Source organism: Capricornis sumatraensis, chromosome X, assembly GCF_032405125.1.
Source record: "Capricornis sumatraensis isolate serow.1 chromosome X, serow.2, whole genome shotgun sequence".
NCBI classification, from domain to species: domain Eukaryota; kingdom Metazoa; phylum Chordata; class Mammalia; order Artiodactyla; family Bovidae; genus Capricornis; species Capricornis sumatraensis.
The window spans coordinates 44,500,363-44,644,541 of NC_091092.1; the positions used below are offsets into that span (position 1 = coordinate 44,500,363).

At 40.1% G+C, this 144,179-nt stretch overlaps 2 protein-coding genes across 2 annotated transcripts; one reads left to right on the forward strand and one right to left on the reverse strand.

Moving 5' to 3' along the window:
- The first annotated feature begins 4,473 nt into the window (after positions 1 to 4,473).
- LOC138071653 (transmembrane 9 superfamily member 2-like) lies at positions 4,474 to 71,296 on the forward strand. The gene is made up of 17 exons (XM_068963128.1): positions 4,474 to 4,662; positions 8,257 to 8,324; positions 9,395 to 9,488; positions 13,607 to 13,734; positions 14,752 to 14,881; positions 24,449 to 24,576; positions 29,003 to 29,114; positions 45,112 to 45,191; positions 47,964 to 48,084; positions 48,868 to 49,000; positions 49,969 to 50,088; positions 50,281 to 50,338; positions 61,072 to 61,231; positions 63,014 to 63,165; positions 65,600 to 65,711; positions 69,881 to 70,052; positions 71,292 to 71,296. Exons 1-17 carry the CDS (start codon positions 4,474 to 4,476, stop codon positions 71,294 to 71,296), a joined length of 1,962 nt encoding a protein of 653 aa, XP_068819229.1.
- A 24,962-nt stretch (positions 71,297 to 96,258) lies between these two features.
- GPR101 (G protein-coupled receptor 101) lies at positions 96,259 to 97,770 on the reverse strand. The gene has a single exon (XM_068961903.1). It carries the CDS (start codon positions 97,768 to 97,770, stop codon positions 96,259 to 96,261), a length of 1,512 nt encoding a protein of 503 aa, XP_068818004.1.
- Between the last annotated feature and the right edge of the window lie 46,409 nt (positions 97,771 to 144,179).

Here is a 144,179-nt window from a genome sequence, read left to right on the forward strand (position 1 = left end):
CTTCTGCTATTGGCCAGTTAGCTGCCTTTGTTCCGGCTTGAATTACCCCTGTCAATCTGCAGAAGATACAGACCTCTTGGAGTGAGGGAACTTGCACAGAAATGCCCTTGGCCAGGCACACACATCTCAACATAAACAGACGACCTCTGTTCTCCAAAACTCTTGAGACATAAGGAGGAAAAATAATAAGCTCTTCTATTTTTGTCCTATGATGCCTACAATACTTCTACTCTACTCAGCAGTAGAGTCCACCTGCAATCCAGGAGACTTGCAGGAGACGCAGGTTCAATCCCCGGGTTGGGAAGATCCACTGGAATGGGAAATGGCAACCCACTCCAGTATTCTTCCCTGAAAAATCCCATGAACAGAGGAGCTTGGTGGGCTACAGTCTACGGAGTCACAAAGAATCAGACAAGATTGAGCATGCACCTACAATACTCTCTAGGCGCAAATGCAGACACTTTGCATTAAAAGACAGAACAAGGAGCAGAAGGTAAGGATTCTGACAGAGGCTGCAAAATAAGATCCCTGCCCTAAGAGAAAGAAAACTTTCTTTCAGAATCTAAGAGCACCCCCCATCCTTCTACTCGCTCTTCTTCAGTTTCCCTCCCTTTTTCCTCCTTCCCCAGACTTGTGCTGTCCAACAGCAATATAATTAGAGCCCCATATAAAATCTTAAATGTTCTAGTAGCCACACTTAAAAAAATGAATGGATAAATTCAGAATTTGAGATTAACAGATGCACATTATTATTATAAACACAAGGACATACTGTATAGCACAGGGAACTATATTCAATATCTTGTAATAACCTATAATGGAAACAACTCTGAAGAAGAATAGATATATACACATATATAACTGAATCCCTGTGCTGTACACTTGAAACTAATATAACATTGTAAATCAACTATAGTTCAATAAAAAATTAAGTCACAAAAAAGAAACAGAGTTAATTTTAATGTTTTATTTAATGCAATATTTCCCTGGTGGCTCAGACAGTAAAGAATCTGCCTGCAATGTGGGAGACCTGGGTTCGGTCCCTGAGTTGGGAAGACCCCCCTGGAGAAGAAAATGGCTACCCACTCCAGTATTCTGGCCTGGAGAATTCCATGGACAGAGGAGCCTGGTAGACTACAGTCCATGGGGTTGCAGAGAGTCGGACATGACTGAGCGACTTTCACTTTCACCCTAAATATTATCATTTCAACATGTAATCAATATGAAGTTGGGAAGGTTTTGCATTCTTTTTATCATGCAAAGTCTTTGAAGCCTGGTGTGCAATGTACCATTGCAAGGCAAACCATCCAGCATCACCATAATCCAGCTCTATGCCCCAACCACTGATGCTAAAGAAGTTTAAGTTGAACAGTTCTGTGAAGACCTACCACATCTTCTAGAACCAGCACCAAAAAAGATGTCCTTTTCATCACAGGGGACTGGAATGCAAAAGTAGGAGGTCAAGAGATACCCAGAATGATAGGCAAGTTTGGTCTTGGAGTATAAAATGAAACAGGGCAAAGGCTAACAGAGTTTTGTCAAGAGAACACACTGGTCATAGCAAACACCCTTTTCCAACAACCCAAGAGATCATTACACATGGACATCATCAGGTGGGCAGTAGTGAAATCAGATTATGTTCTTTGCAGCCAAAGATGGAGAAGCTCTATACAGTCAGCAAAAACAAGACCTGGGCTGACTGTGGCTCAGATCATCAGCTACTTATTGCAAAATTCAGGCTTAAATGGCAGAAAGTAGGGAAAACCACTAGGCCTTTCAGGTATGACCTAAATCAAATCCCATATGATTATACTGTGGAGGTGATGAATAGATTCAAGGGATTAGATCTGGTAAATAGAGTGCCTGATGAACTACAGGTGGAGGTTTGTAACACTGTACAGGAAACAGTAACCAGAACTAACCCAAAGAATGAGAAATGTAAGAAGGCAAACTGATTGTCTGAGGAGGCTTTGCAAATAGCTGAAGAAAGAAGAAAAGGGAAAGGCAAGGGAGAAAAGGAAAGATATACCCAACTGAATGCAGAGTTCCAGAGAATAGCAAGGAGAGATAAGGCCTACTTCAATGAACAACGCAAAGTAGAGAAAAACAATAGAATAGGAAAGTCTAGAGATCTCTTCAAGAAAACTGGGGATATCAAGAGAACATTCCATGCAAGGATGGGCATGATAAAGGACAGAAATGGTAAGGAAGCAGAAGAGATGACAGGAATACACAGAACTATACAGAAAAGGTCTTAATGACCTGAATAACAATGAAGGTGTGGTCACTGATCTAGAGCCAGACATACTGGAGTGTGAAGTCAAGCGGGCTTTAGGAAGCATTATTACAAACAAAGCTAGTGGAGGTGATGGAATTCCAGCTGAGCTATTTCAAATCCTAAAAGACGATGTTGTTAAGGTGCTGCATTCAATAAGTCAGCAAATTTGGAAAACTCGACAGTGACCACAGGACTGGAAAAGGTCAGTTTTCAAACCAATTTCAAAGAAGGGTGATGCTAAAAAATGTTCAAACTATCGTACAATTGCACTCATTTCACATATTAGCAAGGTTGTGCTCAAAATCCTTCATGTTAGGTTTCAGCAGTATGTGAACCAAGAACTTCCAGATGTACAAGCTAGGTTTAGAAAAGGCAGAGGAACCAGAGATCAAATTGCCTACATTTGTTGGATCATGGAGAAAGCAAGAGAATTCCAGAAAAAACACCTACTTCTGCTTCATTAACTATGATAAAGCTTTTGAATGTGTGTATCACAACAAATTGTGGAAAATTCTTAAAGAGATGGGAGGAGCGGACCGCCTTACCTGTCTCCTGAGACGCCTGTATGAGGGTCAAGAAGCAATAGTTAGAACCAGACATGGACCAATGGATTGGTTCAAAGTGGGGAAAGGAGTATCAAGGCTGTATATTATCACCCTGCTTATTTAACTTATATGCAGAGTACATCATGAGAAACGCTGGGCTGGAAGAAGCACAAGCTGGAATCAAGATTGCCTGGAGAAATATCAATAACCTCAGATATACAGATGATAACACTCTGGTGGCAGAAAATGAAGAGGAACTAAAGAACCTCTTGATGAGGGTGAAAGAGGAAAGGGAAAAAACTGGCTTGAAACTCAATATAAAACAAAACTAAGATCATGGCATCTGGTCCCATCACTTAATGGCAAATAGAAGGGGTTAAAGTAGAAGCAGTGACAGATTTTATTTTCCTGGACTCTCAAATTACTGCAGATGGTGACTGCAGCCATGAAATTAAAAGACACTTGCTCCTTGGAAGGAAAGCTATGACAAACCCAAACTGCATATTAAAAAGTAGAGACATCACTTTGCTGATAAAGGTCCCTATAGTCAAAGCTATGGTTTTTCCAGCAGTCATGTATGGGTGTGAGAGTTGGACTATAAAGAAAGCTGAGTGTGGAAGAATCGGTGCTTTTGAACTGTGGTGCTGGAGGACTCTTGTGAGCCCCTTGGACAGCAAGGAGATCAAACCAATCAATCCTAAAGGAAATCAACCCTGACTATTCATTGGAAGGACTGATGCTGAAGCTGAAATTCCAATACTTTGGTCATTTGATGTGAAGAGATGACTCACTGGAAAAGACCCTGATGCTGGGAAAGATTGAGGGCAAGAGTAGAAGGGGACGACAGAGGATGAGATGGTTGGATGGGATCACGGATTTAATGGACATGAACTAGAGCAAGCTCCGGGAGATAGGGGAGGCCAGAAGAGCCTGGTCTGCTGCAGTCCCTGGGCTTGCAGACTGGGACATGACTTAGCGACTGAACAACAGTAACATGCAATGTACACTTACAGAACATCAGTTTTGGATTAGCTGCATTTCAAGCCCGTAGTAATAATTATAGTGGGCAACAAGGTCCGGGAATTTCCTGTCTTCTCCCTTCCACCCACCTGCAGCAAGACCTGAAGATGGCCGGGCGGCTTACCGCCCGGTAACCCTGTTACTCTGGTGCTGAGGCAAAGTCAAGAGGATGCCAGACTCTGGAATGTTGGAAAGTTGAAATCTTTCAGACTGCATCCCCACCTCACAACCATTCCCCCACCCTGCACCCTCCCTCCAGACTATGCGAGGAACCTCTTAAAGAGGCGCGCGAGAAGCCGCTTAAACCGCGGGAACGTGTTCCGCAGGGGATGCTGGGAGGAAGGGGAGGGGGGCAGGGGGGAGGGGGAAGGTGGGGGAAGACGCAGCAGGACCATCACGCATGCGTACGGCGCGCGCGCTCATAAAGGCAGCCAGGTCGCGTAGCAACCGAGTTACAAGCCAGTATCTGGCCAGAACAGTTGGCCTTCCCCAGAGTGCTAAGTCTCACTAGCCGGTCTGGGCTCTCCTCTGTCCTTTCACTGTTCTCCTTATCATTTCCGCTTCTTCTTTCCACTGGGTCCAATCTCGCCCACGGTGTGTGTGTCCCCAAGCGCAGAACCGGCTACTAAAATGAGTATTCGTGGTTTCTGCCTGGGAACCAACCCCTGGAGCCTATGGCCCACCCTCCCCGGGCTCAGGGGGTTGCTGGTGCTGGGACTGATCCTGGGCCTTCAGACCGCCAGCTCCAACGCTTTCTATCTTCCCGGGTTGGCGCCAGTCAATTTCTGCGAAGTGAATGGAGAGACCAATAACTGTCAGGTGAGGACTAGAGGGAGGAAGTGAGATGTGAGGGGAAGGCTTCGGGTTGGAGTATCAGGCACACCGGGGCCGACGAGTGCTGAGAGCTCTCTGACTCTAGCCGGAATGCCTAAGGCCCCTCTGTGGGTGTGTCTCAGGGTCTCGATCGCAGAGCCTTGCACTTGGCAGATCCGGATCTATCTTTTTCCCTTGATCCTCTTTCTCTCTCTCTCGGCTCAGCCCCTCCCCTCTCGTCCCCTCCCTCTCAGCTCAGCCCCTCCCTTCCCCTCTTCTCCTAGATTCCACCCTCCTTTTTGCCCCCGCCCTCCCCTTGGCCCCGCCCCTTCCTTGGTCCCCCTAGTTCCTGCTCCTGCTTGGTCCTGCCTACTCCCTCACAGCCCCTCCCAAGTGGTTCCAACCTCCCCCCATAGCCCCTCCCCGTCATAGCCCCTCCCTACGTAGCTCCTCCCATAATGGCCCCTCCCCGTCATAGCCCCTCCCCTCCGTAGCTCCTCCCATAATGGCCCCTCCCCCGTCATAGCCCCTCCCCTCCATAGCTCTCCCTGTAATAGCCCCTCCCCCGTCATAGCCCCTCCCTGTCATAGCCCCTCCCCTCCATAGCTCCTCCCGTAATGGCCCCTCCCCCATCATAGCCCCTCCTTCATCATAGCCCCTCCCCTCCATAGCTCTCCCTGTAATAGCCCCTCCCCGTCATAGCCCCTCCCCTTCTTAGCTCCTCCCCTCCCCCTCCATCTCGGTGGTTCCTTCCTCTTCAGGTGGTTCCTTCCTCTTCCTACGTATAGTCTTCTCCCCCACTTCCCCTTCGTGTTGTCCCCTTTATACAATCTGCCTTTCAAGACACACTTCTCACTTGATCTTACATATAGTCACACCATGTGTGTGTCACTCCTAACTCCTGTGGTCTCAGATTTTTACCTGTTTAATTCTTGTTAATTCATGTTGGCTTCCCTTGAGCCTTCTCTGCAAACAGCAAGATAATATTTACCTCTCAGACTTGTGAGACTGAAATGAGACAAGGTATGAAAAGCACTGACAAAAACATCTGGCACATGGTAAGCTTTCAATAAGTGGTGACCATTATCATTATGAGTTTTCTTTAGCCAGAGATTTCTTGCTCAGTTCCTCTTCCACACGTCCCCCTGATAAATTTTTGACTTCCTTCCTTGGCAGCCTTGTTTTTTTAAACTAGAAACTCACTGTAAATTTTTTTTTGCAAGTAATCCATTGAAAAAGTATTAATGAATAGTAAGACTTATTTTCTGGTCTCAAGTTGCCTGTCAAGTGTGTGAGCAATGTTTTGGTAAAAGGAACCGCAAAGGCTTTAGAGCTAAGAACAGTGCTAGGTGTGGCTTGACTACAGACTTAACAAATTGAAAGTTGGGGTTTTTAGAGACCAGGTCTAGGTGCAGCAAATTTGCATTTAAAACCTGGACCTTGCCTTTTCCTTTGAGAAGTATTGATAGTAGTATTTTGAGCCATCATCTTGCCAAATACAGTAAGTAAGAAATGGCATTAAAAATTATTTTACACCTGCCTTTTCTCTGCCTGGTAATGCCTAGTGCTGGCTCGTTCTTCTTTATTTCAGCAGACTTCCTAGCAAAAATAATACCATATCAAATGTCTGGAATTTCTCTTTTGTAAGCTCTTCTTTTAGATTTACTTGCTTCCTTGAATGTGTTCTACTTTTGATTCTGAGATTGTACCTTCTTATGTTTAGCATGCCAAACTTCCTGAATTCAATAGTGTCCAGCCTCTTGGATTTCCGATTGGCTGAAATCAGATAGTGTCTGGCCTCTTGATTTCAGATAGGCAGAAATCGTGTAGTGAGATGAGATGATTGGATGGCATCACAGACTGAGAGAACAGGAATTTGATCAAACTCTGGGAGACAGTGAAGGACAGGGAAGCCTGGTGTGCTGCAGTCCATGGAGTCACAGAGAGTTGGACACAACTGAACGACTGAACAACTGCACATTTATACTTTCAGTAAACTTTATTTTTTTGAGCAGTTTTAGATTCACAGCAGAATTGAGCAGAGAGCATATAGAGTTACCATATGCCTTGCCCCCCACATGCATAGCCTCTCCCATTATTAACATCCCCAACCAGAGGTACCTTTCTTACAGTTGGTGAACCTGCACTGAATAACATTATCACCCAAAGTCCATAGTTTACATTACAGTTTAATCTTAGTGTTGTACATCCTATGAGTTTGAACAAATGTATAGTGATGTGTATCCATCATTATAATATCACACAGGGTAATTTCATTACCCTAAAAATCCTTTGTTTTCTCTGCTCACTCATCCTAATGTCCCTTTAATCCATGACAACCGGTGATGTATTTATTGTCTCTACACTTCTGCCTTTTCCAGAATGTCACATAGTTGAAATCATACAGTATGTAGCCTTTTCAGCTTGGCATCTTTCCCACAGTAATATGATTAAAGTCTCTTTCATGTCTTTTCATAGTGGACTAGTTCATTTTTTAGTGCTGAATAATATTCCATTGTCTAGATGTGCCACAGTACATTTATCTATTCATCTACTAAAGGACACCTTGGTTGCTTCCAAATTTTGACAATGATGAATAAAGCTGCCATAAACATTGTGTGTAAGTTTTTTGTGTGGACATGTTTTCAACTGTTTTGAGTAAATACCAAGGAGCAAAATTCCTGGATCATGCGGTAAGAGTATGTTTAGTTTTGTGAGAAACTGCTCAACTGTCTTCCAAAGTAGCCATACCATTTTACATTCCCAACCAGGAGTGAATGAGAGTTCACATGCATTTTTTTTTTTACCAAAATAAAATCAGAGTATACATGTAATGACAGCAACAGCCATAAGGAAAGAGACATAAAATCTTTACATACAAGTTTATATTCTTTGGTACACTTGAGTGAGTGGGGGCAGTGAGGGTGTGAGTAGTCATCTCTTGCCATTCAGTTTTGGGGCAAATAACTCTTCTCATTTCAGTTGATACTGAAGATGTCATAGAGCCAAAGCAAGTGCAATGGCTGATGCTCAAAATGACCGTGAGCCATCAAGGAAGGTTAAATTGTGATCATAATGTTTTGTTTAAGATGGGAAAGAGTGAAGTGTATTTTAGAATAATTATAGAAATAGTTAAAATAATGCAAAAAAAGCACTTATGCAGGTAGCTTAATTATTTCAAGTTCTTGAGTTCCATGGACGCTAGGGTCCTTATGAAGCCTCTTAAAGCTGAATATGGAATTTGGTGAACATGTGTGCTTTTCTGGGGAGATGGAACATAGTTTTCATCATATTCTCCAAGTGTTATATGATTTTAAAAAGTTAAGAATGGCTGAGGTATCTGAAAAATTTATATGTTCAGAGACCCTGATAATGCCAGATAAATGAAATGTTATGAATTTATAGCTATACTGTTAAAATTTATAACTGTACTGTGTTATAAATGTACAACACTACACTAAGTTATAAATTTATAAATATACAGTTATAAATTGATGGGAGTGATAAACCCAGTTACCTTTCAGTTGCTTCATTATATATTTTGCAAGTGCTACCTTATTTTACTTTGTATTATTAATGTTTTTTTTTTCCTTCTTGCAGTCATCAATAGAACTGTATGTAAACAGATTGGACTCAGTAGAGTCTGTGCTGCCTTATGAATATAATACGTAAGTTATAAGTACTATAATTATATCTGATATAGTTCATATAATTATGATTAATTTATATCACAATTATGATATAATACTGTTCAGATGTGCCTTCAGTTTTTAAAGTTAGTGAATGCAAGCCATGGGTATGTTAAGAAATGTGGTAATATTATAATAAAGGTAATAGGAAAAAATGATTAGAATAGAGAACTTTCAATGTAAGACAAATGCTTAAAAGATTAGGAAGTTTCCACTCTTGATTTTTCTTTATAAGAAAGGCAAATTATAAATTTGCTACTCTTTGAACCTTGAAAAAATATCTTTGCAGTTGTACCTTATTTCTAAAACATCGGATAGGTAGGTTTCTACTAAGATTTTAATGGATGAAGGTGCTTAGTTTAGTAGTGAGTAGTTATTACATATTGAAGATTAAGTGTGATCATTCATTTGACAATAACAACAAATGATGCACTTCTTGGAAAAAAATGATCATAGTTTCCTTTGGTATTGCTTTACTGCCTCTAATTAAGCAGAAATAAAATCAAGTCTCATTTTCATTAAAATGCCAGGTGTAAATGTAGGGTGTTAGTATGAGTATTAAAAATATTACTCAAGCCTACTATTTATTTTATCTTCTATGTAAACCATTTTACATTCAAATTTACTTAAACGTAGTTGTGATTCTTTTCAGTTAGAAACCATTTGATTTGTGAATATGTGAGAATGTGTTTGGGGGCTTTTTAAAAAAAATTCCCCTTTGGTCAGAACTGATAATTACAGTTTCTAAATGTCTCAGGTTAGAATCAGTACAGACTTTAAGCCATGATTTCCTTATTTGTGCTTACATGTCATTTGAAGTTTAACCCTAAAAATAGTGTTGGTTTCCTTCTGATTGTGATTACCTACATTACAAAAGTCAAGAGCAGTACCATGAGCATTTTGAATCATGAATTCATAATTATCAGAGGTTAAACAATTTAAAGAGAAACACAGAATCTACCATGAAAGGTGGAGCAGCTAGATAAATGATCAGGACTGATTTCTTTGCTGAATTTTTTTAAACCTTACTTAAACTTTTCTTTTTTTAGATTTGATTTCTGTCATGACTTCAAAAAGCAAAGTCCTACTGAAAATCTCGGACAAGTACTGTTTGGAGAAAGAATTACATCGTCTCCTTATGAGGTTATTCAGTTATCTTATTTTAAATTTTATTTTAAAGTGAATCTTCTCAGAACTGACTACATACAGAGTTGTCTGTCAGTATCCATGAGAAGTTGGTTCCAGGACCCACTGTGGATGCCAAAATCCACATATACTCAAAGTCCCATAGTCAGCCCTCCATACAGGCAGGTTCTGCATCTGTAGATTGAACGAACCATGGTTCACATGTTAAGTTTGCCATCTACCATCCACAGTTGGTTGAATACGTGGATGTCAAACCTATAGATACAGAGGGTCTGCTGTATATTTGTTGAAAAAAATCCACATATAAGAATAGACCTGGGCAGTTCAAACTTGTAGTTGTTCAAGGGTCAACAGTCATACCAAAGAGTCTTTGCTTTAAAAGGAAAAGAAAAAGGAAAGGAGGTAGACTCTGGTGTTGCCAGAAGAATGCATTAATATAGTCGGCCCTCCAAATCTGAGGGTTCTGCATCTGAGGATTCAACCAACTGAGAATCAAAAATATTCAGGTAAAAAATTCCAGAGTCCCCAAAAGCAAAATTACAATTTACATGGTATTTACATTATGCTTAAAACTAGTTACACAGCATTTACATTATATATTAAGTATTATAGGTAATCTAGAGATGATCTGAAGTACAGTTGACCCTTGAACAACACAAGTTTGAACAGTGTGGGTCTACTTATACCCAGATTTTTTTTCCACTATATGATCTATGGTTGTCTGAATCTGTGGATGTGGAATCTCATTCAGAGGAACCGTCTATGTGGAAGGCCACCCTATAAGTTGTAGGTAGATTTTCAGCTTCAGGGAGGGTTGATCCCCTAATTGCATTGTCCAAGGGTTACCTATATAGGGGAGGATGTGTATAAGTTATATGCATATGCATGCATGCTAAGTCACCTCAGTTGTGTCAGACTCTTTGTGACCCTCTGGAGTGTAGCCCACCAGGCTCCTCTATCCATGGTATTCTTCAGGCAAGAATACTGAAGTGGGTTGGCATGCCATCCTCTAGGGGATCTTCCTGACCCAGGAATGGAACCAGTGTCTCTTCTGTCTGCTGCATTGGCAGGCAGGTTCTTTACCACTAGCGCCACCTGGGAAGCCCCATATGTGTATGCTGCTGCTGCTGCTAAGTCGCTTCATTCGTGTCTGGCTCTGTGCGACCCCATAGACAGCAGCCTACCAGGCTCCCCCATCCCTGGGATTCTCCAGGCAAGAACACTGGAGTGGGTTGCCATTTCCTTCTCCAATGCATGAAAGTGAAAAGTCAAAGTGAAGTCACTCAGTCGTGTCTGACTCTTCGCAACCCCATGGACTGCAGCCTACCAGGCTCCTCCATCCATGGGATTTTCCAGGCAGGAGTACTGGAGTGGGGTGCCATTGCCTTCTCCAACATATGTGTATACTCCACCATTTTATATGAGGGACTTGGGCAATGGTGGATTTTGGTATCTATGGATCTTGATGTCTTCCACTGATATACTTCACTGGGCTTCCCAGGTGGGACTAGTGGTAAAGAATCAGCATGACAATGCAGGAGAAGCAAGAGACGAGAGATTTTGATTCCTGGATTGGGAAGATCCCCTAGGGGAGGAAATGGCAACCCACTCCAGTATTCTTGCCTGGAAAATTCCATGGACAGAGGAGCCTGGTGGGCTATAGTTCATGGGGTCATAGAGAGTCAGACGTGACTCAGAGACTGAGCACAATGACTGATACTGTGGGATGACTCTATGCTCTTTAAGCTTTCTGCAGTAGTTGGTGGTTCCACACGACGATTTTGCCTTTCACATTTTTTTTTTTTTGCTTCATAAAGAGAAAAAGTTTAATTTTTTGTTCTTATATATTTTGGGTAGGGTGATATAAGTAGATATAATTGGACTCTCAGTGTCTATTGATATTGCCCTCAATATCTTAATAGATGTGATGATAGAGTAAGGATGTTTTCATGAGCAGTTATGATTATGAAGGCACTAATTTTTTCTTTTTTTCCCAACTTCATGGAAGTATAACTGAGGTACAATAAACTATATATATTAAAAGTGTATAATTTGATCCATATATGTGAAACCATCAGGCATTAGCCTGTTTTACAACTTTTTATTTTGAAGTAATTATAGATTCACAGGAAATGACAAAAGAATGAACAGAGAGGTCTCATGTACGCTTTGCCCAGGTTTGCCCAATGGTAACATCTTGCACATTAAAAGAAGAGGGTGGCAGAGGATGAGATGGTTAGATAGCATCAATGACTCAATGGACATGAGTTTGAGTAAACTCTGGGAGATACTGAAGTACAGGGAAGGCTGGAGTACTGCAGTCTGTGGGGTCACAAAGAGTTGGACACGACTGAGTGACTGACAAAAGCAACAACATCTTGTATAACTACAGTATGACAGCAAAACCGTTAGACAATGCACAGAGCTTATTCAGATTTCACTAGTTTTACATGCACTTATTTGTGTGTGTGTGATGCAGATTTGTGTACCTACTACCACAGTCAATACATAGCATAGTTCTATCAGCACAAGGCTCCCTAAAGTTCTCCATTTACTATTCTTTTTCTGTTTAGTTTTCAGAATTCTTTATATATTCTAGTTATGATTCCTTTGTTGCAGCAGTCACTTGCAAATAGTTTCTGCCTGTCTGTGACTTGTTTTTTTTTTTTTTGACTTCTTATTAGGGTCTTTCATGAAACAGATACTTAAAATTTTCTGTGGTCCAGTAATCAAGTTTTCCTTTTATGAATCATGCTTCTGGTGTCTAGTCTAAGAAGACTTTGTATAGCCTTCGGGCCTAAAAACATTTTTCTATGCTTCTAAAAGTTTTATAATTTAGCTTTATATCTTTAAGTCTGTGATCCATTTTGAATTATTTTTTGTATAAGGTGTGAGGTTTGGGTTGAAATTTTTTTTTTCTTTCTTTTTTGGCCTGTAGGTGTGCAATTACTTCAGTACCATTTGCTGAAAAGACCTTTTCAACAGTTTCAATTCTTTCTCCACTGACTTGCTTTTGCACCTTTGTAAAAAAAGTCACTTGGGCCTAGTTGTGTAGGTGTAATTCCTAGGCTCTCTGTTGATCTGTTCCATTGGTCTGTGTGTCAGGCATTTGCTTTTTGATGATTAAAGTTGTACATACTCCCCCTATTGTACCATTGTACTAAAAGAAAAGTGCACCTTTTCAAGAAATGCTATGCTTTGCACTGAAGAAACATGACAGTTCAATTCAGTTTGGGGTTAATATTGTATGATTTCAGGATATCAGGTGTTGGATTTTCATTGTTTATTCTTGCTCATTGTTTTCTGATTAACAACACTAGCACTTCACCTTGGTCATCTCCAGTAGCCAGACTTTGTAAATAAGAGATTTCATATTAAAAGTTTCAAATATTTTCTTATTATTTTTTGGTAACACTTTTATTGAGGGATCAGTTGCATGCCGAATAATTCACCCATTCATAAGTGTCCATTTCAGTGCTTTTTAGTATATTCATAGAGTTCTATAACCATCACTGGAGAAGACAATGGCACCCCACTCCAGTACTCTTGCTTGGAAAATCCCATGGACGGAGGAGCCTGTTAGGCTGCAGTCCATGGGGTCTCGAAGAGTCGGACACGACTGAGTGACTTCACTTTCACTTTTCACTTTCATGCATTGGAGAAGGACATGGCAACCCACTCCAGCATTCTTGCCTGGAGAATCCCAGGGATGGCGGAGCCTGGTGGGCTGCCGCCTATGGGGTCGCACAGAGTCGGACACGACTGAAGCGACTTAGCAGCAGCAGCAGCAGCAGCATAACCATTACTACAACCAATTTTATTATCAGTTTTAAGTGAAGTGTTCTAGATCAGGGTAATTTATAGAAAGCTGCAGTGGATTTTATACCCCACCTTATATAGTACTGAAGAAGGCAGGTTCTCTTGAAAGCAGTGTGTGTCTAGTTTAATTACTTCAGATGTGTACTGAAGTGTAGAGGAAATAGTGTTGAGAATCATGGCCTACTGAAATCTCTGATGAAAAGTTTTATCTGCAAGATAAAGTGCTTACTTTGTGAATTTTGGTTTGTACAACTTAGTCCAAATCTCTTAATATTTTTAATTTTCTTTCTTAACAGTTTTCCTTTAACAAGTCAGAGACATGTGTGAAAGTTTGTATGAAATCTTATGATACAGCAAAGGAAGATCAAAAGAAAAAGCTGGATTTTTTGAAGAGAGGAATGCAACTGAATTATCAACATCACTGGTATGTTTGGCATCTGACATCGTATGACTTAAAATTTCAATTCCCTTCAGAAGCAGTTTTATTTCCCTTTGGAGAAATGTATGTTGTGATAGTATAAATTAGTAGTTTTACTATAGAGTAATTAACCAGTTTGCATTCTTTGAAAATATGTTGGCATTTGGGGATGGATTGGGGGAAATCTTGATTGGAGATTTAAAAATCATCTTCAAGGAAAGAGAACAGAATGAAAAACAATGTTTGACAGTTGGTAAACTTGTGGGTGACTTCTTCATTTGCTAGATTTCATATAGCATCCTTTTTATTTCTTATCTGAAAATGAATTTATGTATTAGTGCCTGGCAGATGGCAGGTGTTCAGTAAATAGTTGTTGAATGGGTAATAAGTGGAAGAATTTTTATTGATTTATTTATTTTTTTCATTTTTTTGGCCATGCCACACAGCATGTGGGATCTTAGTTCCCTGACCAGGGATTGAACTCAGGCCCTTGGCAGTGAAAGAGTGGAGTACTAACCACTGGACCACCAGGGAATTCCTTAAGTTCAGATTCTTAAAAAGAGTTTTTCAGTATTGGAGTACAAATAAATTAATAAAAATAAATTGGAATGTAATTTCTTTACAATGTTGTGTTAGTTTCTGCTGTACAATAGCATCAATCTGCTGTATGTATACATATACCTCTTCCTTGTTAAGCCCTCCCTCCCACCTCCTCCCCATAAGTTAAGATTTTTAATCAAAGCCAATCCACAAAAAAATAGTATATAATTTCAGGTAGATATTAAATAGATTTTAAAACTGCTTCTGGAGAATTCCTTGGCAGTCCAGTGGTTAGGACTCGGCACTTTCACTGCCATGGGCCTGGGTTCAATCCTTTGTTGGGGAACTAAGATCTTGCAAGTCATGTGGTGTGGCCAAAACAAAACCAAACAAGAATCTGAACTTAAATATGTGTAAGATGATGTTAGTTTTGCTTGATATAAATTACTTATTAAATCTTTTCCTTAAAATATTTATATTTAGGATTATTGATAATATGCCAGTGGTATGGTGTCGTGATATAAATGGTGGAAATAAGTACTGTACAACAGGATTTCCAATAGGATGCTTTGTTACCCAGAGTGGCGTATCCAGTGATGCTTGCTTCATGCACGTAAGTATTTAGAACTTACTATAGAAATAAAAGAATGTTGCTTCATTTACAATTTGCTTTCTAGTATAGTCACTTAAAGGCAATGGCACCCCACTCCAGTACTCTTGCCTGGAAAATCCCATGGGCGGAGGAGCCTGGTGGGCTGTAGTCCATGGGGTTGCTAAGAGTCGGACATGACTGAGCGACTTCACTTTGACTTTTCACTTTCATGCATTGGAGAAGGAAATGGCAACCCACTCCAGTGTTCTTGCCTGGAGAATCCCAGGGACAACGGAGCCTGGCGGGCTGCCATCTATGGGGTCACACAGAGTCGGACATGACTGAAGCGACTTAGCAGCAGCAGCAGCATAGTCACTTAAACATGAATGGGACACCTACTATTGTCTCCGTTTTATGCTAGAGGTTGAGGATACAAAGACAAGTGGTCCCTTGCCCTCTAGAAGTTCATAGTCCTAAGTAGGAGATAGACTTGTGAGCAAACTGATGCAATAAAATGTTTTATGGTAGGAGACTAAGGAGTAAGGAGGATATAATGAAGGGAATTAAAAAGTATTTGTTAGATGAATGGGTGGGTGAGCATTTCTAGAAGGGAAATCAGTGTGAGATTGGTCAAGAGATTGGAAGTCTGAAATAGCATGCTGTGATTGAGGGACTGTGAGTAATTGGATATATCTGCAGCATAAGGTTTGGGGTTTGGGGGATGCATGTAGAGATGAAGCTCAAAACGGGGGTAGGTAGAAGCCAGATCATGGCAGGAGGTCCTGTATACAGTGGTAAGGAAAGTCACATTAAATGCCTATTATGAGCCAGAAGCAATGTTATATCACCCTATACACAGTGATTAATTTAATCCTTGAAACAGTCCTGTTGCTAGAATCTACTACTGCTGTTTTACAGATGATAAAATTCAATCTCAGAGACGGTAAGGGACATGACTGGAGGCAGACAGCTAGTAAGTGGGAGGCATAGGACTCCAACTCAGATCTTTTTAGCTTGGAAGTCCTAATCACATGGTTTGAAATTTATCTTGTGATTCTCAAACTGTTTTCTACTGTGTCCTAGGGTAACAGAAGTGTCTTGGGGCTGCCTTGGAGGCTGCATGGTCATGGAATGGCAGCACTACTTAGAATCTTTCTTATATGGAGAGACTCAATGTGGATCAGCAATGGGCTGAAGGGGAAGGGAGAGAGAAGAGCAGAGGTTTTGGAGTCTAAATGGTGATACCCTTCATTGTTTCTTTCCAGAGAAAAGGGCTGTGCTTCTTACATTTTAGTCATTCAGGGACCACCTTGGTGATTTGTGCCACAACTGAGGCACTTGTACTTATTTATCTGTAATTTTAAAAATTTCTTTAAAGTTTTATTGTTATGAATTTAGGAAGGAAAGTTATATTTGATACTGCTAGTTATAATACCTATAGCAAAAAGTATAGTGACCATGGTATATAAAGCAATAGATATTTAATCTTTAATAAATTTCAGAGGTATTTTTTAATATCAAAGGCTTGACATATCTAACAAGACTCATGGGGCCTGAGGTGTAGTTTGTATACGTGTCTCAGGGATTCCAGCATATCAGAGCAGGCCACTAAAAGTCCTAGTTACATGAAAACTCCATCTCTTCTCCCATCTCCAGTAAAGATATCCTGGGAAAAAGGGGGCTTTTTTTTTTTTTTACACAAACATTTGTAACAATTTATGTTAGCCAACATCTGCAAACAATGTAAATGCCCCTCAACAGGTGAATAAATGAAGAAGATATGGGGTATTCATTCCTTGTACAACAACTCAGCAATTAAAATGAGCAAACTGTTGACACGTGCACAACATGGAGAGATCTCAAACTTGTACTAAGCGAAAGAAGCCAGAAATAAAATTTTACAGGTTGTATGATTTCATTTATGAGGTATTACTAGCAAAGGTAAAGATATAAAGACAAATGGCTTTAGATCTGACAAGCATAAGGATTTGGAGTGGAATACAGAGAAGACCAAGGCCTTCTTGGAGCACAGAGAAATCACTCTGAGGTAACAAAGTTGAGATAAACGGGATACAGAGTTTAGAAGCAGTAACAAAATAATTGTTTTATTTTTCAAAAGTTTTTCTTTCCTTTAAAAAAAAACTGGAATATAATTGCTTTACAAAAGCTATTGTTTTATTAGGGACCTCAATAGTCTTCTGGCTCAGTCTAGGAGACTTATTAATACAATGCTCTGCAAAAGAGATGGCAAATATGTATTTATCTCTAATTTAACTTAAACTTATTTAAAAGGATATTATAGAAATTACAGGCTTAGTATTCTGTTCATCTATTTTCAAGTACATAGAAAAATAGAATACAGATTTTTTTCATCTACTACCTAAGATTATCTCATATATCCCCAGTGATATATATTCTTCACAATGGTAAACATTGACATAGGGAATGTGGGAGGAAAAGCAGCAAATTACAGAAGAGAAAAGTTAATGAATAGGAGAAATTTGGATAAATAAAGTCTGTGTATGATACTCTAGATGAAATTCTATATGGAATGGTTCTTATTTTTGGCTGGGTCATGTAGTTTACAGGATCTTTATTCCTTGACCAGAGATTGAACTATGGCCATGGCAGTGAAAGCGCTGAACCCTAACCACTAGACCACCAGGGAACTCTCCAAAGGATATGGGCTTAATAAAAACCCTTTTTGTTAAAAAAAAAAACAGATAACAGAAAACCACACAGAGCAGATATAAAGTTTAATGAACTGTTATAAGCGGAACACCTTTGTAAGCGTTAGCCAGATCAAGAAATTGAATTTGGCCAGCCTCCTCAGAAGGTATCCATGTATCCTACCCATTGAAACTGTGTTGCATTCCCTAAGATAACCATAATCCTAACTTTCACCCTGATCACTTCCTTGAGTTTCTTTTACAGTTTTATTACCCAAGTCTACATCTCTCAACACTATAGTTTAGACTTGAGCATTTTATATATCTTTTATCAATATTTTCTCGTGAAAGTGAAGGTGAAGTAGTTCAGTTGTGTCCTGACTTTTTATGACCCCATGGACTGAGCATTCTCTTTTTTGCGGGAGCGTTTTCAAACACACAGAAAAGTTGAATGAATTGTATAGTGGACACTCACATACCCAGCACCTAGATTCTATAATTAGCATCTTTGGATTTGATTTATCACAGATTTATACACTTGTGTATTCTTGTATCATTCATCCAAACAAGGGTACATTTTCCTTTGTCCCTGATTTCTTAGAAGTTGATAGATGGATCTAGTGGATTGATTAGATTCAGGTTTGATCTCTTTGACAAGATAAGGTAGTGATGTGTTCTTTTATCAGGATGCAGATAATATCTCTTTTTTAAAAATAGGTTTATCATTTAGAGCAGTTTTAGGTCAAAGAAAAAGGAAATGGCAGGTACAGAGACTTCCCAGGTGCCTTCTGCCCTCACACATGCATAGCTTCCCTCATTATCAACATCACTCACCAGAATGTGGTACATTTGTTACAACTGATGAATCTTCATTGATACACAGTGAAGATACACATTGTTGCATTATGTGATACACATTAATTAATGTGATACACATTTCACCCAAAGCCCATAGTTTACATTAGGGTTCACTCTTGTGTGTATTTTATGGGTTTGGACAAATGTATAATGACATGTGACCACTGTTATAATATCATATAGAGTAGTTTCACTGCCCTAAAAGTCTTCTGTGCTCTGCTTGTTCATCCCCCTCTACCTGATGTCTTTTATTTCTTTCTTTTACTGTGATAACTGGATCCACTATTCCTTAGGGGATGCTGAGGCTTCAGAAACTGTAGCTTCCCTCAACCAGGAAACAAAAACCTTTTCTCTTGCAGCGTCTAGCCAGCGCCCTCTACTGACAAAGCTTCATTCAGTGCCAGCTTGCAAAGGAAACCTAGTTAAAATACTCAAAGGGCCCAGATAATTTTCACAGAGGTCAAAGAGCATGAATCTGGCAATGAGAGGCAATAAATCAATAACTGGCACACCTTACATACAGGCACTGATCAGTACTCTGATGAAAGAGAGCCCTTGTTTATCTCCAGAAATCTCTGTGCAGCTCCCCTCTCTCTGGTATTCTGCCCCACAAAATCCAGCCCCCTTGGCCTCTCTGGACTTTGAACTTTGTCTTCCCAACTGGGGAGATTGCGGGGCTTCTTTGGGTACCCCTTCCCTGTACCACAGCCTGGAAATTCTCTCTGGGAAGGAAGCTTGAGGCTTCCCCTTCTCTAGGTGATCACTCTCTTAATGTTCTTTGTTGTCCAAGGTCTGAAAACCGTTTTCAAATATTTTAACCATTTGAAAAAATTGTTTAAGGTGAACGAGTAAATCTAGTCTCATATTCTTCCATCATGTCTGGAGGAGGAGATTCCACTCTCCTGTTTTCTTTTTGCATACATTTGCTTGGTGTGACTTTGCCTATCCTTTCAATTTAACTTTCCAAATCCAATCATTTTAGATATGTCTCTTTTATACAACAGGTTGGGTTTTGCTTCAGGGCATCTTCTGAAAAATCTTTTCCTCTTAATGGCTGAGTTAAGCCCATTTACATGTATTGCTATGACATTCACTCTCAGTTCTGTTATATTACATTTTGTTTACTATTTTGATATTCCATATTTTATTGATTCTAAGACTCATGCTTCCCCATATTTTATCATTTATGAAATCAAGATGTGTCTTCCAGTTGATGGCATGTTAAAGTTTAATTGGCAGTGTATTTTTTTAGCAGCACATAAAATGATGTTTTGCAAGTGGTGGCATTTTCAATTCCATGAAATATAATATTTCTTTGAAAAGTCTTTATGTGGTCTACATTTTATTGTTGTAATTCTTCTAATATTTAAGGTTTGAATTTCTGTTTTGGTCTTTTCATTCCTACCTACTTCTTGGTCACTTTTTTTTTTTTGGCCACACCATATGGTTTTCAGGATCTCAATTTCCTGACCAGAGACTGAACCAGGGTTGAGGCAGTGAAAGCTTGGAATCTTAGCCACTAGGCTACCAGGGACATTCCAGTCACCTATTTCTTAGAGAGTATGATATAGTTTCATGATTATGCATCTGGGTATGGATTTTTGTTTTGCTGTGTTTTTAATCGTGTTGTTAATTCCTTGAGTTTCCTGGATTGGTGCCTTTTATCAGTTCTGTAATTCTCAGCCATAGTCAGATATTTTCTTCTTTCCTTTTTAGACTCCAATTAAAGCTATGTTAAGTGTTTTTTTCTTCTCTACATGTCTTTACTTTTTTCTGTGTTTTCTATTTTTTTTTCTGTACTGTGTTCTTCTGGTGTATCTTCTAGTCTATAAATTGTCTTTTCACATGTTTCTTCTCTTAAAATATCAGTAATAATCTTTCTCATTTCTACAAGTTTTGTTGTTTTTCAAATCTGCTAGGTCATTATTTTATACTTATCTATTTGATGCACACTTGTGTTTGATGTCTTTGAAATATATTAAGTTTGGTTAATTTTAAATCTGCCTCTTATCATTCCTGGATCTGAAATCTTTACAAATTTGTTTCTGCTAGTTCCTGCTCATGATTCCTTTTTTCCTTGTGTGCTTCATTATTTTGACTTCATATTCATTGTTCTCAAGTAGTATTTGTGGAGTTTGAGTCCTAGGGTCAAAGTACTTTCCTTCAGAGAGGATTTTCATTTACTTCCACATGGTGTCTTTGGGAAATACCAGTCTGGGAACACCTTAAGGCAAATTCATAATTTAAACTTCCTGAGGCAACTTAGATGATGTGAATCCAGCCTGCAAATCTGTGATTTTTGAGGACAGTTTTATTTCTCTCCCCCTACCCACACCTGGTTCTGTTTATCTTTGAGGCCATCTTCCCAATAGTCCATTGGAACTATAGGAGTAGGCTCACTTCTGGCTCACCTTTATCCTGAGGATGTTGCTTTTGGAAGGGGTGGGTGGTCTCAGCTTAGTGTGCAGAGGGTTTCATATTAGCCTTCTCATCGGGGAGGGCCCTCCCTGAGTGCCCCCTTCCTCCTCCTCATGAAGCTATCCAAACTGAAGTTCAGGTTTGCCCAAATTAGCAGGTATCCTCAGGGCAAGAGCAGCATCAGTGCTTCCTTACCCAGCTGACCTCTCTGACTTACTGCTTCCCCTTAGAATTTGGCGTTGGGACCTCCCTGGCAGTCCAGTGGTTAAGACTCTGGGCTTCCAATGCAGGGGGCATGGGTTTGATCCCTGGTTCAAGGAACTACGATCCTATATGCCACATGGTATGGCCAAAAAATAAAAATAAATAAAAAACAATAAGAATAGTAAATAAAAAAAGAATCTGGCATTGGTAGTTCCTTACTTTCTTGTCACCTCATGTTGCTTTTTTAAATTTTAAAGCCTATTCTTTCAGAGCAGGTTTACGTTCATAGTAAAATTGAGAGGAAGGTACAGAGATTTCCCATACACCCTCTGTGCCATACAGACATAACCTCCTCCATTCTCAGCATCCTCCACCAGAGTGGGACATTCATTACAACTGATGAGCCTGCATTGATGCATCACATGATGACCACCTAAAGTCCATAGTTTACATTAGGGGTCACTCTTAGTGTGCTATATCCTATGCTCATGTTGCTTTTAAGGGGATATTTGTTATGTTTATCATTTGTGCTTTGCAGCCGGAAATTTGGCCCTAATAAGATGGGAATTGGAAATCTAGTTAAAGTTTTAAAGCATAATTTTATTTTATTTATTTATTTTAATTTTTGTTTTTACTTTATTTTGCTTTACAATACTGTATTGGTTTTGCCATACATTGACGTGAATCAGCCACGGGTGTACATGAGTTCCCAATCCTGAACCCCCCCCACCTCCCACCCCATTAAAGCATAATTTTAATATCTAGTAGGAAGGAATCTGACATTTAATGATTTCCTTATTCTGTGCCAGGTACTAAACTAGCTCTTTCCATATGATTTCTCACTTATTCCTCTTAATAATTTTATGAATTAAGTAATGGTAACCCCATTTTACAGACTTCCCTGGTGGTTCAGTAGTAAAGAATCTGCCTGCAATGCAGGAGACCTGGGTTCGATCCCTGGGTTGGGCAGATTCCCTGGAGGAGGTCATGGAAACCCACTCTAGTACTCTTGCCTGGAGAATCCCCATGGACAGATGAGCTGGGTGAGCTACAGTCCATAGTGTAGCAAAGAGTTGGACATGACTGAGCAACTAAGCAGCAGCAGCCCCATTTTACAGCTAAGAAAACCAAGGCCCAGAAGAATTGACATACAAAAGCTTGTATGTGGCAAAATATGAATTCCATCTCAATGTTGTGGTTGCTTTTTGACCACACCATGCAGCTTGCAGGATCTTAGTTCCCCAACCAGGGACTGAACGCAGGCTATGGCAGTGAAAGCAGTGAGTTTTAACCACTCGACCACCAGGGAATTCCCTCATGCCAATGTTTTTTTGATCCAAATTCTGTTCTCTTTGCACCATCTCAAAGTGCCTCTTGTATTTTTTGAACATCTACAGTATATTAGCTCTGAAAACGTGTTTGAGAAGTGCCTGGCACATAGTAGATGTTCAAAAATATTTGTTGAGTGATTGAATGAGCCAGACAAAATTTCTAGCCTTGTGATCAAATGGGGAACACAATTTACTCGGGGATGGAAACATGTAAATACACCCACTACAATCTGATATAAGTGACATAGATATGAGCTGAGTGCTGTGAGAGCACAGAATAAAGAATTCTTTGGTAGTAATATCAGATTTTAAGTAGAGGCTATGGCAGCAGATGAGTCTGGAGAGATAAGCAGGATTCAGATCCTGGAGGACCTTGTTACCATGTTATCTCTCAGATCCAGTACTTTATGCCTCATGGTAGTTGAAATGCTTTTCATGCGTTGATTTAATGCTTACAGCACCCTGTAGTTCAGATGGTGAAGAATCTGCCTGCAATGCAGGAGACCTGGGTTCAATCCCCGAGTCAGGAAGATCCCCTGGAGAAGGGAATGACAACCCACTCCAGTATTCTTGTGTGGAGTATTCCATGGACAGACCATAGGGTCACAAAGTGTTGGACATGACTGAGCAACTAACACACACCCTGTTATGATGTCTACAGTAAAGGTACAGAAATCAAGACACTGATTGGTTAAGCAACTTGACCAACGTCACACAGGCTGGTACATGCCATACCTGAGCCTTCAACCTTGGCAATTTGACTGTGGAGTCCACTTCTTTAACCCCTATGCTGTGCTGCTTCTGGGGCTTCCCTGGTAGCTTAGCCGGTAAAGAATCTGCCTACAATGCAGGGGACCCCAGTTCAATTCCTGGGTTGGGAAGACCCCCTGGAGAAAGGGATAGGCTACCCACTCCAGAATTCTTGAGATTCCCTGGCAGCTCAGGTGGTGAAGAATCCACCTGCAATGTGAGAGACCTGAGTTCAATCCCTGGGTGGGGAAGATCTGCTGGAGGAGGGCACGGCAACCCACTCTAGTATTCTTGCCTGGAGAATCCCCATGGACAGTGGAGCCTGGAGGGCTAGAGTCCATGGGGTCACAAAGAGCTGGATGTGACTGAGTGACTAAGCGCAGTGTGCTGCTTCTATTAGCATATATCATGGCCATACCTCCATACCAGTACATGCAGATCTGCTGCAGCTTCATTGTATTTCTCTGTATAGTTATACTGTCTCTCATTTAACTGTACCGGGGGATAGTCCAACCCATCATAAGTCTTATACAGAAGCTTCTCCCACATCCTTATGGAAAAATAATCATTCACTCTCCTTTAACCACTTTTACCAGAAAAGAGCAGTCAGAAGTTTTCTTTCTTCTGAATTAGAGCAGTGGTTCTCAAAGTGTGTTCCAGGATCAGTAGCATCGGTGCCACCTGGGAGCTTGTTAGACATATAGAATCTCAAGTCTCACCCTAGGCCCAGTGAGTCAGAATCTGCATTTGGGTGATTTGTATAAACTTTCAAGTTTAAGAAGCATTGGCTGTTAGGGAATGAACTAATGAGTACTTGACTGATAGAGTTTAATTCACTTTTTGATGCCTCTGATTATAGATGTAAATATCCCCTCATTATACAAAATTTGATAAGTACAGAAAAATCTAAAGAACCAGTGGAAAAATGAATGCCTGTAGTCTCACTACCCAGAGACATCACAGTTTGCATTCTGCAACACGTCTTCTATTTTTTCTTGTTTCCTTACTTTAACCATAAATAAAGCCCAAACTCTTGATATGCTTAAACTTTAAGTACCTATAACAATTTATTAGTTTATTTGCATTACTTCATATTTTTGTGTGGTTAAAAACCAGCAATGTGTGCATTTGTGAATTTTACATTTTCAATATTATTCCTTTGTAACAACTGTTTAAGGCCAGATGTTCAGGGCTGCACTTTTAATCTTATAAAAACACATTTACACTTCAGTATGCTTAATTTATAGCTTGGTTTTTTAGAACTAATATATCTCATTTTCATTCCATGGTCACAATTTATATTTTTGAGTTTATAGGAAACATTCAAACTTCTTTCAAATTTCTTTATATTTTTGCAGCCTGAATTCAACAAAACTAATACTTACTACATCTTCAACCACGTTGATATTACCATTACATATCACAGTGAAAATGAAGTAGATTGGTATGTTTCAAAATTGGTTTCTGCTAGACTTGAACCCAAAAGGTAATTATAGAATATCTTTTAAATTAGTTCCATTAATTTAAAAATTAATTCAAAATGTAGAAGATCTCACCAGAATTTTCATTTTTAGGATATATGTGTGATATAACCTTAGACATAAAGTTTAAAAAATCAAACAGACAATTTTATTCCCTTTTACTTATAGTAAGCATGCGAGTAACATGTAATGTGAGAAAGAACTGACAGATCTGGAAGAGAATAGCCTTATTGAGGGTGTCCTAACTCTTCTTGAGTTGCTGCCATATGACAGAGATTACGTTAAGGTTTCTGTTTGTTCAGAGGAGAATTCTAGTTCCAATGGAGTCTATTAGGCAGGTATCAGCTGGGTTTGAGAAAGAATCTGCTAGCAGTCAGAGCTCTCTAACAGTTGAATAAGCACTCTCAAGAAGTAGTGAGTAGTAATCCCTAGATATTTGTAGGAAGAGCCTAGATGACCCAGCTCTTAGAGATTTCATAATTAAGCACCTAGCATAGTGTCTGGTCCCTAGTAAGTGAATACTTAATGAATTTCAAGGGCAGTTCTGCATTGGGTAAGAGACTGGATAGGTGCAAATGATGTTCTAACTTCAAGATTCTTTGAAACTGTAGGATAAGATAGGTACTCTTCAATTAAAAGAGGGAGGGGGAATAAATCATACAGTATATCAAATCATGATCGATATGGGTAAAATATTATAAAATCTGATATATTAAGATGGAGGAAGTTATCCTTTGAGACTAAGGTGAAGTATATTAAAGGAGGTAAGTGTGGTATAGTTTTCTGAACACAGAACAAGGAATTTGGAAATTTGGATTTTAGTCTCATATCTGCTGGTTCCATTTTGGAAGTCAACCCTAAGTTCATCAAGATGGATCAGATTTCATTGTTTTTAAATCTACTAGCCTATTTTATTTTAGCCAAGGTTGTTCCATCTGTCACAACTAATGACCAAAGGGAAAGAATAGTTAAAGAATGTACTGTACCAAGCTTTTGGCCCTGGGTACGTTAACTTGATGTCTCACAGGCTCAATCTCCTCATTTACAAAAGGAGGGGACTGAATTAGGGGTTTTTAATATAGATTCTGATGCATCAAACCCAGTTTTTATTTATGTGTATTTTTCTGGGTAAAAGGGTCCATATATTTAATTAGATAAACAAGACCCCAAAAGATGAAGAACATTGGCACTTTCCAACTCTGATTTATCTTTGTAAAAAGATATTCTTTTGGAAATTAGTGGCTACATTAAAATTTTTTGAAGATTTATTTCATAAGGTATTGCAGATAGAAAATAAAAGAAAGATTAAAAGGATCAGGGCGTGTTTATCATTAACAGGATAAACAGAGCTACCCAGAGAGGCCAGGGAATACTAACCATTGTCAAGGGCAATCACCCATGCTTCTTTGTGTATGTCACTTCTGATAAGTAGGAATAGAATTTTAGGTTCATGGACTGTGAGATCTGACTCAGAATGGCTGCTTCTGTTGAAAGTCATTTGGGTAGAAAGGTAGTTAACATACGAAGTATGATATAGGAAGCTAATCTCATCGGCTATATGAAAATCAAATTTAGTGCTTACAGGCACATTTCATATTCTCAGACTTAGAGTAAAAAAAAGCCAAGAAAATCATTTTCTAGAGCTGTATTTATCTATCCTGCCCATAGTAATCACAATAAAACTTTTATATAATCACAGGAAAGCTCATTTATTTGGTCCCCCTGAGAATAAGGACTGTGTTAAAATTCATCTTTTTCAGAATTGGGCATTCTGCTCAAGGTCATAGATGTGAATTAGGCCTAATGGTTTTCTAAGTCTAAAGTCTTGTGTTTTCTTTCAGGTACTGTACCCTGTTAATTTCCCTAATGGTTGCCATAGTTGATTATCTCTTTTTCCTTAAAACACCTGCTGCATTGGCTTTTGGGTTACCACTTTCCTGGTTTTCTCTTGTCTCACTGGTTGCGCATCAGTCTTCCAAATTCTCCAACCTCTCTCTCTCTCTCTCTCTCTCTCTTTTTTTTTTTTTTTTGGTCGTTTTTGGGTTTACCACACGGTTTGTGGGATTTTAGTCCTCCAACCAGGGGTTGAACCCGAGTCATAACCACTGGACTGCCAGGGAAGTCCCTCTTTCCTCAACCTTTTAATATCAGAGGGCTCCAGAACTCAGTATTTGAGCTCTGCCTCTTTATTTATACTCACCTTGGTGATCTGACCCTGTCTCCTGGCATCAGATACCACAGTGACACTTAGGTCTCTGTGTGTGTGCTCAGTTGCTTCAGTCAAGTCCAACTCTTTGCTACTCTATGGACCGTAGCCCACCAGTCTCCTCTGTCCATGGGTTTCTTCAGGCACGATTACTGGAGAGGGTTGTCATGCCCTCCTCCAGGGGCTCTTCCTGACCTAGGATCAAACCCATGTCTACTGTGTCTCCTGAATTGGCAGGCAGATTCTTTACCACTAATGCCACCTGGGAAGCCCCTCTTAGGTCTCTAGACTTGTATATTTAGCTGTCTGTTTGCCACTTGGATGTCTAATAGGCATTTCCAACTTAACATGTCCCCAAATAATCTAATCTTCCTTCCAAACCCACTTCTCTTGTTGTCTTCTCCATCTCAGTAGATGGCAACTATATCCTTCTAGTTGCTTAGATCCCCAAACCATGAAATCACCCTTGATTTCTCTTTATCATTCTTCCCTCATACCCTATATCTGGTCTAATCCTTTAGTATATCATGTGGCTCTGGCTTTTTTTTTTTTTTTTCTGGGCAGCACCATATGGCTTGTGGAATCTTAGTTACTAGGCCAGGGATGGAACCCATGCTCCCTGTGATGGAAGCCCAGAGACCACCATGGAATTCCCCATGTGGCTCTATTTTAAAAACATATTTAGAATCTACCACTTCTCATCACCTCCAGCACTATCAGCTGGTCCAGAACATCGTCATACCTTACCTGGTTGTTGCAGAAACCTAGCTGGTTTCCTTGCTGCTACCCTTGTCTTCTCATAACCTTTTCTCAATACAGCATTCAGAGCATTCCTTTTTATTTATTTATTTTTTTCATTTTAAACTTTTATTTTGTATTGGGGTATAGATGGTTAACAATGTTGTCATAGTTTCAGGTGAATAGTGAAGGGACTCAGCCATACATACACATGACCCTTTTAAAATTTCAGCTCGTGTCAATCCTCCACTTAGAATCTTCCAGTGACTTCCCATTTCAGAGTAAAAGTTGAAGTTGTGAAAGTGGCATGGAAGGCCTTATACAATCCATATATAAGGCCAATGGTTTAAAATAGGGCTTCTAACTTGATTAGAGACCTTTATAGAATTTTTACCACATAGTCTCTTATATGAAATGCAGATCTTCCCTGTATGGGGTTTAAGACCCATACTTCAGAGCATACTTGATATGCATTATCATGTAGTAATTTAATTTTTCCCTTCAGTGTGAAATGTTGACCTGTAGCCTTAACAATTATGATTTCTCTAATTCATAGCTATTTTAAAATGTATTTTGGCTTTAAATAGAATACGTTTATCCTACACTTGTAAGGGCACATTATGGACCAGACAGTAAGTAGGGTTACAAGAATGAATACAAAAGATGTGCACACCAGTAACCTTTGCAGTTGTGAGTGAGTGGTTTGATTGTGCATGTATGTGTAAAGATAATAATCTCATCAGGATTGCATATTAATCTTTAGACAGAAACCACTGGGTAAACTGTATGTTGAGTCAACTAATTCAAAAATGAAGCAACATGGCTTCTCCTTTTGATTTTTCTCTCTCCCCTTTATTCTTTTATTTTTCAAGAAATGGAAGAGTCACTTTATTTCTGACCAGGCATTTGCTAGCTTCACCAGTTCTGTCTAGTTTCAAGCTTCTCTAGTTTTTGTTTTCCATCTTTGGATTTTAATAATCATTCTCTTTTTCAAACACAAAAGGTTCACATAGATGTATCCTCAGGCCCTTTTATGGCTAAGCATGGCATTTTATACACAGTAGGCCCTTAAATCTCTGGGTGCTTATAAATATGATTTCTGTCTCATCTATTTGATTTTCTAACTATAGTTGAGGTTACAAGATAGATTTTTTTTTTTTTTAGTATATAGAAGAGAGGGATGGGATGAAAGATGAAAAATAAAGCCATTTACTAATAGAAGGATTTAAAAAAATCTATCCACAGGCAAAGAGAAAGTTCTTAAGTATTGTGTTTTGGGCAGTACATTGAGTCTATTTGCATGTTAGGGACATTTAGAAACAAGAATATTTTAAATTGTAAAGAGTTTTAAATGCAGAATGTAATGAAAGGCCCATTTTTATCAGCCTGCTGTTATTACATGCCCAAAGAGCCATGAATCAGAAATTTACAATTTCAATTTGATATAAAAATTCCCTTCCCTTCCTTTTCTCCCTCTCTTTTACTAGCTATAAACATGTAGATGAAAACCATCTAACTTGCAATGGAACCCCTATGGAAATCCCTGGAGACTATACAGATAAGTTGAACATCATCTACACTTACTCTGTGAAATTTCAAGTAAGTATTCCATGCCATAATCTTACTTTTTTTTTTTTTTCTAAATCAAGTATATAACTATCATATGAAATGAAAATCAAGTCGCTCAGTCGTGTCTGACTCTTTGCGACCCGATGGACTGTAGCCTACCAGGCTCTGCTGTCCATGGGATTTTCCAGGCAAGAGTACTGGAGTGGATTGCCATTTCCTTCTCCAGGGAATCTTCCGAACCCAGGGATCGAAGCCGGGTCTCCCGCACTGTAGGCAAACGCTTTACCGTCTGAACCACCAGGGAAGTCTTAATATTAAAGCCTTTATTTCTATCAATTGAAAGTTGCATAGCGCACCTTAGGAGTCCAAGAAAGAAGATAAGTTCTTTATGTTAAAACCATTCAAAGGACAATCATTACAGGAATTGCTGTATGTAATCTACTACATTTCAGGTACCTTGCCAGGTACTTTACTTAGTCTTCATATTGAGGTTTGAATGAGGTACATGGGAAACCAGAGAGGTGTCACCTGGGGTTGGCAGACTGGCTGATTGCTCAAGTGAGACCTTAAAGGAAGAGTATCTTGTGGAGGAGACAAAGTCTACTATAGTGAAAAGAGCAGACATATTGGACATTTGGACTGACCTGCAGTTCAAACTATGGCTTGGCCACTTACTAGCCACTTGTGCATAGGCAAGTCATGTGATCTCTGAGGCTCAATTTCTTCTCATGTCATTTCATCCTTATTTTCAGAATGCATAAAGCCCTTAGCATGATATAGAATAGGTCCTCAACATATAACATTTATTATTATTTGTACATCTGGAATTATCCCTTTTGTGAGTAGCTATTTTTATAAAGATGGTATGTATTTTTGGTAAATAAGTAGATAGACTAATAACATTCTGGTGAATAATCTATCAGCTCTTTGAAGCCCATGTTTCCCAAAGGGTTTTCTGGAAACAAGTTCCTTCATATTTTATTCATTTTAGCTTTTTTTTAAATTTTAGCTTTTTATTTTAAAAGGTGTTATGTGAAAAAAAAAAGGATCTATGAGGAGGTTACTTTGGATAATGCTAGGTTAAACAATGTTAAAACAATGGCTTTAAGAGTATTCACTATGATAAACAGCATTGTAAATTTCCAAAAGATGATTATAACATGCAGCATTTCATATACCATGGCAGAGCTCATGGGGATATCATTTTCTGTAGAAAAATACTGTGTGTGGTGCTAAAAAGTGCACAACTTAGTACAATGGGATATTATATATACCATTTTCACTTACTGTGTATGTCATGGACATTTTTCCAGGTCAATAAATACAGAGTCACCACCTTCTTTTTATTGACTGCATAGTATATTTAATGTATAGGCTGTAATCGACTTATTTAGTGCTCTATTGATAAAAATCCAAATGTCTAATTTTTAATGCTTATAAACAGTGCTTTAATTAGCATCCTTTTTTATTTGTCTGATTATCTCCTTGCATTAAATTCCTAGAAGTAGGAATTTAGGTAACAGGGTATAAACATTAAAAAGATGTATTTATTTGTTTGCCTGTGCTGGGTTTTAGTTGCAGCACACAGGATCTTTGATCTTTGTTGTTGCATGCAAGATCTTTAGTTGCAGCATGTGGGATCTAGTTCCCTTATCAGAGATCAAACCCGGGACCCTGTATTGGGAGCACAGAGTCTTAGCCACTGGACCACCAGGGAAGTCCCAGGGTGTACACATTTTGATAACACATTACCAAATTCTTCACAAAAAAGTTGCTAGGTTGTTCTCTAGCATGCTCAGCAATACTAGGTTTCTGTCAGTTTAAAAATCTTGCTTCAGAATTTTAATTCTGTGAGTATAACAAAGTGAGATAGATTCATACTAGGCAAACTCCTAAGGGTCCAATATATAAACCAGAACACCAATTTCATAATTTACTTGGAGAAATCTAAGTGCCTCGTTGACCACATCTTTCATGTTAGCTGGTTAGCACATCTGCCTATGATAAAGAGATATGAGAAAACAAATATAAATAGAGTAGAATAAGTAGAAAGTTTCTTGGTGAACATAGGACCCCAGAGAAAAAGGAAGACAAGTATTAAAAGATGTTATTCATATGGCACATGGACCAGATGTTCATATTCATGGATCAGATACTCTTAGCCTTAGTATTAGAGGTACTTCTCCAGAAAATGAACACTGGGGCTTTCCTTTCATAGGGAAAACTTTTTATCACTATGTAGGTATATGTATTTCTCTTTATAGTTTTTCTTAAAGACTATGTGACATATTTTTGATTCAGCTTTGATTATACTTGATTTTATACAAGGCTTATTTCTTACAGCTTTGGATGTGCTTTCCTGAGACAAAACCCTAATCACCTTATTTGGGATCAGGTCTCAAATCTCTTTGAACACTTACAAATTGTGCTTGGTTTGTGTCATTTCTATAGATGGCCTGACAGCCATTATAACACAATTCTTCCTAATCTCATTCTCAAAGCAATTCCAGTTTGGGGATGCCTTGCTTTTGTCCCTATGTATCACCTAGAGTGGTTATCTCCATTTTATAAATGAGGATCCTGAAGCCCAGCGAGCTGAAGTAATTTTCTCCAGATCATAGCTAGCAGGAGGTGGAAGTGATATTCAAACTCAGGTCTGTTTGGCCCCAAACTCATAGTTTTTCCACTATTCCATTCTCGCTTTCTATATTAAAGGTCTATTATATTTTCTGCCTACAGAGTTACTGTAAAGAAAATGAGAAGCGTTTATGTTAGAGAGGTATGTGTGTACTTTGAGTCATCCAGCTAGAGGTCAGGATTACTTGATCCTACATCCTGCAGTTTACCCAAAATACAATTGGTGAAAACAGGCAATTTACCAGTCCAATAAGTATAGTCCAGTCTTCTAATCTCTGGATGAAACACAGAAGTGTAATCTGGGAAAAGGAATGAAGTACACCCTGAAGAAATTAAAATAACCTTTCCCTAGTGATTGAAAATAGTATTCCAACTCCAGGCTATTATCAGAAGTAGATTGAAGAGTGGAAGCTCTTATACATTTTTATCACTTATCAATTGGCTATTAAAATTAAGTGTAGGATGGTAACAGACTTATTTGTGGTGATCATTTTGAAATGTATAGAAATATTGAATCACTATGTTGTGTAACAAGAACTGACAGAGTTGTAGGTCAATTATACTTCAAAAGCAAACTCAGAGGAAGAGATTAGATTTGTGGTTACTAGAAGCAGGGGATGAGGGGAGGGAGGAATTAAATAATGGTGGTCATAACTACAAACTTGGAGTTACAAGATAAATAAGTGCTAGGGATATAATGTACATCATGATAAATATAATTAATGCTGTATGTTATATATGAAAGTTGGGAGTAAATCCTAGGAGTTCTGATCATAAGGAAAACATATTTTTTAATTTCTTTAATTTTGTATCTATGTGAGATGATGGATGCTCACTAAACCTATTCTGGTCATGATTTCATGACATATGTTAAGTCCCATCATTATGCTGTACACCTTAAATGTATACAGTGCTGTATATCAATTATACTCAGTAAAACTGGAAGAAAAAAATAATAAAATAAAAAAATTTAAGTGTAAGAATGCTTATGTTTACAGGAAATGTCAAGGGAAAGCACATCTAAACTGAAGTTTAGACTCAAGCCAGAGGCCTACATGGTATGGTGTTAGTGGTCTGCCTGTTAGGAAGCAACTGTGGCAGTCAAAAGAGCTAAAGTGCAAGCTTAGATGCAGCTATAGCATATGGGGCTTTTGGGGGAATTGCCTTATTTGGGGTTAGGTCTCAACTTCTTGTTCTTTAACTTTCCTTAATCCTGGGAGCTATTTCAGAAGAGGAATTTTCCTTCCCATTGAAACTCATTTAAGGTGCTTAGAAGGCCTGTGGCTTCCAGATGTGGTACAATGGAAGGAACCAGACAAACCCAAGGTCTGAATCCTGGCTTTGACATTTCTTAGCTGTGTGAACTTGGGCAGGTTACATTGAGCCTATATTTCCTGATCTATAAAGTGGGGATAAAATAGTCACCTCATGTGATTGCTAGCAGAGATAAGTGAACAAACATAAAATATTTAGCACAGCTCCTAGCCAGTAAGTAGACACACAGGGTTTCCTATGCCTTCTCTCAGATACAGGACCACTTGCTTTACAAATGTCTTATACAAAAGTAGCTCATAGGTGCAGAGTATACTTATACAGTGAGAATACACTAGGCCACAAGATTCTTTTTTTGCCTTTACTTAATTGCTTTTAACCACAATATTCTGTATCTGAACACCAGAAAGTTGCTGTTACAGTTGTGGGGAGGGTGCCAGGAAGAGTGGTTATGAATATCTCTGATGGTGCTGTTTCTTTATTTTCTGTCTTGGGTTGAAAATGTCTGTGTTTTTTAAAAAATTTTTTAGCCAGTGATAATCGTACATATCAACATGTCCCAAAGTGCATTCCCAAGAATGCTAGTCAAATAAGTTTGGAAAATGCTACTTTCTACTGTCTGCTTTTGTAGCTTCACAAAGCACTTGAGTGTTTGATGTTTTTTAGTTGCTATGTTGGACTCTTTTCAACCCCATGGACTGTAGCCCACTGGGTTCCTCTGTCCATGGGATTTCCCAGGCAAGAATACTGGAGTGGGTTGCCATTTTCTTCTCTAGGAGACCTGCCCGACTCTGGGATCAAACTCACACTCCTGCTTGGTAGGCAGATTTTTTTTACTGCTGAATCACCTCTGAAGCCCACATGAGTGTTTTAAAGTCTCCTAATAGAGAAACCTCTGACTGAGTCTAACTCAACAGTTTAGAATCATCTTTGACTATGGAGTACTAGTCTGGAGTAACATTTATATCCCACTGCAGATTCTACTCTGTGTACACTAGGTGTATACGGTTGTTGTGTCTTATAGTAGCTTACAAGATTCTATTAAACTAGAATTTTTTACTTTTTAAATTAAAAAATTATTGAACTATAGTTGATATACAATATCATGTAAGTTTCAGGTGTACAGCACAGAGATTCAGTTACACACACACACACACACACACACACACACACACACACACATATATATATATTCTTTTTTAGATTCTTTCCCCTTATAGGTTATTATATAATAGCGAGTATAATTTCCTGTGCTATTTAGTAGGTCCTTGTCAGTTTTAAGTAAAAAAGAAAAAAATTATAGTAGTAATTCATGTTCATTGTAAAAATATAGAAAGATCACAAAATGAAAATAAAAGTCATTTAGAATACCACTGTGTGCTGAGAACCACCATGAAAATTTTGGTGTATGGAATTAAGAGATAATTCTGAAATCAGACAGCTGGGTTTGAATTCCTGTTTTTTACCACTACCTGCTACACTAGATCTTGCCTACCATTTACTTATCTCTTCAATCTTCAGTTTCTTCATTTGTAAAACGGGGTCGATAATAGTAATTATCTACATCACAGGGGTGAAATTTAAACAAGGAAATATAACTAAAGGCACGTGGTATAGTTTCTGACACAAAGAAGGAGCTCAAACAACGCTTGCTACTAGCAGTATCCTTAGGTTGTGAGAATCGGATGAGCTACATTGTTTCGTAACCTGCCCTTTTAACTTAAGCATATAATGTAAACACTTGCCATATGATTAAATTTTCTTCTGCATTATTTAAATGTAAACTTGGTGAGATTATATTATTTTAAATTTAATATTATGAAAATTAAAAGTTCAATTCTCTACAATAAATCATATTGAACCTATAACATAGCTTTCAGTGGAAAATGAGCAGCTGTGTACTTAATTATCATTTATCGAATTGCTTCAGTGGGAATGACAGAATTTGAAAATAAGTCTCTTTTTCTGGATTTCCTTGGTGGTTCAGTGGTTAGGACTTCTTGCTTCCAATGCAGGGGGCACAGGTTCAGTCCCTGTTCAGGGAATTAAGATCCCACATGCCAGACAGTGCAGTAAAGAGAGAAAAAAAAGAAAATAAGTCTCCTTTCATCCTCCAAGTAAATAATTGATTCAGGTCAATAATTGATTAAAGGATATTAAAACTGTAGATGACTGAGTGCTGGAGAAACTGGGTTATTCTCACAGTGACAAAGTAGCACTCCACAGATTATTTTCTAATTGTAAATGGGAAAATATAAAAATAAATGGATAAAATAAATGTGATAAATAGGAATTCATACTGATCTCTCTGACCTCAGTGGTCATGCTAGCCCTCTCCCCTTGCTGATCTGTAACTTCTTTCTCCGATATTGAGAAACCTGGCTCCCATTATCCACAAGTTCAGTTCAGTTGCTCAGTCATGTCCTACTCTTTGCGACCCCATGAACCACAGCACACCAGGCCTCCCTGTCCATCACCAACTCCTGGAGTCCACCCAAACCCATGTCCATCGAGTCGGTGATGCCATCCAACCATTTCATCCTCTGTTGTCCCCTTCTCCTCCCACCCTCAATCTTTCCCAGCGTCAGGGTCTTTTCAAATGAGTCAGCTCTTCACATCAGGTGGCCAAAGTATTGGAGTTTCAGCTTCAACATCAGTCCTTCCAATGAACACCCAGGACTGATCTCCTTTAGGATGGACTGGTTGGATCTCCTTACAGTCCAAGGGACTCTCAAGAGTCTTCTCCAACACCACAGTTCAAAAGCATCAATTCTTTTGCGCTCAGCTTTCTTTATAGTCCAACTCTCACATCCATACATGACCACTGGAAAAACCATAGCCTTGACTAGACAGACCTCTGTTGACAAAGTAATGTCTCTGCTTTTTAATATGCTGCCTAGGTTGGTCATAACTTTCTTTCTAAGGAGTAAGTGTCTTTTAATTTCATGGCTGCAATCACCATCTGCAGTGATTTTGGAGCCCAGAAAAATAAAGTCAGCCACTGTTTCTTCTGTTTTCCCATCTATTTGCCATGAAGTGATGAGACTGGATGCCATGATCTTCGTTTTTTGAATGTTGAGCTTTAAGCCAACTTTTTCATATGAGTTTATATAATGATTTTGTTCAGAAGTTACTGAAGGATGGGACCATAATGATTAATATTTGAATGAAGACCTTTTATTCATCTGTTTATATAACAAATATTTTTGAGGGTCTGTTATGTTCTTGGGCTTCTCTGGTGGCTTGGCAGTAATGCAATGCAGGAGACATAAGAATTACACTTAGAAGAAAGGGAAGATGTAAATCTAGTCCAGTATTATTGATGTCTCTAGTTGGTGACATGGTGCTTCCCTGGTGTCTCAGTGGTAAAGAATCTGCCAGCCAATGTGGGAGATGCGGGTTCGATCCCTGGGTCAGGAATCCCTGGAGGAGGGCATGACAACCCACTCCAGTATTCTTGCCTGGGGCATCCCATGGACAGGAGCCTGGCGGGCTACAACTGTTTGACACAGAGTTGGACACAACTGAGCAACTTGGTATGCATGATTATGTGCCTAGCATGGGAATTTTTATAAAGTACCTAGTTTAACTTTATTTTTCCTACTTAACTTTGAAGGCAGGTATTTTAAATCTCCATTTTTTTTGGCCTCTTGGCTTGCAGAATCTTAGTTCCCCGATCAGGGATTGAACCCGGGCCACAGCAGTGAAAGTGCTGAGTCCTAACCACTGGACCACCTTTAAATCTTCATTTTATAGACTATAAAACCGAGACTCATAAAGTCACTTGCCCAAGGTCACAAATGGATTATAAATCTAGATTAAGTTGGCTACAGAATCCAGGCTCCTGAAACAGCCACTTTAATGGTGTGAGTTTATTTTTATTTTTTATCTCTTTATTTTTTTGGCATGTGGAATCTTGCTTCCCTGACTGCCAGGGAAGTCCCCAAGGTATGAGTTTACAATGGGCAGGAACTATGCCTGGCAACAAAGGGTGGTGACAGGAGGGCTTTACAGACAGCCCCCAGGGGAGGGTGGGGCTCTGGTGGGAAGACAGTGTCTAGAGGCCAGAAGGCCCTGGGGCATCCAGAAGGCGAGGCCCTGGGGGGCTGGTGGAGGGGCTGGATTGGTTCCCAGAAGCCCCAGGATTCTGGTGGGCAGGGGAGGCCAGATCCCACCATCCAGGCCCAGGCTGGGAAGAACTCCCAGGTGCTAGGAAGGCTTTTTAAGAGAGAGGCCTTGAGCTAGTCCTTGAAGGATGCTGAGGATGGTTTGGATAGCACGGGTAGAATGTGCAAGGCATTTTGGGAAAGGTCATAGACTGAGTTAAAAGACCTGGAATTTAGGAATTTGGAGGGGGGCTAGAGGAAGGGCTTTCCAGGTGAGAATGTAGTGTAAGTGGGGAACAGTGAATAGATTTGTCTGAAAGAAATTTTTTCATTTGTTTATTCACTCAGCAATAGGTAATAAGTGCATCCTAGGTGCCAGATGTTAAGTCCTGGGTATATAAAGGCCAAAAAGATTCAGTATAACACCCGAGACTTTAATCGTTTATATGTAAACAGTATTTGTAGAAAGGTTAGAAAGATACATTTGAGACACATTTTGAATGGCCTTGAATGCCGGGCTAAGGTATTTTTACTCACCATATTTTACTTTAGAAAACTTACTGTTTATAGTTCAGTTCAGTTACAGTTCAGTGTCTCAGTTGTGTCCGACTCTGTGACCCCATGAATCACAGCATGCCAGGCCTCCCTGTCCATCACCAACTCCAGGAGTTCACTCAGACTCACGTCCATGGGAGTCTGTGATGCCATCCAGCCATCTCATCCTCTGTTGTCCCCTTCTCCTCCTGCCCCCAACCCCTCCCAGCATCAGAGTCTTTTCCAATGAGTCAACTCTTCACATGAGGTGGCCAAAGTACTGGAGCTTCAGCTTTAGCATCATTCCTTCCAAAGAAATCCCAGGGCTGATCTTCAGAATGGACTGGTTGGATCTCCTTGCAGTCCAAGGGACTCTCAAGAGTCTTCTCCAACACCACAGTTCAAAAGCATCAATTCTTCGGTGCTCAGCCTTCTTCACATTCCGATTCTCACATTCATACATGACCACAGGAAAAACCATAGCCTTGACTAGACGGACCTTAGTTGGCAAAGTAATGTCTCTGCTTTTGAATATACTATCTAGGTTGGTCATAACTTTTCTTTCAAGGAGTAAGCGTCTTTTAATTTCATGGCTGCAGTCACCATCTGCAGTGATTTTGGAGCCCCCCCCCAAAAAGTCTGACACTGTTTGCACTGTCCCCATCTATTTCCCATGAAGTGATGGGACCGGATGCCATGATCTTTGTTTTCTGAATGTTGAGCTTTAAGCCAACTTTTTCGCTCTCCTCTTTCACTTTCATCAAGAGGCTTTTTAGCTCCTCTTCACTTTCTGCCATAAGGGTGGTGTCATCTGCATATCTGAGGTTATTGATATTTCTCCCGGCAATCTTGATTCCAGCTTGTGTTTCTTCCAGCCCAGCGTTTCTCATGATGTACTCTGCATGTAAGTTAAATAAGCAGGGTGACAATATACAGCCTCGACGTACTCCTTTTCCTATTTGGAACCAGTCTGTTGTTCCATGTCCAGTTCTAACTGTTGCTTCCTGACCTACATACAGATTTCTAACGAGGCAGGTTAGGTGGTCTGGTATTCCCATCTCTTAAAGAATTTTCCACAGTGGATTGTGATCCACACAGTCAAAGGCTTTGGCATAGTCAATAAAGCAGAAATAGATGTTTTTCTGGAACTCTCTTGCTTTTTCCGTGATCCAGCGGATGTTGGCAATTTGATCTCTGGTTCCTCTGCCTTTTCTAAAACCAGCTTGAACATCAGGGAGTTCATGGTTTACATATTGCTGAAGCCTGGCTTGGAGAATTTTGAGCATTACTTTACTAGCATGTGAGATGAGTGCAATTGTGCAGTAGTTTGAGCATTCTTTGGCATTGCTTTTCTTTGGAATTGGAATGAAAACAGACCTTTTCCAGTCCTGTGGCCACTGCTGCGTTTTCCAAATTTGCTGGCATATTGAGTGCAGCACTTTCACAGCATCATCTTTCAGGATTTGAAACAGCTCAACTGGAATTCCATCACCTCCACTAGCTTTGTTCGTAGTGATGCTTTCTAAGGCCCACTTGACTTCACATTCCAAGATGTCTGGCTCTAGATTAGTGATCACATCATCACGATTATTTGGGTCGTGAAGATCTTTTTTGTACAGTTCTTCCATGTATTCTTGCCACCTCTTCTTAATATCTTCTGCTTCTGTTAGGTCCAGACTATTTCTGTCCTTTATCGAAGATTTTTTTGATTTTACTCTAATCACATTAATTTTAGCTATGTATCTGTGTATGTGAGTTATATAAGCTTTAGCTGTGGGCTAGCTTGAGACCCTAGCCACATATATAGATTTTTTTTTTTTTGCAAGATGCATTCCTGATTTTCAGGCACCATGAACCAATAACTGAATTTGAGAATCAGAGAATTTTGGTACTGGTTTACTTCAAACTCATACTTGACTTTGAGCAAGTTCATTTTCTTTTCTGTACTTCACTTTCCCCATAGTAAAGTGAGGGAATGGAGCTGAATCAGTAGTTCTCAACCCTATCAGATTAATATCTTCTTTTAATAACAAATGTTTTATCCTTCTCCCTTTACTCTTGTAAAATAATTTTAATAGATACTAGATAATTAGACTTGTCTTACACATCATTTCAAGAGACATCAGTATAACACTACAACTATAATATAAAGGAGAAATAAAAAATTAATTTTTAATAAGATATATTTCAGTCATTGTTAGATGCTTGCGCCTATGTGTATTCATGCGTGTGTGCATGCTCAGTCGTGTCCCACTCTATGGGACCCTATGGACTACATACAGCCTACCAGGTTCTTTGGTCCATGGGATTTTCCTGGCAAGAATACTGGAGTAGATTGCAATTTCCTCCTCCAGGGACCTATGTGTATAATCATTGTAAATATGATATATATGAATACAGATGAATATGAGACTATTGTATATTGGTGGCTCAAATATCACATCTTTCTAAAGGATGCCATGATTTTCTGAAATGTTGATCAATTTTAATTAAGTTTCAAGCCAAACAGTACCGTTTTCCCTCAATTTACATGGTAGTTGCATTCCTGGGGGAAAAATAAATGTATATTAACTTGTCTGCTAATGCAGCAGATGCTGGAGACAAGAGTTCGATCCCTTGGTCAGGAAGAGCCCCCGGGGGAGGGTATGGGAACCAACTCCAGTATTCTTGCCTGGAGATTCACATGGACAGAGAAACCTGGTGGGTCACGGTCCATAGGGTCACAAAGAGTTGGACACGACTGAAAAGATTTAGCACACGAAAATATTTTAATTGTAAACTGAAGTTAGAATCTAGCTGCAGATAATCATAAGCAGTTTTTTTCACTCACATAAATGGCGGATGGGGGCTTTTGGAAATTGTTCTCAATTCTTTGTGTGGGTCTTCCAGTGCCCTGCAGGACGTCTGGCATTCTACTATGCTTCTAATTCCAGTAGTATCCTCGCGTCGTTTCATTATGTCCCCTAGAGGGTGCTGTTCTCCCTGTTGAAAACAACTAGACTAAAAGAAACTCTAGTTGTCTGCCCCTTGATTCTTTGATTCCCTGCAGGTGTTTTTACTGAGTGAAACCCATCATATACTGGGTCCTGAATCAAGAACTCTCATCTATATTTCTGCCTTTGCTTCTTGTGATTTCATTAGAAAGAGCATTAAAGACCTGCCTACCTCATATGCTTTTATGTCTTATAAAATATTTTGAGACTCTGGGATGTAAAGATGTAGAATAATTAATTTTAAATGGGTTTAAAAAATGGGTTCCACCATTTAGTTATCTTTTTACATTTGTCATTTTGTCTCAAATGTGCCTTAGGATTTTAAAATAATTTCTTATTGTCTTATGGAGGAGGAATATGTGTTGTGGACCGTTATTTCCAGCAGATGGCAATGTTGGGTGCAAAAACTACTTGATTTAACAACTGCAGATTTTCTAGGCTCTCTTTGTACTTAAAAGCCAAACTTCATGATGTATATTTGAAAGTATCTCTTTTTTTTACATTTTATTTTTTCTTCCAGTTTTATTGAGCTATAATTGATATACACACCATGGTATGAGTTTAGGGGCTTCCCAGGTGGTGCAGTGGTAAAGAATTCTTCTGCCAATGCAGGAGATGCAAGAGATTCAATCCCTTTGTCAGGAAAATCCCCTGAAGGAGGGCATGGCAACCCACTCGAGTATTCTTGCCTGGGAAATGCCATGGACAGAGCAGTCTGGTGGGCTACGGTCCATGGGGTCACAGAGTCGGACACAACTGAGCGACTGAGCACTGTATGAGTTTAAGGTGTACAGCATTATGGTTTGACTTATGTCATGAGATGATGATCACAATACATTTAGTGGACATTCATCATCTCATATAGATACAAAATTAAAGAAATAGCAAAGCAATATTTTTTCCTTGTGATGAGAACTCTTGGGATTTACTCTTTTAACAACTTTCATATGTAACATACAGCAGTGTTAATTATATTTAACATGTTGTACATTACATCCCTAGTACTTGTTTACCTCATAACTGGAAATTTGTCCCTTTGACCACCTTCATCTAATTCCCCCCTCCCCATTTCCACCTCTGGTAACTACAAATATGATCCCTTTTTCTGTGGATTTATTTGTTTGTTGGTTTTGAAGTATAATTAACTTACAATACTATGTTAGTTCTTGTTTGTTACAAAGCAGTGATCTGATATTCCTATCCATTTTAAAATGATCACCACGATAAGTCTAGTTACCATCTGTCACCATACAGAGGTATTACATAATCATTGACTAGATTCCTCACCCTGTACATTTCATACTTGTGACTCATTTATTTTGCAGCTGGAAGTTTGGACCTTTTCATTTCCCTCACTTATTTCACTCCTTGTTAAAAGGCTTGATATGCGTTAACTTGCTTAAGGCAGTGGACAGTAGTCTGGTGAAGAAATGCATGCAATTCAAATTTTGACAAATTAAGTCACACTTTGGTATAAGAACAATATTTTAATAATAAAATGGCTAAGACAAATCCTTTCATGCAATGAATATCTATCCCTGAATTTGTCAGTCTGTAAATTCAGATTTTCTAAAAATAATTTAGAAACAATTTCACACTACAGAAAAATTGCTAAAATAACACAAAGAACTCTTGTAGTCCCTTTAACTAGATACTCCAATGTTTAACATTTTACTTCATTTGCTCCATTGTTCGCTCTTCTCTCTGTGTCCATTATCATTAGTCTTTCTGTGAATCCTTTGAGAGCTAGATGTTGTCTCATCACCCCTAAATCTGCCAGAGTGTCTTTCCCTAAAACAAGTATACAACTGTGCAAACCAGGAATCAATATTGGCATTACAGCATTACATTACCATCTGATTCATATCTATCCATTCAGATTTCACCAGCTGGCCAACAATGTCACTTTTCCCCTTTCTAGTTTAGTATCCTTTCCAGGATTACATGTTATATTTAGTTTTTGATCTCCTCCAATCTGGGCCAGTTCTTCAGTCTTTCATTATGTTTCATATTCTTGAAAATTTTGAAGAGTACAGACCTTACATTCTGTAGGATGACCATCAACCTGGGTCTGTCTGATGGTTCTTCATGACCAGGCTCAGGCCATGGATTCTCAACAGGAAGACTGCAAAATGATACCTCACATCAGTAGATACAAAATGTCAGCCTGACCTTTCATAGATGATGTTCATCATGAACACTGAGTCATCAGGTGTTAGCTAAAGTCTACTGGTGAATTAAAAGTCATTTTAATTAAAATCCATCATTTCCATTTTTTTTAAAAGCAGAGTACATTGACTTTCTTTATACCTATCCCCCACACTTCACAAAAAAACATAGATGCCTAATTTTATTATTTTTTTCTGGCCATTTAAAAGTTTTTTGAATTATAAAAGTATGACAATACATCTATAGGAGACTTGGAAAATACAGAACAAAGTTACTTATAGTTCCATTATATATTACAGTTATTTTTAAGTAGATAAATTAAGATTGTTAGTTGGAGCTTCAATATCAAACTCTCAAACATTAATAGGATGAATAGATAGAAAAGTAGAAGGATATAGCAGACCTGAAAAATACTATGAACCAATTTAACATAATTAAGATTTATACAGTTTTCACACAACAGCAGGATACAAATTCTATTCAAGTTCTCATAGACTATAAGTCAGGAGACACTAGAACATATCCATGGACATAAAACAAGGTGCAAAATGTCATGGTCTAAAAGTATTGAAATCATACAGAGTCTGTTTTCTTATCACTGGAATTATTTTAGAAATCATTATCAAAAGATATTTGAAAATAAACCACATATTTTCAAGTGCAATGTGACATTTACCAGGAGAGATCTTTGACTTAGCCATTGAAAGCCTCAAAGAAGTTAAAAGACTGAAGAAACACAGTGGGTGATTGCAGAGAAGAAAGCATTTAAGTGAGAAATTAATATTAAAGATACTTAAAAAACCCTGTTTTTTAAAAATTAAATATCCGCTTTTTAAATGATGGGTGCAGATACCAAATTTTAAATAATAAGTCATTTCAAATATAATTTGGTCAATTTGTTACCTGTGTTTTCCTTTTGCTAAGATCATACCATTAATTTAAGGGGTAATAATACCACATTAATCGTTTAAATGTTTATCAGGGATTATCTTTTAAGATATTCATTTATTGGGGCTATTTTATAAGAAAGCTATTGAAAGGTTGAGTTTGATCATACATCAGCAGAAACAACTGGTGATTATATTTTCTTAGGTTTTAATAAGTATTGAGAACCACAATATTAAAAAACTTTTTATCAGTTTGTTGCTGAAACATTTCAAAATACTTAAAGTACAAAAGTAAAATATTAGAATATTCTGTAAGAAATAGTGACAGAAATTGAATACTGTTTTCTAAGTAAACAAAATACTGTAACAATAAACCTATTTGCAGTTGGTGGATTTGGTGTGTTGTGAAGCAAGTTGTCTTATAGTTCAAAATTTTAGTTCAATTTAAATAATAATATTGACAATACTTATATGTGGTGAAGGCTTCAAACCATATAGAAAATGTATAAGTAAAATTCTGCCTTCCTTTACTACCCTTCCCCTAATTTCTAGTCTCTTCCTCCGAAAGTATAACCGTTGTTTTTTCTTCCAGAAAAATGTTTGCATCTACAAAATATGTATATTTTTTTGAAGGGGGAATAGAATCTTGCTGTACATACGTGTCTTACTATGTACTTTTCACCTTTATTTTTTCATTTAATGCTATTTCATAGACATGTCATCACCTAGAGATGCACATCATTCTTTTTAATGGTTACATAGTATTTCTTAGCATGGATTACCATAGTTTGTCTATTCCTATTCTGATGGGAATTTTTGGTTGTTTTTAGGTTTTTAAATTTAAAAACAAACCACAGTGACTCTCATTATATATGCCTATGAAGTTTCAATTAAGATGAAAATGTGGTCTGGACAAAAGGAAATGAAGTATGGGGTAGATTTAGGGTGACAGAAAAATAGCAAAAGGGTGCTATTATTTCTGATGAATAGTAAACTAAATTTTTTTTCCTAGTCCCTTTTTGAAATGAGATAGTGAAGTGAAGTTGCTCAGTCTTGTCCGACTCTTTGTGACCCCATGGACTGTAGTCTACAAGGCTTCTCCGTCCATGGGATTTTCCAGGCAAGAGTACTGGAGTAGGTTGCCATTTCCTTCTTTAGGGAATCTTCCCAACCCAGGGATCGAACCCAGGTCTCCCGCATTGCAGGCAGATGCTTTCCCATCTGAGCCACCAGGGAAGCCTGAAATGATATAGGGTATCAGTAAATAAAAGTAAGATGAAAATGTCAGGCTAGATTGCATGATTCCATGAAGTTAGCAGTAAAGAAATGGAGAATGTACAGGCAGAATAACTTTCTGTTTTAGGATTATAACCTTTAATAAAAGGTCATTTAAAGTTTGATCATGTGATTTTTGTATTTTTGTTTTTAGGAAAACAAACAGATCAGGTGGGGTTCTAGGTGGGATTATATTTTGATGTCCATGTCTCATACCAGAATTCAGTGGTTTAGGTAAGCACTTTATGAATTAAAGAGTAAGTAGCTTCATGGTGGGAAATGTATATATACACACACACATATATATGCATATGTATATTTTAAAAATTATTTTGTTACCAGAGATTATCTTTTGTTCCTTCCAGTTTTATTGAGAAATAATTGACATATAGTAGTATAAGTTTAAAGTGTGCAGCATAATGATATGACTTGCATTGATGACCACACTAAGTTTAGTGAGTATCAGTGATCTCCTATAGATACAAAATGAAAGAAATGTAAAAAATTTCCCCTCAGTGATGAAAACTCTTAGTATTTACAGTCTTAACTACTTTCAGTATAACATACATTAGTGTTAATTATATTTATCACATTGTACATTATATCTCTAGTACTTATTTATTTTACAACTGCAAGTTTGTACCTTTTAATTACTTCACCCAATTCCCTTTCCCCCAACCCCCTATCAGAGATGATCTTGAGTGACAGTTTTTCTTCTCTCTGGCTAATTTCTCCTCTTCTCCTCCCCCACTTCTCTACATACACAAAGAGAAACAAAAAGGAAAATCTGTTGTAAATATACTAATGTTTATGCTCAAGGGAAAGAGAAGGCTGAGATGTCCAAGAGATAGCATGTCTGCGTGTAAAGAGTAATACATGCTGGGAAGTAGGCAAGATAGGACTGCGATAGTGGACCCTGTGCAGAAGATGGAAGGAAAACAAGACAGATGCTTTCATTTGTGGGGTCAGAAAGTCTGAACAAAGTAGAGTGTAGGAAAAGCAGTAACCAGCTGGGGTGGAGGAAGGTAAAGATGTCATGGAACACTGGGAAGAGAGCAGAGAAAGATGAAAAGATTACAGATGAGAAACCAAAGCACTGCAAGTGGTCATTTAGTCAAGGCAAGTCATTTAGATGAGACAATTGTGTGGAGATAATCTGTGAGTGAAGGTCGATTCATTCTCCAGGTGTTTTTTTTCATCCCTATTAGGATGCCAAGCACTAGGGGAGGTGGTCAGACATGGCAGTGAATAAGGCACACAGGCTTCTGCTTGCAGGAAGCTTACATTCTAGTGGATTCACAGTGAAGGGACTTGATTCCTCAGGAATCTTCAACAGGGTCAAACCACAGCATTAGAAGTCCTTCATGACTGTAGAAGGAATAGTTTCAACATGAAACTGAAGGATGGACCAACTGAGAATGTGATGATTGAGGCTTTCCTAAAGTGCTGACAGCGAGCATAGGATCTTCAGTTAGTAACTTAGGAGACTGATCAGAGAAGCTGATGAGAAATAGATGAAACTGTACTTCTCCCCCTTCATCTCTTATAATAAAGCAGTTTTGGATGGAAGAAGACTATAAAGGTAAAGATGAAAGTAAGGAAGGGTATAATTCTATGAGTATGGTCTTCTGAGGTGATGATTTTCCTTATACGGCCATTGCCTTTGTTTTTTAAAAAAAATATTTTATTTCGGGATGGAGGACACATGTACACCCATGGCTGATTCATTTCAATATATGGCAGAAACCACCACAATATTGTAAAGTAATTAGCCTCCAAGTAAAATTAATTAATTAAAGAAATATTTTATTGGTGTATAGTTGCTTTACAATATTGAGGTAGTTTCTGCTGTACAGCAGAGTGAATCAGCTATGTGTTTACATATATCCCTTCTTTTTTGGATTTCCTTCCCGTTTAGGTCACCACAGAGCACTGAGTAGGGTTCCCTGAGCTAACAGTAGGTTCTCATTAGTTATCTCCTTTATTTTTTAAAATTTCATTTTATTGAAGTATAGTTGATTTACAATGCTATTGCCTTTAAAGTGAGAATAGCTCCCATTCTCCTCCTCCTCCTATTTCTATCCTCACTCTTCCTTCTCCTCTACCTCCTTCTCCTCCTCATTATAATGATCATATCTTAACTTTTCTAGAAAATCTTTGTTGGGGCAATAGTCCATGTCCCATTTTGTTACACCCCCAAGGAGTCTCTTCAAGTAAAATTTATTTAAATAGTTTCTTTAAAGGGGTCATGAAAGGAAAGGGCATCCAGATCAATGGTGGGGCTAATCTCTAGTATTAATATTTATGATATAACAATAAATATACTTTAGTTTCTGTCTTGAGCTAATTTACTTATGACATTTAGCAAACATTTTAGACATCTTAGCGGCATTTTTCTACAACAGTGCTGGTCTTTTCAGAGATTCTGGTGAAACTTTTAAAAATGTGTCCAGATTTGGCTGGGTGGTGGGATGGCTGAAGGTCTTGGTTTTCATTTGGACATAATTTTTAAGATTCAGTTTTGGAACCAGTAAGAGCTGGTCCATGGGATCTTTACCCTGAAACTTGATAAAGACTTGATAAAGTTAAAAGCCTCGATCCATCTAAGGATCCACCTAAGGACAGTCAGCCAGTCATCAATTTAACCTTGACTCCTGGTCTTCCATTCTCAGTTTCATGTTCTGAAACTAAGTTTATGTTCCTGATCTTTTTCATTTCCCCTTGTTTATTTTTGGGAATGTACTCTTAAAAAGTTGTAAAATAACCTTAAGAATAGTGTTGCTTCTATTGCTTAATTGGAAATGAACTTTTGTGATAGAACTTTAAGTTCATTTAATATATTGAGGTATTATCCAAATGTATTAGCCTTTGATCCAAATTTAACTTTAGAGAACTGATTGACATGATAATTTGAATGTCTTTTACATGTGCACGGATTTTCGTTTTTACTGTTCAAATAAGAAATCTGAGGTTTAACTTCTATTTTTCCTTCTTTCCATTTTCCAGTATCTTGAATTCATTTGTCACTGTGCTCTTCTTAACTGGAATGGTGGCTATGATCATATTAAGAACTCTCCACAAAGATATTATCAGATATAATCAGGTTTGTTTTCCTTTAAATAAAAATGTACATATTTGATTCATGCTTTGCCCAGTTCTCAAGGTTATGTTTCTACTTAGAGTATAGTACCTTGAATACAACACATTTTAATGTCTAGTAATTTTGCATATTGTGCTGAATCAAAGTATAGAGTCTTGTGTAGATTCTTAAAAAGTATAGGTAAGTTTATTAGAGAGTTATTTGCTATCAACTCTTTGGTTATATATCTTTCCATGTTCTGATCTTTCAAAATATCATTATTTAAGATTTTCATTAATTTGGAACATGAGAATATGTACAAAACATTGCAAAATAATACAATTTAGGGCAAATTTAGTTTTATCTAATTTATACTCTTCTGACTCTTATAATCATTTATGTATTGATGAATTTTTAATTTCTATAGAATTAGTTGAATTCTTTTTTGTATGTTAAATCATGTTGCTTTCTCCATGAAAATCAAGCCAGTTGTGTGCTCTACATAATTAACACACTCCAGTGCAAAACTTAGAGAATGGCTCATTTGTATGGCAGGATCACATACCTGCCAGAGACTTACTTTATCCAAAATGAGCCATTAGTTTGTCTTTAGAGGAAAATTAGTTTTCCGCTAACATTCAGAGCTCTTGTAACTTTCTGTCATAATAATCACATACCTGCCAGAGACTTACTTTATCCAAAATGAGCCATTAGTTTGTCTTTAGAGGAAAATTAGTTTTCCGCTAACATTCAGAGCTCTTGTAACTTTCTGTCATAATAACTCCTGTGTTTATTAAAAACACTCCTGTGTTTATTAATTCTCTTATGCAGGAAGATATCCAGAAGGATTATGGTTGGAAGCTTGTTCATGGGGATGTATTCAGACCTCCAAGGCATGGAATGTTGCTATCAATTTTACTGGGTCAAGGAACACAAGTTTTGATTATGACATTTATTACTTTATGTGAGTAGGCTCAGATCAATATGTGTCATCTTCAACATTCTGACATAGGTTAAACTTCGATTCATGTGTACAAAAGAACTTTGAAAATTCCACCCTAAAGTTTAAGGAAATGTGTAGTTTATAGTGTATTTTAATGAGTATTTGTAGTATATTTAAAATAAAGTTTGTATTTTAAGGATATGAGTCTGAATATGTTCCTATATCAAGGACCTTTCATAGTTTCTTCAGTTCTGAATAACTTATTGTAATGTCCAATATACATGTTCCTTGCTTTGCATGTAGGTAGATCATATTTTAGGTGGGCTCAGGGAATTATAATTCAGAGATTAGGATTTTGAAATGCTAAGGCAAGCCCAAGTGCTGGTCTTGAAATGTGTAAATGAAGTGGCATCGTTAGTAGGCTTACAATGGCTGATGAACTCTCTCTGCCTTCATTATCAGCCAAGAGTAGAGTTAGTCAGTTTTTGATAACCAGAGTGGGGATTTTCACAAACAAAGCTTCTGTGAACAAATGGCTTTTGGGGTGTTTCAGATGTCAGTGATAACCTCTAAATTTAGCTTTTAAAGTTATGTTTTCCTGAGACCAAGTCTCACTGTGATGTTTTTCCCCCCTTACCTTGAATAAAAGGAAACAGAAGGAAATTTTTGTGGGGAAAAATGATTTGCTCTTTAGGGAGTGGCTACTGGAGTAGGGAAAGGGAAGATCTCTTTGATTTAAAATAATATAATTAATGATTTAAACAAGGAGGTTAAAGACTAAATTGAAAACAAGTTTGCCTTGTATGGGATCAGACTTTTCATTAAGAACAGATTGTCAAAAAATTAGCTAAGTAAGTAACATCAGAGAATTTCCCTGTATGCTGTTTCATAAAAATGTCTTAATAAGGTGTCTTTAATATATTATAAAGCCTTTTGTGTTTTGAGGCTATTATTGTCACTGGTTTGATATTTCTTCTTTGTGCTTGTAGTTCTTGCCTGCCTTGGTTTCCTTTCTCCTGCTAATCGTGGTGCTTTAATGACCTGTTCTGTTGTATTATGGGTCCTTATGGGAGCATTTGCTGGATACGTGTCTGCTAAGGTGTACAAGTGTAAGCATTACTATTATTATTCCAAGTTGGTGTGTTAAATATAGAAATTAAAAAGCTTGAAAATTAAAAAAATTGCATCAGGAATTTTAGCTGACCTAACAAAATATAATTGTGTCTTCATTCCTGTAAAATATTTGTAAAGAGGACTAAATCTAGTTGCCCTAGTAATTATTCTGTCCTTTACTTCCTCAGCATTTAGAGGTCTGAAGTGGAAGACAAATTTCTTGCTGACGGCACTGCTGTGTCCTGGGTTAGTATCTCATGTTCTCTTTTCTCTACACAATTATAATCTTTCTTATACTTACCTTGGAAAAATTATCGTACATAATAATGAAGAGTAGAATGGAGGTGAGTGACCACTGTTTTTTCTGTGGCTGCAGCATTCTTTTCTTGATATATTTGCATTCTTTTCATCTTTTTGTACATCTTAACCCTTAGTACAAAGAGATGGTGATGGTGCTGCAGTATTCAATTTTGATCTTTGTTTTTGAAGCAGGTTTTATAAATGCTCATCTCAGTTATGCATCTTGCCTTATATATCATGTTAGAGTGGCAGCTTATATACCACATTGTGTTATTCTTCTTGTCTCTGCCTTCTGTGATTATTTCTTCCTGTCTCACCTAGTTACGCAGTGTCATTAGTGACTGCAGACCGTGGGCAGAGTCATGGTCAGAGAGAGAGTCAGGGTGGTGCTGCACAGTGGCCCTTAGGGAGCTCATCTGGTCCCCTAATTCTGAAGATGCAGAATCAACATGTTCAAGGTCATACGTGAAGTCAGTAATGGAGCTCAGGCTATATATTGGCTTGGCCAAAAAGTTAATTTGGGTTTTTCCATCTTATGGAAAAGCCTGAGTGAACTTTTTGGCTAACCCAATATCCCTGACCAGTGCTCTTCCCATAATGCCTCACCAATAAGGTACTGACTCATTTTGAGTTTTATCTTCAAATTTTTTAATATGTTTTATCTTAGTCAGCTCAGGCTACCATAACAGAATACCATAGACTGGGTGGCTTAAACAACAGCTATTTATTTTCTCACAGTTCTGGAAGCTGGGAAGCCCAAGATCAGGGCATCAACAGGAGATAGGGTCCTGGTGAGTGCTCTCTTCTTAGTCGCTGATGGCTGCCATCTTGATGCATCCTTACATGGCAGAGGAAAAGAGAGACACTGAACTCTACAGCATCTCTTCTTGTAAGGGCACTAATGCCATCATGAAGGCTGCCCACTCATGACCTCATCTAAACCTAATCCCTCTCCCAAGGCCCCATTTCCAAACACCATCACATTAGAGATTAGGGTTCTTAAAAAAAACTTATTTTGTTTTGGGGTATATGTGATTAACAATGTTGTGATAGTTTCAGGTGAACTGTGAAGGAACTCAACCATATATATATGTATCCATTCTCCCTCAAACTCCCCTCCCATTCAGACTGCCACATGACATTGAGCAGAGTAGGGATTAGGATTTTAATATAAGAATTTTGGGGGAAACAATTCAATCCATAGCATGTTTCATTAAAAAAAAATTCCTTGATATGTTCTGGAGGATGGTTTTTTTTTTTTTTTAGAAAATGTCATGGATTATATCTTAATTGTTACACAGAACTTTAAAAAAATTGTGGTTTTTGGCTGCACGGGGACTTCATTGCTGCATGGCTTTCTCTAATTGTGGTGCACAGACTTCTCACTGTGGTGTTTCTTCTGTTGTGGAGCACAGACTCTAGGCGCGTGGGCTCAAAAGTTGTGCCTCATGGGGTTAGTTGCTCCATGGTATGTGAAATCTTCCCAGATTAGGGATCAAAGCCATCTCCCCTGCATTGGCAGGCGGATTCCCAATCACTGAACCACCAGGGAAGTCCTGTTTTGTGGTAATTTAATTTCCATTTGTTGTAAAATTCCCATGTCCTTAGTGCTAGAAGTGTGTCACAATAACGGATATATGTGTGCTCAGTCACTCAGTTGTGTCCGACTCTGTGACTCTATGGACTGTAGCCCACCAGACTTCGCTGTCCATAGGATTTCCCAGGCAAGAATACTGGAGTGGGTAGCCATTTCCTCCTCCAGGGGATCTTCCCGACCCAGGGATCAAAACTGCGTCTCCTGCATCACCTCTCCTGCATCACCTGTGTGGGAGGCAGATTCTTACCACTGAGCCACCTGGGAAGCCCCGACACAATGGTGGAAATTCTATAATGGCAGTTATACATAATAAATTCAGTTGCATTGTATACTAATTAGTGACAAAATGAGAGCAAATGCTCTGTGACTGAGTATAAAGCCATCATCAGTGCAATGCAGTGATAGATGATACATTCAGCAGACTCATAATGTTTTATCTACATGTGGCTTTTCCCCTCAACTCCAGGGAAAGGCTTGAATATTCCAAGTTTGCACATCAAATACTTGTACCACAGAGTTTTTGATTTATTTAAAATAAGGACAATGCACTCCTCTCCCCCTTGCCACCTTGAATAGAGCCATCTGCTTTTTTCTGTAACTCTTTTCAAGGGAACTAGAATGGGTGGTCTTTCCTGAGCTTTAACACCTTTATGTAAGAAAGCAATGTCCTTGACAATATTTCAAGCATTTGTTGCTTCAAGTTCAAGACTCAGATGAATCTGAAATTGAGTAACTTTGGCACAAAAGTGCCATTGTGCAAAAGTCATTATACTGGATTGTAATACAAGGGATATTGCGAGCAAGAACTAGTCAATAAACCATCTACTATTCTCTTCATTATTTAGTTACTCATTCAACTTATTTATTGTATTTTTGAAAATTTTTTTTACTATATTTAATGCATTATGCTAGGCACTGGAGAGGAAATAAATGTAAATCTCTCCTGAAACTGCCTTCATGGCTTCAGATGAATAATAATGGCTTATTTTTCATCAGACAGATGTTCCATCTCATTGTAAAAAGAAGTTACGTCATTAGAATAGAAAATTTAAAAGAATTAGAATATGCTGTGTCACTAAGCTTGATTAACTAAATTGAACAATTAATGTCTGGAAATGAATTAGCATTTTCAGTGCACTATGAGCTGTTTTTATCTTGTTTTCTGTGGGATCAATTTTGAAGAATGTTTTAGACAGAAAAATTTAAAAATTCGAGTGGAAGTCTGTAAAAACATGGCTCAGGGTTACAGGGACTATGAAATGGTTCAGTATCAAACCACAGTTTTATGAAAATATATATATTTTTAATTTGAAAAGCAGCTGTTAACAGTAGTTGTCCCCTAGGTGGGTTGCTGCATGGCTGGGGGACAGTGTGAAGGAGACTGTTTTATACTTATTTTCACTGTTTCTCTGTGTTTCCTTTTACTTTTCACATTGTATACCATATACATGTATTCAGTTCAGTTCAGTTCAGTTCAGTCTCTCAGACATGTCCGACTCTTTGTGACCCCATGAATCACAGCATGCCAGGCCTCCCTGTCCATCACCAACTCCCGGAGTTCACTCAAACTCATGTCCATCGAGTCGGTGATGCCATCCAGCCATCTCATCCTCTGTTGTCCCCTTCTCCTCCTGCCCCCAACCCCTCCCAGCATCAGAGTCTTTTCCAATGAGTCAAGTCTTCACATGAGGTGGCCAAAGTATTGGAGTTTCAGCTTTAGCATCTTTCCTTCCAAAGAAATCCCAGGGCTGATCTCCTTCAGAATGGACTGGTTGGATCTCCTTGCAGTCCAAGGGACTCTCAAGAGTCTTCTCCAACACCACAGTTTAAAAGCATCAATTCTTCGGCACTCAGCTTTCTTCACAGTCCAACTCTCACATCCATACATGACCACAGGAAAAACCATAGCCTTGACTAGACGGACCTTTGTTGGCAAAGTAATGTCTCTGCTTTTCAATATTCTATCTAGGTTGGTCATAACTTTTCTTCCAAGGAGCAAGCGTCTTTTAATTTCATGGCTGCAGTTACCATCTGGAGTGATTTTGGAGCCCCAAAAAATAAAGTCTGACACTGTCTCCACTGTTTCCCCATCTATTTCCTATGAAGTGATGGGACCAGATGCCATGATCTTCATTTTCTGGATGTTGAGCTTTGAGCCAACTTTTTCGCTTTCCTCTTTCACTTTCATCAAGAGGCTTTTTAGCTCCTCTTCACTTTCTGCCATAAGGGTGGTGTTATCTGCATATCTGAGGTTATTGATATTTCTCCTGGCAATCTTGATTCTAGCTTGTGCTTCTTCCAGCCCAGTATTTCTCATGATGTACTCTGCATGTAAGTTAAATAAGCAGGGTGACAATATACAGCCTTGACATACTCTTTTTCCTATTTGGAACCAGTCTGTTGTTGCATGTCCAGTTCTAACTGTTGCTTCCTGACCTCCATTTAGGTTTCTCAAGAGGCAGGTCAGGTGGTCTGGTATTCTCATCTCTTTCAGAATTTTCCACAGTTTATTGTCATCCACACAGTCAAAGGCTTTGGCATAGACAATAAAGCAGAAATAGATGTTTTTCTGGAACTCTCTTGCTTTCTCAATGATCCAGCGGATGTTGGCAATTTGATATCTGGTTCCTCTACCTTTTCTAAAACCAACTTGAGCATCTAGAAGTTCACAGTTCACGTATTGCTGAAGCCTGGCTTGGAGAATTTTGAGCATTACTTTACTAGCGTGTGAGATGAGTGCAATTGTGCAGTAGTTTGAGCATTCTTTGGCATTGCTTTTCTTTGGAATTGGAATGAAAACGGACCTTTTCCAGTCCTGTGGCCACTGCTGAGTTTTCCAAATGTGCTGGCATATTGAGTGCAGCACTTTCACAGGATCATCTTTCAGGATTTGAAATAGCTCAACTGGAATTCCATCCCCTCCACTAGCTTTGTTCATAGTGATGCTTTCTAAGGCCCACTTGACTTCACATTGAGGATGTCTGGCTCTAGGTGAGTGATCATACCATTGTGATTATCAAGAGGTTTAGGGGCTTTCTTAGGTAGATGAGAGGGAGAATCTTAAGGTACTGGGATTCTTATTTGTTAAAGTGTGTTAAGTTGAAAGAGACTTTCAGTGCCTCATGGTAAGGACATGGACAATGTAAAAATGGTTTTGAATTTAAATGGAGAAGCAGTTCAATTAATGAGCATACACTTCCTAAGAGAAATTTAAAAGAGTAAAATTATTAAATGATGTCATTTTGCTGCATGTAGCCCCAAAAGTGGTAGGTAAGAAAGGGAAGAGTCAGCAGAGGTTGATGGGCATGTACCCAAACTTTAAAATTAGAAGAAGGAAGGTTGAATTTAGTACTCAGTATTAGCTAAGTGACTTTGGATAAGTCCTATAACCTTTCTGATTGTCCATTTCCTTGTGTGTAATGCTTGTGTCACAGAGTCATTTAGAAAAGTAAATGAGCTAATGGGTTGTGAAATTGTTTTGTGAACTACAAAGCGTTTTTGGTCACTCTCTTCTTCTGTGTTCGTGCTGTTTTATATCTATTATCTGCTATAGTATTTCCTATGTTGTAACTTGTTTATCTCTGTCCCCCACTAGACTGAGCTTTTTCAGAGCAAGGATTTTTGTTTTATTTATCTTGGAACACCAGGGCCTAACTCTTAGGTACTCAATAACTGTTTGATGAATGTGTGAATAAATGTTTCAAGTAGGAGATGGACCCAGGTGACCTCTTAAGTTTCCTTCTAGTTTTGCTATTTAAGATTCTATGAAAAGGTCTAGAAATAATTAGACATCAACAAAGGAAGAAATACTTAGAATATAAAAACATGAAATGGAAGGACAGTTACAGAATTGTTAAACACATATTAGCATTCTAGAGTGTACTTTCAAAAGGGAAATCGTTAAGATGGGTTAATTGAGTTTATATATAAGAAAGAAGGTTATGATTTGTCAACTGAGAAGTAATTTTTCTGGCTATGGAAAGATAACAGCTAAAATGAATCTTTCCAAAGCTAGAAAATGTGGCAGAGGAATATTGCGGCTCAACAAATTCATTAGAGCAGAAAGGTATTAAAAAAACATTTGAGGAAGTATGGTTAAATCATGGGAAACTAAACTCCCTTATTGAGAAGCCAGAAACTGATGAGACGTAAGGTGGAGGTTTTATTGTTGTACATGCTGTTGTTTGAAAGGACTGGAAGCTATATCTCCAACAGGAGCAAAGTATGAGCCTTTAAAGAGCAGAATAGATATGCCTACTGAAAAAAGTGTTAATAGAAGAGTCTGTAAATGCGAGGAGGAAAGGTGAAGTAGAAATGGTAAAATGAAAGAATAAATGAATAAAAAAATAATAAAAGAATAAAATGAAAGAAGGTTTAGAAAGGACAAAATCACTTATAATGAGGGATGGGGAAGGATCCAAAACAATGATCCTAAGTAAGAAATTGAAAATAGATGGAAAATATGAAAGAAGCCTTAAAATACTAGAACTGGAATGGGCCTTCAGAGAATTTACAACTGAAGACTGAAATCAGAGATTCTGTAAACAGTAGACCTCAAAGCCTAACCTGGTGCAGCATCAAGTGGCTGTCACCACATCCCCTGTCTCTGATCTTTGGCAAAATGTTTTGGGGAGGAGAAGGTAGATGCGATTGGTCTGGTTGGTTCCTACTGTAGAGGCTTTGTTATAGCACAGTGGGATGGAGAAAGCTTGCTGTTAAAACACACACACACACACACACACACACACACATCTGAGTAAGAATTCCAGCTCTGCCTCTTTTCAGCTGTTTGATCGTCAGCAAATTACTATCCCTAAAAGATATTCAGAAAGAACTCTATCCATGTAACTTCTGTTTTACATTTACCTGGGTTGATTGTTAATTTTCCTTTTTTTTTTTTCTTGCCTGTTCTTCATTTCTTTTTCTTTTTAAACTGCTTTCTAAGACATTTCATCAGCTTTATCTTCCAACCCTTTTACTAAGGTTTAAATTCACCTTGTCATTTTTTTAAAAAATTGGAGTATAGTTGATTTATAGTGTGTTAGTTTCAGGTATACAAAATAGTGATTCAGTTATATGTGTATATATACATATATATGTTCTTTTTCAAAGTTATTTCCATATAGATTATTATAAAATATTGAGTATCATTTCCTGTGCTATACAGTAGGTCCTTGCTGATTATCTATTTTATATATAGTAGTGTGTATATATGGGCTTCCCAGGTGGCGTTAGTGGTAAAGAACCTGTCTACCAATGCAGGAGACACAGGAGACACGGGTTCAATCCCTGGGTTGGGAAGATCCCCAGGAGGAGGAAATGGCAACTCACTTCACTATTCTTGCCTGGAAAAATTCCATGGACAGAGAGGCCTGGTGGGCTACATATGTTAATCCCTACCTCCTGATTTATTCCTCTCCTCCCTTTTCCTTCCCTGATAGCTGAGTTGGTAAGGCATCCACCTGCAATGCCAGAGACCCTGGTTCGATTCCTGGGTCAGGAAGACCCGCTGGAGAAGGGATCGGCTACCCACTCCAGTATTCTTGTGCTTCCCTGGTGGCTCAGCTGGTAAAGAATCTGCCTGCAATGTGGAGACCTGGGTTTGATCCCTGGGTTGGGAAGATCCCCTGGAGAAGGGAAAGGCTACCCACTCCAGTATTCTGGCCTCGAGAATTCCATGGACTGTATAGTCCATGGGGTCTCAAAGAGTCGGACACCACTGAGCAACTTTCACTTCACTTTCCCCTTTGATAACCATACGTTTATTTTCTATGTCTGTCTCTTTCCATTTTGTAAATAAGTTTATTTATTTATTTATTTTTAGATTTCCCATACAAGTGCCTCTCGTCATACTTTTAATTCCTAAGACCTCTTCTAGGAAATTTCCTGGCAGCCCAGTGGTTAGGGTTCTGTGCTTCTGTTGCACGGGGCTGGATCCCTGGTCAGGGAAGCTAAGATGCCGCAAGTCCTGTGGTACAGCTGACACAAAAACAAAAACACGATAAGAACAACAGCAAGAACTCTTCTATTTTCTCAAAAGTCTTCTAAAATTTCCTCTTCCTGTCTCATGGCTGCAATGTCTCCTTTAATTTCTCTGAGGATCTTAAATTGTCTTGGTAAAATTTTTCCCTGAGCTTCAGGAATCTTCTCTAAGGAACTAACTCTCCTGTCTTCTGCAGGGGTCGTAAAATGACGTTGTTTGGTTCTGCAGAGTTGGGGGATGGGAGACAGAATCTGCAGGTATGTCAACATCTCAGGCTGACTTTGAACCAGTCCTTCTGGTTTTAGCTACTCCTTCATCCCTATCTGTAGAGGTACCTGGCACCACAAATTCCCAAGCCTTTTTGGAGCTCTGTGCTATAAACTGAGTTGCCTCTCAGCTTTTTTACTGATGACTTAGGATACAGATTTGTACTCCAACTAACTCGGTTACTATTTGTCTGCTCTCTGGTTCCAAACTTTGCTGCTAATGTCTTCTCCCCTTTACAACATCCCTCCATCCTTATGCCTTTAAAAAATTCTTTTGCTATAATTGTATCAGGGTTTTGATGAGGGAGCAGAACTAAATATGCATTCAATGTGCCATCTTTAACCCAAAGTCTTTTAATTCTTCATGTCTTTTGTATCCATTCTTTACATTTTAACCATCATCACATTGTACAGATTCTTAACACTTTATATCTAGTCTCCTTGCCTCTAGTATCTCCTCCCTTAGATTTGTCCTTTGGGATGCTGTAGATTCACCTCTCCGGAAAATTGCATGGAATACCTCACAGCTTTGAGTGTAAAAACCCTTCAGTTGCTTCCTAGTGTTGACAGGATAAAGTCTATATTCCTTAACTGGACATTCAAAGCCTTCCACAATCTAACTTCTGCCCATCTTTTCAACCTCATCATTTAGGCTTTCAGAAACACTCACAGGACTTCCCTGGTGGTCCAGTAGTTAAGATTCCATGCTCCCAACGCAGGGGGCCTAGGTTCAATCCCTGATTAGGGAACTAGATCCCACATGCAGCAACTGAGACCCAGCGTAGCCAAATAAATAAATGTTAAGAAAGAGGAAGGGATGAATCCCTGTCAGAAACACTCACATCCGCACCACTGATACCCATATTTACCTGTAGCTGTGATTAAACTTGTCTGGAACATCTACAGGCATAGTAGCTGGGCTTGCCTGGTGATTTATCCGTTAGACTTAGGGGCTGACCTGCTAATTTTGAATGGCTAATTTAAACACTTTGTTTTATTTTTTGGGAAAATTTAAATCATTTTATTGTAAAATTTATACAAAATAAACCATAAGCACACAGTTGAACTTTAAACAGAATTAAACCAGTCCATAAAACATTTCAAATAAAAAAGTAATAAAAACCTTATCAGCTCATTTGAAATTATTCCTCTTTAGACACATGATGGTTTATTTCCTAGATTTAAAATAGTGATCTCCATTACACTTAGTTAGGCTGTAAAATATTAAATACTACTTTTAAATTATGGAAGTATAACACATTTACAGGAGACTTGGAAAATACAAAACAAAGTTATATGTAGTTCCACTATATATTACAATTATTTTTTAAGTAGATAAATTAAGATTTTTAGGGGAAGTTTCAAAATCAAACTCTAAAACATTAATAGAATGAATAGACAGAAAAGTAGAAGGACATAGTAGACCTGAAAAGCACTATGAACCAATTCAACATAATTAAGATTTATACAGTTTTCACACAGCAGCAGGACACAAATTCTATTCAAGTTCCATAGACTATAAGCCAGGAGACACTGGAACATATCCAGGGACATAAAGTGCGAAAATTTCATGGTCTAAAGGTATTGAAATCATGCAGAGAAAAAACAGATTCTTATACTCAAGGATTAACAAATATTTGCAAATTGATCACCAAAATCTTTGTCAACAAAATTGTAAATCCAGAGTACAAAAATCTACTTGAAATAATCTAACCAAATACTAAATTACTGAAATGAGACTCAGTTTCTGAGGTGTGGTATCAAGAGGAAAAAAATCTTATTTACATACCAGGCTGTATACACAAGTAGGTTTTTGTCAATATACATTAGAAATTTTTTTATTGAAATATAGTTGAATTACAGTGTTGTGTTAATTTCTGCTGTACAGCAAAGTAATTCAGTCACACACACACACACAGGTTTGGCCGAAAAGTTTGTTCAGATTTTTCCATAACATCTTAAATTCTTTTCATATTCTTTTTCCATTATGGTTATCACAGGATATTGAATATAGTCCTCTGTGCTATACAGTAGGACCTTGTTGTTTATTCATTCTGTATATACCAGTTTGCATCTGCTAATCCCCAAACTCCCACTCCTACCGTCTCTCACCCCCACTTTGGCAAATATACTCTTTAAAAAAAAATCAAACTGGCCACCATTCCCCAAAATGCTTCTTACACTTTGCTGGAATTTAAAAGGACTTTTAATAACTTTGAGCCCTATCTGCACTACATGTGAAACAGCTTTTAAGATTTCTCTACCTCCTGTACTGAAGGTCAAAAAAAAGCTGAAAATGTCTGCATGATAGTAAACATTTCCCCCACCACTTAGAGTTATTAATAGAAATTGTATGGCAGAATCTTTGTTAGGAAGGTGCTGAAAAAAAAAAAGAAATGTGTAAGATAATTTTTAATGAACTTCCTTACAGGAAATCATAAAACTCTTAATTTTAAATGAATACTTGTTTGACAAGAAGCTTCATGTAGCCCATTTCAGTCTAGTATTCTAAAATCTGTTTTTAATATATGTATTTTCTTAATTGTGTTTACTCTATTGCATATTGGTTTTCAATGTTATATTATTCCACACCCTATTTATTTTCTTCTAGGCTCTTGAGCTGCAAAGATGAGTGAGATGTAGAAATTATGTCCTGTAATAAATTGCTGTCTTGTTATATATATGGTATTGAGTTTAAGCTCCAACTCAATAACTGGCTTTACACAGAATGATTTAATATTCTTCTAGGGTTTAATGTTCTAACATTCATATCAAGTATGTTTATAACATTTTCCTGAAATTGTAACATTTTCTGATGGTTTTTCTCCCCTAGTGTAGTCTTTGTTGACATCTTCATCATGAATTTAATTCTTTGGATTGAAGGGTCATCATCTGCTATCTCATTTGGTACCTTGATAGGAATCCTTGCATTGTGGTTTGGAATTTCAGTGCCATTAACATTTTTGGGTGCATACATTGGAAGTTCCCAAAAGGTAAACTTTTAAAATACTGCTTTTGACCATTGAATGATGTCTGAAATAATACCTCAGTGTGAATAGACTATACAGGAAATGGAAGATGTACCATTGGAGAAAATGACAAAGAATAATCATTTAGGGATAAAAGATTTTTACAAACTTTAAATGAAAGACAGTACACTTTATTTTTTTTATTTTTTATTTTTTCCTTGGATCAAACCTTTTATTGTTTTTATTTTTATTTATTTATTTATTTTTCGTTATTTTAATTTTTATTTTTACTTTATTTTACTTTACAAAATTGTATTGGTTTTGCCATACATTGACATGAATCCACCACGGGTGTACATGCGATCCCAAACCTGAACCCCACTCCCATCTCCCTCCCCACAACATCCCTCTGGGTCATCCCCGTGCACCTGTATTTCATATTTTATGGGTTGTTTATATTTCCCTCTCTCTCTGATGGGCAAAATTTAAAAGATATATTATAGGGAGGCTGACTTTAAGAAAGTCAGAAAAATGATAAGATTATATAGTTGGGGGAAGAAAGCCAAGATACAATCCAAGAAATGGGTTCTGTTGATGGATTTTTTTTTTCTTTTTTGTTATGGTTTAGCCCAGGATATTGAATATAGTTCCCTGTGTTATACAGTAGGACCTTGTTGTTTATCCATTCTCTGTGTAATAGTTTGTATCTTCTCACCCGGTTTACAGATTTAAAGATAGCCTATTCAACATATAGGGAAAAGGAACAGAATACCAAAAAGACTAAATGAGGCCACACTACAAAAGGGTTGTATTATGAGGACATAGCGTGAATTTGCTGGAGAAGGCAATGGCACCCCACTCCAGTACTCCTGCCTGGAAAATCCCATGGATGGAGGAGCCTGGAAGGCTGCAGTCCATGGGGTCGCTGAGGGTTGGACACGACTGAGCGACTTCACTTTCACTTTTCACTTTCATGCATTGGAGAAGGAAATGGCAGCCCACTCCAGTGTTCTTGCCTGGAGAATCCCAGGGACGGGGGAGCCTGGTGGACTGCTGTCTATGGGGTCACAGAGTTGGATGCAACTGAAGTGACTTAGCAGCAGCAGCAGCAGCGTGAATTTGCATGGGAGAAGTCAGACAAGACAAAACAGGAAGTGGAGTTCCACATAGAGCAGAAAAAGAAAAATTTCTGAAAACTATTGACAAATTTTCAGAGATAAATTATTAGACAAATTCTAAGAGAGAATTTTTTGATGTCATATATTATTTTACATTGAAACAGTCACTAGTAAGTTTTGTCCAATATCTCCCTTGAAATGTGTAAGGAAAGATAAACATCCTTATTGTTTAGCTGTGTCCTATCTAATATGGTGGCCACTCAACAACTATGGTTTTTGAGTACTTGGAATGTGGCTAGTCTGAATTACGTGCTATAAGTGTAAAATACACACTGGTTTTCAACCACTTAGAACAACAACAACAAGAAGAATGTAAAATATCTTGATTAATAATTTTATATCGGTCACAAATGTAAATGATACTATTTGGGCATGTTAGATCATTAGATCAAATAAAATATATCAATAAGTTGATTCCACCTTTTTAAAATGCACCTACTAAGAAACTGGATACTTACTGCATTTGTGGCTTGCATCATAGTATTTCTATTGCACAGCATTGGTCTAGCCTTTGCCCATATAACTGCTCTTGAAAATGTTCAGATTCAAGATTGTGTATTGTGATGCTGTCTGTATAAATTTACTTCGGGTTTATTTCATTCTGATTTTCACTTGATTTATTTTCGAGCAGTTTGACTATCCGGTTAGTACAAACCAGATTCCTCGTCATATTCCTCACCAGGATTTCATTAGAAGACCACTTTTTAGTATCATCATCGGTGGCGTTTTACCTTTTGGTTGTATTTTTATCCAACTATTTTTTATTCTAAATAGCATTTGGTGAGTATCATATCTTCTTTTTAGCTTATTTATTTTTTAATTGAAGGATAATTGTTTACAGAATTTTGTTGTTTTCTGTCAAGCATCAACATGAATCAGCCATAGGTATTCATATCTTCTTAATCTCCAAAATATTAATTTTTAATAAATTAATTTTCCTATATGTCGAGGTCGAATTCTGGTATAGTAAGACTTCATGTACTACCCTGTTTTATCCAGGCAATAGCAATCTGACCCAAGGGAATTTCCTAGGAAACTAAGACTTAATTTACAACATTTTAAAGTCACTTTTGGATGGAAATGTCTATAAAGGTTTCCTTTTTGAAAATTAATAGCCTCTTTTTAATCCTTTCCAGGTGACTTAGAAAAGTTGGTCTCAAACCATACTTCTCTGAGACTTTGCAGGGGGTTGAGTGGAGGTGTCCCTTGGAGGGAGGTACCTAAAGATGGAATAGAAAGCTCTGATTTGTATCTGTTTTCCATACTGGCCTCCCATGCAAGATTTCATTTATTTTCTCTGCTAAAAATAACATGAATAGCACTGATTTGGGGTCTTCATCTGTACTGAGCTATAAGTAATGGTTTTCTATCTTCCTTTCTGTCAACTGTTAGTTGTGCTGTCAGATGCCTTTTCCTTATAGCCTTCCTCTTTTTATCTGCTACTTTTAATCTGTTGTCATTTAAGAGTCCTAATAACCAATATGGAGCTTCCCAGGTAGCTCAGTTGTAAAGAATCCGCCTGCCAATGCAGGAGGTGTAGGAACCTCAGGTTTGATTCCTGGATCAGGAAGATCCCCCTAGAGGAGGAAATGGCAACCCACTCCAGTATTCTTGCCTGGAGAACCTCATGGGTAGAGGAGCCTGGTGGGCTACAGTCCATGGGGTTGCAAAGAGCTGGAGACAACTGAGCACACACGCACCAATAACCAATATAGAAATGCATGTGAAGTAAGAACCAGTGCTCTCTGATTAAAGTGCTACAGTTTTAGTGCCCCTGCTTTGTGACAGCTTATTTCAGTTGCTCCAAGTCCCTTTTTTTTTTTCTTACTTCCTGATTTTTGACAGCATTTTGGTTTTGGAAGCTGCCAAATGGGATTTACTCTGGAGGAATTTTTAGATTGTGAAAATGCACAATAAAATAAAATGCAGTCACCAATTGTGCATGTTTATAATACTTTGTCCCAAAAGAATCTTCTAGACAAAGCTTTGATGTCCTAGGAAATTAGGTTTAATCATAGACATTAATTGCCCACCTTTTATAAACAGCACTGTGTCAAAGTTGTTTGAAAGATAAGCAGTAAAATCTGTTACCTTGTCAGCAACGAAATATTTAACATGCTGTAAAATAGATTATAGTAACCAAATTTTGCAGATGTTTTTGATGGGAAAGTATTTTTAAAGCAAAACTGAAAGATTATTTGAAGTGTTAGTTGCTCAGTCGTGTCCGACTCTCTTTGTGACCCCATGGGCTGTGGCCCACCAGGCTCCTCTGTCCATGGAATTCTCCAGGCAAGAATACTGGAGTGGGTTGCCATGCCCTTATTCAGGAGATCTTCCTGACCCAGGGATTGAACCTGGGTCTCTCATATTGCAGGCAGATTCTTTACTGTTTGAGCCAAGATTCTTTAGATGATTTAATTTTTGTTTCAATGAGAAACCAGGGTGCTTGTTGTGTACAACTTTGTATATATTTATGAACTCTAGAGATGATTCTTCCCAACCCCCATCCTTCATCCTCACCCCCAGGTGTATATTTTACATGAGGTTTTAAAATGGAATATTGATCAGTTCACCAGTTTCTTCTCTTCATAAGGCTTTTTGAAATGTCTATTTCTTATCCCAGTTTAGTCAGCTTGCTCTATAATAATGAAAGGAATTACTTCATTCCTTTGAAGTTTGGCCTAAATGTAATCTACACACTGATATTTTTAAAGATGCATGTTTCAAAGTAGATTTAATAGAATTATGTGTGTTGTGCTATAAAGACCAATTTGGAGAAGCTACCTGTTAATAGACCTCCAAAGACAAAATTTGATTCTGTGGTTTTCTGTTGTATAATATAGTCGCTGGTATTTATGCCATTTCCGTTTCTAAAGAGAAAACATGTTTTCAAATGTGTATAGAGAAAATTGATGGGTTTCAAGTGAAAACTAAATTATAGGAGCAGGCAAATATTAGTGAGTAGCAATACTGTTTCTGATGAGAGAGAATATGGCCAAATTCTGAAGCTGTGTAGGTGAGGGAATATACATATATATTTGATACTACATGGATACTACATGAATTTGATGATATTACATGAATAGATGAAGTCTGAAATGAAAATCTCAAGGTGAGAAAAGTGTGTGACAGTTTACTGTTTAGAGTTGGATGGATCTTTCTGTGTGTATCCTTAAGTTAAAGCTTATTTTAAAATTGTCATTTTTCTTTTCAGGTCTCATCAGATGTACATCATGTTTGGCTTCCTTTTCTTAGTCTTTATAATTCTTCTGATTACTTGTTCTGAAGCTACCATTCTGCTGTGTTATTTTCACTTGTGTTCTGAGGTAAAGACATAAGAAACTAATACATCTGAAGCTTTCTAAACTTGCATTATTAGAATTAGAAGTCTGTTGAGAAAGGGATTAAACTGTTAACTACATGGTTTCTACAACTTGAGATCACTTTTATATTGTGTTTTCCTAATGACACATTTTGATTTTGATGCAGCTATCAAGTTAATGCTTTTTTAAAAAATTCATTTATTTTAGTTGGACACTAATTACTTTACAATATTGTAGTGGTTTTTGCCATACATTGATATGAATCAGCCATGGGTTTACATGTGTTCCCCATACTGAACCCCTCTCTTACCTCCCTCCCCATCCCATCCCTCTGGATCATCCCAGTGCACCAGCCCTGAGCGCCCTGTCTCATGCATCGAACCTGGACTGGTGATCTGTTTCATATACGATAATATACATGTTTCAATGCTATTCTCTCAGATCTTCCCACCCTCGCCTTCTCCCACAGAGTCCAGAAGACTGTTCTATACATCTGCGTCTCTTTTGCTGTCTTGCATATAGGGTTATATATGCTGTCTTGGATATACCATCTTTCTAAATTCCATATATATGTGCTAGTATACTGTATTGGTGTTTTTCTTTCTGACTTACTTCACTCTGTATAATAGGCTCCAGTTTCATCCACCTCATTAGAACTGATTCAAATGCATTCTTTTTAATGGCTTAGTAATATTCCATTATGTATATGTACCACAGCTTTCTTATCCATTCATCTGCTGATGGATATCTAGGTTGCTTCCATGTCCTGGCTATTATAAACAGTGCTGCAATGAACATTAGGGTACATGTGTCTCTTTCAATTCTGGTTTCCTCGGTGTATGTGCCCAGCAGTGGGATTGCTGGGTCGTATGGCAGTTCTATTTCCAGTTTTTTTAAGGAATCTCCACACTGTTCTCCATAGTGGCTGTACTAGTTTGCATTCCCACCAACAGTGTAAGAGGGTTCCCTTTCTCCACACCCTCTCCAGCATTTATTGTTTCTAGATTTTTGGATGGCAGCCATTGTGACTGGTGTGAGATGGTACCTCATTGTGGTTTTGATTTGCATTTCTCTGATAATGAGTGATGTTGAGCATCCTTTCATGTATTTGTTAGCCATCTGTATGTCTTCTTTGGAGAAATGTTTCTTTAGTTCTTTGGCCCATTTTTTGATTGGGTCATTTATTTTTCTGGAATTGAGCTGTAGGAGTTGCTTGTATATTTTTGAGATTAGTTGTCAGTTGCTTCATTTGCTATTATTTTCTCCCATTCTGAAGGCTGTCTTTTCACCTTGCTTATAGTCTCCTTTGTTGTGCAAAAGCTTTTAAGTTTAATTAGGTCCCATTTTTTTTATTTTTGCTTTTATTTCCAAAACACTGGGAGGTGGGTCATAGAGGATCCTGCTTTGATTTATGTCGGAGGGTGTTTTTCCTGTGTTTTCCTCTAGGAGTTTTATAGTTTCTGGTCTTACATTTAGATCTTTAATCCATTTTGAGTTTATTTTTGTGTATGGTGTTAGAAAGTGTTCTAGTTTCATTCTTTTACAAGTGGTTGACCAGTTTTCCCAGCACCACTTCTTAAAGAGATTGTCTTTTCTCCATTGTATATTCTTGCCTCCTTTGTCAAAGATAAGGTGTCCATAGGTGCGTGGATTTATCTCTGGGCTTCTATTTTGTTCCATTGATCTATATTTCTGTCTTTGTGCCAGTACCATACTGTCTTGATGACTGTAGCTTTGTAGTAGAGCCTGAAGTCAGGCAGGTTGATTCCTCCAGTTCCATTCTTCTTTCTCAAGATTGCTTTAGCTATTCGAGGTTTTTTGTATTTCCATACAAATTGTGAAATTATTTATTCTAGTTCTGTGAAAAATACTGTTGGTAGCTTGATAGGGATTGCATTGAATCTATAGATTGCTTTGGGTAGTATACTCATTGTCACTACATTGATTCTTCCAATCCATGAACTTGGTATATTTCTCCATCTATATGTGTCCTCTTTGATTTCTTTCATTAGTAAGTTAACGCTACTTTGATAGAAAGTTTTCAAGAGAAAGCAGTTTCTCTCTGGCTAGTTACTATAATTTCTGTATAGTATTCAGTTAACATAGGAAAACATAGGGAACTGATTTGATAGTTCTGACATAAAAGATCTGATTTGATGATGTTTTCTTTTTAACAATTAACATTTTCTTGTAGCTTAGGCCAGGATTATATTTTATGGGCTTGAGGTTGCTGCTAAAGGCCCTTTCTCTTTCTTTTTGTTGCCTTTTGGTTACCATGGACATATATAATTCTTTTTACCCAATGCCACCCTCAGTTTTTCCTGATGTCATTTTGAATAACTAAGCTGGTGGTGAATATATTTTCTTAAACCCCCTAGATCCCTCTTATTTTGGTAATTTAATGTGACTTTCTAAAGGTGACAAGAGAGTTTAGGGAATGATTACTATATACATGATGTCTTAGAGCATTTTTTTTCTTGAGCTATAGGAACAAAAGTAAAAGATATATAATTATGTACATATTATACTTAGGTACTCATTCATTCTATGATACATTTGTCATAGGAATTCTGTAACAATCATTAATAAAACATTAATAGGCATAAGATCTAGCTATATATATATATATACACATACATATATTTCTTAGAAAGGTTTGAGTGCCCCCAAAACCACCCACATATTTCATGACTCACTAGAAGGACTCATGAGACTCAGTGTATAGACATCTTCTTGGCTAGGGTTTGTTATAGCAAAAGGATGCACAACAGGATCAGTAAGGGAAAAAGACACAGATGGAACCTGGAAAAAAAAACCCATGTGCAGTCTTCCTGTGTTTTCTCTCCCTCATGAGGGGACACACCCAGCATGCTCCTTCTGCAGCAGTAAAAAATGCAGTAGTATATGTGCAATGTGTCTGCCCAGGAAAGCCCACAAGAGACTCAATAGCCAAGGTTTTTATTGGGAGCTAGTCACACAGGCACACTCTGCCTAACAACTCCAAACTTTCCAGACACTCTAAAGGAAAGCATGTGTTCTCCATGGATCACATAGTTTGTACAGTCTAGGTATAGAAAACCAGTCTTATCAGTCAGGGAATGATTAAATGCTAAATTCCCAAGTATTTTAAGCCAAGAGTCAACCTTGTAAGCAGACCTTCCTAAAGATGGCAACCTCAGACCTGCTATGTTAACTCTTTTCTGCACAGTTTATCCCCTTGGCCCTTGACCTTGGTGCTTTTATGGTACTTTTATTATCAGGAAGGACCCATGGGCAGGGTGAGACTAACCTGATTATTGACCTCTGTCATGCCTCCACAGGTCATGAATTTAGCCAGTTAAAATAATTCCCATTAACCATAAAGGTCTATTTTGAACAAACAAATTTATAAAAAAAGAGATCAGACTTGTGGTTACCAGAGGCAAGGGTTAGGGGGAGGGAGAATTAGATGGAGTTGGTTGAAAGGTACAAACTTGCAGTTATAGGATAAACAAGTACTAGGGATGTAATGTACAGCATGATAAATATAATTGACACTGCTGTGTGCTCTTTATGACTATTGTTAAGATAGTAAATCCTAAGAGTTCTCATCACAAGGAAAAATATATTTTTCTCTATTTCTTTAATTTTGTATCTATATAAGATAATGGATGTTCAGTAAAATTACTGCGATAATCATTTCATGATATGTTAAGTCAAATCATTATATTATACACCTTAAAATTAGACAGTGCTGTATATCAGTTATATCTCAATAAAACTGTAAGGGGGAAAAAAGATCTATCTTAAATTTCTCTACTAACCTTTTTTACCTGAACTGGGGCATCAATTTAGGCCCAGCACAACTCTGGCCAGTAAATTGAAGCTGACGTGAAAGCCTTCCAGGGCTGAAGCAGCGTCTAGAGAGAAAGGATGTGCATATTAGAAGTACAGTCCCTGAGGGCACACATGGTCCCCCTGGAAACCAAGAATTTATCGTTGTGAGGGTGCCCCAAGCAGGATGTACATTAGTCAGACAGTACATATGAAATTAAATTTCTTATGAAACTTCCTTTTATTTCTTTTAATCCATAATCCTATAGAGCCTATTTTATGTTGCCTCTTATAATTACTAACCCATGTATAGTTAGAGTTTCATCTAAAAAGTTGTTTTTTTCTACCTCTTCTCACAGGATTATCATTGGTGGTGGAGAGCCTTTCTTACCAGCAGTTTTACAGCTGTTTATTTTTTTGCTTATGCAGTTTACTATTTCTTCGCCAGACTTAAAATCACAGGCATTGCAAGCACCATTTTGTACTTTGGGTACACGATGATCATGGTCTTGATTTTTTTCCTGTTCACCGGTAAGCACAGAATTACATTTTGTATATTTTGGATTCTCCAAAGAGACTTGGAGATAGCCGTAATATAATAAGCATCAATTAACAATTAATGGAAGGAAGAGGGAACAAAGTCATCATGTTCATTTCTATGCTTTGGGGATAAAAGATTGCAAGGCCTGGGGAGCTGGAGGGACCTTATGTACTTAGCTGCAAGACCATCCCTTGTGAATATTTTTAAACAGTAGGGATGTGTTCCAAAGCACAGTAAGGGTTGTGTGTAATCACTTTCGAATTCCTTCCAGGCATAAAAAATTAACTGACTTGAATAACTTTTAAATTAGTAAAATTAGATTAAGTCAATATACTTAATTATAGGTGAGGAACAAGATGGATACTTCTCAGGATTACTCACTTGGAATTGTTATTTTGGTTCAGATGTGATGGAAATTCTTGTTTAGATGAATGCTTAAAGCAGGTGAAAAAATGGCATGGTTTCTAAAATGATCCCATTGGAGAAATAATGAATTTGGAGAGCTTTATGCCCTTGCCAGCCCAAGGGAGGCAGTGGTCCACTTCTACCTGCCTCACTTTTTAAGTTCTGGTTTTAGCTCAAGTCACATCATTTGTGTAGGTCAGTTTGGAACATTTCAAACATTTTCCTATGCTTTTAACCCTCCAGGTTCAACAAATGTGCAAAAATTAACAATGAAAATTTGTCAGAAATCAAAGCCTTAAGACACAGGCAAATGTTATCTGAGAAACTGGGCATCTTGGTGATGACTTGTTTCTGTCCTTTTTGTGTACCTGCTGCTCTCAACTCTTTAGTAAAGAGAAGACTGTGCAGGCCTCCTCTCATCTCTCAGTTCTATTTAGGAAATTCCCTGGTGGTCCAGTGGTTGAGACTCCACGCTTCCACTTCTACTACAGGGAGCCTGAGTTCCATTCCTGGTTGGGGAACTAAAAAATGAGTTCAGTTTTAAGAAGGCCTAAGAGTGTCTCACTATTCTAGTCTAATGAGGCTCCTCATGTTTGCTTTTGAGGTTTTTAAACTTTTTACTGAAATATGCCTGCAGAAAAATGCACACGTCATAAGTGTGCAGCATTGAACACACTCTGTAACTGACAGCCATGTTAATAAAAAGTACATGATCCACAGACCCAAAGCCTCTGTTGGGCGTCTTTCCACTCATCTTCCCCAAAGGCAACCACCATCCTGACTTTTAACAGCATCAGTTAACTTGTCCTGTTTTTGAATTGTAGGTTAATGGAATCATACAAGATATACTCTTCTATGTCTGGCTTCTTTGAGATCAGGTTTCTTTTCCTCCAGATTGTTTGTGAATTTCACCCATGTTGCTGTGTGTACATGCCATCTCTGGCCACAGTGTCTTGTTTTGGATTTCTCTCCTTGTATGTTACTGGCTTTTATATTTGTGTAATGTGCAGTTGAATGGATTGAGTGCAGTGATTTCAGGCTAATGTTTTCTTCATTACCTAACATTACCTTCATTACCTGACTCAGGCTACTTTTTTCTGGGAGTCTTATATTACCAGCAGCTTCTTTCAAAAGTGAAATGTCATCCCAAATGGTCCCATTGCTGACAAACATCTATGCCCATTGGTAGTCTCCACCACTAAAATTGCTTCTGTCACTAATATCTGACTCTGCAAGGTGCTCAGTGATCTCTTGCAAAAACCTAACGGCCGTTCCCTAGTCTCCATCCTCCTTGGCTTCTTCGTTAAACACTACCACACCCATTCTGTGAAATTCTTCCTAGCATGATTGGCATTCTTCTTTCTGTGCTGTATTGTGAATTCTTTTGTTTCCCTCCCTCTTCCTGTCACCTAACTCTAGGATTTATTGAGGGTTCCAGCTTCAGCATTTCAGTCCTTTCTTTCTGCACTCTCCCTTTTAGAGTTTATTTAGTCCCAGGCCTTCATTTATCTCCTTAGTGCTGACAGCTCCCAAATCTCTGTCTCTAGCCATAACCTCTCTTCATCTATATTCTGAACATTTGCATGTCATGTTGGTTCATGCTCCAGAAAGTGAATCTAGCACTTCCTCCCCCACCCACTGATTCATCCGAATTTCTCTCTCTCTTTGACCCTCATCTCTAATCTCTGATCTCCTTGGCTTATTTTGCATGAATTCTTAACATGGCCCTTCCATGCTTTATGGACTTCCTGCATGGCATCTGGTCCCATCACTTCATGGGAAATACATGGGGAAACAGTGGAAACAGTGTCAGACTTTATTTTTTTGGGCTCCAAAGTCACTGCAGATGGTGAATGCAGCCATGAAGTTAAAAGACGCTTACTCCTTGGAAGAAAAGTTATGACCAACCTAGATAGTATATTCAAAAGCAGAGACATTACTTTGCCAACAAAGGTCCGTCTAGTCAAGGCTATGGTTTTTCCTGTGGTCATATATGGATGTGAGAGTTGGACTGTGAAGAAAGCTGAGTGCTGAAGAATTGATGCGTTTGAACTGTGGTGTTGGAGAAGACTCTTGAGGGTCCCTTGGACTGCAAGGAGATCCAACCAGTCCATTCTGAAGGAGATCAACCCTGGGATTTCTTTGGAAGAAATGATGCTAAAGCTGAAGCTCCAGTACTTTGGCCACCTCATGCGAAGAGTTGACTCATTGGAAAAGACTCTGATGCTGGGAGAGACTGGGGGCAGGAGGAGAAGGGGACAACCCAGGATGAGATGGCTGGATGGCATCACTGACTCGATGGACGTGAGTCTGAGTGAACTCCGGGAGTTGGTGATGGACAGGGAGGCCTGGCGTGCTGCGATTCATGGGGTCGCAAAGAGTCGGACATGACTGAGAGACTGAACTGAACTGAACTGATACTGATAGCTCAGTTGATAAAGAATCTGCCTGCAATGCAGGAGACCCCAGTTCGATTCCTGGGTCGGGAAGACCCGCTGGAGAAGGGATAGGCTACCCACTCCAGTATTCTTGGGCTTCCCTGGTAATTCAGCTGGTAAAGAATCTGCCTGCAATGAGGGAGACCTGTGTTCAATCCCTGGCTTGGGAAGATCCCCTGGAGAAGGGAAAGGCTACCCACTCCAGTATTCTGGCCTAGAGAATTCCTTGGGGTGTATTAGTCCATGGGGTCACAAAGAGTCGGACATGACTGAGCGACTTTCACTTTCACTTTTCCATGCTTTATAGTTAATCACAACCTCCCTATTTATTCTTCTTCAGAAGCTTCTTTTTCTGTCTTACACAGCACTAGACTCTGGGCTAGGTGCTGGGGACATAGTGGTGAACAAGACAGGTAAGGGCCCCTGCTTTTGTGGATGTTATATGTTAATAGATGGCAGACAAAGAAGGAATTACGGGTTTGATGAGCTTTGTGATAGAAATGATATGAAAGAAGAGGTGGATAATCAAGTGTTTCAAACAGAGGTGACAGCATGTTCAAAAATCCTGAAGTGGGAAGGAATTTGACATCTTCAGAGAGCACAGAGGAGTTCACGATGGCAAGGGGCGGGGATTTCACTAGGTGGCAATAGTGATGTTAGAGATATAAGGAACTGGCAGATCTTACCATGGTCTCAAAAACTCTACTAAGGAATTTAGATTTTATTGTTGGAGAGATGGGGAGTTGAGGGGGTTTAAATCTGATAATTTCATTCATCTTATTAGAAAACTTTAATAGTGCCATACTTCCTTATCAAGATCTAAACTTACCTTGGTGTTTGGGCTCCTGTTCTGCCTGCTCCGTGTATTTTCTAAATCTCTTAAACTGAACCATTTACTGACTTCAGGCGTGTATCCTGATTTTTTTTTTTTTTTAGCATGTCTCTCCACCTAACTTGGAATCTTCTTGAGAACAGGGACCACACATCTTATGTCTGTTTTCTATCCTTCATAGTGCTAAGCATATGGTTCTTCTTGAATTACATAGTGTATGAAAGAGAGTAGATACCGTTATGGAATAATGTTTCCATATCTATTTTACTTTAAAAAATGTTTTAGATTGAAGTGTAATTGATATACAACATTTTATTAGTTTCTGGTGTATAACATAATGACTCTATATTTGTGTATATTATCAAATGATTACCATAATAAGTCTAGTTAACATCTGTCATACACAGTTACAAAATATTTGCAATCAATGAGAACTTTAAAGGTTTATTCTCTCAGCAACTTTTAAATACTAATAAGTATAGTATTATTATTTATAATCATCATGCTGTGCATCGTATCCCTATGACTTATTTATTTCATAACTGGAAATTTGTACCTTTTGACCACCTTCACCCATTTTGCCCACATTCTTATCTCTATCCCCCAGCCTCTGGAAACCACCAATCTATTCTCTGTGAGCTTGATGTTTTATTTTTTTAAGATTCCACATGTAAGTGAGAGCATGCAGTATTTGTCTTTCTTTGTCTAACTTATTTCACTTAGCATAATGCCCTCAAAGTCCATCTATGTTGTCACAAAAAGCAGGATTATGTTTTTAATGACTGAATAATATTCCATTGTATGCATATACCACATTTTCTTTATCCGTTTATACATCAGCAGACACTTAGGTTGTTTTCATAACTTGGCTACTGTAAATGACACTGCAGTGAACATGGTATATGTGGTTTTTTTTTTTTTTTTCAGTAAGTGTTTTCATTTTCTTTGGATAAATACCCAGCAGTCGAATTTCTGGATCATATGGTAATTCTGTTTTTAATTTTTTTAGGAACCTCCATACCATTTTCCATAGTGGCTATACCAATGTATATTCCTATCAACAGTGCATAGGGTCCCCTTTTCTCCACATCCTTGCTAAAACTTTTCATTTCTTGTGTTTTTGATAATTGTCATTCTATCAGATGTGAGATGGTATCTCATTGTGGTTTTGATTTGCATTTCTCTGATGATTAGTGCTACTGAGCATCTTTTCTTGTACTTTTTGGCCTTCTGTATATCTTCTTTGGAAAAATGTCTATTCAGATCTTCTGCCCACTTTTTGGTAATAAATTTCATATATCTATAGTAACGGGGAGAAGGAAATGCCAACCCACTCCAGTATTCTTGCCGAGAAAATCCCATGGACATAGGAGCCTGGTGGGCTGCTGTCCATAGGGTTGCACAAAGTTGGACATGACTGAAGTGACTTAGCATGCATGCATGCATTGGAGAAGGAAATGGCAACCCACTCCAGTATTCTTGCCTGAAGAATCCCAGAGACAGAGGAGCCTGGTGGACTGCCGTCTATGGGGTCACACAGAGTTGGACAGGACTGAAGTGACTTAGCAGCAGCAGCAGCATAGTAACAAGCCTAAAATCTTTCTGGAGGGTGTATGTATTTTTTCCTTTCCAGTTTTATTCAGATTTTTTATTGAGGTATAGCTGACAGACAGCTCTATATAAGTTTCAGGTATACAGCATAATTATTGACTTTCATGCATCATGAAATGATGACCACAGTGGGTTCAATGAACATTTATCATCTCATATAGATACAAAATTAACAAAATAGAAAAAATTTTTTCTTCTGAGAACTTTTAGGATTTACTCTTAACAACTTTCATATATAATGTACAACAGTATTAATTATACTTACCATGTTGTACATTATATTCCTAGTACTTATTTATTTTATAAATGAAACTTTGTATCTTTTGACTGCCTTCAACCAATTCCTCTTCCCCTACCCATCACATCTAGTAACTACAAATCTGATCTCTTTTTCTATGAATTTGTTTGTTTCTTTGTTGAAATATAATTGACCTAAAACACTATGTTAGTTCTTGATATACAGCATAGTGATTTGATATTTCTGTCCATTTCAAAATGATCACCATGATAAGTCTACCTACCATCTGTCACCATACAAAGATATTGCATAATCATTGACTATATTCCCCATACTGTACAATTCATACCATGACTTATTTATTTTGTAGCTGGGATTTTGTATCTCTTAATTTCCCTCACCTGTTTCACTCCTTCCCCCTACTCCCTACCTCCAGCAACCACCTGTTTGTTCTCTAAATCCATGACTCTTTCTATTTTGTTATGTTTGTTCAATTGTTCTGTGTTTTAGATTCCATGTACAAGTGAAATCATACAGTATTTGTTTTTCTCTGTCTGACTTCTTTTACTTAGCATAATACCCTGTGGGTCCATCTATGTTGTCCCAAATGGTCAAATGACAAGATTTTATTCTTTTTTAATGTCTGAGTTATATATATATATAATATATGTGTATTATGTATATAGATGTTATATATATTATGTATATATATGTATCTACACACACATATACCACATCCTGTTTATTGATTCATCTATTGATAAACACTTAGGTTGCTTCCATATCTTGGCTGTTGTAAATGATGCTTCAGTGAGCATAGGGGTTTATATAGCTTAAATTAGTGTTTTTGTATTCTTCAGATAAATACTCAGGAGTGGAATTGCTGGATCTTGTGGTAAATCTATTTTCAATTTTTTAAGAATCTGCATAGTGTTTCCATAGTGGCTACACCAGTTTACATTCCCACCAACAGTGTAGAAGGGTTCCTTTTTTTGCACAACCTCTCCAGCATTTGTTATTTGTAGACTTTTTAATGATAGTCATTCTGACTGTTGTTAGGTTACTGTAGTTTTGATTTTTTAACTTAATTTTTATTGGAGAATAGTTGATTTGCAATGTTGTATTAGTTTCAGGTGTACAGCAAAGTGAATCAGTTATACATATACATATATCCCCTCTTTTCTAGATTTTTTCCCTATATAGGCTATTGCAGTATTGAGTAGAGTTCTCTGTGATATACAGTAGGTCCTTATCAGTTAACCTATTTTGTATATAATAGTGTGTATATGTCAATCCCAATCTTCCAGTTTATTCCCCTCCACCCCCTGGTAAGCATAAATTTATTTTCTACATCTGTGTCTCTTTCTGTTTTGTAGGTAAGTTTATTTCTACCCTTTTTTTAAGATTCTACATATAAGTGATATCATGTGATATTTGTTGTTCTCTGACTTCTTCACTCAGTATGACAATCTCTAGGTCCTTCTATGTTGCTGCATACGGCATTATTTTGTTCTTTCTTATAGTTGAATAATATTCCATTGTATATATAGTGCCACATCTTCTTTATCCATTCATCATTTATGGGCACTTGGGTTGTTTCTATGTCTCGGCTATTGCAAAATAGTGCTGCAATGAACATTGAGGTGCTTATATCTTTTCGAATTATGGTTTCTCCAGATATATGACATATGTCCAGGTGTGGGATTTCAGGATCATATGGTAGCTCTATTTTTAGTTTTTAAAGGAACCTCCATACTGTTCTCTATAGTGGCTGTACCAGTTTATATTCCCAGGAACAGTATAGGAGGGTCCCTTTACTCCATACCCTCTCTGAAGTCGCTCAGTCATGTCCGACTCTTTGTGATCCCATGGACTGTAGCCTACCAGGCTCCTCAGCCCATGGAATTTTTCCAGACAAGAGTACTGGAGTGGGTTGCCATTTCCTTCTCCAGGGGATCTTCCTAACCCAGGGATCGAACCCAGGTCTCCTGCACTGCAGGCAGACACTTTACCGTCTGAGCCACCAGGGAATTTATAGACTTTTTGATGATGGTCATTCTGACTGGTGTGAGGTATTCCTCTTTGTAGTTTTGATTTGCATTTCTCTAATCATTAGTGATGTTGAGAATCTTTTCATGGGCCTCTTGGCCATTTTTATGTCTTCTTTGGAGCAATGAGTATTTAGATCTTCTGCCCATTGTTTTTGGATTGGGTATTTTTTTTTTTTTTTAATATTGAGCTGCATGAACTATTAGTATATTTTGGAGATGGCATATGAGCCCTTAAGAGCCAAACTTCAGTTTGTGTCAGCTGCTTGGGTCTCATGGGTGTGAGCCCCATGGTTTTTCAAAACCAGATGTCTGGAGAGTTTATTTCTCAGGTGCCAGTCTTAAAGTTTGGAGTGCCCGATGTAGAGCATGAACCCTTTGGTCCTCAGAAAGAAGCTCCAGGTTTTGGATTCCCTTCCAATTGTGTATCACCATGCTGGATTTGGGGTTTATGGTAAGATCATTGTCCCAGCCTTTCCTACCCACTATGATGTAGTTTCCCCTCTCATTTGTCACATGTGAAGATGTTGCTATGCCAGGTTTTTTTCAGAGGAATTTGTTCCATGTATTGCTGTAGGTTTGGTGTGTCTGTGGGAGGAGATGAGTTTAGGATCTTACTATGTCCCTGTCTTGAATCAGAGCAAATTATTTTTCATGGCGGGGTGGGGAGAGAAAAAGAGATCTCCATATCTATTTTAAAATTAAATCATTAAAAATCTCCAAAGTAAATCCTGGTTATCGTTCATATCAGGAAAAAATTTTTAAATAGTGAAGTATGCTTTTGACATCCATTTTCTACAACTGTTCTTTAAGAAGCCCTTTCTGCCTAAGACTCTTGAATGGCATCTCTGTATTCCATTTCACCATTATATTTTGAGGTTCACAGCAGGAAGCAAGGCTTATTGCCTCTGCTCATGGTGTTTCACTTTTGAGGAAGACATTCTTAATGAAATAATTAGTCTTGAGAATGTAGATGTACACAAAGTACAGTTCTTAATTGCTGATTACTCTTTCTTGCTACAGGCAGATATTTCTGAGAGTGAATTTTTTAAATGAGAACTTTAAAATTAGCAATATCTACTTGTGTGTAAAAAATACTGAAGAGTTTTACACTAACTTAGAATAATTATGCATTCATCCGAAGTTCTTCCTTGTGGTCACCACATTCCTCGTTAGTACTTGAATTCATCCATGGCATCATAATGGACCTCATAACAGGACCTCATAGCTATCACTTTTCAATATTGAGTATGTTCCTATATATCCTTTATATTTGCCACTTTTATGGCTGTTTAATCTGTTGAGAAAATTACTTAACTGTTTCTTCACTGTTGAACCCCCCCGCCCCCCAACTGCCTCCCCGCCCCACCGACTTTGAATCATTTCCTTAGGATAGTCTGTGAAATGGGATGACAGGGTCAAAAAGCATAAATATTTTTATGGCTCTTTATGCTTTTCTGGCATCAGCAGAGTTGTATCATTTTCCCTACAGCCTTGGCTGGCATTGAGTATTATTTTAACAGAAACACTAACCAACTCCCCCCAAAATGGTTTTCTTTTTTGTTAGCTCAGTATGTCTAAAATGGCACCCCATTGTTTTCTTCCTCTCAGTTTTTGAGGCAAAGGAAATGATGTGCATTGTGGCTGGTGTTCCTCTACTCAATTTTCAGTACATAGCACACTAACAGATGTGTAAATAACATTTTGAAATAGAATTCAAAGAACAGGGAGAAGGATAAGCCACACTATACCAATAATGTCACCAAAGGGTACCAGGAGGGAAATGTTGCATTGTAGAGACAAAGATAAACTTCAGTTCAAGTTGGGTGACTTGTCCCAAATCCTAACTAGTTTCAGTATAACTAGTTTAACCAGCTGTTAAGAAACCAGCTATTAAAGAAAAGAAGTCTATGCGTGACCAAGTAGGCTGTGATATCTTCTAATTTGATCGCTTTACTCAGATCTCTAATGGAGGTTGATGGTTGGCACACACTTGATCTTGATTGGAGGATAGTGAATTTTTAAAATTTGCATCAAGTTCTCTTTCTGATATCAACAAATGAATTAAAGTCTTAAAATTAATTGAAATAATGTATCTCTAGTTTGATATAATAGACATATGATCAGAATAACCAATTAAGATCTAACACTTAAGATTCATTCTCCTAAAGTTTAAATGCTATGTTCTATTGTGATAATAGGGTTTATGGTTTAATATAAATCCTGGTTGGCATTACCATTGGGTAGTAAATTAAATATTTTATATAAATGTTTGCATTTAGCCACAGTCTATTTTTCCTGAGAAGTGGTTCTCAACCAGGTACAAATTTATCCCCTTATAGGACATTTAGCGATATCTGGAGATAGTTCTGATTGTCACGACTGGAATGGGAGGATGCTAATGACATCTAGTGCGTAGAGGCCAAGGATAGTGCTAAACATCCTATGATGTACAACAAAGAATTATCTGGCCCCAGATGTTAATAGTACTGTAAGAAATACTATTTTTGAACCTCACTTTTACTTGGGAGTTAATGCTATTTTCCAAATATAGGTTTGTTCATCTCAAGAGAACATGTTTAGAATCAGAGACTCTGAATCAGCAATCACTGTGCAGTGATTGAAGCCAGTGTGATGCAAAGAGTTTCTAAGACCCAGAAGTATCAGCCAAGTTCAGAGTGCTTTTCTGTTGGCTTTCTCACTAAGTGTCTATGCTTTAAATATGTTTTTATTAATTAAAAGAAGCAAATAAAGATCAGTATATTTTGAGAGTGTCTACTGTATAATATTTTTGTCACTAAATTGAAGTGAAAAATGTTCTCACACAGTGCATGATGAAATAAACTATACTGAAGGAAAAGTCCAATTATCTTAATATACAAATATTAGCTATAGTGGTCCTTTTGTGCTTTATTATACCAAACTGTCTCTGTCTTATTAAGAATTAAAGATTTTAAAATTAAATTAAAAAAATTAATTAAAAAAAATAAAAATAAAAAATAAACAGATTTCAAATATGAAAAAAAAATTTAAATTCTAAACGACAAAAGATCAGAAAGAAATAAAGATGTATTAATGCTAACTGTTAAGCAGCCAACAAATATTTATTAAACTTTTTATGGGCTTGGCAAGGTGCTTACAGCGAATATGAAAACATAAGATATAATACTATTTATTTCTTATTGAGTCAATTATGTGTCAACTATTAACATACATTTATCTCAATTTTCACCTAATTGTCTAACTATTATGAGGTGTAAGTCATATTACTCCTGTTGCATGGATGAGGAACTGAGGTCCAGAGAGATTAAGTGACTTGTTCAAGGTCACTTAGCTAGCTTAGTCTGGGAGCTATGATTCATTCAAATCCTGGTTGGTCTGACTCCACTGTTTATTCTCTTAAACACAACTCTATACATCCTTCTTAAGAAAGAGGTACTTTCTTTAAGCTAGGGCCAAACCAACCACCAAATGATGCCTATGAAATCTCCTCTGTGGTCTTCTGTTAGATCTGTGGACTTCCTGTAATTGGGAGAATGAAGACAGGTACATGTACCTAAAGCCATAAAACATCACCCTCAGGGCAGATGATGATAACAGCCCATTCCAAGTCTTTTCCATGCTCTTTCAACCCTACCACCCCTTCTTAAAAATATAAAGGCACACCCTTCCAATTTTTCCGCATTATTCTAGAATACAGGGAGTCAAGGCCAGTATAATCTTTGGGATAATTCTATTACCTCTTCAATCCCAGCTCATTTTTTATTTCAGCTTATATTTATGGACCAAAATGCCAGGTGCTATTGGAATGAACAGGACATAGTGTTCTCTATTTTCAAGAATATTGAAAACCTCAAGGTCTTAACATTTTTTCCCAGTACAGGTAGTTACAGACCTATTCTAACTCTGGGGCCTGTGTTAGCTAGTATTCTTCTAGTTTCAAGCATCATACTAAAAATTTCAAAGGAAGGGAAGTGTTCCTTTTCCCTGTTCTCAGTTGCTAAGTCGTGTCTGACTCTTTGAGGCCCCATGGACTGTAGCCGGCCAGGCCCCTCTGTCTGTGGAATTCTCCAGGCAAGAATACTGGAGTGGGTAGCCATTCAGTTCTCCAGGAGATCTCCCTGACCCATGGATCAAACCCTTGTCTCCTGCACTACAGGCATTCTTTACCGCTGAGCCACCAGGGAAACCCAAGCGTTTAATAAATAACAGCTATTGTCATTATTATAATCATCATCGTCATTGTCTTGGTCATGAAGGTATTTGTTCATATCTCTGGCTAAATTAAACCAACTAAAACCAATAAATCTGATGCCCAGGGCCTATCCCAAAGCCTCTGAATCAGAATCCTTGCTTATCTGTATTTTTAATTGCTTAACAAGTTTGTGATACTCTCCAAGGATTAAGTACCTTTGCTATGGGAAGCTATTTAAAGTTTGTAAGTAGGGGCTGGGCAATCAAATTTGTGTTTTGGAAATATCACAATCATTCTGACAGAGTGGAGAATTGATTTGAGAGGGAGACTGGCCATAAAGACAAGCCAAGAGATAGTTTTGTGGATGAGAGATTTAGTGAGTATGACTTTAGTGAGTATGACTTAAAACTAATGGCTATGGAGATGGACAGGTGGATGGAGGGGATGGATTCAGAAGATTCCCATAAAAAAAGCAACACCAATCATGTTCTAGAAGTGATAATAAAGTTTTTAGAGAAAAGATCATAGAAAGCATTATTTTATTATTGCTAGAGCATTGAGCTTGGAAAGTAAGCATAAATTAATGAAGGAATCAGTGAAAACTACATTTACCATCTCTGATTTTTATAAGTTATACAGTTATGCAAATGTGAGTATAAAATATGTTTATAAATTATATTAAATTGTCTCTATTAAGAGTTTATGCAGTAAATACAGAAACAAAAATTGTCACAGGTTACCAATTGAGAGGGGAAAAGTGGTTGTATTCTGTATCACGGTAAGTATTCAGTTGAGGAAAAGAAGCATTTATGAGAGTGATCCACTGCCCACTGTGCCATGAAGGGAGGTGAAAATAAGTATTTAAGTAAGAATGTAAAATAAAATATTTGCACTTCAAAAAAATTCCAAGTTGGAATTAGAAGGTCTTGGTGGCTGATAAAATATGAAAGTGAGAAAGACTGGAGTTAAGGATCCTTTCCAAGTCTCTGACTGTGACCTCTATATAAGCAGCAATATGTTGATTAGCCACTGACATTGTTCCCCACCAGAGATCCCCCCGCTGTTTTTTTACATTTTGACCACACCTCACAGCATGCAGGATCTGAGTTCCCCCTCTTGGGATCAAACCTGCACCCCCTGCAGTGGAAGTGAGACGTCTTAACCACTGGACTGCCAGGGAAGTCCCTGAGCCACTTTTTCTATCCTTTACATTACCTAGCAAGTGCCAGGCCCAGAGAAAGTGTTTACTGAATACTGAATCAAATATGGCTGAAGAGAGTCAAGGTCCCTAAGACCTTTGCTCCTAACAAGCTTTCTCTTTATTCTTCTGTGCAATGGCTCTAATTCCAATGTTAGAAAAATCTTTTCAGCATGTCTTAGTCACAGGTGCCAATTCTCAAATTAATATATATTGGAATTTAGTCTCCTCAGTAGCTGTGGAAAGCCTCTTTAAAGGTTTGTTTATATTGAATAGAATGTGATAGACTTTCAAAATGTTTTATTTAGCTAGTTTCTTCTTTTTCAAGTGTACATGAAGACTTTGGGAAGGCCTTGGAGGAAATGTGTATTGGATGCCAGTCCTAGATCAGGCTGTGAATTTTGTTTTTCTCATTGTAGAATTGCATTTAGGGAAAGGATGGGGGGAAATGGGCTTCTCTGCTTGTCTTGGACTGCCTCACTCAAGATCCTGTAGTTGGTTTGTCTTTTTGTAATGTGTCTCCAGACCTAATGAAAAAAGATTATGAAGTTTAGAAAGAAACTAGGACATTTCTTAGTACTTTGTCCTGGGGCAAATGTAGGCAAAGACATCAGAGGTATAATACTTCTCCCTTTTTGTCGCATCTCCCTTTTTCTGTCCTTAAGTTGTAGTACCAGCAATTGAGTTGTAGAAAATTTTTTAAAATTCCTCCAGATCCTTTGTTGTTGTTATTGAGTCGCTCAGATGTATTTGACTCTTTGCAATGCCATGGACTGCAGCCTGCCAGGGTCCTCTGTCCATAGGATTCTCCAGGCAAGAATACTGGAGTGGGTTGTCATTTCCTCCTCCAGGGGATCTTCCTGACCCAGGGATTGAATCCGTGTCTCTTGTATCTCCTGTATTGGCAGACAGATTCTTTACCACTGAGCCACCTGGGAAGCCTGCTCCTTTACATTGCTTTTAACTTGTGTGGTTCAATGGCCCTTAGAAATTTCCACACCCTTCTTAATATTTAATGTTTGTTTACAAAGAAGGAAGGAAGAAAAAGAAAGAAAGAAAGAAAGGAAACATTGAAGGAAGGAAGACAGATAGGCTAGCCCAGAGGTTCTGAACCCTGGCTTCCTAGTAGCAGGACTTGGGGAGATTTAAAAAATCTTGACATTCAGGCTGCACCTCAATCAGTTAAGTAGCATAGCTGAGGGTATGACCCAGACAATAGTATTTGTTAAATCTTCCCAGGTGATTCCAGGTGATGTTGAGGAGTTTAGTCAAATAAATCCCAAGTGAACATACTTTTCAACCCCAGATCAGAACATCAGTGATTGATCAGAACATCATTTCTTGAGTGCCTATTTTGACAGACAATCTTAATGTATTTTGTCCTTTTTTCCTCAGGTCAAGCCTGTTGGGTGGGTGGGAGTATGATTCCTTTTCAGTTATGAGGAACAGAGGAGAAAGGTAGCTTGTTCTACATCACCCAGCTAAACGTCTGCATGACTCTGAAGTCCATATTCTTTAGCTCAGTCAGCTCTCAGAACAGTGTGAGGGCTGATGAATTTTTGTGTTTTGGATAGGACACATTTTGGTATTTTAAGTAGAGCATCAAAAGGTTCAGAATTCATAGACATTTTCATAATTTATGGGACTAATATGCAGCAAATGGAAATCAGGAGTGTTTTAGATTCAGAGACATATGTTATCTCATGAAACTTTGAAGTTGTTGGATTCAGAAAAGGTAGACAAAAGTAGGAATAGGTATTATCATCCCCATTTTTCAGCTTAGAAAACTGAGTATTGGCAAGGCTCTCACTTGCCTAAGATCAACAAATAACCAACAGAGGACATTTGTGTCCCTCTAGAGCCCATAATCTTATCACTATACCATGTGTGTGTTCAGTTGCTAAGTCATGTCCAACTCTTTGCAACCCCATGGACTGCAGCACACCAGGCTTCCCTGTCCTTCACTATCTCCTGGAGTTTGCTCAGATTCATGTCCATTGAGTTGGTGATGCCATCCTACCATCTTATCCTCTGTTGCGCCCTCTCCTCCTGCCTTCAATCTTTCCCAGCATCAGGTCTTTTCCAATGAGTCGATTCTTCTCATCAGGTGGCCAAAGTGTTGGAGCTTCAGCTTCAGCATCAATCCTGATTTCTTTTAGGATTGACTGGTTTGATACCATATTAACTGACAAGGAGCTGTAAAGAGTGGGAGGGAAGTGGCATGATGGTATATAGGATGGAAAGTTATTCTAAATTTAGAAATTGGCATAGAAAAATGTAACATCCTGCCTAAAGCTTTCTGTGATCTTGCTATTAAGATATTTTCCTAGATGACTGACTTGTCTTATGGTGCCCCATTTAGCCTATGGGATTTGATCTTATTAGATCAAAATCTTATTAGAATTTTCTTCAACTAAGTCATTGAACATTAAGGTCATTTGAAAATTTATTTTTATAGTGTGAACATCAATGGAATTTTATATTAAAGAAAAATTTGTCCATAATCATGTCACCCTAAAATAGGAAAGTATCTTCTTTTGTTTATGCTGTGCTCTAGTCTACAGGTTTAAAGCTTATGTAATGTTCTCATAGGTGTGATAACCTGGAAGTTGTTTAAGACCTGGCTTTTTTCACCTAATACCATATTATAAAGATTGCCCTAAGACTTCCCTGGTGGCACAGTGGATAAGAATCCACCTTCCAGTGCAGGGGACACGAATTTGATCCCTGATCGGGGAAGGTTCCACAGGCCCCTGATGAACTAAGCCCCTGTGCCACAACTCCTGAGCCAGTGCTCTAAAGCCTGTGAGCCACAACTACTGAAGCCCACGAGCCCTAGAGCCTGTGCTCCACAGTAAGAGAAGCCACTGCAATGAGAAACCCACACATTGCAATGAAGATTAGTGAAAGCCTAAGCAAAGCAACGGAGACCTAATGTAGCCAAAAGTAAAGTATATAAGTTATTAAAAAAGATTGGCCCATGCTGCTTTATATATCTTTATATTTGTCATTTTTAAATTAAAAAAATTAAACTAATCAATTAATTTGGCTGTGCTGGTCTTAGTTGTGGCACGTGGAATCTTTTTTGTTGTTGTTGTTGTTGCTGTATGCGAACTCTTAGTTGCAGCACGTGGGATCTAGTTCCCTGACCAGGGATCAAACCGTGGCCCCCTGCATGGGGCGCTCAGGGTCCCAGCCACTGGACCACCAGGGAAGTCTCTATATTTGACATTTCTGCTGCCTCTCTTATTTCATCTTAGTCTATCATTTGGGGGCATTTGGTGTGTTTGTAGTTTTGCAATATTATAAATCAGCATTATGAATATTTTTTGCATGACATTTTTTTCTCTATAGGATTATTTCTTTAGGATAAATCCCCAGAGATGGGATGTTTCTCAAGCTTAATAATATAAAACTTTCATTTAGAAAACTAATATATGCTCTGATTATATACGTAAATAGATTACTCCTGCTTTTAAAAAAATTATTTATTTGGCTCCGCCAGGTCTTGGTTGTGGTACACAGGATCTTTAGTTGCCACACGTGAACTCTTGCGGCATGTGGAATCTAGTTCCGTGACTAGAGATCGAACCGGGGCCCCCTGCAGTGGGAAGCGGAGTCTTAGCCACTGGACCACGAAGGAAGTCCCAAGATTATTCCTGATTTTGCTATGTATAATGATAATGGTTATTTACATTTTCCAAATTGAAGCAAGTTATACAAAGTTTATTGTGTTAGAAAAGTAGCCTTGGACCTTTTTGTATCTGTTTTGAAATAGAGAACTTAAGCTACTTGTTTTTTGCTTTGGTTAGAGACCTGCAGTGTTCAATCAAATGGATTCTCACACCCCTTTGCAGGTGACTGCCTCTAGCCCTGCTGCTCATCCTCTTTGCTCAGCAAGAGTCTGGTGATTTTTATTGGATAAAGTACAAGTCTTGAGATGCAGAGAAGCAGTACTCCATCTCCAAAGTGACATGCTTTGCATTTTTGAGAAAGCTATTTTGATTTTCTATAATGTCAGGTTAACAAAGATCTTTCTCATTTTGTTTCAGGAACCATTGGATTTTTCTCCTGCTTTATTTTTATTTCTAAAATCTACAGCGTGGTGAAAGTGGATTAAAGAATCCCCCCAAAGGCTTCAAGGCACGTCACCGTTGCCTTTGAATATGTATCTGTATCTTATATGAACATCTGCAGAGATACATATGCTTCCAATTGCATGCTTTTAAATACATATCAATTAAAAAATCTCACTGGCCTCAGTTTGTGTAACACAAAATGCGATTGTATGGGAGAAAAATCGAGGTGGCAAGTAGGTTTATTCTAAGTACTATTTTCCTGAAATGATACCATAAAACGGTATTTAATTTAAAACAATCAGAGCAAGGGAGGTACTTTTTCTTAATTTAAGTATACTGGTTTTTCAGTTAAGAAGGTTTTTTCCCCTTCTTTTTCTTCCTTGTCTGATCAGAACATCAGAACTATTGTCAAATAAATGTTAGGTAAAATGTGACATTTTCCAACTTAAGTTGATTGTACAAACAATATTACACCTTTGTATCTGGGTGATCACTTAAAAATATCCATTGGTTTAGCATACAGAGTTTATGAAATACCAGATACTGTTGTCTTATTACTCAATTAAATCTGTACATTCGTGGTTGTTTAGTGGCCTATTGTTTTTGCTTGCTGCCCTTGGAGAACGTGCTGAGAGTGTGCAAGCTTGACTTAGTTGTGTGTAGATAACAAATCTTTGAAGTCAGTTCTCTTGGATTTATTTGCTCCTACTAGACAATAGTCAGGTGTCACAACTCCCTAAATATTGGGAATTTGTATTGCAAATATTCTTTGAGCTTGCAGTTTCAGGGGAGATGGCATGAAATTCATACATTGTTTTGTGATAAAGATTATTGATAAATATTTGTCTTATTGAGGTAAACATTTAAAAACCATCTATACATACCCTTCAATTCATGAATGTTCTCAAAGTTGCCCTCAAGCTGAGGAATACATGTTGGTGTGTGCAGGGATCAAAGAGGTGGTGTGGCTCTTGAAGGGGAGTCTGGAATGAAGAGAGACAAGGTCAGAGAATTGCATTCTGAAAGAGTAGGAGAGGGAGGAAGGGTTGACGAGTTGCATTGGGGAAGAAGAAACTCATTTGTTCGCCTATAGTAGGCCTTCTTCTATATTGGAAGGAGCAGAGTTGTGACTGGGGCCTGGAGCAGACTGAGGGGAAGAGTGGCTACAGATGGTCAAAGTTGTCTCTTGACAGTGGGATTTTCAGATCCTCTTAGCCCTCTCGCATTCTGTTTCATAATCGAAAGCTGACCCCTAAACTCTGCTTGAGAGGAAGAGCTGTTATGAGGAGATGGCTTGGAACCAGGTCCCTTCTCCTCTAAATACTCTCCACTAAGCATTGTTCCAGCTTCAGGGGACTCAGCTCCTACCAGGTTTGCTGCCTGATAGTTTTATCTGAGCTCACTTGCTTGCACTGGTAGCTTGTTAGAAGGTATTAATAAAAGTATTTCTGTAGCAGGAGAAGGTCACTGCCTGGTGGGCATTCGCAGACCAAGGTCAAAGGTGACTGTGTGAATAAGGCAGCCATCTTTTAACATCTTGAAATACAGCGTGTAGGTCAGTATTCAATTCAATTTTGGAGTGAAAATGGAGAAGGGAGGGCACTTTCTTTTGATTGAAATGGGCATGGATAGCTCCCTGAACCTCTGTAGGGCTGCTTCAGAGGTACAAGGAGCAGCTCCTTATACCACCACTGATAAGATTTGGAGAAGAAGGGCTACCAGTAGGTCAGGCACCTGGACTTGAGAGGAACTAGTAGATTCTTTAAGTTTTAGACATATTTGTTTGTCTCATCTGTGCTCTGTGTTTTCTTTCATGTCATGATTGGTGTTAGAGGCAGACCCATTTTCTTAGACTGGGGCTTGAGGGAACACGCTCCTGCCTCTTGTTACATAAATCCTGGTGAGTTGGAGCTGCATTGTGTGTGTGTTTTGGGGGGTGGTGGTGGTGGTGAGAATGGTCTGTGTGTGGCTTAATTGTGCCAAGGGAGGTGTCCTGGTCATGAGTAGCAGGACAGCAGGGCCAGGAGCCCAGTGGGGGTGATCCAGGTGCTGGGCAGTACTGTTTCTTAAAGCCTATTCACCGCCACCCCACAACCCCATGGCCTTGGGAATAAGGCTGGCATTTGGGAGCCCCACAAGCCATCTGGCCCCATTTTTCCACTCTGATCACCCACCCTCAGTTTGCTGTTTTTAAAAATTGTTATTTCTTATTATAGTTTTTAAAAAATATTTATTTTATTCGGCTGAACTGGGTCTTGGGGCTTCCCAGGTGGCTCAGTGGTAAAGAGTCAGCCTGCCAGTGCAGGAGAAGTGGGTTCAATTCCTGGGTCGGGAAGATCCCCTGTTGGAGGAAATAGCAACTCCAGTATTCTTGGCTCGGAAATTCCATGAACAGAGGAGCCTGGTGGGCTACAGTCCATGGGGTCACAAAAGAGTTGGACATGACTGAGCGACTAAACAACAAACAGCCAGGTCTTAGTTGCAGCATATGAAATCTAGTTCCCTGACGAGAGATTGAACTCTGGCCCCCTGCATTTGGGAGGGTAGAGTCTTAACCACTGGACCACCAAGGAAGTCTCTATATGAGAGAATAATTGATTTATAATGTGTAAGTTTCAGGTGTACCAGAAAGTGAATCAGTTATGCGTGTACATATCCACTCTTTTTTAGATTCTTTTCCCATATATGTGGAACAGAGCATTGAGTAGAGTTTTCTGTGCTATACAGCAGGTCCTTATTGGTTATGTATTTTATATATAGTAGTGTGTATTTGTTAATCGCAAACTCCTAATTAATCCTTCCTCCCACCTTTCCCGTTTGGTGACCATAAGTTTATTTTTGAAATCTGATCACTCTCACTTTGGGAGGGCTAAGCAGATTCCCCTCTTCCAGCAAGCCCCTGAAGACCACTCTCCCTCCCACTGCATATTCCTTATATTGGAAAAACAATGCAAAAATACTGGAGCCCATGTCTTTCATTCTACCATGTACTCTGATTAGTTTCTCCCATCTCCTCTGTTCAACCAAAAGAGAAGGGATGGAGAACTAGTTATGTGTCTCCCTCCCTTATGTTTTTCCCATGGAGCTCAGAACAATAACCAGATATGCATTAAAATTAGACTTTATTTAGCATATTTAAGAAGAATATACCAAGGACAGATTAACAGCACCTATTTAAGAAACACAAACATTATTTAATAATATTTAGTTAAACCACAAACATCAATCTCTCTGCATTCCCCAAGCAGGAGTCCATTATTCCTGTCCAGCAAGAACATGTGCTGTAACCATTTTAGAAAGGATCCAATTGAAGTCAACCAATATATGAAAGCTTGTCCTTGGGCAGAGTCTCTGAGATTCCTGATCTGTGTAACAGTATTGATGTATGAATTTGATTGGGGTGTGAAGGGGTTTCTCTTCTTGCTGGGGGGAGGAGGATTAAGTCCACCCCTTTTGTGCACCTGAAGGTAAGTTGTGCCAGTGGGAACTTGGCCCCAGGATTGTAGTTTGGCAATCCTTTGAAAAGGCACTTTTAAATTGCAAATACTTTTTGAAAAGGAAAAGGAAAAATTCAAATTCAAAATACTAATGAAAACTGTTTATTGACTGAATGCATTTTCCTCCTGCTTTCAGTCTCAAAAACAACACATAAAATTTGGTATTAAAAGGCAGTTTTAGAAATTATTCAATATATATATATAGCTTTTAGCTTTACTATTTTTATTCTTAAAATATAATGAACTCATCTCATAGTTCTCTCTTCTTGTCTGATGCAAATGCTGCTGCTATATGGTTGTAATTCTCAACCATCTTAGCTGTGACTCCCGGAGGTGTCCCACTACTTCTTTATCTATTTACTCATCTAAGCTCTTCTCAGGCAATCAATCGAAGAAAATAAAACAGAGCAGCCTTTTTCTGGTTTGTGGTACTGCTTTGGGAGGGGAGAGATGGTCACAATATAGATCTGCTCAATGCAAACTGTCAGTTCACAGTCAGGTACTGGTTGGATTTTGAGAGTACATCATTCTTTCCATCCTGCTAATAGGATTCCAATAGCCTGTCCTGGGGTCTTTGCTTTATAAGGATGAAAGGATTGTCTTTTCATTTTGCATTCTATACAATGAATGGAAAACAGGCGTGCCAGTGCCAAGTGTGTCGTCGAACTGCCAGCGAGAACTTCAGCCAAGACGAATAAGTTGCCATAATTACCAATTGTACCAGAATCAGTTCTCACCTGTCGTATACTGTACCAGGGATTTAAGAAATGAAAGGCACCACTTCCTGCCACCCCACCTTGAAGCCTCTTCTACATCCTGTAGTATACACTTTAAAAAGAAAACTTTAAACACAAATATACTATGTTCTACTTCAGAAACTGACCAAGGTGTGGGTCACAAATAGAATCGTGCATGCATTTGATTCACTAACTTTACATGGACGCACTACCCATTTTTGATGGTGACACAATCTATAGACACATACAGTCTAATATCTAGCACCTTATCTCCAAGAACACATATTTTGTATACAGTAATAGCTTACATTTAGAAGAATTACTACAGAATGGAATACACCACTAAAACAGACAAAAATACCAAAAGTTTTAACATCAAAGTTGTAGCACAGATGAAGGGGTGGGGAATCCACTCAACTTTGAAGCACCAAACTGAAACCAATCTTGTTTTTGCGTGTATTTTAGAACAAGAGAGATCCAGGAAGGAATTCTCGGCCATAGCAAACCTCTTGTGAGTGTACAAGGTACTGTGTTTTCCCCTTGGTGTGTAGACACTGAGATAGGTGAGCTTTGAGAGGCAGTGATGAGAATACTTGACAACTATTGGCAACCTTCACTGACCTTGAGGATTCTTACTCTACTTTTTAACAAAGAGCAATGAACTTTAGTTGTGAATTTTAGCTTTCCTAGTTCTTCCTTCAGTCAGCAGTGCTGCTTTTAGCAGAAGACTGCTGTAAGCAAGCTGGGCCTTTGCCTTAGAGGAAGAGATTGTAAGTAACTGGAAAGAATTTATGACAACGGTCTCTCTCCTTTTTGACTTCTAAGCTATGATCTGTTGTTTGTGGTGCTGCTTCTGTCTCCTCATGCCTCAACTTGGAAGGGCTTTGAGAGGGGCCAGGAGCACCTGTCTGGCCCATAGAAAAGGAGAGACAGAGATAAGGACCAAGAAGGTCAAAAGCCACGACTGACCAGATTTTCTCTCCTTGTCTTGGTGACTGGCTCACAGCCACCTGTTCCTTTAATCGTTTGTCTTCTCTAGAGGGAAAAGACATTTTGCTTAGAGAAGCCTCTCCTGACAGCACAAGGGTGTGTCTTAAAGAAGAATACAATAAGAAAGATATTATGAGGGGAAAACACTTCTTTGATTTTTTTTTCTCAAAATCTGGGAGAGGGCAGTTATGAGAAAAAAAAAATACAGTCCACAAGTTGACATTGGTACTCTCTTTGTTTGATCTTAACGACCTCTGAGGGTTTTATTTTGAAGCATTCAAATGACCAGATTATGCATAATTTTTCTCTTCCAAATGGTATATTTCAGATAGCTTTAAGAGCATTTTGGCAAAGTCTAAAAAGAAAGTGTAGTTTAATCTTACATGTTACCCTCTAGGTAGTATGAAAAAATCTTTTGAAGTAACTTTACCTAGTTTAGTTGGCTAATTATGTAGAAAATAAGGCAGTATCAGGCACCTTACAATTTTATAGGTAATTTTTTTAGTGTTTTTTTTGGCTGAAATAATTGGACAGTATCTACAGAATTGAATGTGCTCCCAAAGATGTGTTGTAGTGGGTGTTTCTTGATAAGAAATGAGGTGCCTACCCCCTCCTATGATAAAATGGCAGTTTTCCTTACCTGCTGAATTTGAAGTAGATATCCCCTCATCTTAAAATTGGACTGGAGTTGGGGGAGGAGACAGAAAAATACCTTTAATTGCTGGTCCCTCTGTTTACTTCTGTTCTTCCCTGCTTCATGGGCCCCGGGGTCCCTGTGAACCTGTCAGCTCTGGGTGGGAAGGGGATGAGTGGGGGTGAGTGAGCACACAGAGCTTCAAGAAGGGCCAGCAGGGCAGGGGGAGGGGGTGAAGGCAGTGGGCATAATGACAGGAGGTAGGCAGGGGGCCGGAAGTACACAGGACTTCCAAGCAGCTGGTATTTGTGGTGCCATAGAGAAGATGGACCCTTGCAATCATAAAAGTCACAGAAGCCTGGGGCTTGCTCCTTATTACTGCCTTCCCAAGCTTGTTGAAATTGGTGTGTTAGTCAAAGCACCTGCGACTCCTTGGCAAACTGGATGCTCTATTATTTTTAAATAAGGAAATCATTAAATTGGAAACCACATCATTTCAAAGTCTGGTTTGTCTGGCCCCTGGACTTTAATGGGATTTTTACTGCATGTATGAAGTGGCCTTGGCAGAAGAACACCTCCTTTAAAAACATTTAGGGAAAGCTATTGCACATGAGGATCTGTGAGGCTAATGATGACTTCTGTGTGTGCTTTCAGATTTTCAAATGACAAAACAGTATGTGTAGTAAAACCTCATTAAGTTGATAGTGTTTTATTCAAAACAGCCTACAATTTGAAGCAGTTGCTATCTCCAAGCTCACTAGAGGCCCTATTGTTCATTAAGAAAATGTCAGCAAAGCAGAATGCTCTTAATTCAAAGGTTCTCTTTACCCAGTCCCCTATTTTCAAAAGGTTTTCGACTTTGAAAAATCCAATTTGCTATGAGAATGGACAATGACTAAATTAGGGAAAAGAGGAACTTGAAAAAGGAAATTGGTGAGTGTTGGTGCCCTGGAGGATGTTGTGTGTGTTAAGTGAACTTACCACACTTGGACAGGTTCTGCTTCCATTTGGATTTGGGATTTTGGCAAACAATTTTCTCTGATACACTTTGAAGGGGTTGCGCTTTAAAAATAAAACAAGAAGTTCAGTTTCAACAAAATATTTGGAGACACTTATGTTTGAAAACCTGTTTCCTACCCAGGTAAGCATTTCTACTTAAAGGACAGGCTACCAATACGTCAAACTCCTTTGACCATGACTGATCTTCAAGGCAAAACCCCTCCCCCCATAGAAGGATTGGTCACATGGGCCATTTCTTCACCCAGAAATCCTTTGAGGACAGACTGTTACAGGAGCTTGGCAATAAATTGGTATCATAAATTTATGACTGTTAATTCACATTTTGGTAGAAAGATAAATGATTTACAAAGGTAAACTTTAGCCCCCATGTCTTGTCTGAATTACCACAAGTTCCAAATTACTGGGGTTGAAATCAATATGATTTTCATGGATATATCAAATTTATGGGTCAGCTCAATACTATTTGGGTCTATCCCCAAATTTATTTCCTAAATTCTGAACATGGCAATGCCAAATTCCATGCAGACTTATTCATAGCCCAAATACACTGACTGCTGTTTACCTCTTCCCCCTTGAGATGCTCATGCTGGAATCTGTCAGGAGGAAGAGATAAAACATAAGTGAGCTTGGCTTTTAAATGAAAGAAATTTCAGTTCTAATACAGACATGGTCATCACACAAGAATGAGACTAAACCCTGAATATGGCCATCTTTATATACACCACCTGATCAACCATTTTTTCCATGAAATACTCTTTCCTCTCCCTCCACCCATATTAACATTGGATTTCTGAATGAACACTTGATCACAGAGTTGCTTTAATGTGATCTTCAGGAGGATCAAAACACTGTCTTGACCATTTTTTTGTTCTATGTTATTTGTTCATGTCAATATGGTCTGTGCCCTCAGAAATACACAAGTATATACCCACTCAAAGTGATTTCAGGGTTTGGGATTTGAAATTTCTTCCTCTGTATTGACCCTAAGGATGATTTAGATCTTGTAAAGGTTTTCCCAAAGTGATATACTTCGACAGAAATAATGAGGATAAGTCAGACCTGAATGTTTCGATTTAGCATTGTCTGGAACAGGTCAAGTAATAGGCCAGGTATTGAAAAAGCATCCTCTCTGTTATTTCCAACTCTTATTTTTCTCTGCCACATCTGTGGAGAGCTTACAGGTTTCAGAGATGGTCACAGGTAGAAAAGACTCATGGGTGTGCCTGGACGAAGGAAAACATTTATCTTGCCTTACTTTTGCCCCATGTGGAGATCATATGTCTTGTTTATGATCTCAGGGGCGCAAAAGACATTTCTAGTGGGCATATCTCTCTTGATTGGCAGTGTGAGTTTTGTAGGACAAGTGACTGGCAGAGGTGATTTGGAGGATTCTCATGAGCATCTCAATTCAATCACAAAGGGAAAATTGTAAAACAGTGGTGATTTCTGTCCCACTATTATTCAAATAGGAGACAGAAAATAGTTCAGTGTTAACAGACAATTTTCCATTTGCATAAAACAATTGTGGCCTCCGCCCATGCCCAAACCCAGGATTGTATAGAAAAAAGTCAACTGTTTAGACCCACAGATGTGTGATTTTCCTATCTTCTCCCTTGGATTAGCTCCCCATTTCATGCTCTATTATCTTCTTTCACTTTTCTGGATCCCTTTGGAGGATATAGAAACCTTCTTGGTCTTTTAACTACACAATGCCCTTAGTTTCTGTAATAGTCTTTGCACCAGATTGTGGGGGCTCTTCAGTCTAGAATTTGGCTAATACGTTGATCAGTCAGTCAGGTTCTGCTTCCTGGGCTCCATGAATGACTTGGTCCATTGCTTTTCTTTCTGTTGAACATACGCTGGAGCCCTTCCCATGAGCTCACAAGTCCTTAAGTTCACCAGCATCATCTTCCTTTTCCCTCAGAGCAAAAACTGATACATGGTAGCTCTGGGGAGACAGACATAATACCAAGCACGTGTCCAAATTGGATAGCCCTTGTTGCTTTAAGAAATTTAGAGCCTAATTTTTTTTTTTGGGGGGGAGAGAAATTTCAGTCAGAATCCTCAAGTTTATTCTTTGAGGGGCACACTTTTTAGGGAAGACCCCAGTTCCTACCTCTTCCATATATGTATCTACCTTGTGGTGAGGGGGCATGTGCAGAACCTTTGCCTGGAATGGTATGGGTTGGCATTAACGCGATTGTGGATGGTCCATTTAAGAGAAAGCTGCTCCTGTATTCTGTGAACAGTTCAAGGTTTACCTTAGAACCAACTTCAAGGCGAAGTGGCAGAATCATGAGAAGGGACGATCTTGCCTTCAGTTCCACCCTCGGTGCCGGCTTCGGTTCCGGGCAGGTCTGGGTGGCTGTTTTCTTTGGGGGGCTTCTCCTTGCAGAAAAACTTCTTCAGCATATCCTGGATCTCCTTCTTGATGGTCTTGTGCATGTAGCCATAGACGTAGGGGTGGATGCAGCACTGCAGGAAGAAAAGCCAGATAATTATGGTGATCACCCACTGGGGTACCTTGGTTTGGACATCCACCCACACGGCCAGGACTGCTAGAAAGCAGTAGGGCCCCAGGGACAGCACGTAGGAGAAGATGATGAGGAAGATCACTTTAGCAGCTTTGCACTGGTAGCACCTGGGCAGAGGGGGGTCACCATTGCTGTTTCGACGACTGACTGGGAGACTCTCTGGAATGTTCACTGCCTCGATGTCATCCTCACTGAAATGGAGGTCATCCTCACCAAACTCTAGGTCGTCTTCACCCAGGTCAATGTTGCACTGGGTGACCTCTAGGCGGCCCTTGTCTGCCTTCCTGCTGCTCTGAATTTTGGTGCTGCCTTTGGCCACCAAAGAGTTGCTTTCTCTGACCTCTTCACTGCCAGTGGCCTCCATGCTCCCCTCACCAGTCTCCACGCTCCCTTTTTTGGCCTTCTTGCTGCCCTCCATGGCTTCCACGCTGTCCTCCTTGGCCTTGACCTCACCTTCATCCTGGCCATGGAACTCACTCTCGCTCTGGAACTCATCCTTCTTGCTGCCCTCTTCGTTCTCATTCTCCACCCGGTCCTTGGCTCGCACTTCCAAGCTGTGGCTCTTGACGTTGTAGAGCAGTGCGTGCTGCCGGCGGGCAGCCCCGAACACCACAGAGTAGCAGGCAATCATGACAATCAGCGGGATGACGATGAAGGACACGACACTGACAATTGTGTAGCTGGGGCTGGCCCCCCAGATCATGGAGCAAAGGGCATTGCGCTCATCGAAGGCAGCCTGGCCCCAGCCATAGAGTGGGGGCGTGCTCTGCAGGATGGCCACGATCCAGGTGCCATAGAGGAGCAGGTAGCCCCGGCGTGGGGTCATCTTTGCCGGGTAGGAGAGAGGGTGGATGATGGACAGGTAGCGATCCACGGACACCACCACGATGGTGTTGACGCTGGCGAAGGCGAACAGGTGAGTGAGGCTAACCAGGGCAGTGCAGAAATGGCTGTTGAGGGGCCAGAAGATGGGTACGGAGGTGGCCACCACCCAGGGGGCCACGAGCGAGATCTGCAGCAGGTCAGTGACGAGGAGGTTAAAGATGAAGCGGTTGGTCACCTGCAGCAGCTGAGGCTTGCGCTGCAGCACGAACGCCAGCACTATGTTGCCCACGAAGGAGGCGGTGAGGAAGATGAGCAGAACACTCGAGCGAATGATGCCATGCGCCAGGCTGATGGGCATTTTGGAGAGGGGCATGCACGCGTGGCTGCTGTTGTTTTCGCGCGTGCTGTTGGTGCAGGTGGACGCCATGGCAGCAGGGGCAGGAGGGCGACAGGTGCGGGCGCCGGGCCGGCCCCGGCGGGCGGCGAAGGGGCGCACGGAACACACTCAGCGCCTAGGCTGGGGACGAAAGAAACACGCGGGCTGGGTTAGTCCCCCTGCCTGGGGCGCGGGGGTGGGGTGGGCGCTTCCACGCTGGGCAGCAGCGCTGCAGGACCCCAGCCCCGGGGACCCCGTGCGCGTGCCCCGGTCTCTCCCCCGCGTCCGGGCAGTTTCTCTAAATCCTTCTCTTATTCTCTGGGTCTCTCTGCCTCTCCCTCTTTTGGGGGGTTTCCGAGACACCCCTCCCACAGCTGTCTCCAGCTGGCGCGTGCGCCTCCCACACTCTCTGGGGGTCTCGCAGTTTGGGTTTCTCCAGAGATCTCTCCCGGGCTCTCCCGCTAGCGCATGCGCGCGCGCGCTCCATCCCTGCCTGTTTACGTGTGTACACTTCTCTTTTTCTCCCCAGAGTCTCTAATTAGCGCACTTTCCCTGTATCTCATGTGTGTGTGCGCGTCTGCGTGCGCGCGTTACCGGTTTTCTCTGACTGTCTCACCCTTGTCCCTCACTCTGGGGTCTGTCGCTATTTCTCAGACCCTTGCCAGCACGTGCACGCTGTCTCTCCTCTGCCAGTCTGTCCTCCTCTCACCTCCGTTTCTGTTACTCCCCTCTCGCCCTCCCACTCGCGGTCAGCTTCTCCGCCTCAGTTTCCCTCTGAGTCAGCTTTCGCCAGCGCACTTTCTCCGTGGCTGTGTGCACGCGCGTCTCTGCGTCTCGCCGTCTTTCTCTGGGTCTCGTCCCTGTCTCCTTCCGTCTCTTTCTGATGCCCTCTCGTTTCTGTGTCTCTGCCAGTCACTGTCTCTGTCGCTCGCCAGTGCGTGCGCTTCTGCGTCTTCCCCTGATGCTGTCTTGTCTCCCCACTTCTCTCCCACAGTCTATTTCCCTGACAATCTCCGTGGCTCCCCGGTGCACCTGTTCAGTATCACTCGCTGAGTGTGTGTCTCTGACCATCTCCGCATCTCTCCAGCTCTCCTGTCACCATGTCTCTCTCGGGTTCTGTCTCTCAGCGTCTCCCATCTCTCGCTGCTCTTGCTCTGAATTTCTCGGATCCTCTTCCCTCGGTGTCTCTCCCTGTTTACCCGCTGCAGCTTCTGTCTTCCCCGCGCCTTAAGTTCTCTCCTTATCATTATCTGCTTGTGTCCCTCAGGATCTACTCCGTGTCTCCTGATCGTCTCTGCCTCTGCGTTACTCAGACTCTTTACAGCGCGTGCACTTAAAGGAAGTCAGCTTCTCTGTCTCTCACTCTCTTCTCTGGGACTTTCGCGAAACACTTTTTTTTTTTTTTTGTATGTTTGAGTGTGTGTGCAGTCTCTCTCTTACTATCCTTCTCCGATGATCTCTCACCTCGGTTTATCTCTGGCTGGATCTCTATCTCTGATCTCTATCTCTCTGTCGACTTTACCATGGAAACCAGCTGCCGCCTTGGCCGCCGCGGGCTCTGGTGGTTAAACCTCCCAGTTTCTCAAAGCACAGAAGCGGCTGGATGCAGGGGGGATGCCTACTGCGGACGCCGCCCCCCCCCCCCCCAACCGCTAATTCGGCATCCTGTCTCCATTCTCCAGCCCACCCGGCCTCAGCGGTGGCGGGTGGAGGGATGGGTGAGCTGGGGAGAGCCAGGGAAGAGGCGGAGGTGGTGGAGGAGAAGTCTGAGAGAGAGAGCGCAAAGAGATTGAGAGGCAGACAGAGAAAGAGAATAAGAAAACATCAGGAGACAGAGACAGAAAAAGATGAGAGACAGAATGAGAGCCACCCAGAGACAGAGAGAATGATAGAGAAAAGAGACCTAGAGTCAATGAATGAGCCAATGAGAGAGACAGAAGAAGAAGGAGAGACAGGGCAAGAGACGGGGAAACAGACAGAAAAATTTTAAAAAGAGAGGATGGGAAGCAGAGAATATGAGAAAGAATGAGAAGACATCGATAAGATAGGGGCGGGGGACGAGGGAAAGTGCGAGTGAAAAAGCGAGGGCGAGGGACTGGCCGAGAAGGGGCCGCGCCAGGGGTTGGGGCGGGGGGAACTCCACGCGGGGCAGCGCAGTCGCCGACCGGCCGCGGCGGACGGGCGTCCGGAGCGCCAGAGCGCGGGGGTCCGGCTGGGCGCAGGGAGCAGGGCTGGGGCCGCTTACCTGTTGCTGCCGGAGGCGTCGCGCCGCGGGAGCTGCGTGCCGGTCCCTCGGGACGCGGAGCGCTGGACCAGGCGGCCTCCCGAGGCGCCGGTGGCGGCTAGCTGGAACCCGGCGGCGCGAGCCGCGAGAGCCGAGGCGCCCGAGCCCGCACGTCCGGCCGGCGCGGCGCGCTGCGAGCTCTGAGCGGCGGCGGGGGCGCGCGGCTTCTTAAGGCGGCGCGGGGCCCTCACCTTGCGGCGCCCCCCTCCCCCCCGCGCCCGCCCGCGCGGCTGACGCACGAGGCCGCGGGCGTCCGGAGGAGCGGGCGGGCGGGGGGCACTGCGTCGGGCCCGTTTAGCGCCGCTCACCCCGCATCAGCGCCCCGGGCGGTCCGAGCTCACTGGAGACTCAGACTGGGGAGCGTCACCGGGGCTGGTTTCCCTGCCGACTAGGCCCCCGGATTTCGGTCCAGGGACAGGCCCCAGATTGGTGTGCGTCTTCCGAAGAGAAGCAGAAAGCTGGCCAGGGCCTGGGGCCTCGACCTTGGAAGACCCTCCCCGCGCCTCATTCCCACCCTCCCTCAAGTATGAACCTCCCCGGGACTCTGAGAGGAAGTGACTCTGATATCACCGATTTGCCACAATTTGCTCTAGCTCCCAGTAAGAGCTAAAGAGCAGTTCCTTTCCTGTAGGCCTTGGGAGCATTTCCTCTAAGACGAGCTGCTCAATTATCCACTCTAGTATTTGATTGAAGTCTGTCTGTAAGTCAGTCTCTTGGTCCACCCACCCCCAGGTACTGTGGGAAAACTTTACATAGAGAATACCGCTGAATCCTTACCCCAGCCCTGTGAGATAAGTGCTGCTATTATCTTCATTTTTATAGAGACAGAAGCAGAAGCCGAGAGAAATTACCCGACTTGCCAGAAGTTCAAGTAAATGTACCTGCTCTGTTAACTAGGGGCTTCCCTAGTAGCTCAGTTGGTAAAGAACCTGCCTGCAATGTGGGAGACCTGGGTTCGATCCCTGGGTTGGGAAGATCCCCTGGAGAAGGGAAAGGCTACCCACTCCAGTATTCTGGCCTGGAGAATTTCATGGACTGTATAGTCCATGGGGTCCCAAAGAGTGGGACATGACTGAGCGACTTTCACTTCACTATTAACTAAGACTTTCTGGGCCTCTCTGAAACACATGCACATCGTTGTTTGCTCTTTACCAGGCGGGCAAATACCAGACTGTAACTCCCTCTGCCTCCCAGAAGAGAGTCATGTCCAGGAAGGTGGCCCAGGAAGGTGGTCCAGACGAGGAGTTGTTTTCATCTGGTTTCCAAGGGATGATGAGACGCCTTCTGGGCATGACAGACGGGGAGAATGTGTTCTTCTAGAAGGAGATGCATGGGCAAAGAGGGCTGCAGCAGAGAGCTGGGTGCCAAGAGAGGCTGCAGCACAGTGAGTGCCAGCAGGTGAGCCGGAAAAATGGAGTGGAGGCAAATCCTGATGGGCCCTGAATGCCGGTTTGGACTTGATTCCGAGATCCGTGGAGGGCCGTTGAGGATATGTTTTATTATGCACAGTTTCAAACATGCACAAATATGATGAGAATCATCATATAACTCCCTGTTGTTCTCACCATGCAATCCTAACAAGTATTTTGCCATTATTGTTCATTGATTTTTTTGAAGGTTTAATGAGTGAGAAAAATCAGAGTATAAAATTAGATACTATTTTTTGTTTTGGTTGTGCCACAGCTGCTTGTGGGATCTTAGTTCCCTGACCAGGGATCAAACCTGTTCCCCCTGCAGTGGAAGTTCAGTGTCTTAAACACTGGACTGCCAGAGAAGTCCGCTAGATACTTTTGTTTAAAATGGCCTATACGTTTTTTATACATGAATTCAGAATATGAAGGTGGATGTGTTATACGTTTTTTATATGTGAATTCAGAATATGAAGGTGGATGTGTTATAAGTTATCATCTAGTGTATGATAAGATTATATATTATTTAAAAACGATTTTCAGTTTTCACTGATGGTTTCTGTGTAGGGCCATATGGAAAGAGTTCTGTTTTTCTAGGGTCTCCTCGGAGAAGGCAGTGGCACCCCACTCCAGTACTCTTGCCTGGAAAATCCCATGGATGGAGGAGCCTGGTAGGCTGCAGTCCATGGGGTCTCGAAGTCAGGCACGACTGAGCGACTTCACTTTCACTTTTCACTTTCATGCATTGGAGAAGGAAATGGCAACCCACTCCAGTGTTCTTGCCTGGAGAATCCCAGGGACCGCTGCCGTCTATGGGGTTGCACAGAGTCGGACACGACTGAAGCGACTTAGCAGCAGCAGTGTCTCCTAGAAGCAGAGGTGGGGTTGGGAGTGGAGGGGGCAAGACTTTGAATGGGGAAAGAGCACAAAGAAGGCTGTGGCAGGAGACAAGACAGTCTCAACAGGTCACAATGAGGGGGCTGAGCATAGACCCCTAGACAGGCAAAATTGACAGTGGAGAGGGATAAGGACAGGGAGGTGCTGGGGAGGGTCTAGGATGATACAAGATTCTGAGTTGACTGATGGGATGGATGGAGATCCACCCCTCCCCCCACTGCACCCCATGCCTTTGGGCAGGGATACAAGGCAAGTGTAGAATCAGGCCCCAAGATGTTCTTTGGATTTCAAGTCCTATCATTTGCTGTAGATTTCTTGTCTTTTTTTGGGGTGGGGGGTAGGCCTGTTTTTATCTTCTGAAGTTTGAATAGTATAACTGTGGATGTTTTTCTTTGGAGACAGTTTCCATGATAGTCACTCACAATTATTAATTCCCAGTCTCACACTGGCCATGGTGCAGAATCCTGGGTGGCATGAACTGTCATGTGGCAGTTCACTCAGACACCGTATTTTAGAATCATTTGGGAGACTGTCAAGCTGGGAGAAATGACCAAAGACAAAGGCTAGTCTAGTCTGTCCTGCTCTTTCTTCTTTTTTACTGTAGTCCTGAGAATTTCCTGGACTGCTGGGATCCAGCAGGGAACAGGGAGAAAACCTCTTGGTGCACGTCAGAAGTAAGTGCCTCAGAGAGGTGGGCTCATGGAATCAGCAGCTACACCCCTTAGTGCCAAGGGACATGATGGAAGAGCTTGAGTGTGATGAGGCCTCTGCACCCAAAGTCAGTCTGCCTGCAGGAGACAGTACAGAAGGTGGGGAAGCCCTGAGGAAGAAACGTAGGCCACTTTTCTGTACAGGGAGTTGTTTGAGGGTTGTTAATCCTCAGGTGTCTATTTCTTCTTTTTTTCCCCTCCAGGCGGGAGCAGAGTTCGTGTCCTTGAATTTCAAAAGCATGCAAGTATCTGCATCCCAACTCGAGGTATGTGGGGGGCCTTGGGGAATGTGGATCTGGCTTCAGGCCCTGCAGGGTCTGATTCCAATGGCCTTGGGAGAGCCCTTCAACTGACAAGCTTTGTTAGATTCTGTGGAGGTTCTTTGGGATGAGACAGGGAGAGTCTGGGATGATGGCACCAGAAGTCACCTTAGCAGCAGAGGTAAGATTGGGCTAGTGGTGTTAATGAAGCAGAACTGGAGGGCGGGAAGCTACTAGAAAGCCTCTAGGGCCTGATGACAACCACAAGTTGCAATACCAGCCAGCAGTGTGCCAGCCCGGTCTTCCCAGACTTGTTCACCTCATCAGACTGCCCCAATGCATGTACCAACTGCCAGATGAGGGAAGTCAGAGGCTCAGGACCCAGTCAAGTATTGGTTCCAGTAACAGTGGGAGTGCAGGAGTCCTTCAGCACCTACCACATGCCAAACTGTATGTATGCTTGCTTTATCCTATTTAATCCTTGAGGAGACTCTGCACGTTAGAGATTAATACAGTATTTTTAGAATCCAAGACATCATATACTATTAAGAATAAAAAACTGCAAATTTAACCTTTACACCACTGCTGGCAATATGCATCTTGATTTCAAAGATGCTAAACTGCAAAAAGAATGAGCGTTAAAATCAATATATGCGAGTACCCTCCCAGTCCTTACAGAGAGGTTAAGTAACTTTACCCAAGGTCACACAGCAAGTAAGTACTGGAGCCGAGATGTAAAACCTGTTCTGACTCCAAAGCAGGAGCATATCCTAGGCTGCTTCTTGGAAGAGTCAAGAGACAGGACAGAAAGAAAAGCTCCCAGAGACCAAGCCCAGAAAGAGTTTTTGAATCCAGATGAATAGCTAAAATTGTGGGAAGACAAATGCAGTTGCGGTGATAATGGCTTCTTTGTGTAGGATACATGGTTCCCATAGGTGGTGAAATGACTAAATTAGCCAATCTAGATTCTAAGTCACACTCTTTCCTGCATAGTGAGTTCATAATAAGTCAATGGGGAAAAATATATGGTTTTGTTCTGGAGTGCCTACCCGTGGGGCTATTTTAAGTTTTTCAGTGTTATGAGCTGCTCTAGTATTCACTTTATGCCAACCCTAGGGATTGTGATTGCAAAAATCACATGAAATTAAATACCCTCTGGGTGTGAGCTAATTTTTCCCACTCAATGGGCTTGGGCAGGACAGAAGGTCTAGATTTCTAAGCTGTATCTATCCAAATAAAATGGTTTGGAAGAAAAAATCAGCAGAAAATAACCAGATGGAATACAAATAAAGAGCAGGAGACCTGATTTTTAGTCCTAATTCTGTGGCTAGAATTAGGTGTGTGACTTTGGGAAGATACCCTCCCCTCTCTGATCTCAGTTCTGTTAATCCACCAAATGAAGTGGGGTTAGTGTTAGGTAATCTCCAAGGGTCCTATCAGGCTTTCACTGATTCCATCTATTTTATATCTTGATGTTACTAAAAATCTCCAAACTAATCTACCTCAACTATTTAAAAACTGAAAACTGGACCTATGCCTCTGGCCATGGACGAGTAACAGGAGCTGGATTTATCCTTCCTTCTTAACTAACTAAAAAAGTGGGCAAAATATATGAAATAATGGTTGTCCCACATTGGAAAATAGGATGTGCAGGACAGTGATTGTCAAGGAAGGGAAACAAATGAGGCAAGCCCTACAATTGCCCCAGTTGACTACCTAGAGAAAGTTTACCAGCTTGGAACCCAAGATGAGCCTAGAAGTCTGCCTAAGCTGAGAAGACAGAGGTCAGAATTCAGGGAGGTAGGTAAGGGTTGCTAGAATTTGCAAGGGATGTTTCATGGAGGAGCTTCCCAGAGAGAGAGCTCTGGAGACCTGACTCAAAAGGGTAGGTGGAGTGATTTCTAGAGCTCACACAGGACTTGGAATAGCTCAGTTTCCCAACAGCCAGAGAGAAGAAACTCGTAATATTCAGGGGATTAGACTGAGTACTCAAAGAGGATTACCTCAGCAGTGGAGCCAAGTTAACCTTGGTGTAAAGTTTGTTCGGTTCCACGTAGCAAAGCTTAAAAGCAAGCTTTAAAAGAGTTGAACTGTTTTCAAGTATCTTTACTGCAATTTAAAGCAAGGCTCATAAATATTTAAAGGAGTACAAAATTCTCTAGCACACCAGAAGGTAAAATTTGCAAAGTCTGAAATCTAATAAAACATTATAAGGCATGCAAAACAGGAAAATACAACCCATAAGAAGAAGAAAAATCCTTAAATAGAAATAGACATGAATTATGAAATTGGGCAAAAAAAGTAAAGTGACTTGAAACATGTATTTTGTATGTTTACGAAGGTAGAGGAAAGTGTAGGCATGTCAAGGAGAGATAGAAAAGATAGAAAATAGATGTAAATCTTACTTCTGGTGATGAAGAATATAATGTCTGAAATAAAAATACAATAGATGACATTATTAGCACATTAGATACTGCAGCAGAAAAGTTTAGTGAACTTGAAGACATAGAAATAGAAACTGTCCAAAATGAAGAGAAAAAAAGAGAAAAAATATAAGTAGAGAAACAGTGAGCTGTGGGACAATTTCAAGTAGCCTAATATAAGTATAAGTGGAGCCCCAGAAGAAGTTAGGAAGACAGAAGTGTTATTTGAAGAGATAGTCACTGAAACTTTCCCAAAGGTAATAAAAACTAAACCAACAGATCTAAGAACCTCAACAAAATTCAAGCACAGGAAACATGAAAACCATACCAAGGCACATCACAGTAGTTCCTGTTTCTCCATAAATCCTTGCCATATAATTGGCGAGGATATTTGGAGAAACTATAACTTTGATACACTGCTTTTGGAATGTAAAATAAAACAGCCACATTGATAAAGAGTTTGGCTGGCTTAAAAAAATTTAATATACACTGAACATATGACTTAGCTTTTCCATTCCTAAAAGAAACGAAAGCATTTGTCCATGTAAAGATGTACATGAATGTTTATAGAACCTTTATTTGTAAGATACAAACTGGAAATAACTTCAGTGTCTATCAACAGGTGAATGGTATATTCACACGTTGAGGTTAAGAAAATATTCTAAAATTGAGTGTGGTGATGGCTACTTACCCGAAAAGAGAACAAAATGTTGCTATATACAACAGCATGGCTGAATCTCACAATAATTATGCTGAGTGAAAGAAACCACTCAAAGAGAATACATACTATATGGACTCCTTACTATGTAAAATTCCAGAAATTCAAACTAAGTGACGTAAAGCAGATCAGTGGTTGTGTTGAGATGGGGGAAGAGAGAGGGAAGGGTATGATGTATCTTTTAGAGATGACATATATGTTCTCTATCTTGATGGTGGTGTTGATGGTTTGTGGTATATTCCTATCTCAAAACTCATCAAATTGTACTGTTTAGATTTTTGCAGTTGAATCTACATGTATTATACCTAAATAAAACTGTATGTAAAAATAAGTCCCCAGGGGAAAAAAACCCAAAGCGAATGGTTTGGGTGTCCAGGATCCCACCTCCAACATTAGAATACTCACCTTTCTTTGAGGGAATCATCAGGCCTCCCAGCACCCCGTCCCAGCACCCTCATCAGCATACCCTTGTGTTTGAGTAGTCAGTGTTCTTGCCCCTCTGACCCTCTGTGATGGGAACATGATGTGAGCTCTTTCCAAATGCTTGCAGAATTGTGTACATCCCCTCATGGCAGTTTAGCAGCTCTCATTTACTGAGGATTTAACAGTGTACCTAGCACTTGACTTCTCCCAGCTCATTTAATGAACACTGTGCTATCATTTACCTCATTTTATATGTGGGGAACCAAAGGCTTAGACAGAAGCTGTGGCTTACTCAGAGTCACTTAGAAACAGGCAGGGCTTGAATTTGAATTTAGGACTGACTATGAATTTATAGCCCAGATGCTTAGCAGAGACACGATTTTGCTTCCCTTTCCTAAGCAATTTTTAAAAATGTATTATCACTCATAAGTGAGGAACTTTATACACCTTATCTCATGTAATTCTCCAACAATCTTGTGAGGTGGGTATTGTTAATATTCCTTATTTTATAGATGAGAAAACTGAAGCTCAGAGAATCTAAATAATTTGCTCTAAGCCACCCCAATAGCATATGGATAACTACAGTGCCCACTCTCCATAGCTGTTTTGCTTACTGTCATCCTCAGGGTCAGAAAGATTTAAATCCTCTCATTTTTGGAACCACACTTAACTCTTCTTGAATCAAGTTGTTCAAAGGCTCTAGAGTTTCACAGCCTAACTTTGGTGCCACGTCAGGTGCCAGGAACACTGAAATGGCCTCCTCTGTTTTATGACACATGAGTGGAGGACTTGGGTGGTTAAAACTGATGTATGGTTGGTGAGTACTGGATATTCAAAGTACCAAACACTTCAAACCTCCCATGTCTCTGCATGAAATGTTAGGGTCTGTGGAATTTTCAAATGCAAATTTATATTTTGCTTTTCATTGAATTAAGACTTGGAAATTTGATTAAAAAAAAGAGTTTGATGGTGGTTAAGAATCAGAAGGGAGCCGCAGAACCTGTGGGTCAGCTAGAGAGAGAGGTGGTTCCTCAAATATGTTCTGGTGCATTCCTTGAACTGTTAGTATTGCTTGTTGGCTGTAGAGATGTGGCCAAAGTGCCTCAAAATGGAGTTGACAGAAAGTAGGATTATGTTTCCACATTTAGGAAAATATTTCTGCCATGCTCAGATATCAGCATTAGAGGGGGAGAAAGCAACCTCTTCAAGTTAAACTATAATGACCATATAATTTTTAGAGCTTTTGCCCAGAGGAATGCAAAAGGTGGCAGTTTTCTGGAAGCTGCTCATGTGAAATTCTTCAAAAAGAGTGTTCTGTGATACAGTGTGGTAGAGACAGTCTAGAGACAATCTGTACTGGTTCGTGAGAGCTGGTGTACTGGTTTGTTGTTTTATCAGGAATTTTGCAAGTGATGGTTAAAAATTAAATTGTATAAGTGTACAGTTAAATGAATTACATTAAAAAAGGTAATAAATACTCAAAACATATCACTTCCTAATTATTTCATCACCTTTTACTATTATCCATGATTATCTATGCCCATTGTATATGTGTAGTGCAAATACTTTATAATGGTGTGCTGCCACACAAATCCTTACAACTCCATGTTGACTGACATCACATTGATCACTTGAAATTGGCCAAGGGAGTATTTTTACCATGGAAATCATCAAACACTACAAATCAGGACTTTATTTCTCTGAAAGCCAGATGTTAAACCTTTACTGACACATCACTGTCTGTAGAACATACTGTTTTTATTTATGTAGCTTTATTGAGATATATTCTACATGTAGCTCAGTCGGTAAAGAATCTGCCTGCAGTGCAGGAGACCTGGGTTCGACCCTTGGATTGGGAAGATTCCCTGGAGAAGGAAATGGCAACTCACTCCAGTATCCTTGCCTAGAAAATCTCATGATGAGAGGAGCCTGGTGGGCTGCAGTCCATGGGGTCACAAAGAATCGGGCACAACTGAGCAACTAACACTTACTTACTACATGCCATACACCCATTTAGTGTACAATTCAACTGATTTGAGTATATTAACAGGTATATGTGACCATCACCATGCTCAATTTTAGAATATTTTCATGACCTCAAAAAGAAACCGTTTAGCTAACAGCCCATTATTCCACATCCCATGTCCCCACTCCTTAGCCTTAAGTAATCATTAATCTATTTTTTGTCTCAAATCTATTAAATTGACCTATTCTGGACATTTTGTATAAATGGAATCATGTACTATGTCATCTTTTGTGACTGGCTTCTTTCACTTAGCACTGTGTTTTCAAGGTTTATCCATGTTGTAATATGTGTCAGTACTTCATCCCTTTTCATGACTGAATAGTATTTCATTGTATGGATATACCACCTTTTGCTTATCTGTGTATCAGTTGATGGACATTTGAGCTGTTTCTACCTTTTGGCTATTGTGAATAGTGCTGCAATGAACATTCATGTCCAAGTTTCTGTTTGAACATCTGTTTACAATTCTTTTGGGCATATGCCTAGGAGTGTAATTTCTAGGTCATGTGGTGATTCTGTTTAACTTATTGAAGATCTGCCAAATTGTTTTCCACAACAGCTGTACCATTTTACATGTGCACCTGTAGTGTATTGGGATTTCAATTTCTGCACATCCTCGCCAGTGCTTATTTTCCTTTTTTGATTATCGCTATCCTAGTGGATGTGAAGTAGAATCTTATTGTAGTTTTGATTTGCATTCCCGTAATGACTAGTGATGTCAAGCATCTTTTCAGATCCCTTTGTAGAGCACTTTTAAAATACTACTGATAACAACCTTGGAAAGTATGTGTCATGATTCCCATCTTACAGTTAAGGTAACCGAGACTCAAAAAGATTAAGCAACTTGCTGAATTTGTACACAGCTAGAATGTATCTGAAAACCTGTGCTCCCTCCATTATACCATACTGTTTCCAAGACTCCTTCATCTGTCCACTCATGCTGCTGCTGCTGCTAAGTCACTTCAGTCGTGTCCGACTCTGTGCAACCCCATAGACGGCAGCCCACCAGGCTCCCCCATCCCTGGGATTCTCCAGGCAAGAATACTGGAGTGGATTGCCATTTCCTTCTCCAATGAATGAAAGTGAAAAGTGAAAGTGAAGTCGCTCAGTTGTATCTAACTCCTAGTGACCCCATGGACTGCAGCCTACCAGGCTCCTCTGTCCATGGGATTTTCCAGGCAAGAGTACTGGAGTGGGTTGCCATTGCCTTCTTCACTGTCCACTCATACTTTAAGGCTAATACTCTTTGCTGGGGCTTCCTAGGTGGGGCTAGTGGTAAAGAAGCCGCCTGCCAATGCAGGAGACAGAAGAGACACTGGCTCAATCCCTGGATAAGGAAGATCCCCTGGAGGAGGGCACAGCAACCCACTCCATTATTCTTGCCTGGAGAGTCCCTTGGACAGAGGAGCCTGGCAGGCTACAGTCCATAGGGTCGCACAGAGTCGGACACGACTGAAGTGACTGAGAGCACATGCATGTGCTCTTCTGTGATTGCTGTGCTCCCAGTGAAGTCCTCTGGTCTGTGTTCTAGTCCTGGCTCTGTCCCTCAGCCTCCATATCCTCATCTCTAGCTGGATGACCTCTGTGTCACTCCATTTATATAATAGAAGAATTAGCCCTTTCATTTTGGATGCAGATGTCCTGAGGATTGTACAAAGAAGGCTTGATTGCTTCATGTGTTATTTTGAGTGGTTAATGGGATTCTTTTCCATGGTGCATTATGTTGTGCTTGCCTACACTGACGCTCACCTGCTACTTTTCAGCCCACTCGTTCAGCCTCTCAGCATCTTCTGCAGTTTAATCTAAAGAGCTTAACATGTTACTACTCAAAAGGGTTGAGTGTTGCCTGGAAACCTGAAGTTTTTACTAGGCTGATTTTCTTCCACATAATTTTTGAGTACGTCAGATGAACTAGATCTCTCCATCAGTTTTTTTGGGGGAGGCCATAATGTCTAGAGTCAGGTGGCTCAGTGATACAGAAATTTGCTTGCCAATGCAGGAGATGTGGGTTTGATCCCTGGGTCAGGCAGATCCCCTGGAGTAGGAAATGGCAACCCACTCCAGTATTCTTGCCTGGGAAATCCCATGGATGGAGGAGCCTGGTGGGCTACAGTCCATGGGGTCACACAGAGTTGGACATGACCGAGCATGCACACACACACACATGGGGTCTAGACTTCTCTCCTCAGAGAAAATCAGGTTTTTCCTTGTTTCCTGTCCCTGTGCCCATGATTTATCCTGATACAACCGTACTTGCACTCCAATGGTGGTTTGGAACTGTGTCAAAATCTTTTGTTTTCACATTCCCTTTTTAATCCATATGTATTTTTACTGCTTAAAAATTTCTGATAGATTGGTTTGGCATGACTTCATCTTGTGTAAACTGTTGTCCAAATGGTCATTGAACTCATCCTTTGACTTAAAACTTATGTGTTGCCCAGCCTGTGCCCTAGGATCTCTTTAGGACCCTACTTTATGAATGGAGCTCTTATTGGCAATGTGGCAATCTTGTCATGGGACTCTTGATGAGGATAGGCTGCATCTTTGGACCTAGTTTCACATAGATACTTTGCCCCTGAGTCCGAGTAACGGGTGCATAGTTAAGTTATTCTGTAGGCCTTGGACATCCACAGCATTTGCCACTATCTAGTCTCATGACTTGGACACTTCTAGTGGGGGCAGGGAAGCAGACATCCCACTGATATTCTGCTTGGTATTTGTTCACTTTTTGGTCTCCCAAGCATGGCTGCTATTCGAACTGTCAGTTGTCCCCATTGATTGTCTTGCTGGCATTCTCCTTAGACTAGATCTCAAATTTGGCTTTTAGGTAACTTGTCTGGTTCCTTTTCAGTTCCCTTGGTCCCCCTGAATTTTAGTGCCTTTTTTCTCACACTTTTCAAGAGCATCTTTGTTCCCTTTGCTTGAGCCACCTTTCCATTTGGAGAAGGAGCATTTATCTTACAGCTCCTCTCTCTCTCACTTGGCTACTTTGTTGCTCAAAGGTAATTCTTTCAAAGTTTCTGATATTTTGCATTCTTGGTACACATTGTCCTGGGTTTTTGATAAAGTACTTTCTAAACTATCTATAGCCCTCTTGTGGTTATTGCCATCAGTTCAATTCAGTTCAGTTGCTCAGTTGTGTCCGACTCTTTGTGACCCCATGAATCGCAGCACACCAGGCCTCCCTGTCCATCACCAACTCCCGGAGTTCACTCAGATTCATGTCCATCGAGTCAGTGATGCCATCCAGCCATCTCATCCTCTGTCGTCCCCTTCTCCTCCTGCCCCCAATCCCTCCCAGCATCAGAGTCTTTTCCAATGAGTCAGCTCTTTGCATGAGGTGGCCAAAGTACTGAAGTTTCAGCTTTAGCAGCATTCCTTCCAGAGAAATCCCAGGGTTGATCTCCTTCAGAATGGACTGGTTGGATCTCCTTGCAGTCCAAGGGACTCTCAAGAGTCTTCTCCAACACCACAGTTCAAAAGCATCAATTCTTCGGTGCTCAGCCTTCTTCACAGTCCAATTCTCACATCCATACATGACCACAGGAAAAACCATAGCCTTGACTAGACGGACCTTAGTTGGCAAAGTAATGTCTCTGCTTTTGAATATGCTGTCTAGGTTGGTCATAACTTTTCTTCCAAGGAGTAAGCGTCTTTTAATTTCATGGCTGCAGTCACCATCTGCAGTGATTTTGGAGCCCCCCAAAATAAAGTCTGACCCTGTCTCCACTGTTTCCCCATCTATTTCACATGAAGTGATGGGACCGGATGCCATGATCTTCGTTTTCTGAATGTTGAGCTTTAAGCCAACTTTTTCACTCTCCTCTTTCACTTTCATCAAGAGGCTTTTTAGTTCCTCTTCACCTTCTGCCATAAGGGTGGTGTCATCTGCATATCTGAGGTTATTGATATTTCTCCCGGCAATCTTGATTCCAGCTTCTGTTTCTTCCAGTCCAGTTCTTTCCTAAGGAATGCTCACGTTTGGTCAGGGTTCTATTTGCTGGAATGAAGTAAGTCAGTCTGTGGTGCATTTCTTTTGGTTTTCCCTCTCCCACTGGGATGCTGACTCTGGTTATTCCAGGATCAGCATTTTATAAGCCTTATTCAAAATGACCTGATCAGTATCTATTACTAACTATAGGCCTCTGTCTTCCATAGGGGCCTCGGGTGCAGGGAGATGACAGGTGAAACCAATAGGTGCTATGTGGTAATATGGGAGTGTCTGAGAAATCCAGCTTGTAGCCAGTCTCAGTCACAGTTTTCCTGAATGATAGTAGGTAGGCCATTTCCCTGCCCTGGGCTCAGTTTCATCCTTTTAATGAGAGGACTGGCCCATAGGAAGGACAGGGATGTGTAAATGTTATCCCAGTGATTCAGTTTGCATTACTACATTTTCAATGCACACTCTTGTCCATGGATCAATCAGGCAAAATTTTTGCGATACCTGAACCCTGGAGCCAGGATTTCCATCTGGATTGGTGGCTGGGACTGGGCTGTGCGGCTCTGAAGAAAATGGCCCTGAACTTTCATCCTCAATTTCATCATGCCCGGCCCTGTACTCTGGCTCTTTGTTCTTCTTCACAATGCCATGGGGAGAACTGCTGACCAAGCTTAGTGTTTCTTTGAGTACAGTGATGCTAAACTGTTTGGTTTTTAGATCAGGGACCCCTTTGAGAAACTAATGAAAGCTGGGGACCCTGTCCACCAAATATGTGTGTATATACACACATACAGACACACCAATCTGAATATAGTTGTAGGGAGTTCATGACCTGTGAAGGCAAGTCCATGTAATGTGGAGTCTAAGGATGCTGGGTTCATTGCTGCAGCCCTAGAAGGTGGCTCCTGGCCTGTGCTGAGCTCAGCATCCCCTACTGCAGCTTGGTTATGCTCTGACTTCATCGTCTAGGACTAGTGTTGGTGATCAGCAAACCACCAGAATTGATCAGAGCCTTGACTGTATCTGGAAGGAGTCATTTGCCCTTGGACAATAATTCTGTGCTGAGCCCCACCAACAATACAAAGGAGAGGGAATGAGGGTCAAGTGGCAGATTCTCATGGCGTCTCAGGTCAGGGTGCTTTCTATGATGGGAGGCTTGCTGGTGGATATAGAATCACTGGGACGTACTTCTGTGGCTGGCAAATGGGGAAGAGACTCCATTGCTTTCTATTATAGCAGCCAAAATCTATGAAGAAAACAGGCAAGAGTAAAGTAAAAGCTCAATTAATAGTGAAGTTATGTTTGAATGCATAGCTGTGGCTTGATTGAAGGTGAAGGACTAGTGGATGAAATGAATAAACTTAGAAAGCCAGTGACACAGAAAAGAAGTGAGCCTAATGAAAAGTAAATGGTAGAGGAGGGTGAATGTTATTAGTTAAAACCTCTCTCATCCTGATATTTTATTTCTTGATGGAGACATCATGATTTCCTTCAGGAGAGCTTGCTCATGTGTGCCACGGAGCTTTGGGGACATGTGAGCGGAGAAGGCAATGGCACCCCACTCCAGTACTCTTGCCTGGAAAATCCCATGGACGGAGGAGACTGGTAGGCTGCAGTTCATGAGGTCACTAAGAGTTGTACACAACTGAGCAACTTCACTTTCACTTTTCACTTTCATGCATTGGAGAAGGAAATGGCAACCCACTCCAGTGTTCTTGCCAGGAGAATCCCAGGGACAGAGGAGCCTGGTAGGAGGCCATCTATGGGGTCGCACAGAGTCGGACACAACTGAAGCGACTTAGCAGCAGCAGCAGAGGGGGGAAGCTGGGATCCAGAAAGTAAAGATTAAGAGTTGGGCAAAGAGCACTTCAGGGCATGCACACTTGTCCTTAATGTACCTGAGTCTGGTCCATTTTGAAGCAGAATGTCCTTTGTGAAGGCTGAGCTGTGTTGAGCTCCTCACATTTGCCATGGTGTGCAATTAGGGAGAGTGACTAAGATACGGAGCTTGGGCAGCAGCTTTGGCTAGACTGGTCCCATCAGAGACATGCTCCTTTGGCACTTACAGGCAGAGGGAAAAGGGGTCAGTTAGTTGGAATTCACTGTGGCAGTCTTGAGTATCTCTTTGGCATCATGAATTTACCCCAGCATTTGGCTGGCACTGACCCAGCCAAAGAGCTGGAGTGGCAGAGTCCTACTTTTCCTGTGGTGTATTCAAGCGGGACAAGCCAGTGGGGCTTGGAGGCTGAATAGCTTTCTTTGCTCAATTGTAGCACTTTCCCTGCCTAAGGCAACACGCCACTTGTGTGGGAGGTGGTAGGTGCGCTCATGGGGTAATAACCAAGGAAATGTTTGTATTCAGCCTCTTCAGAGGTGGCAGGGGTGAGCTGCTGCTAACGGACCACTCACTGTCACTTACTTGCCCCACCACAAGAAGGCAGACACAGGTCTGGCCACCCAGAAGTCTTTTCTTTTTCTTCTTAAATCTCTCTTATCATCTTTATGGTCAATTAATTTTGGGAAAAACCCTTGAGAGTAGGTTACCAGAGAAAAGGCGTTGAGGAGAGGTGCTGGGCCTGCTGAATCACTGACCTCTATAGGTTGCTGGGGACTTCCTGAGTTTCTTTAGGTCCACACTTAACGTCTGTGGGCCCTTAAGAGGAGTTTGACTTGTTCTTTAACCTTTGCCATCCAATGCTGGGCTAGGGTACATCCCATCACTTTTTGTTCATTCTTGCTTGTTGAGTTTCAGACTCAATTGCTAGAGCCACATGCAGGAAAGGCAGTTCCTGAAAGGTAGCACCTTCTGTTATGTTCTATGGGCAACAGGAATGGGGTCTATATGGGACATGCTAGCGTCTCACTCAACTTTCACTTCTAGAGCAAACAGCCTATTCCACAGCCCCCTCCCCAGGGAACTTGGTACATATCATTTTGCATGTCTTTCTTTCTTTCCCTTTCCTGCCTTCCTTCCTCCTTCCTTCCTTTCTCTCTTGCTTTCCTTCCTTCTTTCTTTTTAAAAATTATTTATTTATTAGGTCTTAGTTGTGGCATGCAGGATCTTTGGTTGAGGCATGTGGGATCTAGTTCCCTGACCAGGGATGCAACCCAGGCCCTCTGCATTGGGAGCGTGGAGTCTTGGCCACTGAACCACCAGGGAAGTCCTGTCCTTCTTTCTTTCTTTCTTTTTTCCTCCCTTCCTTCCTTTCCTTCTTTCTTCACTGTTTGGACCAGAAATGGGCACCTGACCCAAGAGTGATCCTATCGAGACTGGCACCAAGGGCTTGGCCTAAGGGTGGCCTTGGCAATCAGCCAGACCATGCAGACAGTGCCGTCTGGAATTTGGACTAGAGAGTGTTGAGTGGCTTTGTCAATTGGTCATTCGAGTGTCACAGGACACCGTGAGAGGTAATGTGACACGTGAGAAACAGAAATGGAGAGAGTAGCAGGTCTCCAGAGAAACCTCACTTCCGGATGACTTTCAACTTCCACTTCCTCCAACTTCCTCCTCTCACTTTTTTTTTTTCTTTTCCTCTCACTCTTAAATTATTTTTTATTGTGGAAGTTCTCAAACATATGCAAAATTAAAGACAATAGCTTAATAAACCCCATGTACCCATCACCCAGCTTAAGCAATTATGGCTGATCTTGTCTCATTTAATTCCTACCCACTTCTTCTTCCCATCTCCTGGAGCACTAAAAGCAAAATAGGTTTATTGAGTTATAATTTACAAACTATAGAATTTACTCATTTTAAAAAATTTACCCATTTGAAGTATAAAACTGAATGGCTTCTAGTCAATATATAGAGTTGTAGAACTATCAATAACCACATACAGTTTTAGAACATTTTTTATCACCCCCAAAGAGATTCCTTGGGGCTCATTTTCCTGAGCACACTGAGCACTCTGCAACTACCAGTTTGCTTTCTGTCTCTATAGATTTGTGTTTTTAGGGCATTTTATATAAATGGAATCATGCAGTATGCAGCTTTTGCTTCTAGGTTTCTACATGTGGCATAATGTTTTTCAAGCTGTGGTGTGTATCAGCTGTTCATACATTTTAAATTGCTGAATAGTATTCCATTGTAGGGACTGGGGGCAGGAGGAGAAGGGGACAACAGAGGATGAGATGGCTGGATGGCATCACCAACTCGATGGACATGAGTTTGGGCAAACTCTGGGAGTCGGTGATGGACAGGGAGGCCTGGTGTGCTGTAATTCATGGGGTTGCAAAGAGTTGAACATGACTGAGCCACTGAACTGAATTGATTCCATTGTATGGATGTATCACATTTTGCTTATCCATTTACCACCTGATGGGCATTTGAGTTGTTTCTACTTTTTGTCTGTTATGAATAATACTGTTATAAATATTCACCCCTAGAACATTTTGAAGCCAATCTCAGATATTATCATTTCGTCTGTAAGTACTTGGATATGTATCTCTAGATCAAGCATGGGAGTCTTAAAAACAATCACAGACATACCACCATTACCACATGTAAACTAATTAATAATAATTCTTTAATACCATAGCTCTCCAATGAGATTAAAATTTCCAATCATCTCTCAGATGCTATGGGACTTTGGTAGTTATATATTTTGTTAGAATCAGGTTCTACTTATTATCTATACACTGCAATTGCTTGATATGTATTTAAGATTTTTTTAATGACTTTTTTGGGTCATGCTGTGCAGCATGTGAGAATCTTAGTTCCTTGACCAGGGATCGAACTCATGCCTGCTGCTTTGGAGTCTTAACCATTGGACTGCTAGGGAATCCCCTATTTAAGCTGTTTAATCTACAGGTTTCCCCATATCTTCTCTCCTTCTTGCTCTCCAATTTATTTGTTGAAGAAATGAGATCATTTGTTATGTAGAGTTTCCAGGAGTCTGGATATTGCTGATTGCATCCCCATGTCTTTTAACATGTTCCTCTGTCCTCTGTTTTTCCTGTAAATGGGCAGTTGGATTGATGTTTGATCAGACTCACATTTGCTTTTCAGCAAGACTTCCACAGAGATGGTGTCATGTGCCTCTGTTAGGAGATGCGTGTTGTGTGGTCATCTCACTCTTTGTGATGTTAGCAGCCACTGGGGATTATTAACTAGAATGAATCCTGAATGAAATTCTCCTTGTCCTTTTCACTTCAAAGTACCTAGCTAGCCTGAGGAACTAATTTTCAAGCTGAGGCAACATGGCGGGGTGGATCTGGAAACTCTGAAGCTTCTGCAAATGTGTGCATTTTGAAAAGAGCTGCTTGGGTGGCATACCTGGTTTAGCAAGAAGTGCCAACTATTTGGGCCTTCCTCTGTGTCTTATTTTGAATTACCATAATGAAAAAAATTAAACAGCAGAAATTAATTTCTCATGGTTCTAGAGGCTGGGAAGTCCAAGATCAAGGCAGCAATAGATTCAGTGTCTAGTGCGGAGATTGCTCTCTTTTCACTATGTCCTCACGTGGTAGAAGGACTGCGACTGCTCTCTGGGGTCTTTTATCAGGGCACTAACCTCATTCATGAGGCCTCCACCTCTGTGACCTGAGCGTCTCCCCAAGTCCCTACCTCCCAACACCATCACATTGGGGGTTAGGATTCTGACATATGAATCTGGGGGGAGGGACACAAATATTCAGTGCATAGCACTTCATCTCTCAAGTTATGGGGTTCTGTATATGCATACTGGGACTTCCCTGGTGGCTCAGTAAAGAATCTGCCTGCAATGCGGGAGACGCGGGTTCCATCCCTGGGTTGGGACTATCCCCTGGAGAAGGAAAATGGCAACCCACTCCAGTATTCTTGCCGGGGAAATCCTATGGACAGAGAAGATTGGTGGGTTACAGTCCCTGGGATCACAGAGAATTGGACACGACTGAGTGACTGATTACACACAACGTACATACTGCCTTGCTGCTTTCCCAGGTTCCAGCATCCCACCATTCCACCTTTTTCATCACGTTTCCTTATCAATTCTTGCTTCCTTCTCCTCACTGCCCATCTTTCCATTTCTTATCAGTAACAGCCTGTTTGGCTACTGCATTATGAGAGAGAGGGAGAGATATCCAGCCCAACACATCTGATTGCTACACAGCACTCTAAGTGTGTTACTAGCAAATGGTGGAGAAGATGGGAATTGGCCAGACAGTGGTGTCTCCTATTAATATTCATTTGTATTTTGGTTTTCTATAGCATAGATGAGTACCTGTTATCAAAATACAGCTGTGAAAGAAAGATGAAACAGGGATCCAAACAAGAAGAGAGGACACAGTGAACATTACATCATGCCAAGGAAATAATTCACCTTTTCTCCATTACTGTTGTCTTTTTATAAACTCTACCTGTCAGCAGGCATCAGTGTTTCAAATAAACAAACCCCCAAACTAGATGAAAAAGCAGACAGGGCCACCTTGTTTCATTGGTGGAAAGTGATAGATGCTATGAGCAGAGATGCGGCCCTGATTCAATTTCACAAGTCCCCAAGAGCTACTGCTTGTCCAGTGCTGACATGGCCTTTGCTCCCGTGGTTCTTGCCAGCTCTCTGTGGAGAAGGACACACACAAGAGAATCAGAGAACAGGAGATGGAAACAAGCAAGTCGCTACAGGGTGGCTCCTACATTAAGTACTAGGAGGAGATCAGAGACAGAAATTAATGTGGGCTGAAAAAGCTTCTGGAAGGAGGTAAGATCCTGGCATCAGTTAGTTTATGCCAATGTGTTTAGTGATACCTCTGGACCACTTATTGGATGCTTTTCCATTCTGTGAACAGAAAGTAGATCTTGCAAATGTTGGCAAGAAGCCAGGCCTGAGAGTCTAAAGGACTCTGGGTGTCTGGGGCCACTATGGCTCTTGGTGTGGGCGATCACTTCCTGACTCAAGTGGGGAAGGCTAACTTCAGCCAGTCTGAGATACCGCATTCAAAGGACACCAGAGGAAGGTTTGGGGGTTATTTCCAAGTGAAAAGGAATTAAGAGTCTGGGTTATTTTTATAAACTCATATGCATACTTTTTAGCTCCAGTATTTCTTGCTGGATTGAAGAATTGTGTAAGCAGTCATTTGGCCAGCTGTGTTCCCCATCAGGGAGGTGGTGTGGACGGTGAAAAGAACATTGTTTTTGTGTGAACTTGAACAGATCCTATACCCCTTCTGAGCTGCAGTTTCTGCCTCTGTAAAGTGAGGCTGAGAATGCCTCCTGGGATAGTTTTGAGGATTAAATAGAATGATTGATGTGCAAGTGCTCAGAGCGACAGTGGCAAGTACAATAGTAGGTGCTTTTCGGATGACTGTGATGCAGTCCTTAGCGGACGCCCCCTTGGTGGGTGGCACCTGGCATCTCTGAGGTGGGGTACATTCCTCAGGACAGAGCCAGCGCTAAGGGATTTGTGAGGTGCAGCAGGATGGGGTCTGATGGCAATTGCTCATTCTCAGCCGTTTAAAAATGACATTTGCTTGAGCTCCCGTGGGTGTTATGGATGCTTCCCCCTCCTTCATTTGCGTTTTGCCAGCTTGTTAGCAGAGGTTACCTGATCCGATGTTTCTAAGAAGCGCAGGCCTCTCCCTGTGGGCTGCAGAGGGAGGCCCGGGGCCGCGCGCTACCGGGGGCGTGGGTGGAGAGGGCGGTGGTTCAGGCTGACGGGCGGGCAGGTGAAGCCTCGCTTCCGTCCCTCGCCTCCCGGAGGCCCCTAAGTCCCCGCCGGTCCCCGGCTCGCGGCGAAAGCGAGCTGTGCGCGCGGCGCCCTCTCGTGCCGCGGAGCTGTCACTGCGGGAGTGCCCGAGCCCTATCCGCTCGGATCACCGAGAGTGATTGCGAAGACCCCTGGCACCGCCGCGCGCCTCCACCTCCAGTCCCCGGGGTCCTGGGTTCCCCTGGACCCCAGGACGCAGACCTAGGGGGTGGCGCTTCGGGTCTTTTATTTCTTTAGCAAAACTGTGCCTAAAACGGGGCGCTCGGCCTTGGCCCCGAGGGCAGCGCCTGCAGTAGCGTGCAGCCCGGGTCCCTGCCGCGCTCTCTCGGGACCGCGGTGCCCGCCAGGCTCAGACACTGCCACTTCCAGCCCCCATCCCGCAGCGCCCTGGAGGCTGCCATCTGCTGCCCTCGCCACCATTTACGTTTGGGGAAGCACTCCGAGGAGAAAGGGGGGCTTCTCTCTCTCTGGTACCCTGTTGGGAACCACACGTAATGTGCAGCCCCAGGAAGATGCTCGCGGGTCCGTGGAGCGCAGGCGCTGCGGGTTAGAAAACCCTGAGTTTGATCAGACGTAGAAATGGATTTTCACCCCTGCGCAGCTTCAGTCTATGTTTCGACAAACTATTAAAGAAAACTGGGTTTCACAAAGGGAAATAAATTTGCGAGGGCCTGCTGTGCCGAAATGTGGGTTGCTATCAGCACCCGGCGTTTAATGAGGACTGAATTATCATTAATACGTGGACGAAATTTATAGCGCATCATTAATACTTTTGAAAGACAACATTCCAGGCTTCGTCTCCCTCTTCCTTCTGAAAAATATGGATGGGCTTCAAAATGTGTGTCTGGATCGCCTGAGCTCGAACTGTAATCTAATTGTCATTCATTTCTGGGTTTGGCCATAGGGCTTGTAATACCGGCCTTCATTTCCCCCTTGCTTGGTGTTTTTAATGCTACCGAGATTCCTCTCTGCTCCCTTGTAATGAATTGTATTATTGAATAGCAGAGCCTGAGAGGCTATGTATTCATCCCTTCAAATGTTAAAATGTTTTTAACGGTAAAAGTAAGAAGAAGAATTACTATTGTCTCAATTATGGCATTATCTTCTCTTAGAGTTCCCCCTCCTTGTACCTCCCCTCTCCTTTTATAGAAACTCGGCAGGACAGGTTTATCACAAGTAGAGTGTTCCAGTTCAGTACCCATCACCAAATGTGTTTCTGTGAAAGGCAGATCTGTAAGAGGTTGGAAAGAGAAAATGATAAGAGAAATAACAATTGCAAGAAACAATTGCATGTCACTTTTAAGAAAACCCAAGGCTTGCAGAAGCACTGCCATTGTGTGGGCCTTCTTAAATGTACGTTTTTCTTCTTCTTTTTTCCCCCTTACCTATCCTCTCTATTTTTAATTTTATTGTTGCACATATGCAAAGTTCAAAGTTCAAACTTGATTTCTTCTGACAGTGTTCAACTGCTTGCTTTTCTCTGTAACTGTGCAACCTCCCTGCAAGGGGAAAATCAGGGAAGGCATAGCAGGAAAAATACTGAAGGCCACTTCCACTGCTCAGGACTTAGTATAGGTCTGTACACCTTGGGTTTAGAGGGAGGTGTGCTGGACTGCCAAGAGAAGATGGCAGAGAGCCCCAGGGGCCTTGGTTTTTTTGTTTTGTGTTCTTGGTCTTCTTGGGAGATGGGGCTGGTTGGTGGACCTAAGGCTGGACTCCCAGCAAGGACCACTGAATATTTTCATGGTGTTCTTAGCACTTTTCAAGGAGGGAGGGTGGAGGGAGTGGCCTGCCCCACCCCTACAGTCTGAGACTCTGCCCTTGATCTCCAGGCCTGATGGTGGGGAGCTGTAGCAGCCCCAGGGGTTAAATTGGGAATTTCAGTTTTGCAGAGCGCTAGTGCTGCAAGGCTTCTGCTTTGATTCTCAGCCTCAGTTTCCTCATATGGAGAAGGAGGATGACAACCTATAAGGCTGAGTGAGGATCAGAGGGGTTCATCAAGTGGACAGCTCAGAGGATGCATTCAAGTTATAGTAGTGCTTTCCACTTTGTTGAGAATGTGGACCATGTGAAGTGTGTGTATGTAAGGGGAGAAGACAGAGGAGAAAGAAGATTTCCATTAGAATTCCTTTGAGATGGGAATAGCAAATTGCAGTGACTCCTAGGAGAAAGAGAGAGAGAGGGAGAGAGAGAGGAGCACTCATATTCTAGTGGGACTAATGTCAGGGTGAGCATAGTGATGGAATATAAATATTTCTGAGTTTATAAACCAGTGGACAAGACTGGATTCAAGAGCTGAGGACTTATCTCAAAGTGGCAGGATGCTGAACCTACCAATAAGGTTCAAATCTACTTACGAAATCTACCAATAAGGTAAAAGGAAAACCATCTCCAGAAAAATGAGAAGCACTGAAACCAGGGCAAGAAGAATGGAAGTCAGACCCAGAAAGAACTCTGTGAGTGAGGGCTGTGAGCAGTGTTTAGCAAAAGGAGGAAATGAAATCTCATTCTGTGGAAATACAGTATTTCTGAAGAGCCCTGCCTGAGAGCAAAACCTGGCTGTGCAGGCAGGTGGTGCAGTGGCTGCTTCACATACTCACATAAATACAGATTTCTCCTTTCTGTTTTCATCAGAAACTGAAATTGATATCTTCTGTGTAGGATTAGACTGATAAAAGAAAAGTTCCACGATCAAAGTTACCCCTTTCCCTGAACAGTCTTAGCAGCCCTGGAATGGATTTTATTTTGAGGGAATCTTTTTATTCATATACTTATCTACAGACACACACCAAATGCCTGACCATCAGGAAGATTTTTATTTTTACAAGACAACAAGCAGTTTTGGTTGCTATGGCATTTGTCAGTATCATTTTCACTATATAACCTCTTACAGACCCTTCATTTCTATAAAACCTACTCAAGATTCAATCCTACTATTGCTACTTTTTTTTTTTTTTGCTGGCTAAGTGTGTGATGGTTATAGTATTAACAAAGCTTTCTTGGGCAATGCTGACTCTCCTTTTCATGGATTAACAATACCAGGCGAGCTGTGACATTGCAGTTCTTTAAAACTCTTTACCAGGATTTCTGTACAGACGATAGCTTTGAATGTTGCGTTCTTTTCTGCCTGGCTAGAAAAGTAAGCTTTTGCAAACATATTTAAGGGGAAATTAATCTGTAGCTAAGTGGGAGTGGGGGAGGTATGTGACATGTTATATAAGCTTCTCAAACGTCTTCTTTCATGGATACAATTGCAAAAATCTCCCTTTGTGACTAGAAGTCAGTTACTTCTGGAGGTGGAGTCAGCTTTCATCAGAAATGGGATGTACATTTTCTATTATTTATTAATGGGTAGAATCTTGGTTTTATGGTTGCCCTGATGAGGAAAGAATCATCTCAGCCTCAGATTGGTTTTGAAATCAAGGCCGAGATGTCATAATGCACCAAGATGGTATGAAAAAGCTATTCCATCATAAGGTGAGCATGGCAAGCTCCCAAGCAGGTCCATTTAACTTGAATGAAGGAAGAGACTAGTGCTTGTTTTGGTTTTATTTTGATTTCGGCATGGGGTAAAGGTGAGGGTTCCTTTGAAATTTTGATGGTTTGAACCTCCCTGCTGGCATGAAGGAAGGGATCACTTGGACTTTATTCCAGAGTTGTGCAAACTTGGGACAAATGAGAAAGAGGGAGTGGGCTGGAAAGCCATCAGCAAGCTTAAAACATGGATTCAGACTCTTTATTTTTGATGCAATTCATCTCTGATGTTTCACTGATGACTGAATTATGCTGTGTTTCATTTAATTGAATTTGAACTTGTTTAAGTAAGCCATTATGATGCTCTATGAGGTCTGCAGCCTGAGACCAGTGAGGGTCTTGAACGTTCCTTTGAATACCTGCTTCAAGAGCCTAGCATTGTGTATTCTGAAAAGTGAAATGAATGCCTCATTCTCTATCAATGATGTCTGGAACTCTGAAGAGGATAAGAAGTGTCTTGCTGGGACCTTGCAGAGACATGTGTGACCTTGATTTATATTTTGGGTAACTGTGAAGCCATAAATTCCCAGAATTCTTTACCCCAAAGGAGCAACCTTGGATAAGGAATTGTTGTTGCTGTTGGTCAGACTAGGTGACCACACCATTGGCAGTGGCCCAAGAGTCTATAGAAAAAAAAAGAAACAACCAAGCAAATGCTTATGGGATTGATTGTCCAGGGTATCCTCTAGTGTTAAGATGATGGCCTGTAGTTGACTCAGTTTTGATGACTCTTGAGTCCTGTCTATGATTAGGGATGTCCAGGTTAGATGACGAACAGCAGCAGCTCTCCAGCAGCGCTGCTGTCTGTAAAGTGGTCCAGTTCCCTTTGCGGATCTGAAGTTGATCCCAAGGGGCTCTTCAGGTGATCATTGAATCTGGAAGAAGGTAATCTCCTTCAGCATCATTGGATCTGTCAAGGGCCTGGGGACAGAGGAGGCCACCCATTCCTGTAGGTGAGCTATGCTAGAAGGCCCAGGTTTGGCCCTATTATGGAAATATTATTTTCGTTTCAATAAGGAGGGGTGCTGCCACCATGATCAAAAGCATCCTGGGCAGCTGGTGTGGAGAGTCTCCTGTGAGAGTCTCCATCTGCAGAAGGGCCTGGTATGCTCAAATAGCCAACAGTTGTTGCTCTAATGCATGTAGTCTGGGGCTGAGGAGCAGCTTTTGCACCAGAAAAAAAAGGTTTTCTACATAAACAACTTATGGCCATCCTAGGTGGTCCAGAGACTCCAGGAGGCAGGAGAGGAGGTTCCTGAAGCCTCTACAGTGAAAGACTCTCTGGAAGACACTAATGAGAGTACCTGCCATCTTGCACTTTGGACACATTCAAGTGCATTTCATTGGTAGGAACTTCATTCAAGATGGGCTGATTTGTAAGTAACAGCATAAGTGGGTTTAAGTAAAATTTGAAAAGAAGGAATATATTGCCTTGGGAACCCTGAAATGTCTAAAAGATGTTTGGCTTGTTTTAATGATGTGGCTGCTGAGATGGTCAATAGTTGTTTCTTGACAGTATTGGGGTGGAGTGGCCCTTTGGCCAAATGATTCCCAGGAATTTAGCCAAATGCTGGGGCAACAGCTCATCCTCCTTTGTGAGTTCCTTTGTGGATATTTTTGTATCCTGAATCAGTGTGTCAGATGAATCTCTTCAGAGGAAGATGTCATCAGTGGGATATTATACCTGTGCTCATGAGGAAAGTTGGAGACCATTGACATCTTCCCTGCAAAGATTGTGTGTGCCCTGGCAGGGTTGTTGAGATACTCTGTGTGTAGCTGGGTGAAGGTGTATTATATCTCTTTGAAGATGAGGGCAGAATTCAATTGAGAGACTATGGAAATAGGCACTGAGTAGCAAGGAGATCCAACCAGTCCATTCTGAAGGAGATCAACCCTGGAATTTCTTTGGAAGGAATGATGCTAAAGCTGAAGCTCCAGTACTTTGGCCACCTCATGCGAAGAGTTGACTCATTGGAAAAGACTCTGATGCTGGGAGGGATTGGGGGCAGGAGGAGAAGGGGATGACCGAGGATGAGATGGCTGGATGGCATCACTGATTCGATGGACATGAGTCTGAGTGAACTCCGGGAGTTGGTGATGGACAGGGAGGCCTGGCGTGCTGCGATTCATGGGGTCGCAAAGAGTCAGAGACGACTGAGTGACTGAACTGAACTGAACTGAGAGCATATTCACCAAATATTTAGTAGCAAAACATTTTCCAATTGTGGATTGGGTCCAGTAATTTCAATAACATTAGTTATGGAAGCTGTGTAGTAAAGAATGTAACCTTGCCCAAAGGCAGGTCCAGCCTTTTCCCTTAGCTTCTTGGAGATAATTCTAAGCCCTTGAAATGCCATCCCCGATAGGAATATCTTCATTTGTCTCAGGACTTTGGGTCACAGTAACAGTCTGATTTAGGGTGGGAGACCTCATGATGTCTCACTTGACCTCCGGAGGGACTGAAGTTTGAGATCAGCCATATTGACGGCTGGCCAGGTGTGTACTATTAAGCCCTGATAAAGATTCTGAACTCAAGGCTCAGGTGAGCTTCCCTTGTGGACTGTACTCAATGTATATTGTCACATATTGATGCCAGGAAACGAATGCTGTCCTCAACTGTGGAGAGAAGACAACTGGAAGCTCCAATTTGGAGGAACTTGGTCCCATGTATCTCTTCCCTTGGCTGATTTTCATCAGGGAGGAGGTCTATATGGTTCTATTTTATCACACCAGTTGTAAATACCAAATATTTAATTTTATTTCAATTTATTACTCATTTGATCAGAGCATCCATGCCCACTATGGGATGTGTTAGGGAAGTGGGCAGTTTGACCATGGGGACTTTAGTCAAGGCAGTGGTCCTGATGGTTAAAGCTGAGGCATACCTTTCCCCGCCTCTACTTTATGTTTGGTAATTCTCTGAAAGTATAGAGGATACCTTGTTTAAATTTAGTGAGACCTACAGGTATGGCTTTAATTTGAGCCCCAGTATCAATTAAGGCCATGGAAGTTTGCCAGTTGGTTCATTTCAGCAGATGTTAAAATTAATTTAGAGCATTTTAGAAGTGCAAAATCAGCATACTTTTAGCTTTCTGTTGCATAAATTGTTTTCAAGCAATTTGGTTATGCAATTGAGTCAAATTGTAGGTCTCTATTGTAGTTTCTCTCTTTACTCCATCCCACATCAATTTTTGTTTGTTTCATTTTTTTGTTTTGGTCATTACTGGATATACCTTGTGTTGGAGGACTCCTCTCTACCCTGGTCATGTTTATAAGTTTCTTCCTTCAAAGCATCCCAAATCAGTATTATCAGGGTTAGGGACCTTTGTTATGGCAATTATTGTTTTATTTGGCCTAGAGACTCTGGGCTTAAATTGAGTTTGAATTAACCTTTTGGTATGTTGATCACATGTGGCACTCAGTTGAACCCAGAGTCTTAATTGATCCATTTTGCAACCATCTAATAAGGTGATGGTGACCCCTTATTCTTTAAGAGAGTTGGGAATAAATCATTAAGGATGTTTTTCATAAGGGTCTTTGCCACAGGGGTACCAGGGGTGCATGCTTTCCACTATAATACTGAAGATCAAGATATTTGTTGCACCAGAGGCATTTAGGGTCCTAATATGCCATCTTCTTTTAGGCATGTGACCTCAGCATTCCACATGACAACTGTTCCTTACCCCAATGACCACCCATGACCATCATATCGCACATGTTTTCAGTCTTTTCCCTGAACACTATATAGAATAGGACCAATGCCTGGTTGAAACATACGCTCAGCAATCACTGGATAAGAGTTGTTTCCTTGAGTATGGCATCAGTCATACCTTGTGCAGGAATTGAGACACGTGACTCAATCTGAGACCAATAGGTCCAGGCTGAGATACCCAACACAGGGCCACTTTAAGTAGGGTCCCAATCCCATAGTCTTGGCCCAAAATGCAAATCTTCTGACTCGGGTAGATTAAATCAGTGACCGAGGCTTGCTGCTGCTGCTGCTGCTGCTGCTGCTAAGTCACTTCAGTTGTGTCCGACTCTGTGTGACCCCATAGACGGCAGCCCACCAGGCTCCCCCATCCCTGGGATTCTCCAGGCAAGAACACTGGAGTGGGTTGCCATTTCCTTCTCCAATGCATGAAAGTGAAAAGTGAAAGTGAAGTCGCTCAGTCGTGTCTGACTCTTAGCGACCCCATGGACTGCAGCCTACCAGGCTCCTCCATCCATGGGATTTTCCAGGCAGGAGAACTGGAGTGGGGTGCCATTTCCTTCTCCAGACTGAGGCTTTCTAGGACTTATTAAATGCTGCAGCAACTCTAACGTGAGTTCACTAGTAGGTAGCAGCACAGTTCAAAGAGCACACTAGGCAGCAGGCCCTAGGGAGCGGCTCAAAGTGTAGATTTGCCTGCAGGCTGTAGAGCCAGGTAGTTAACTGGAAGCAATAGAAGAAAGGCCTCCAGGAGGTGCTGGGCATCTTTTAGACACTACTGCTCTCAGCACCAACCATCTTGGAGTTCCTCTGTGAAAGGGCAGTATCATACCTGCTACTCACACACCAAATTGATTTGAATCTTGAGGCCAAAGATGTCACACATGTACCAATAGGATGTGAAAGTTTTATTATTCATATCATGAGGCTTTCTGGAGAGAGTAGGGCTGGCATTCAAGCCCATCCACTTGCCTTGTGCAAAGGATATGTGGTGAGTGGCTCTGGTTTTTAGTGTGTGTAGAAGATGGGGTTGGGGTGAAGAGTCTTTAACATGGCTTGGGGTGTACTTGGTTTGAGCTTTCTCATCAGCACCAGGTGAGAGAGGGCCCAGCTTTCTTATTAGCTTACTAGATGTGGGGCAGAAGGGGAAAAGGGGAAAGTAGCTTGAAAGCTGTCAGCAGTCAGATATCAACAATGGAGCTTTTGTTACCATCTTCCTGTCACTTCAGATAATATATTGCATGCACGAATACAGTTAATGGGAAAGTAAGATCAATAAAATGATGAAACCACCAAATTACTTCAAGGGAAAATATCACATATTGAGTTCAGAGGAAATCAGTTGGGAGTTAAAAATGATCATACACCATAGAAGCAAAAACAGAACTCTGAAATGAAATGACTTTGGCCCAAACTAAAGAAAATGGAGCACTCCTTGGCTTTGCCGTGGTCAGTTCCTGAGGGCCCTAAACTATTGAGAGAAAGTAAACACCTAGCACTATTCCATTTAATACATTTTCAAGAAAGGTCAAGATTTGTAAAAAGTTCTTTGTTTATACTTAATCCTCAAACTCCCTGTTTCCCAGATGCCTTTCTTTCCCTAAGCTACTCAGCCCACTCTGAGGGGAAGCCAAATTGCTGTCTCTCAAGCTGCACTGTCCAGTAGGTAGTCACTAGCCCTGGTTGACTGTGGAGCACTTGGAATATGTTTAGTATCAGTTGAGTTGTGCTGTAAATACAAAGGCTTTGATTTTGTATTCATTTCCTAGAGCTGATGTAACACAGCACCACCCATTGAGTGGCTTAAAAAACAGAAATTTATTTCCTCCTTGTCTGGAGACTGGAAGTCTGAGGTCAAGATGTCTGCAAGGTTGGTTCTTTCTGAGAGTTCTAAGGGAGGATCTGTTCCAGGCCTCTTCCCTAGCTTCTGGTGCTTTGTTGGCAATATTGGGCATTCCTTGGCTTCTGCTCCATCACCCCAATGTCTGCCTTTGTCTTTACATAGCTTTTTCTCTTTGTATGTGTCTGTTTCTGTGTTCAAATGTCCTCTTTTAATAAGGATAACAGTCCTACTGAATTAGAGCCCATTGTAATGACTTTGTCTTCATATGATCACCTGCAAAGACCCTCTTTCAAATGAGATCATATTCACAAGTACAGAGGATTAAAACTTCAACACCCTTTTGAGAAATTCAGTTTGGCTCGTAACCAATTTCAAAGACTTGGTATGATAAAAATCATGTAAAATATCTCATTAATAATTTCTTTGTTTGTTGTATGTTGAAATGATAATATTTTTGATATACTGGGTTAAATGAAATATACTATTAAAGTACTCCTCTAAAAATACACTACTAAAAAATACACCTCTTTCTTTTGGCTTTTTAAAATGTGGATGCAAAAAAAATTTAAAATTACCTCTGTGGCTTGCATTTGTGGCACAGATTATATTAGATAAGGACTTCTCTAAATCAGAGATTGGCAAGCCATGACATGAACACCAAACCTTGCTCACTGCCTGTTTTTTTTTTGATTGAATTTATTTTTTAATTAAAGGATAATTGCTTTACAGATTTTTGTTGTTTTGTGTCAATCATCAACATAATACAGCCATAGGTATACATATGTCCCCTCCCTCTTGAACCTCCCTCCCATCTCCCTCCCCACCCCACCCCTCTAGGCTGATACACAGACCCTGTTTGAGTTCCCCAAGACATATAGCAAATTCCCATTGGCTATCTGTTTTACATATGGTAATATAAGTTTCCATGTTACTCTCTCCATACATCTCACCCTCTCTTCCCCTCTGCTTGTGTCCATAAGTCTGTTCTCTATGTCTGTTTCTCCATTGCTGCCTTGCAAATAAATTAATCAGTACCATCTTTCTAGATTTCATATATATGTATTAGTATATGATACTTACCTTTCTCTTTCTGACATACTTCACTCAGTATAATAGTCTCTAGGTTCATCCATCTCATTAGAACTGACTCAAATGTGTTCCTTTTTATGGCTGAGTAATATTCCATTTTGTATATATACCACAACTTCTTTGTCCATTCATCTGTCAATGGACATCTGTCAATGGACATACTTCCATGTTCTAGCTATTGTAAATAGTGCTGCAATGAACATTGGGGGTACATGTGTCTTTTAAAATTTTGGTTTCCTTGGGGTATATGCCTAAGAGTGGGATTGCTGGGTCATATGGTGGTTTTATTCCTAGTTTTTTAAGGAATCTCCATACCATCTTCCATAGTGGCTGTATCAATTTACGTACACACCAACAGTTCAAGAGGGTTCCCTTTTATCCACACCCTCTCCAGCATTTATTGTTTGTAGACTTTTTGATGATGGCCATTCTGATCGGTGTGAGGTGATATCTCATTGTAGTTTTGATTTGCATTTCTCTAATAATGAGCGGTGTTGAGCACCTTTTCATATGTTTATTAGCTATCTATATGTCTTCTTTGGAGAAATGTCTGTTTAGGTCTTTTCCCCACTTTTTGATTGGGTTTTTTTTTTTTCTGGTATTGAGTTGTATGAGCTGCTTGTATATTTTGGAAATTAATCCTTTGTTAGTTGTTTCATTTGCTATTGTTTTCTCCCATTCTGAGGGTTGACTTTTTACCTTGTTTATAGTTTCCTTTGCTGTGCAAAAGCTTTTAAGTTTAACTAGGTCCCACTTCTTTACTTTTGTTTTATTTCCATTACTCTAGGAGGTGGGTCATAGAGGATCTTGCTTTGATTAATGTCATCAAATGTTCTGCCTATGTTTTCCTGTAAGAGTTTTATAGTTTCTGGTCTTACATTTAAGTCTTTAATCCATCTTGAGTTTATCTTTGTGTATAGTGTTAGAAAGTGTTCTAATTTCATTCTTTTACATGTAGCTGTCCAGTTTTCCCAGCACCACTTATTGAAGAGGCTGTCTTTGCCCCGTTGTATATTCTTGCTTCCTTTGTCAAAAATAAGATACCCATTGTTGTGTGCGTTTATCTCTGGGTTCTCTTTCTTGTTCCATTGGTTTATATTTCTGTTTTTGTGCCAGTACCATACTGTTTTGATGACTGTAGCTTTGTAGTATAATCTACAGTCTGAAGATTAGGAAATTTGATTCTTCCTAATCTGAAGAATCTGAAGTCATGAAGGTTGATTCCTCCAGGTCCATTCTACTTTCTCAAGACTGCTTTGGCTATTCAGGGTCTTTTGTGTTTCCATCTGAATTGTGAAATTTTTGTTCTAGTTCCATGAAGAATACCATTGGTAATTTGATAGGGATCACACTGAATCTGTAGATTTCATTTGGTGGTATAGTCATTTTCATAATTCTTCCCACTCAGGAACGTGGAATATCTCTCCATCTGTTTAGTCATCTTTGATTTCTTTCATCTTATAATTTTCTGTATACAGGTTTTTTGTCTCCTTAGGTAGGTTTATTCCTAGGTATTTTATTCTTTATGTTGCAATGGTGAATGGGATTGATTCCTTAATTTCTCCTTCTGATTTTCCATTGTTAGTATACAGGAATGCAAGTGACTTCTGTGTATTGATTTTTGTATCCTGCAACTTTGCTAAATTCACTGATTAGCTCTAGTAATTTTCTAATGGTATCTTTAGGGTTTTCTATGTATAGTATCATGTCATATGCAAACAGTAAGAGCTTTACTTCTTCTTTTCCCCATCTAGATTCCTTTTATTTCTTTTTCTTCTCTGATTGCTATAGCTAGGACTTCCAAAACTATGTTGAATAATGGTGAGAGTGGACACCCTTATCTTGTTCCTGATCTTAGAGAGAATGCTTTCAGTTTTTCACCATTGAGAATAATGTTTGCTGTGGGCTTATCATATATGGCCTTTACTATGTTGAGATAGGTTTCTTCTATGCCCATTTTTTGAATAGTTTTAATCATAAATGGGTGCTGAATTTTGTCAAAGGCTTTTTCTGCAGCTATGTTCATCAGTGATATTGGCCTGTTGTTTTCTTTTTTGTGTGTTGTCTTTGGTTTTGGTATCAGGGTGATGGTGGCCTTGTAGAATGAGTTTGGAAGTGTTCCTTTCTCTAAAACTTTTGAAAGAGTTTTAGAAGGATAGATGTTAGCTCTTCTAAATGTTTGATGGAATTTACCTGTGCAGCCATCTGGTCTTGGGCTTTCGTTTTTTGGGAGTTTTTTTTTTTTTTTTTTTTATCACAGTTTCAATTTCAGTGCTTGTAATTGAGTTGTTCATTCAGAAAACGAAGATCATGGCATCCAGTCCCATCACTTCATGGGAAATAGATGGGGAAACAGTGGAAACAGTGTCAGACTTTATTTTTTTGGGCTCCAAAATCACTGCAGATGGTGACTGCAGCCATGAAATTAAAAGACGCTTACTCCTTGGAAGAAGTTATGACTAACCTAGATAGTATATTCAAAAGCAGAGACATTACTTTGCCGAGTAAGGTCTGTATAGTCAAGGCTATGGTTTTTCCTGTGGTCATGTATGGATGTGAGAGTTGGACTGTGAAGAAGGCTGAGTGCTGAAGAATTGATGCTTTTGAATTGTGGTGTTGGAGGAGACTCTTGAGAGTGCCTTGGACTGCAAGGAGATCAACCCTGGGATTGCTTTGGAAGGAATAATGCTAAAGCTGAAGCTCCTGTACTTTGGCCACCTCATGTGAAGAGATGACGCATTGGAAAAGACTCTGATGCTGGGAGGGATTGGGGGCAGAAGAAGAAGGGGACGACGGAGGATGAGATGGCTGGATGGCATCATGGACTCGATGGACATGAGTCTGAGTGAACTCCGGGAGATGGTGATGGACAGGGAGACCTGGCGTGCTGCGATTCATGGGGTCACAAAGAGTCGGACATGACTGAGTGACTGAACTGAACTGAATTGAGTTTTTCATAATTTCTATTTCTTCCTGGTTCAGTCTTGGAAGAATGAACTTTTCTAAGAATCTGTCCATTTCTTCCAGATTATCCATTTAATACCATATAGTTGCTCATAATAGTCTCTTATAATCCTTTGTATTTCTGCAGTGTTTGTTGTAACCTCTCCTTTTTCATTTCTAATTTTGTTGATTTGATTCTTCTGTCTTTTTTTCTTGATGAGTCTGGCTAAAGTTTTGTCAATTTTGTTTATCTTCTCAAAGAACTAGCTCTTAGTTTTGTTAATCTTTACTATTGTTTCTTTAATTTCTTTTTCATTTATTTCTGCTCAGATCTTTATGATTTCTTTCCTTCTGTTAATTTTTTCTGTGTGTGTGTGTTCTTTTTAGGTGTAAAGTTAGGGTGTCTGTTTGATGGTTTTCTTGTTTCTTGAGGTAGGATTGTATCGCTATAAACTTCCCTCTTAGAACTGCTTTGCTGCATCCCATAGGTTTTGAGTTGTCATGTTTTCATTGTCATTTGTTTCTAGGAATTTTTAAATTTCCCTTTTGATTTCTTCAGTAACCTGTTCATTATTTAGAAATGTATTGTTTAATCTTCATGTGTTTGTGTTTTTTACAGTTTTTTTCTTGTAATTGATATGTAGTCTCATAGCATTGTGGTCAGAAAATAATCTTGGAATGATTTCAATTTTCTTAAATTTACTGAGATTTGATTTGTGACACAAGATGTGGTCTATCCTGGAGAATGTTCCATGTGCACTTGAGAGGAAGGTGTATTCTGCATTTGGATGGAATATTCTGAAGATATCAACGAGATCCATCTCATCTAATGTATCATTTAAGACGTGTTTCCTTATTAATTTTGTTTTGATGATCTGTCCATCGGTGTAAGTGGGGTGTTAAAGTCTCCTACTATTATTGTGTTACTGTCAATTTCTCAGTTTATGTATATTAGTGTTTATGTATATTAGTGTTTGTCTTATGTATTGAGGTGCTCCTACATTGTGTGCATCAGTTCAGTTCAGTTCAGTTCAGTCTCTCAGTCGTGTCCAACTGTTTGCGACCCCATGAATCGCAGCATGCCAGGCTTCCCTGTCCATCACCAACTCCTGGAGTTCACTCAAACTCACGTCCATCGAGTCAGTGATGCCATCCAGCCATCTCATCCTCTGTCATCCATAGATATTTACAATTGTTATATCTTCCTCGTGGATTGGTCCCATGATCATTATGTAGTGTCCTTCCTTATGTCGTGTAATCTTCTTTATTTTAAGGTCTATTTTGTCTGATATGAGGATGGCTACTCCAGCTTTCTTTTAACTTCCATTTGCATGGAATATATTTTTCCATCCTCTCACTTTCAGTCTATATGTGTCTTTAGGTCTGAAGTGGGTTTCTTGTACATAGCATATATATGGGTCTTGTTTTTGTATCCATTCAGCCAGTCTGTGTCTTTTGGTTGGAATATTTAATCCATTTACATTTAAAGCAATTACTGATATATATATATATATTCCTATTGCCATTTTCTTAATTGTTTGGGGTTTGTTATATTTTTCTTTTTCTTTTAATTGGAGGCTAATTACTTTACAATATTGTGGTGGTTTTCCCATACATTCACATGAATCAGCCATGGGTGTACATGTGTTCCCCATCCTGACCCTCCCTCCCTATCCTGTTTCTCAGGGTCATCCCAGTACACCAGCCCTGAGCACCCTGCTTCATGCATTGAATCTGGACTGGTGATCTGTTTCACATATGTTAATATACATATTTCAATGCTATTCTGTCAAATCATCCCATCCTCGCCTTCTCCCACAGAGTCCAAAAGACTGTTCTATACATCTATGTCTCTTTTGCTGTCTCACATATAGGGTCATTGTTACCATCTTTATAAATTCCATATATATGTGTTAATATACTGTATTGGTGTTTTTCTTTCTGACTATATTTGCTCTGTATAATAGGCTCCAGTTTCATCCACCTCATTAGAACTGATTCAAATGCATTCTTTTTAATAGCTGAGTAATATTCCATTATGTATATGTAGCACAACTTTCTTATCCATTCATTTGCTGATGGACATCTAGGTTGCTTCCACATCCTGGCTATTATAAACAGTGCTGTGATGAACATTGGGGTACACGTGTCTCTTTCAATTCTGGTTTCCTCAGTGTGTATGCCCAGCAGGGGAATTGCTAGGTCGTATGGCAGTTCTATTTCCAGAAGAGTTGACTCACTGGAAAAGACTCTGATGCTGGGAGGGATTGGGGGAAGGAGGAGAAGGGGACGACAGAGGATGAGATGGCTGGATGGCATCACTGACTGACTCGATGGCTGTGAGTCTGAGTGAACTCCGGGAGTTGGTGATGGACAGGGAGGCCTGGAGTGCTGCAGTCCATGGGGTCGCAAAGAGTCGGACACAACTGAGCAACTGAACTGAACTGAAGGAATCTCTGCACTGTTCTCCATAGTGGCTGTTCTAGTTTGCATTCCCACCAACAGTGTAAGAGGGTTCCTTTTCCTCCACACCCTCTCCAGCATTTATTGTTTGTAGACTTTTGGATAGCAGCCATTCTGAACGGTGGGAGATGGTACCTCATTGTGGTTTTGATTTGCATTTCTCTGATAATGAGTGATGTTCAGCATCTTTTCATGTGTTTGTTAGTCATTTGTATGTCTTCTTTGGAGAAATATCTGTTTACTTCTTTGGCCCATTTTTTGATTGAGTCACTTATTTTTCTGGAATTGAGATGCAGGAGCTGCTTGTATATTTTTGAGATTAATTCTTTGTCAGTTGCTTCATTTGTTATTATTTTCTCCCACTCTGAAGGCTGTCTTTACACCTTGCTTATAGTTTCCTTCATTGTGCAAAAGCTTTTAAGTTTAATTAGTTCCCATTTGTTTATTTATGCTTTTATTTCCATTACTCTGGAGGGGGCTCATCGAGGATCCTGCTGTGATTTATGTTGGAGAGTGTTTTGCCTATGTTTTCCTCTAGGAGTTTTATAGTTTCTGGTCTTACATTTAGATCTTTAATCCACTTTGAGTTTATTTTTGTGTATGGTGTTAGAAAGTGTTCTAGTTTCATTCTGTTACAAGTGGTTGACCAGTTCTCCCAGCACCACTTGTTAAAGAGAGTGTCTTTTCTCCATTGTATATTCTTGCCTCCTTTGTCAAAGATAAGGTGTCCATAGGTATGTCTATTTATCTCTGAGCTTTCTATTTTGTTCCATTGATCTATATGTCTGTCTTTGTGCCAGTACCATACTGTCTTGATGACTGTGGCTTTGTAGTAGAGCCTGAAGTCAGGCAGGTTGATTCTTCCAGTTCCATTCTTCTTTCTCAAGTTTGCTTTGGCTATTCAAGGCTTTTTGTATTTCCATACAAATTGTGAAATTATTTATTCTAGTTCTCTGAAAAATACCGTTGGTAGCTTGATAGGGATTGCATTGAATCTATAGATTGTTTGGGGTAGTATCCTCATTTTCACTATGTTGATTCTTCTGATCCATGACCATGGTATATTTCTCCACTCTTTGTGTCACTTTTGATTTCTTTCATCAGTCTTTTATAGTTTTCTATATATAGGTCTTTTGTTTCTTTCAGTAGATATATTTCTAAGTATTTAATTCTTTTCATTGCAATGGTGAATGGAATTGTTTCCTTAAATTCTTGTTCTGTTTTCTCATTGTTAGTGTATAGGAATGCAAGGGATTTCTGTGTGTTAATTTTATATCCTGCAACTTTACTGTATTTATTTATTAATTAGCTCTAGTAATTTTCTGGTGGAGTCTTTAGGGTTTTCTATATAGACAATCATGTCATCTGCAAACAGTGAGAGTTTTACTTCTTTTCCAGTCTGGATTCCTTTTATTTCTTTTTCTGCTCTGATTGCTGTGGCCAAAACTTCCAAAACTATGTTGAATAGTAGTGGTGAAAGTGGGTATCCTTGTCCTGTTCCTGCCTTTAGGGGAAATGTTTTCAATTTTTCACCATTGAGGATAATGTTTGCTGTGGGTTTATCATATATGGCTTTTATTATGTTGAGGTATGTTCCTTCTATTCCTGCTTTCTGGAGGGTTTTTATCATAAATTGATGTTGAATTTTGTCGAAGGCTTTCTCTGCATCTATTGAGATAATCATATGGTTTTTATCTTTCAATTTGTTTATGTGGTGTATTACATTGATTGATTTGCAGATATTGAAGAATCCTTGCATCCCTGGGATAAAGCCCACTTGATCATGATGTGTGATCTTTTTAATATGTTGTTGGATTCTATTTGCTAGAATTTTGTTGAGGATTTTGGCATCTATGTTCATCAGTGATATTGGCCTGTAGTTTTGTTTTGTTTTGTTTTTGTTTTGTGGCATCTTTGTCTGGTTTTGGTCTTAGGGTGATGGTGGCCTCACAGAATGAGTTTGGAAGTTTACCTTCCTCTGCAGTTTTCTGGAAGAGTTTGAGTAGGATAGGTGTTAGCTCTTCTCTAAATTTTTGGTAGAATTCAGCTGTGAAGCCATCTGGTCCTGGGCTTTTGTTTGTTGGAAGATTTCTGATTTCTGTGCTTGTGATGGGTATCTTAAGATTTTCTATTTCTTCCTGGTTCAGTTTTGGAAAGTTATACTTTTCTAAGAATTTGTTCATTTCTTCCCAGTTGTCCATTTTATTGGCATATAGTTGCTGATAGTAGTCTCTTATGATCCTTTATGTTTCTGTGTTGTCTGTTGTGATTTCTCCATTTTCATTTCTGATTTTGTTGATTTGATTCTTCTCCCTTTGTTTCTTGATGACTCTGGCTAATGATTTGTCTATTTTATTTATCCTCTCAAAGAACCAGCTTTTGGCTTTGTTGATTTTTGCTATGGTCTCTTTTGTTTCTTTTGCATTTATTTCTGCCCTAATTTTTGTGATTTTTTTCCTTCTACTAACCCTAGGGTTCTTCATTTCTTCCTTTTCTAGTTGCTTTAGGTGTAGAGTTAGGTTATTTATTTGATTTCTCTCCTGTTTCTTGAGGCAGGCTTATATTGTTGTGACCTTCCCTGTAGCACTGCTTTTACTGAATCCCATATGTTTTGGGTTGTTGTGTTTTCATTTTCATTTGTTTCTATGCATATTTTGATTTCTTCTGTGATTTGTTTGTTATTCAGAAGTGTGTTGTTTAGCCTCCATATGTTTGTATTTTTAATATTTTTTTCCTGTAGTTGACATCTAATGTTACTGCATTGTGATCAGAAAAGATGCTTGAGATGATTTCAATTTTTTTGAATTTACCAAGGCTAGATTTATGGCCCAGGATGTGATCTATCCTGGAGAAGGTTCCATGTGCACTTGAGAAAAAGGTGAAATTCATTGTTTTGGGGTGAAATGTCCTATAGATATCAATTAGGTCTAACTGGTCCATTGTATAATTTAAAGTTTTTGTTTCCTTGCTAATTTTCTGTTTAGTTGATCTATCCATAGGTGTGAATGGGGTATTAAAGTCTCCCAGTACTATTGTGTTATTGTTAATTTCCCCTTTCATATTTGTTAGCATTTGCCTTATATTTGCGGTGCTCCTATGTTGGGTGTGTATATATTTATAATTATTATATCTTCTTCTTGGATTGATCCTTGTTTTTCTCTTTTCATGGCCTTTATTTCAAAGTCTGTTTTATCTGATACGAGTATTGCTACTCCTGCTTTCTCTTGGTCTCCATTTGCATGAAATATCTTTTTCCAGCCCTTCACTTTTGGTCTGTATGTGTCCCTAGGTTTGAGGTGGGTCTCTTGTAGACAGCATATATAGGGGTCTTGTTTTTGTATCCATTCAGCCAGTCTTTGTCTTTTGGTTGGGGCATTCAACCCATTTACATTTAAGGTAATGATAAGTATGATCCCATTGCCATTTACTTTGTTGTCTTGGGTTTGAGTTTATACACCTTTTCTGTGTTTCCTGTCTAGAGAAGATCCTTTAGCATTTGTTGGAGAGCTGGTTTGGTGGTGCTGACTTCTCTCAGCTTTTGTTTGTCTGTAAAGCTTTTGATTTCTCCTTCATATTCGAATGAGATCCTTGCTGGGTACAGTAATCTGGGTTGTAGGTTTTTCTCTTTCATCACTTTAAGTATGTCCTGCCATTCCCTTCTGGCTTGAAGAGTTTCTGTTGAAAGATCAGCTGTTATCCTTATGGGATACCCTTGTGGGTTAATTGTTGGTTTCTATTGCTGCTTTTAATATTTGTTCTTTGTGTTTGATCTTCGTTAATTTGCTTAATATGTGTCTTGGGGTGTTTTGCCTTGGGTTTATCCTGTTTGGGACTGTCTGGGTTTCTTGGATTTGGGTGGCTATTTCCTTCCCCATTTTAGGGAATTTTCCCACTATTATCTCCTCGAGTATTTTCTCATGTCCTTTCTTTTTGTCTTCTTCTGGGACTCCTATGATTCGAATGTTGGGCCGTTTGACATTGTCCCAGAGGTCTCTGAGGTTGTCCTGATTTCTTTTAATTCTTTTTTCTTTTTTGCTCTCTGCTTCATTTATTGCTACCATTCTATCTTCCACCTCACTTATCCTATCTTCTGCCTCAGTTATTGGTTCCCTCCAGAGTGCTTTTGATCTCAGCTATTGCATTATTCATTATTGATTGACTCTTTTTTAATTTCTTCTATGTCCTTGTTAAACTTTTCTTGCATCATCTCAATCCTTGTCTCCAGACTATTTATCTGTAACTCAATTTTGTTTTCAAAATTTTGGATTAGTTTTACTATCATTATTCTGAATTCTTTTTCAGGTAGACTCCCTATCTCCTCCTCTTTTGTTTGGTTTTGTGGGCTTTTATCATGTTCCTTTACCTGCTGAATATTTCTCTGCCTTTTCTTCTTGTTTAGGTTGCTGTGTTTGGGGTGACCTTTCTGTGTGCTGAAAGTTTGTGGTTCCTCTTTATTGTGGAGTTTCTCCCCTGTGGGTGGGGTTAGAGGAGTGGCTTGTCAAGGTTTTCTGGTTAGGGAGGCTTGTGTTGGGGTTCTGGTGGGTGGTGCTGGATCTCTTCTCTCTGGAGTGCAATGAGGTGTCCAGAAGTGAGTTTTGAGGTGTCTATGGGTTTGGTGTGACTTTTGGCTGCCTGTATTTTTGTGCTCAGGGTTATGTTCCTGCTTTGTTGGAGAATTAGCTAGGTATGTCTTGCTCTGAAACTTGTTGGCTCTTGGGTGGAGCTTGGTTTCAGTGTAGGTATAGAGGCTTTTGGATGAGTTTTTGTTGATTAATGGTCCCTAGAGTCAGGAGATTTCTGGTGTTCTCAACTTTTGGATTTAGGCCTCTTGCCTCTGTCTTTCTGTCTTATTCTTATAGTAGACTCAAGACTTTTCCATCTATACAGTAGTGATGACAAAACATCTAGGTTAATGGTGAAAAGATTCTCCACAGTGAGGGACACCCAGAGAGGTTTACAGAGTTACATGAAGAAGAGAAGAGGGAGGTGGGAGATAGAGGTGGCCAGGAGGAGAAGAGAGGGAATCAAAAGCAACAAGAGGAAGCCAGCCAGTAATCAATTCCCTATTTACTCTCCATAGTCTGGAACACTCAGAGAGGTTCACAGAGTTCCACAGAGAAGAGAAGAGGGAGGAAGGAGATAGAGGTGACCAGGAGGAGAGGAAGGGGAGTCAAAAGGAGAGAGACCAATCTAGCCTGTGATCAGTTCCCTAAGTTTTCTCCACAGCCTGGAACACCTAAAGAGATTCACAGAGTTAAATAGAGAAGAGAAGGGGCAGGGACGAGATAGAAGTGACCTCAGGGAGAAAAAGGAGAGTCAAAAGGGAAGAGAGCAATCAAGCCAGTAATCACACCCCTAAGTAAAAATGAGTACTGAAGATTTGATTCTTAAAAGTTCAAAATTGGTAACAATTACCAAATAGGTAAGATTAAGAGTCAGAGTAGAGGTTAGACTCTCAAAAATCCAATATTAAAAAAAACAAAACAAAATCACAAAAGTGATAATAAAGGAATATGAAATTTGCTTTAAAAATAGGGTCTTTTTTTCCTCAAGTTAAAAGTAGGATTTAAAAATGAAATTTAAAGGATTATAAAAAAACAAAAATAAATTAAAAATGATAATAGTAAAATACATCTAGTAATTTCTCTGGCTGTTGAGGGCAGTGTGTGGTCAGTTCAGTTTCAGATAGTTCCATGTTTCACCTTATACTTCTTCTCAAAGTCTATAGGTCCCTTCCAATGTAGTCAGTGTTAACTACAGGGTTTTAATCTGTTGCACCTGTCACTTCCAGAGCCATTCCCTCTTCTTGGTTTATTTTGGCTTCCTCTGCTTGCAAGGCTCTTCAGTATCTAACTTCCGCCCTGACACAAGGGGGCGAAGGCAGTCATTTATTTAGGCTCACTTGTTCAATTGTGCTGCAGGAAGGGAGGAACACTGCAAACAAATGTCACTGGTGTGTGTGGGGAGTGCTCGCAATGTCTGGGTCACACTGGGTTTGCCCCTGCTCACGGCATGTGTGCTTTCCCCGTCTACACTGCTTAGGCTTCAGGTTGCTCTGCCAGGGAACTTTCTGGGGCATGCCCTGAGTTGCATGGACTTCCCAGATCTACGCCGCTCAGGTTCAGGTTCTTGGGTACTCCACAAGGCACAGACTCAGTTGGGCCTGCATTTTGTGCCCATGTTTTGTGCCCTTCCTAGGTCTGAACAGCTCAGGCGACCAGGTGCTTGGCAAGTGCACATTCCCCATATGCGGTGTGTCTTATCACCTCCCTGGTCCGAGCTGCTTGGTTTCCTGGGTGCGCAGCTGCATCTTAGGTGTGCCTTGTGTCTCTTCTGGGGTGCTGATCTCTGGCTGCGGCCCTCCTGATGGATCCCAGGAAGACTTGGTTAGTGACTGAGAGCCTGCTTGCAGTTTGATTGGGGATGCCATCTCTGAGGCTGAGATTGCCCCTTTCCTTCTGGCTCTGGCTGTCACCTGCCTGCCTCCCTGCCTCTGGCGGGGGATGGGCTGGTCTGCAGCTGGCTAGCTCTCCTCTGGTATTCTCTCAGGCTTTTGTTCTGTGAGCGGTCCTGGCAGTGCCTTAGGTTAGAGCTTTTCACGGGAAAATTCTCTCTCCTTCATCCTTTTATTATTATTTTTTTTCCCTCTCTGGCTCTCCCGCAGTTTGGGTTGCTATCTCATGTTAGCTCCCTCAGATTGCCCTCAGGGCATTCAGGCCCGGTACTTACCCTAAGCAGTGCAGCCTGTGCCTCCCTGTTCAGCCGCCGCTTGCTGATGGAGGACACGAGCATCTGAGCTACTTGTCCTCTGGGAGTTGTAGTTAGACCCCCTAATCTGTGGGTATTATTTACTTTATTAGTATTTATTTTACTGTTGTTTATTTATTTTATTTATATTTTCCCGATTATGTTGCCCTCTGAGATTCCAAAACTCCCCACAGACCCACCGGTGAGAGGGTCTCCTGGTGTTTGGAAACTTCTAAGACTCCCTCCCCAGGATGGGCCTCCATCCCTAACTCTTTTGTCTCTCTTTTTATCTGTTATATTTTGTCCTACCTCTTTTTGAAGACAATGGGCTGCCTTTCTGGGTGCCTGATGTCCTCTGCCACATTCAGAAGTTATTTTGTGGTATTTTCTCAGTGTTCAAATGTTCTTTCAGTGAATTTGTGGGGGAGAAAGTGGTCTCCCTGTCCTTTTCCTCTGCCATCTTAGGACTGCCTCTGGGGTTTGTTTTTGTAGATCTTTTTCTTCTCTTGTATTTCCTGACTATATAAGTCCCATTAACATTTGTTGTAAAGCTGGTTTGGTGGTATTGAATTCTCTTAACTTTTGCTTGTCTGTAAAGCTTTTTATCTCTCCATCAATTTTGAATGAGATTCTTGCCAGGTAGAGTAATCTTGGTTGTAGATTTTTCCCTTTCAGTACTTTAAATATATCCTGTCATTCCCTTCTGGCCTGCAGAGTTTCTGCTGGAAGATCAGCTGTTAAATGTATGGGGGTTTCCCTTGTATGTTACTTTTCCCTTGCTGCTTTTAATATTTTTTTTTTGTGTGTTTAATCTTTGATAGTTTGATTAGTGTGTGTCTTGGCATGTTTCTCCTTGGATTTATCCTGTATGGGACTCTCTGCACCTCTTGGAGTTGATTGACTATTTTCTTTTCCATGGTGGGGAAATTTTCAACTATAATCTCTTCAACAATTTCCTCATACCCTTTCTTTTTCTCTTCTTCTTCTGGGACCCCTATAACTCAAGTGTTGGTGTGTTTAACATTTTCTTAGAGATCTCTGAGGCTATCCTAAGTTCTTTTCATTCTTTTTATTTTATTCTACTCTTCAGCAGTTATTTCCACCATTTTATCTTCCAGCTCACTGATCCGTTCTTCTGTTTCAGGTATTCTGCTATTAATTCCTTCTGACTGAAAAAAAACAAAACAAAACTGAAGTCACTCAGCCGTGTCCGACTCTCTGCGACCCCATGGACTGTAGCCTACTACACTCCTCTGTCCATGGGATTTTCCAGGCAAGAGTACTGGAGTGGGGTGCCATTTCCTTCTCAGTACTTTTAATTTAATTTCAGTAATTGTGTTGTTTGTCTCTGTATGTT

What these genes read in the sequence shown, in the direction of transcription:
- LOC138071653 (XM_068963128.1), top strand. Translation starts at nt 4,474, where the DNA reads ATGAGTATTCGTGGTTTCTGCCTGGGAACCAACCCCTGGAGCCTATGG. An exon ending in GTGATGCTTGCTTCATGCAC is followed by an intron (nt 14,882 to 24,448) that starts GTAAGTATTTAG and finishes ATATTTTTGCAG; the next exon opens with CCTGAATTCAACAAAACTAA. An exon ending in GTCTGCTAAGGTGTACAAGT is followed by an intron (nt 50,089 to 50,280) that starts GTAAGCATTACT and finishes TTACTTCCTCAG; the next exon opens with CATTTAGAGGTCTGAAGTGG.
- GPR101 (XM_068961903.1), bottom strand. Translation starts at nt 97,770, where the DNA reads ATGGCGTCCACCTGCACCAACAGCACGCGCGAAAACAACAGCAGCCAC.